The 106,915-nt window shown below is 32.3% G+C and overlaps 1 protein-coding gene across 9 annotated transcripts; it reads right to left on the reverse strand.

The window, feature by feature from the left end:
• Nucleotides 1-2,500: 2,500 nt before the first annotated feature.
• LOC124362720 (protein Malvolio-like) lies at nucleotides 2,501-95,568 on the reverse strand. 9 transcript variants are annotated; one of them, XM_046817444.1, is made up of 15 exons: nucleotides 95,225-95,374; nucleotides 51,840-51,989; nucleotides 50,859-50,981; nucleotides 47,557-47,783; nucleotides 46,659-46,797; nucleotides 38,420-38,575; nucleotides 35,844-36,002; nucleotides 26,722-26,769; nucleotides 25,512-25,670; nucleotides 24,113-24,336; nucleotides 23,779-23,992; nucleotides 15,123-15,203; nucleotides 10,335-10,408; nucleotides 9,081-9,165; nucleotides 2,501-3,904 (listed from the first exon to the last, which is right to left on the reverse strand). In XM_046817444.1, exons 1-14 carry the CDS (start codon nucleotides 95,249-95,251, stop codon nucleotides 9,129-9,131), a joined length of 1,818 nt encoding a protein of 605 aa, XP_046673400.1. In that variant the 5' UTR covers nucleotides 95,252-95,374; the 3' UTR covers nucleotides 2,501-3,904; nucleotides 9,081-9,128. The 9 variants fall into 9 exon arrangements, with proteins under 9 accessions (XP_046673400.1, XP_046673407.1, XP_046673404.1 ...); XM_046817451.1 differs by lacking the exons at nucleotides 9,081-9,165; nucleotides 95,225-95,374 and adding an exon at nucleotides 95,450-95,568; XM_046817448.1 differs by lacking the exon at nucleotides 15,123-15,203.
• Between the last annotated feature and the right edge of the window lie 11,347 nt (nucleotides 95,569-106,915).

Consider the following 106,915-nt stretch of genomic DNA (forward strand, 5'->3'; position numbering starts at 1 on the left):
GCCATACAAATTTAGTTAGGCACATCATAGGAGTGAACTAGTTTTGAAATTCAAGTGTTTTAAAATTCTGCCGTCTGAGACTTCAACCAGGTAGTCACACCCTCCCGCAGTTCCATGTTGTCATCAAAGCACTGTGTCACAAGCTACTCTGGTCTTCATTGCTAGAAACAGCTGGTAGTCGCTGTGTGCAAGGTGTGGACTGCAAGGCGGATGTGGAAACACCTCTTACTTAAAATCATCCAGGACTTTTTGAGTTCGATTTGCCGTGTGTGGGTAATTTTTATGGGTTTCTGTTAAGATTTTCAGTACCCATCTTGCACAAAATGTATGGTAACCTAACTTCTATGTTTTGTTTCATGTAATTATCTCCTTGAAATTAGATGAAAACTGAGAGTTCTGTTACTGCCAATTGGCAGTCTTCTTTAATCTTCTCACTGACTTTAAAGATAATTTGTTTGATCACAATGCTTGACCGTCCACTTTGTTGGCCATCATCAAACAATAGTTCGACCGTTTCTAAACCTAATGCACCACTGGCGCATTTAGTCAGAAAAACCAAAAACACGACTAGGTCAACTCTGAAAAACATGATGTACACAAGTAAGCTACTTAAAACTGCTCATATTTTTAACAAAATTTACTCGCATATATTAAAAATGTACATGATTTCTCAAATGTCCACAACATAAGATGTCAGCAGAGCTTTCATTCCTTTTTTTCAAATGTCTTAAATATTGGATGTAGTAGTACAGAGGATTAAATTATTTTAGCTTTATACTAACTTAAAAATAAAATTCCATTTATTTATCTAATATCTCTTTTGTCTTTTATTTAAATATTAACCCTCTCCAGGTCAAATTACTACAACACGCTTCTGGTGCTACCAGGCAGAGTTGATTGGGCACCTCTGCTGTGGGAGAAAACTTTCAAGTGTTTATTAATAAAAACTCTATTCAAACAAAACTGTTAAATATTACACGTAGTTGTAAACATTATTAAGCCTATGAGGTAAACAAAACCTACATTTTCATACAAGAAATATTTGTATTGTTGTATATTAAAAAAACAACAGTGCATGTCTTGCATAGTGAACTGTCAAAACAACAACATGTCAACAAAACAGTAGTTGCAGAAAGTTATAATAATGTAGAGCAAAGATAGGAAGGGTTGATTCAAAACGAATTTTAAGTTTAACTCCATTTCACCTTCCACTTAGTGCAGCATCTGAAGTCTTAACGCTGTGACAGACTTGACACTTGAAATCTGGAATAACATTCATTTGAAGAGATCAAACAGGACCTTCAGTGGAAGGTGACATGGAGCTGAACTTAACATTCATATTGAATCAACCCTTTCCACCATTGCTCTATGTTATGTGTAGAAAACTCAGTTGCTCCACTGTTATTTGGGATTGTATCAGAAACATTGTAATGCACTCTACTGTACACCTGATGAGACAATGAGAACATCAATTCATCTGGATTACATTCGTTTGTAGTCTAGGTATTTCTGATGTCACAACAATGTAAAGAGTTTGTTTTGAGCTTCTTCGTCGCAGACTGTTTTGCATCTGTTCAGACGGATGTTGACTCTAGATTCCAGGAGACAAGTCTGTCACAGCGTTAGACTTCAGACGCTGCACTAAGTGGAAAGTGAAATGGAGCTAAACTTAATATTCACAGTTATAAATAGTTCCAATAATTTTATAAGACAGCAAAAGAAGTTGAAGGAATCCATTGTGATAAAAAACGACAAAATCACTGTCAATGAAGAGACAGATAAAATGTTTCATATATTACTAATAGATAGGCATAAAAAACTGAATGAATGAGGACCTTAGGATAGGATGTGGATGGTTTACAATAAATTACCTTTGCCAAAGCACAGAATTTTGCAAATCTCAGACTCTGTCATGATCCAAGCCACACAGAGATTGGTCATCCTTTTGGGATCTGTAATTCGTAGAGATTGGTTACTCTGATCGATCACCATCTTGGGATCCGTAACTCGTAGAGATCAGATCTCCTCGGGATCTGTAACTCCGTGACGATCTGACAGTCTTTTGAGGTATGCCGTATGTTACACCATTTCATTCACTCATGTCGAAGTTTGTTTACTTCAGTCAGGTGTTAATGAATGTTTTTAAAATTTTAGTTTAATTACTGTCTGTGTTTATTTTACCCTTTTCTACTGCAATAATGCAAAAATATAATTATATCTTTTTTTTCTATTCTGTAAAACATAGCTAAACTGCTTACAATTGATATAAGGGACAAAATTAGAAACTACTAGGTAGTGAGATGGTCTCAGAGTATTTTATAGATAGTGCTTTAGATTTTTATGTAGTCTTAGCAGCGAAAAATATTCACTGAAGTAGGTTAACAAATAAACAAAACCGTTTATATTTGTGAAAACTTTCCTTAACATTTTTGGCAATTTTTGATAGGTATTGGGTTTTTAAAACTCGGAGTATTACATCCAGGGTAACAAGACCATAATAATAATTTTACTGCTTTATTGTTTTCACAATGCTATAATTATATATTAAAATAACATCTGCTTAAAAAAAACTACAATTTGTAACAGCCACATCTTTACACAATTGTTATCAAATACCTGTACAATAATATTATTTTCTCCTAAAGAAAAAGAGACATTATTTTATTTGTAAAATTAGCTTGTAAGTACATCTAATTTACAATTTGCTACCTTATTTCTTCATATCTTAGTTGAACATTTAATAGTTACCTTCTTATGAATAATGTTTGTAACAAAATACCTGTAAACAAAATTTCTGTTTCGATCAAAGTTATAGGTAGCAAAAAAATACACAGAAACAAATCTCAGTGAGGAAAATGAATTAGAAATGTGATGTCATCATTAGGTGTACAAAAATGAGATCAAATAAAATATCAAACATTTATTTACAGCCCTGTAACTGGTATGAATTCATATTTAAATATATAACATTTTAAAATAAAATTTAATCTTAAAAATTAATATAAATATACACATAGAAAATAGAATAGTATTTTTAAATCGCAGGAAAGAAAAATGTCATTTTTGTAAAATTGCTGTTTGCTAGAATGCCATTTTCTTTTTTATATTCCACGTAAGTAAATTATAATATACTATTTTCACAATTACTGCAAGTATATTGTTCTGAGAGTTTGTATTTATACAATTTAAAACAGAAATTACTAAACATTTTTGTTGAGGACATTAGGCAAAAACTGATTGTGAAAAAGATTTTTTTAATGAACTAAAAATGCTATTTAATTAAAATATTCTTTAACAATTCTGCAGATCAAATAGCCCAACAATTCACTTTGGTTAGTTTTATTTTTATTTATCTCTGGTGAGTCTTTAAAATACACTCATAAAGCCATTTATAGACGTATTAACAAAGATTATCAGTAAATACTGATGTTTCTTTTTTTAATGAGAGTGAATAAACTTTGATTACATTAAGAAGTTCTTTGATACGCCCTCTATATAATTAAACTCCTCTTCTTTACTCAAATTAGAATGTAATCCAATATATGTGTTACTGTTTCAGAGGATGCTTTTTTACTTTCACTCTATCTCCCCTTTCTAATTTATTTAGTAAGTCTTCTTCTTTCCTTAATTTCAATTGCACTACTAAAATTATTTCATAACAACAAAAATGCTTTTAGCTTTAACTTTCAACGATTTCAAATACTATTTGGTTGCTATGCAGTTAAATTATACCATTGACTACCTACACTATATAATAATACACATATACAAAATAATTCGAGGACAAACGGTCAAATATCTACTAGGCACTTGATATTTATCAGTCGCAAACCTTCCTCCGAGAAGGTGAGGTTAAAGCTTGGCATTGTCAAACTCGTTGTTAACTGTATATTTGGGAACATGCCTGAAACATCAAAAATATATATACAAAATGTTTTACATTATTGGTTACAATCTTTGTGATTTATATGGAAAAAAGGTTAGACCCAACAAAAAGATGAAGCAAAGCCTTTCACCATGTAAGTGCTCACACAGTTTCCATAAAAAAATTGGAATTCTGCTATATAAAACTAAAAAGGTATTGTAATAAACAGTCTAACATAGGTTAACTACTTATCTTCCAAAGACTGCAATAGTATATTTTTTAACAGCTACCACAAAAACAGCCTACCATGTCTTCATTAATATAACTCTTATACTCAAACTTGAGTAGTTGTGATATTTCTTTGACTTTGATAAAACAACATAAATTAATTTAAACAATTTTGGTTTATGATTTTATAGTTTGCTATACAAAATCACCACACCCTGGTATAAATTATGTCTATTTTTAGGATTTAACTAGAATAACTGAAACCGTTTTCAAAGTAGTTGTGTACAAATTATTTGCATATTTCAAAATTTCTCTTAATACAATATACTGTGTTATCCCATTGGTCCAACTGATTTTTTTTTTAGTGATGCATGAAATAAAACTACCAATTTGGCTAAAAATATAAGGACCTTTTACTGATATAATTTTTTTGAAAACAGTTTATAGTTTTAGATTTAATTTTTTACATTTATTACAAATATACATCCTAATTATAAAATGCTTTTGCTTGTTTTATAGGATCTTTATTTTTAACTTTAATGTTATTAGAAAAATTATTTTCAAGCAATAACAGTTACTTTTTTTATTAAGGAGCTGCTTGAAATTAAAACAGAACTACTATACATTTTGATTTAAAGTAAGACTCATCAGGAGAAGTTTTTACTTATTCAACATGACACATAGGACAAAGATTTTGTAGTGTTCATGTAGAATATTTACTGAAGGGTCTAGAAGCAAAACCTAACAAATGACAAACGACAACAAATTTTGAAACTTTTGTTTATTTATAGGACTTTTTCCTGCTAAGTTAGCTGCATACAATAGTAAAATTGAAAAGAAGCAGGCAACCACAACTTTTCCAGAGGTTTTCAATGTTAAAAAGTGGCCTCATTAGAGCTCTGATTTGATCATATGATATAAAACAATAAGGTTGATTGGGCCAGAAAATACCCCTGTCAACGCGACCCTGAGGATCTATCTAGACAACCCATGTCATCTGGAGGTTCTTTATAAATCTCAAGATGTTCCTAAGAGCTAAAAATCCCACCTCAGCAGGTTTTACAACCATATTTAGTAAAAGTTCAAGATGCGTGTAAGTACTGTTTGAATACATAAAAAAAGCCTGATTGCCTGATTTAACAACCACTTCAACATGGCCACTTTCATGCTACTTTTGCCATTATGGTGCTGACCTTCAAGCTTCTTCAGTTGCAAAAACACATGGCCAATAGACCAGTGCTGTATGGCATAACGTCAAATCATTCTCAGTAAAATGTGATGAGATCTTGCGTTACCTTTTGCCGTATGTTGTCGAGCATTGTCATGTAGAAAACTTTTTTTTTGTTTCAGGGTTGTTTGGAAAGTAAGCACAGTTCACTCACTGGAGGGGATAGCACGACAATTGTTGCATTACCACGGACATCTGATCAGTTGCTATTTACTCATGGTCCAGTGAAGGTTGTATATGCGCTAGTATGTTTTCTGCAGCTTTTCGAAATGTCTTCTATCATTGAAGTCCTGCCAAATGTGAAGTGCATGTTGTAATATGATTTTTCACATCCGTGCAGTATTCAGTAGCAGCAATTCACAGAGAACTTTACACTCTGTATGGACCGAAAGTAATGAGTGAAGAGTTATTCATGAATGGGTTAGATTTTTCAAAGAGCCAAAGAAACATCAAAGATGGAGAGGAGTGGCATGCCATCTGTGGTCACTGATGAACTCATCAAGAAAATTGATGGAAAAAGGTGTTAAAATCGACTGTTCACTATCTCAGAACTTATTCATGAATTCCCACAAATTTCCAGGACTGTTAAGTACGGGATAGTGACAGAAAGGTTAGGCTACTGACATTTCTGTGCTCAATGAACCTCACAAAATGTTGTCCGAAACTCAGTGAATTGCCTCTGCTCTTCACTTTCTCATGGGCTACGAACAAGAAGAATAATCATTTCTCAACAGAGTCATAGGTGATGATACATGGGTTAAGTACGTGAGTTCAGAGACCAAAGAACAACCAAGTGTGGAGTCATACGCACTTATCACACAAACCATGTTTTTACTTATTTGCGTAACAACTTAAAATATTATTTATGTGTCATAAATAGTTCTTTATTTTTAATCTTTAATGTTTGAAATAAATAGTTTAACTAGGGATAAAATTATAATCTTGTAAGATAATTTATATTTACATTCATTACCAAGAGCAAAGATATTAACCCTTTGAGTGCTGTAGCGTTTTGCTATATGGTATGCATAAAATGTCGAGCGAAAATGCCTGATTCTGCAAGGGTCTGGTTAAAAATTCATAACAAATTTATTTATTGGTATAATGTCTTGGGTTTTTGTTTTTTTTTTTTTTTAGATAAATATATTTTCTTTATACATATAATACATTGATCACTTATTTAACGTTTTTATACAAATAAAAACAAAATCATGAACAAAAACTTTAAGAGCAAAAACGTTTAGTTTTTTATTTTGACACAACTTAGTGTTATTGAAATATTTTATTTTTTAACTTTTAGTTATTCTATCTTATACTCCATTTAATTCTTTACAAAAAGATATATAAACATTTTTTTATACTTATAAATAAAGTTTGAAAATAAATATGAAAATATGAACCACTACAAAACTAGAAATTTTTCTAACCTAACCTAACACTCTGTATATTGTCTACACTGATAATGCTTAAATCTAATGCCTGCAATACTAGGTCTTTATTGTCAGCAATGTTTTTACGACTCATTTTTTATAAATATCACTGAACAAACACAAAAAACATAAAAACTATACAAACGTATTTAGTAAAGTACTAGATGCTTACGATCACCGTAACTCGCGGCCAAGTCATTGTTCTACTTACACAGACTAGTACAACATACACAAACAAAATAATTTGAAGTTACTAACACTACAAACCCATTTAAACTTAAAAACTTTCAATATCATTTGTGAAATAAACAGCAGCGCAAAAAAAACACGTGACGGCCTGATTCTAAACTCGACTGACGCGCTCACTTTACAACCGCTGTAAAAATCAGAATCTAACCAGAATGCAACAAAACCTACATCAAAAGTTACGTTGAAGCCTTTGGAATGCGTATGTATAGTCATTGAGCCAATTTAGATAAATACTATATAAAATATAAGCGTTACTGCAGAAGTCGCTAACAGTGATTCTGGCATTTCTTGCATATAATGCGGGATCGCTGATAGCGATGTTCCGGCACTCAAACGGTTAAATATTAATAAACTGTAAAGAAGACCTTTTTTCATTTCTACTAGAAAATTCATACCAAAAATTCAATAGTGGTTGTCAGATAATAGAAAATATGCGGGAATAAGGTTCAGTAGCACAACAGAGCTGTTCAACATTGCAGTAAGGAACGACAACGTTTAGTTCAGTTCATTTGTCAAGGGCTGAGCGGTGTAAGACAAATTACTGATAAGACCTGTTCCGAACTGAACAGTGATCACAAGTTAACCTGAGATGAAAGAAGAGCTATGAGAAAATCACAGGTAGTGATTTCCGTTCCATCACTATTTTAAATAATCATAAACGAATGTAAACACAATCAATTGTTGCCGTAATGGCATCTGTGTTTTACCAACAGATGTAGGTACACTGTGTACAGGTGTACGACAACGTCCACAGTATTGCAGAGGATGTGGAATTTAAAACGATACCTAAAAATTTATACCTTATATGTTTTTTTGGGTCCCTGTCAATTAAAAACAAAAATCGACAAAAAAGAAAGCTTGTAGCAAAAACAGATAGCTAAATGAGTGAGAAGTAAATTTAAATTGATATTAAGCTTCCTGCTTTTATTATCAAGCAAATTAATTTAAGGCCCTATTTCTCTGTTTTCGACAGGCTCTAATGATTTTGTAAAAATAATCCACAAAAGTATGTTGAGATATTTTAGCAAAAAGTGTTTTGATTCTCCTGAAATATTTTCTGTTTTACATACAATTGGTTTTACTTCTAGACCCCTTATATAAACAAATAACAGAACTAAAAATGTCATCTTATTAACATTTGAAATAATATTATAATATAAAAATAAAAGACCTGAGTCATGAATTTATTATTTTTTGAAACAACGAGTAATACATTTTTTTGTGTTTTACATCCTAGCCTTTAGAACTAGGAGAAAAGAAGACAGTAATAACTGCTACAAATAAACAATAACACAGTACTTGTAAAACTGGCAATAGAAACTTACAGAAATGTTGTAAGCAAGGCTGTAATTTTAGATGTAACAAAGCGCTAACAGCTTCAGAAAAAATGCACTGACAATTAACACCAAAAAACTACTTAAAAATACAACGATTTTGTGTTCAGTGGTTGTATATGTAAATGGCCACAACTCAAAAAGTATGCAGAAACTGTATTGTTACACAATCTACTGGGATAAATTGGAATTACTGCCAAATAATACATCGCAAACCCAAGGTCCGGTACACGCTACAATTGCATGAATAATACTCATGAAACTAACCTAATAAGTTCAGATAAAGAAATAAATAAACCAAATGCGCAAATGTTTTTCATTAAAAATGTTATAATGTAAAAATAAATACTAATTATAAAATTATAGAATATATTCTATTTGCAAGACCACAATCCTATCTAAACTTCCTAAGAATATGCGTTATGGATTTTCAGCTAATAGTCAATCAAATATAGCTTCTAGACTATAATTTTAAAACTCAATTTATACGCAGTTTTACTTTAGTAGCTCAATGTTGAATGAAAATTTTAAAATATGTCCTTAAAACTTATACAAAAAAATAAGTATATCGATCTAGTTTAAAAAAAAAATTACACCAGGCATACATTTTTGCCGTTCATTACAAATAACAGGTTCAAAATAAAATACAAACTGATTATATTAAAGAAAAAGACAAAGCTTGAAAGTAAGAAACACTACACCATACAGGATAGACAGACACAGAGAGTTGTTAGTACAATACGTACCCCAGACCAGCTGAGTGGTGAATACAGATAATGAGTGTGCTCCCCAAATCATGCATTAACACTGCAAGTAGGAATATCTTCATCACTACATCAGAGGGAAACAATGAATATAGTTTAGTATGTAGATAGAAGAACAATGTTACCTAATAGCAAAAGCCAAGGAGAAGCATTACGTGAAATCAACAATGTGTGAACCCTCATAGCAGTTCTAACTCCCATTTAATTCTTTAAAGCATCATTACCTAATCTATGAAAAACGTATTAAATAAATAAAAAAGAAATAATGAAACACAATAATTGAATAACTATTTAATATCTCAATAGATATATTTTACTTTTGTATTCTACGAGTATTACCTTGTATTACTTAAAACTTTAAATTTTGGAAAGCTAATAAATCAATGTTTAATAGATGTGCTCATTACCAAACTTGCAATGGTACTTTTAAAAGACTTGTGGTAAAATGGCAAAACAACAAAAAAATCTACACTTTAATTTAACAAATTCACTGTCTAAATTTACAGTAATGGCCATATTTGAAGCCCACAATATTATCACTGTGCTGTGCAGTAGTTGAAGTGTGAATTATCAACCACAATAAAAACTCTAATTGTGGTGGTCTCCCGACACCAAACATAGACTCTTTATAACTTGACATAAAATTACTATAATTATAATTGTTTTCAGTATAACTTCTTTTTTAACAGCTAGTTTATTCACAACATTATTAGTAAAAGCAATTAATTTGAATAATTTACAATTTCAGTTTAGTTTACAGTACCAGTCAAGGTACATAAAGACTTTTGGTATAAACATTAAAGCTTTAATAAAATTATATTATAAGTGATAAAAATTAAAACAAATGCATGTGGATTTAGAAAAAGCTCTAGAAAAATAAGATGTACTTTTTAAGACAAACTGATTTTTGACATTTATATTGAAAATTTTACATAATATGTTCACAAAAAATATTATAAGCTAATTAATCATATTATATATCATCGTTAATTATTATCATTCACTTTTGCATGTTATAAAATTTAGATTTATAGTGGTGTTAAATAGTTATAGATCTAATTGATGGGAACAATTAGATTTCTCTGCTACGTGTAATATGGGTTCACATAATGACATACTGTACTTGACTATACCACTAACTCAAAAAGCTAATCAATTCTTTCTATAATAAACAATGAAAATAAAATTCAGTGTTTTTATTAAGATGACGTCATACATTCACACAAATGTACCAACCTTGATAAGAATGCTGTATCTGTTTCCAATTGAAAATTTGACGAGAACTTGTTTCCAAAATATTTTACAGATAACTGAAAAAAAATACAATTAGTTTAACATATTTATTTAAAATGTTGGCTTATATTGAAATATAAAAGCAACAGTAATAATTTTTTACTTTTATGTACTTTATAAGGAATATAGATAATGTTATTCTAAACTAGTTAAATTCTAATATTCTGACTTTTACATCCAAATATATTTTAAACAATAAAAAGGACTGTTGCAATTATTGTCATTATAATAGTTTAAAACACTATCAATAAAACCAGAAATAGAAGTAAAACAATTACTAAGCACACAAAGTAGGGGCTAAAATAAAAAATAGAACGAACTTAACCAAAATAAAAATGTTCATCACAAATTAAGTAAAATAAAATAAATTAGATGCCATTTTTTTTTCCATTTTTATGAGTCTTTGTTGAAAAATATATGTTTTAGAAAGTTAGAGATTTTTTTGTCTTAAAAACATTTTATAATCTTGAAGTGCTGAACTTCACGTTAATAAGCTTACAGTAGTATCAGTGCAGTGTAGTTCTTTATTAAACACAATCAGCTGTGTCAAGTATTTCTAATCTAGAGTTTATGCATGGTTCAATGGGTTGTTTCCACTCTGAGCAACTGGGAGCAGATAGATCATGGGTGACACTGTTTGTTTAGCAAGAACGTTAATAAACAGGAAACAAAGACTTATTTGGCTTTGTAGACATACTTCAAACAACAAAGAATTCTTAAAATTGACACAAATTCGAATGTAATGCAACAACCAATACAATTTACAATAAGTATTTATGTGTCCTTGTTTTAATATGATAAAAATGTAACAACATTGTGAAGTAATATTTATTTTGAATATAATTATATTTTAATGTCTTTATAATGCAATAGAAAGATGAGTACACAGTAACATTTAATTACTGTTGTAAAATAATATACATACTCTATCAGATTCATTCATCTGCATTTATTTCTAGGAGCTAAAATGGATCAGAACACTAAGAAAGTACCTCAGATCAGGTGCAGTTGAAAAGCATTTTTGATTAAAGTCAAAGCTGGGTAAATGCACACACAATGCCATCAATTAATTAATTATCTTTGTTATAATCATCAACAAAAGGGACAATCTGAATAATGATTTTTAAGAGCAGATACCTAATCCTATAAAAAGTGTTAGTTTTGTGCAAATCAAACTTCAAAACAACAAAGCTGTGTGCAAATAATGTGAAATGGCATATAAACTAACGATATATTTATTTATCAGTATATTTATACATACTGATAAATACTTATTTGTCTGAGTATCCTCAAGACAAAAGTTTGCTTTTTTCCTTCTAGGAATCCAATGGTTGACATCAGTGTTGGCTGCTCCTGAAAAATAGAACCTGTTCTGGTTTTTGCACCAAAAATTTTAAATGTGTCCAGAGAGGAGGCCAAAAACCAGAGAGAGAGGTTTGAAAGGACTATCTATGGTGAAGGGAGAAAGGGTCTGTCTCTTAAATTGAGAGACATAACTAAGGGTGGGAAATCTTTAAAGCTGAAACCTCTAAAAATAAATATTTTAAAGCCATTATATATAATAAAATAAAAATGAATAAAAAAGGAAAGGAATTTTATTCCATTGAAGAATTAATGGACTGTAGGAATGTTGAGTATATCTCTATCTAATTAGAAATCTTATTGTATGTGATTAGTAATTGTATCTTGTTTGTTTTTTATACATAAGTAATACCACTGAGTACCACATTAGAAGTCTGATCGCACAGTACTTTGTATTCTTGACTCTTGAGTATATACTGTGAAATGCTGTATATGTATTGCTATATCCTGTTGTTTTTTTATTTCATTATGTGTGACTTTGTTAATGCTTGTAATTTTATTTATTGCGTATTTATTAGGTAGTTAACATTTTAATTATTCTTAATTAGTAGAATTTAAATGTTTTTTATTTAAATTACAATGCATATTATATGTAGTGTAGGTTAAATAATCTTTTACAATTTCTATTGTACATTTACTTGTATTTGATGGCAATAAATGACTATTGTATTTTATTGTAATATTTTAATAGAAATTTGTTTTATAACAATAGAAAAAATATTTTACAAAACAATATAATAAAATGTTTAAATTATTTTTGTTTTGTTTTTTAATTGTACATGTAATTCTAGATCAATATTATTATGTAATGTATTTATTTCATTTTGTATTTTAGCAGACGAAGTCAAGATGCTAACCATACGCACACAATGTGTGTTTCGTTTTAGATCTTTGACAGGCATAAGAAGCATGCACAGCCTGTTAAGACTTAGTGAATGCAAACTACTTTTTCAACAACAGTGAAAATTTTCTTACATTTTACTTGACTTTTGTGAACTATAAAATACTTTACAAGATTAACACAGTTTTATTTTAAATACATTTTATTTGTATTTGACATTTTGAGCAAAATCTAATGTGACATATTTATCTAAGAAGGTTAATGTTATGAAAAATGTTGAAAAGCTTTTGTACTTAGGTGATGAACTAAGTATTAGGTATTATATGAACTATAATTTATCTTGGTTACAACACAAGGCATTCAGTTTCTGCCATAAATTTTTAAGACACAACGAGGTGTGTTCAAAAAGTAATGGGAATTTTTGAATTTTTGGGATTGTTGAGTTTATTATGTTAGCACTCATGCTCCTGAGGTATAATAACATTTCCAGCTATTTTCATTGTTTAATTTTTCAGTTGCAATTGCTAAGACTAGACATGTCATATGATATCAACGATTTTCGTCTGATATAAAAAAAATAAATCAAAGAATTTGTAACAAATTTTGTGTGAAAGATGTTAACCAAGGCCTATGGTATATCTGCAATGATAAAAATAATGGTTTAAAAGTGGTATAAATGTTTCAAAGATGGCCGTGAAGACAGTGAAGTTGACGAACCCTCCGGATACCCCAGAATATCAACAACTAATAAAAACGTGAAAAAAGTGGAAGAAATGGCTATGAACAATTGGTGCATTATGATCAGAGAAGTCGCAGATGTTGGAATATCAATTGGCTCGTGCCATGAAATGTTTTCAAATGTTTCGGGCACGAAACATGTAACAGCAAAATTTATTCCAAAATTGTAGAATTAAAAAAAAAAAAAATTAAAACAGCAGCGAATGGAAGTTGCTGAGGATTCACTAAATCAAGTCAACGGCAATGCAGAATTACTGAAACGTGTTATAACAGGTGACAAAACATGGGATTACGGATATGACATCAGAGCTAGGGCTCAACCATCCCAGTGAAGGCATTCTGGATTGCCAAGACTGAAAAAGGCTCAACAAGTGCAGTCAAACTTGAATGTTATGCCCACTGTGTTCTTCAATTTTAATAGCATAGTGCATCATGAATTCTTCCCTCAAGGTCAAACGGTAAATGAGGAGTACTATCTGCAAGTTCAACACCGTTTGAATGAAGCAAAACAATTAAAAAAAAACCCAGATTTGTGGCAAAATATTTCATGGCTTTTGAACCATGACAATGCACTTGCTCACACTTCATTGTTTGTTCTTGAAGTTTTGGTCAAAAACAATAATGTAACAATACCCCAACCTCCATATTCTCCAGGCATGGCTCTGTGTGACTTTTTTATTTCTAAAAAATAAAACGAACCTTAACAGGTTGTTTTACAAACATACGTGACATTTAGGAGACTGTCTGACCTTGGTATTCAGTGAGCTGGTTATTTCATGATATTTCAATTTGTTACAAACAAGTTTGTTTCTAATAAATCCTAAGAGCAGCTTCAACACTTCATTTGGCTAACTTAGACTTTGTCTGGCCTTAACAGGGGTTTGCAACAGGGCTTGAGGCTAGAAATGATAAATAAATATTACTAACAACACTACGCAGGGGATACAATAATCGTTGCTGTGTCTGATGTTCGTAGTACAGGTATCTGTAATGTTACTTGAATTTTAAACTTTGACTGGGTATGCATATAATCATTTTCTAACGTGAACTGTTATTGTGTAATAACAAATACAACTATCCAATCAATTCAGTAACTTTTTGAATATAACATGACGAAGCTAAGATGGGAAGGATTGATTCAATGCGAATAATGTGTTAAGCTGCTGGGTAACCAAACTGAGCCTAGGTGTCTCTGATGTCGAAACGATACAAACATTTCATTTCGAACGTCTTCGTCATAAAATTTTTATGGATATCTTCAAACAGATGTGGACTCCAGATTCCAGGAGTCAATCTGCATCAGTGTCCGATTTCAGACACTAAGCGGAACGTGAAATGGAGCTTAACACATTATTCCCATTAAATAAAACAATCCTTTATTGAAATAAAAGGATAACTTGTTGAAAATTGTATAATTTTATGGCTAAGAAAGTTTGATTGATCAATGTTCTCTAGTTACAGAAAAGATAAAAGAATTTAAGTAACCACAGTTTGATGGTTGTTCCTAAAAATATTATTCTATTATAGTGTAACCAAAAGGTTTTAAGATAATTCCACATATAAAAATTTAATTTACAATTTTACAAATATTACAAACACACATACATTTACAAATCATAAAATTTAAAATAAGTATATGAAAAGCTTAAAATTTGTGTTAGCTGATTTTGGACATATATTTAATTATAGACAAAAATGATTACCACCAACCATTGTTGCGATAACTAATGAAACCCAATTACTAATAAGCCCCGCAGCCACCACACACGACCAGACAGCTGACAGCTCACCTCTGAGTTTGTTGTCGGTTCTTCGACATGAACACAATTCTGCCGGCCTACTTTATCTGATACCTCACTTGACACAACAGGCTGGTAATAAAATGAGAGTAAAAGATATGAAATCTTGAAAATATTGTGAACTTTACAATTTAATTCCATAATTGAATTAGAGATAAGTTTAATAAAGTATTTAATTTAAGTATTATATTTACTCAAGTTAACTGTGTAACTTAGCACTAATATGATCAACTATTTCCTGGGTGAGTATGTGGCCAATAAATAAACACGAGTAAAAAATACCTTTAAAACATCAAGAAATTATTTAAATCTCTGACAGACACTTTCCGTTTTAACGTAAAATAATTTTACTTTTACTTACAGCAGATTTTAATTAATATTTTATTTTATTAATTTTAAATTATATTTAAAAAATTGCCAAACAAGGTATTTTTACTTACTTTTTAAAACAATAAATTTTATATAAAAAGGGAATACCGAATTGATAAAATATTTTTGACAATGTCAATAATTATGAAAAATATTTGTAAAAAGTTGTAAATTCAGCCCAGATATTGAACTTTAAATTACATAGTAATACAAGTTGAAATTCCTGCAACTTTAAATAATCAATTTTTAGCTTGTTCTTGGCTAAAAATTGATCACAAAAATACAAAATCAAATTCAACTCTGCTATTTACATAATTTTTCTCCAGTTACTGAAGAAAAAACACAAAGTAGCCTAATAATTTAAAAATACTCATGAATGTGGTTGAGATGATACTCTAATAAAATATACTACTTATTGAATTGAATTAAAACAATAAATTATTAAAGCAGTATTTGAAAGTTTAGGAATATTTTTGTGCTTGATAAAGTATTTGGAGGACGTTGAGCTGTTAAATCGCTGTTTGTGTTTTATTAAGCACTGATACTCAAGATCTGCCCACTGGTTTTTCTCAGAACAGTACATGATTCTGTATAAGGCATCCCCTCTGTGGTTTCCTATTTTTTGTTTTATTTGTTCTCTTAGGACAAGAAGCTGATAATTCGCACTTAATCCTAAAAGAACCTTTGCGCTGCTTCTGGAATGACAGGATATTCACGATGGGCATGGTTGGGGGTAGGGACCTCCTCCTGTCGAGATCCATGAAGAAGTGTTTTGGGCATTAATCTCAGTCATATCACCTTAAAAAAAGGGTATGCCAACTCTGTATCGGCACAAAACTCCACAATTTTCCACAAAGGTAATTTACTTTTATGCCAATTACATATTATTTACTATCACTTCTAGTTATTCTTTTTATTGTATAATTTATAAACATTTAAATTACGTGAATAATGAATGTTTTAAGAATTACACCTATGATACCAATAATAACTTTATTGGCAATACATTGTTTTGCCCTGTAATCTAAAATATGTCATTTGTTATATTATCATAAGTTTTTTATTAAGCCAGATTAACAATCAAAATAACATTGGCTGGGTTAAAACATACAATCCAGTCACTTTCTAATAACAATGAAATAAACAGGAATTAAACTAAAATAATTTAATTACATAAATAAGTGAGGTAATAAGAAATAAAATAATACTTCTTAGGTTAACCCTTTTAGTGCCAAAAATAAAATAAAATCCATGTTGAAAAGTGCTGAGTTATTTTTTGTGTGCCAGAGGAATCTGGACAAAAATACAAGGTTTTAGAAAAAAATTTACATACAATTTATTTTCCATCATAAAAAGCTCCTTTTTACTTCTTTTTAAAGGTAAATGAATTACTAGAAGCTATTTAACATTTAAATATTTGTATAATTTTTAAAATAAAAAAAAATCGCTTTAAACAGCAACATTTCCATAGAAACAAAATAAAAATCATGTTTGAGAATTACTAGAGATTATTTTTACTAAAACGCAAGGTTTCAGAAAAAAATTCACTTAAAATATTTGATCATTAAAAGCTCCTTTTAAATTCTTTTGAAAGGTAAATGAATTTTCCATCAGAAAATATAACAACAAGATGTTTATGTAATTGATAAAATCACTTTAGACAGTGACTTTTCTACGGAAACAAAATAAAAATCCAGTTTAGGGTAAAATTGAAGACACTTGGAGCAATTGGAAAATTCTTTAAATATTACTAAATGTTAATGAAAACACTACTTTTCCAAATTGTGTATTTTTGGACGAGACCTGAAGATGAAACCTTTGGGTATATTTCATTAGTTATCATCAGTGCTGGCCAGAGACATAATACAAACCCATTTGGTAATTCTACTACTATTACAATATCACTTTCAGTTTTATTCTTTTGAAATATATTACAAAGGGAACATAAGTTAGACTTATAACATTTGACACAATAACAGGTGGTAGAAAGACAAAATAGTAATTCAGATGTGAAGAAAAAAAACAATCCTTTATCTATTCTCTGTATTATGCAAAATTAAGTGCTTTCAATATAGGTACAGTTGGTAGGCTGCAGGCTGCAGTATTATAAATGGCCACCACGACAATCGAATCATCAATATTCATGAGTATCAAATCCTCAATATTCAGGCTATCTAAAAATACTGAAAACAAAATGTCAAACCATATTACGTAAAAAATATTTCAAATAACATTATAGCCTAACTCTGCTGATTTTATGTCTTAAAAATTGATCTAGTAATGATAAATAACAAACTATCTAGGCTATGTATTTTTAAAATGTTACACCAAAAAAAATGTAACATTTACTTTCTTTTTAATATTACACGGATAAACGTGTGTGATTCCTTATGACACAAAGAACACACGTACACCACCATCATACTTGAATTAACTTTGAATTAATTTGGAAGAATAATGTCGAACTGAATTATGTTATAGGCTTTTAAAATCGATTAGAATATATCAACTATAGAATATAAATACATTTGACCTAAAGATATTCATAATTAATAATTGCCAGCTGATTTTGTTTTACAGAATAACAATATTGTTTAGTACAATCCTATAGTTATTTGGTTCAACATTATTATTCTACATTCATTCAAACAAAGTAAAATCATGTGTACAATATTTGAATAGCTGCCGTTAGAGATGGGAAATTCTGTTATTTGTCTTTAACCTATTACCAAAATAACGTAATCAAGTAGTATTACATTTCAGTAACCCTTTACCAGCCAATCCATTTTTGATATTAGCATCATGTAGGTACTGAATTAACATTATTAAATTGCAAGTATACTGAGTGTGTGTGTGTATGCGTGCATGTGATATTTAACACTTGAAAACATTTTTAGAGGAGTAAAGTAGAATTTCTTAGAAACAATGTAAACAATACATATAAACTAATAAATATGTACATAATTTTATTTTGAGTTATGATTTTTTGTTGCAGCACTTTTAGGACAGGATGCCCTTTTTACCTGCGACTCAGTGTACCTATCGATGGTCATCATCTTGTAGTACAAAAGTTTTTGGATCAGCACAACCATGAACACACAAAGGTAAGAAATAAATAGAGAAGTATATGATGTTTTTACTCATAGTAGAACATCTATATTACAAAATAATTGGAACCAAACCCCCTCCTGAATAATTGTATTTGCGACATAAATTTACTTAACATAAATAAACTTACTTAGCCCTTTTCTGTTACTGATTTTACCTCATTTACATCCTCCTGCGTAACAATTTGACAATTTTGGCTGAATTCTGTATTATTTAATAACTTGTGCTACAATATTTTATTATTTTATTTATGTTGTTTATTATACCTCTGACATTTAAGTTTTACTGTTTTTAAAAGTGAAAAATCTACAAAATATTGCTTTGACACTTAGATAACTATAAATAACAGAAAGTTATTTTGTCATAATCTTAAAAAAAATAACGGATTTTGCTGGAGTTGTTCTCTTGCATAGGTTCATTCAATGAAGTTATGCATCTTCTTGGAGCTTCTGATGTCAATAAATTCAAGGAGGTTTGAATTTGTTATCTTTTAGAATCCTCTAAACAGTTAAAAAATAATTTTACTGAATTCTTTGTGATGAAATATGGAGGTATCTCTTGAAACGAATTATGCTGCTCGGTTTGTTTGGCTACTATAGATACTACACAGGTGCTCTGAAACACCCTGTATATAGATTTTATTTCAGTACCATTGTAGTGCTAGAAACAGATTGCTCTTAAATTCTGTACAATGTAGTATGCTACTTGAGTACCAAGTACATCAAAATGCCCACAAAGCAGAAAGCTGTGGATGTGCTGAACAGTGGCGCACCCAGTAATCTTCTCTGGGGGGTGTTCAGAACACCATGCAGATAGATGGAAGTATGGAAAACCCCCCTAATCAATAGGGGGATCCGGGGACCCTCCTTTGGGAAAATGTTAAAATATTAGGTCCTAAAATAGTTATTTTATAGTACTTCTGAGCTAATAAAATGAAGGCAAAGATCAGGTTTGTGTTTTGTCCTTTTTTGTTATAATACTTATACGTTACATAAATAAATGTAATATTGTAAATCTCATTATTTACTAAATAGGTATATTTTCTCTCTGAAGAATTTACAGTTCTTATATTGTATTGATCAAGAATAGCCCTATATCGATACCGATTTACAGTAAGAGTCTCTCCATTGTTACTTTCAAAAAAGTATGATCCCACTATACCCCTCCCATACACAGCGCACCAAATGGGTACACGCTTACTATGCTAGGGCCCCTCTACAACAATATCAGGACGTTTAAATGCAAGGAAATGTGTTCTCTGCTTGTTTGTGAAACCATTAAGGTGTACATGACATTCATCTGTAAACCATACATCACTCAGAAACTCAGGTTCTTCATAGCATATTGCCACATTGAAGCACAGTACTTAACTCTGGCTAGTTTGTTTTTACAGTTCAAAGGTTGTCCAGTTTGCACCCTGTAGGGAAAACCCAATGTTTTTGAACATTCTTCGCATTGACGTATTGCTAATATTCAGTTTAAGAGAAGCTCGCATTAGGCTTCTTTTCGGTGACTGTAACACTTGCTGTAACACTCTTTCGTGGTTTTCATTTGTATAGGCAGTAGTTGGGCGACCTGAAAAGCCCTTTCGGTGTGTCAAAACACTACCTGTTCTTCGAAATTTTTTAACAATAAGAATCTCAGCATTACTAGGCGGGTTTTTGTGGAAATGGTCCTGAAAACGTAATGCAGTGTATGAAAAGCTTGGACCAGCACGTCCAATTCCGTATGAGCGAAAATAATGCTCTACGATAAAAGCTTTCTCTACTGTTGTTAGCACCATGTTAGCAAAAACTAACCTCAAATAAGAAAGAAGGAATGAACACGAAGCCTTTGCAATACTCGACAATTGAATCAGCTGATCGAGAAGGCAACTACAACTGATTCAGTTTCAGTACTGTTTATTATGGCTAATACTATAGTATACAACTGTTATAACTTTATCTAGACTGTTAATGCTCTAACGCAATTCTTTGTGTTTGGCCAATCACATCTTAACCCTCTCCCGCTCGCAAGGCATGAATTGGCACGGCCATCACATAGCCACTGCAGGTTAAACGGCACAGATCGGCACGCACTGCTTTACCCACTAGAGCAGATAAGTGCTGCTCTTGAGTAGCAATATTTTGTACTACTACGTTGTTTGCTATCAGAAGACCATTTACTTTCCTTTTACAGTAGATTTATTCCATTATTTTGCTATTTTATTAGTTGTGCGGAAACAATGGCGGGTTGTAGTCGTACACTTTCGTGACAGTGAAATCGATCTCGTTATTAGTAGTGATTGCGACGATTCAAGTGAGTGTAGTGATGTACCAGAGCCTTGTGAAGTGGTTGGTGGCATTGAGGATGTAGTCCGGAGTGATCACAGTGGCAGTGGCAGTGACAGCGAGCCAGACAATGACCTTCACCAAGTAACTGTGCAAGAAACAACCCCGCGCCACCGGCGCTCAGCTGTCCGTGTGCCCCCTCCCTGGTCTCGTACAATCAACTTCATTGAACCAAATATTTTTGTAAAATAATTAATATATATATATTAATTATATAGTTAGTTACAATGACAGAACATGTGTAAGTTGAGGCGCCGCGTATTTTGACCGAGCGCGATCGGCAGAGCGAATTAATTGAGGTTAGAAGCACCGTGAGCGCCTGGAAACAATGCTAGCGGGAGAGGGTTAATGAACATATTCAGGTTTTTTTTTTATGGCAAGCTTCAAATTCTTTCATGTAAGATGCCAACTTTTCTAGATCATCATCTGCTATCGTAATGACACATCCCTATGTGGTATAACAATGAATAAGAATTGTTACATTGATGTATGACACTACAAGTCCCAGTTTAAGTGTTACTTTACATCAGTCTGACTCATCCAGACATTTGTATAATTGACAGTATTTTGCTGAGAAACAATAGAAAAGTTAGGTAGTGGTGTAGACTGTAGGCTATATACCGTAAACTGTACAATGGTTCTTTTTATAAGAATTTACAGTCCTGCTAAAGTCCGATAATACATAAGTGCTTGATAATAAAGCTATTTTTAATTGGTAAATGGAAGACTTAATTTTAAAATATGCCAAGACGTGTCGAGAGTAAGATATATGTGCAAACGAACTAATTTCCCCTTATCATTTACAATATAAAATGAAATTATAACCATTTGAGTACTATCTGGAAATAAAACAAATGTTCCAGTTATGTTATGCTATTGAATAACATACATATTACAGCATTATTTATAATTAATTATAATTTCTCTTAATGACTATTAATAAAAACATTCCAGTAAAATTGCGAGAAACAAAACTATATGAACTACAAAGAAAAGATTCTGGTACATTGTTAATTTTGAGTTGTTCTATATTTCTCCTTTTTAATTTATTCAAGCGTACAATTTTATTGAAGTAAGCTTAAATATAATACATTAAATGCGTTACCGTTAAATACATTACAAATGCATAATATGCAATTAATAAAATATTCTACAAATTGTGTTTTTTATATTTGTAAGGTAGTGGTGTGGAGGTGACAGTTACGGCCACCCTTTCGTGTATGTCACGGTTGACGTCAGCACTCACCCCATCTAATCGGCTGAAGGTTACCATCCATATAGCTACAGTGAAACTCAAAACATAAACCTAACCTTATTCAGGCAATTTTCAAACAAACTCTACAACACTGTCTTCATGGACACTGTGACTGTCATTACTTTGTTTAGTTAATTTTAATATCTAATATAACTTAGAAACATTTTAAATTAATAAAAACACACAATTATAAAACCTAAAAAACGCTCTGCTATTCGTCACGAAACCGTGATCACAATCCAACTGAAAAAGTGTTGTATTTTAGTTAGTTGTTTATGTCACCTAACAGCATTAAAAAGTAGAAATAATAGTTGAAAAGGTTAGTTTAATGTGTTGGCCTTTGGTATGATACAAACCAGTATGGGATAAATTACGGAGGTACTACAAATGAAATAGAAATCATCTCGTTCCGAAACTCTGGCACGCAAGCGTGTGTTTACATCGTCTTGTAGCGAGATCCCTTGCACTCAAAGGGTTAATGACCATCAGCCAGAAATTCAGGAAACTATAATGACATCTATCAATTAAAGTGCTATTTTAGCAATTAAAAAAAATTGTCTATTGTCTCATTCTAACTTCAAGATATCAGAAAGGCTATTGAATAGCATAATACAATTTTAAAAAGATGGTTATTTAAAAACAAAGTGAAATCAGAACAAATATTAAAACTGTTATTGTTTCTAAGGTTATAAGAATAATTTATGGAAGGCTCTAAGGTTATAATATTTGAAAAAGGCTTGAAGTTTGGATTCCCTGAAGCTGAGGATTATTAAACAGTAAATGCTAGGAAAAGTTATAATTTTATTAAAACAGAACACCTCTTATAATGAATAATTTTTCTTTAGAGAAAAATTAACGTAAACAGCCTTTTTCTGCAAATTGAATGAAAAAAAGGAACCACCAACTCTCCCCACCTTACAATGAACATAAGTTGTGAATACAATAGGCCGTAGTAGGCAGTGAGCAAGACTCCACGCTCCACGGTCTACCATGCCCACCAGGTTGAAAAGGGCACGAGTGTCAAACTGATCTTTCGTCAAAGATTTTCACTATGTGAGTGAAATTTCAGTTATTCATCCAGCTCTATTACAAGACATCTCACAACATCATTTCCCATAAGGTCACTGAAAATATAGACCAGGTTGGCTGTTTTTATATCTATATGGAAGTTTAATAACTGTATTTTATTTATGTTCACCTTTAATATATTGTCCTCAAACACTGCAATATTATTCCATAAACGTCACAGAAATCAGACATTTACTGTCTCATAATATTACATAACGTAGTAGATAAAATCTACAATGAACAGCTGACTACAATATACTTAAAATATCCTTATCCTAAAAATAAAACAATTTGGATAATAGTGAAATATTCTATTCATTTGTACTTTTTATCAAACCACCTATAAACCAACACTTTTTTATCTTTGGCAGGCCATATATATAAATCATTTAAGATTATTTCAAACTTAAAATTCATACAGAATAATGTGGGCATTTCTACAAATTTAGAATGATTTTCATGAATGATAGATGAATTATTCTATTAATGTTTATCACATAGTAAATGAAATACTCACAGAACTATTGGCTATATTCTTGCATCCTCCCATGCTCATGATCATATGCAGCATCAAGTACAGACACATACTGAGATAGATTATTGAGTACAGTCCAAGTCCAATCAGCAAAATGTAGTTGTCTGTCATCGATCTTAAGACCGAATCAACCACGAAGAACACATTTATGCCTATTACAAGCAAGGATAGTAAAATTGAAATTAACTTGTTTAGCCTGAAACAACACATCACATTCATCAATTAATTTATTCCAAACCTAAAATATTAATTTCAGTACTATACAGCATTTGATAAATTCTGATTACTAGTATGATCGAGATTATAAAGTAATTACCATCCATTGACAAACTCTCCCATGATGTGAGGGTTGCTTGTGAAAGCTATCGTAGGTATGGTGGCGAATGGCAGCTGAAGACTCATTATGGCATTCAACATGTCATTCATGCCGCTTAGATCAGCCATGTTGTTGTAGAAAGCCACAAAGAATGTTGGGACTATTGCAACAGCTCTTGTAAATAAAACTCTCTTCCATCTCGTCCAAGTCAGGTTTAAGAATCCCTGTGAAAATTACTGACGATTAGGTTCAAACAAAATTGTTATCACTCATGTCATCATCGGACATCATCCATAGCATCCTTTTTTGGTAGGACTCAGTTATTGGAAGGATCACCAGCAAGCAATTGCAAAACGAGGAGGAAATCCTCTTTCACAAATTCATCCATAACATCAAAGGAGGAACTGGCACCTGGCAGAGAATTACCTTATATAATGTGGAAGATTCTAAATAGAATGAGGGCAAAAATACCAGAGTGCAAGAAAAACTTGCGGAGATGTGATCTCCTGCCGGTGAATGAGACCACTCTGTACGAGTGTGTTAAGTAAGTAAGTAAGCATCATCAGACACAGCTTTTAAGATATTGATTACATGTAAATTTTAAATAATTGATTTAACTGCTGTTACAAAATCTACCTACTTCTTCGACTGAGCTGGAACGACTATATTTTCATACATACATGACTAGTGCTAAAGAACGTATTAGTAAGTCTTTTACTAATACGAGCAATACTTTTGATAAAACAACACATAAAAATCCAAATTTAAAAACATAATTTCTAGAACAAGAAACAAACATTTTGCTCTTATTAATACAAATTAAACCAAAACACAAGTTGTTTTGAATTCAGAAGGTAATAAAATGAATTGCAGTGATTGCGAAAAATGTTATGAGGGGCGACTGATAGGTAAATGTCACCGAGGCCATTGCTCCAGTAAGTTACCAAATTGCTTATCAGACTTAGACTTGTTCAAAAGAAACAAATGTCAGTTAGAAGTGTGCCGCATATCATTCTGATTGATCACTTTAATCCGATATTACTGAACAAGATGAGTGAGACAACAGTTTTCTGTTGCGGCTGAAACAAAGAGTTTTTATTGAGTTCCTTGTCATAAATAATTGCCCACCCATCAAGTTTACAGAAAAATATCATTCAAAGGAATATAGAAGCCCCTCTTGATCAAAGTTTAAAATTGTGCAAACACTATAAAGCTTATGTGACTCTTTTCTGGGTTTCACAAGGGGTGATTAGGGCTGAAAAATTACCACAAACCATAAATTATAATGCATACTGTAATTAGTAATATTGATTTTGTATCCATTTTGGTCGATTATCTTTTGATTAACACTAGAGGCAATCAAAAATTCCAAAATAAAGTTATTACCAGGTATACTGACCTCCATACAGAACTGCCCGGCATAGCAGCCGGTCATGGTACTGCTCTGACCTGCGGCAAGAATACCGATTGCCCAGATGTACATGGCCAGAATACCAAACTGACACCCCAGGAACACTCCGCCTTTGAAGATATCCACATCCACTAGATCGGTGTTGTTCTGAAACGTCATATTTGTTTGTTGAATCGAGCTCATACTTAGTACTTTGTTTTAGATATAGTAGTTTATGCATATAAATTTGTAATAAAATTGAGAACAAACTAGGCTAGTTCAGAAAGTAAATACACAAATGCAAATAAATTAAAATAAATAATCATAACGAAACTTACTTTACACCAACCTATACATCTTAACCCTTTAATTTGAAAAATGTTCAGATTTGAATTTTTTTATTCACATATCACTCACTAAGTCACTATTTATAAATGATCATCTTATATTTAATGACCAATTAAAATTATCTTGTATCTTGTGAAACATCTTATATCCAAAAGGATCTTCAAGATGTGAAAATATTGCTTGAATGCTTCTCCCTATCTTAACCATTGTATTTTAGGATACGTAGTATCTTTTTGCATACTTACTTAAAAATTGTCTTAATATAATATGTTGTACTAATTTTTTCAAAATTACTCATCATAAAATAATGATGTAATGTGAAAACCGCCCCTACTATTATGAAACCACTCTGTGATAAGACGTTAATTTTCTATGCTGTACTTACTCAGATTTCATGCTCTTTTGATACTTCAATGAGTTATTTGTATACTTTTTATTTATAAAAAATATGTGATAACTCATTCAATTTTACTTTGAAAATGTGCTAATATTACTGGGTTGTACTACTTTTATGAAGCTTTACAACTTATATTTTACACATTTTTGTTACATTATGACAATCTGAAATTAAACTACTAAAAGAGAGTACCCATTAAAATTTTGAGGTACAGATAAAAAATGCTAGTATTGCCATTTTACTGAACTGCACCTAGTAAACAACCACTGTCGTCAGTTAATAACATAATGCATAAATATGACATATATTTTGAATATTGTAGAACTATTCCAAATTCAACAAGGAACTCCAACTAATTATAATATGAATTGTAAAACAACTCTCTGAAAATGATGTCACTGCTTAGCTTTATGTATATTTGTAACTACTTTGTGTAAGAGCATACAGAATTTCTATTAAGAAGTTCATACTTACTGGAAAGATATCACTGTGTTGATTATGGTTTATTTCACAGACTTCTTTCTGAAACCAACAGAATTATTTTTATTAATGAAGTTTCATTTATAAAAAAAAAAGTTGAAGCTAATTGGATTTATCTCTAGAAAATCTACCACAACTGCAATTATTGACCTAGCTGAATATATAATTGACAATATGGAAATCAGCAACACCATCACCAGCTTATACCTTGATCTTAGTAAAGCCTTTGATTGCCTTAGACATAAACTCATACTGACTAAAATTTTAAACGTTGGGATCCGGCAAACAGCACTCAGTTGGTTTGAAAGCTATCTCAAAGGACGGAAGCAGATAATGGAGCTAAAGAAAACAACCCAGGGACTCATACAATCAGTACAATCTCACTACCTACCATTGAGAAGAGGAGTTCCACAAGGCTCGGTCCTTGGAACCAGTTTTGTTTATTTTATTTATAGATGACTTTCCAGTACACTTTAGAGAATATTATCAATATTCTGATGATCATGTACGCAGATGACACTGTTCTGCTTGCAGTAAATAGAAATACTGAACAATTGGTAATTAACACATACATAGCTTTCAACATGGCTCAAGAATATACAATGAAAAAAAGGACTCGTTCTCAATGAGAAATAAACAAAACAAATTAGTCTGGACAGTAAAAAGGTGTTTTTAACTGAACTGCCCAATATCAAAGAAACTGATGAAGTTCTAGGCATAATACTTGACAAGAACATGTGCTAGAAAAACCGTAAAGATAACCTCTGCCTGAAGCTTAACTCAGCGTTATTTGCATTACAAAGAGCCAAGACAACCAGTATTCATGAAGCCACATGAATAGCATATCACGCGTTATTCGAAAGCCACCTCCATTATGGAATAGCAGTCTGAGGTGATTCTTCAGGTGGCAATCTCCACAGAGTTCTGGTAATGGCCGGAATAGGACCTAGAGAGAACTGCAGAAACATTTTAAAACAATGGAAAATATTGACAATAACATCCATTTACATCCTAGAAACCAAACTTTATTGTATAACTAAGGATCCTCCAAAACAAAGAGATCTACACTGCCATTACACTAGACAGGCAGGATTACACTCTACCAGTCCACAGAACAGAACTGTTCGAGAAAAAAACCGTCATATGCTGGAATGAAACAATTCAACAAGCTACCAGATCATCTGAAAGACAACCCAGAATCTATAAAGAGAACCCTACTGTGTTGACTACAAGACCACGCATACTACACACTCGATGAGTTCTTCTCATGGAATGATGAATGTTAAATAGACTTCTCACTTAATAATAGAATTTACTAGTAAAAACATGTCTTGATGATATTGTTGTTAAAGCATACTGTCTATTGTGTAATCATAAGATACCAACAATTATTTCAAGTTCAACGAACTTTTTTTTCTTTTAGCATCATTAAATATTATCAACAACAACCAAAATAATTTGATAAGTAAGTTGATATTTATAAAGGTGTAAACAGTCCATTCATCGGCAGACACACTCCAAAACTTATATTGCTGCAGATAATACTGTTGTAAACATATGAAAATCAATGTCCATATGCAGAGCAATTATATATTTGAGGTTGATTAAGTTCACAAAAATAGTACTGATTATTATAACTATTATTGTAGGATAATGATAAAATTTGTAATTACATTAAGAACTGGATAGACTTACTTACTTAAACTTATATCCACAAATAATAGATGTTTTTATCACATATCATTAATTTAAGTTTGCAATCTGATGTCTTTTTTGAAAAATTGAAAAAAGTCGTGGCATCCCAATATATACAGGTGGCCTAAACAATGAAAACACTAATTTTTGCCCAATTTCACTACTCCCTATTTTCTCAAAGGTGTTGAAAAAATTAGTAAGTATTTTTAACCCTTAAAGCGCTAATCTAAATTACTGTCAAACGCTAAGACATAAAAAAATATTTTTTTAAAATTTCCCAATGCTAATTTTTGTTTCATATACCTTGGTAGTACCTTAATAAGAAAAAATAATAAACATGTAATATTACATATTTTTGAGAATTTTATACGCACGAAAATATTTGAAATTTTGTATAAACTCCATGGCGGGATAATGTACATAGGAACACTATTTGACAGATTACATTACATTTATACAGGTTATTTATAATAAGTAAATTGTAACTGAAGTTCCTGTATAATTAATACATAAAACAAATAAGTTCAGTATAAGATTTTAAAATGTAATAATGTGAAATTCAACACAAACTTATTTATATGATAGCCTACAAGGGAAATGAAACAAATATTGTACTTATAAACCTTATTTATTTAGAATAAATAAACTGGACTTGTATGGTGAAACTGGTATAAAATACAAAACAAATAATTGAAAAAAAATATTACACAATATACCAAAAATGCGCTCATTCGTCAAAACTTGGATCATCTGGATTAGCCATTATAACAAAAAATTATACTAAATGTTAGTAAAAACAAACTAAAACACTGTAAGAATAACAACGGACTGATTCAAAACACTTTTTTTTAACAATATAACCAACATACGACCAACACACACGTAGTTAAACAGCTGAATGAAACGAACGCGTCTGTAGGCGTATGCCGCGTCACAGGCCATACAAAAAATGGCGGCGATTGCTTTCAACCCGAGTAGATACCGTTAAAAAGTCCACCAACGGTGACAAAGCGTTTTGTATAGTCCCGACAGTCGAAAGGAACATCGATCTGCTCTCTTACGGAAGTTTTAACAACTAATTCTTCGCCATTTCAAAAGTAAAGCTGTTGCGTTTGTAGACGTTATCCGCGTTTAAAGCATCGGCAGTTCCGCGTCTTTAGGCGTTAGCCGCGTGGGAAGGGTTAATAGTATTAATTTTTTCATATTTGGATACAGAGAGAAATTAAGTACTGAAATGCATTAATATGTATGAAATTTACGACAATTTGAACAATGGAAAAAATACAACTGGATTATTTATTGATATTAAAAATAACTTATGACACTGTAAATCACAGTACTTTGTTTGAAAAACTTCACAAAATCAGAATAAGAGGAGTGACTTATAATTTATATCTTATGATCAAACATGCATAAATTAGATCTTATCTTGTTTTTTATGAGAACAGTCCATGTTTGTGTAGTGTTATTTAATTTAAAATTTAAACGTTTATGTAATACAATGTAATGGTATACTGATGTTAAGTGTTAAGGATATGAATTTTATTGTTTATATACGAGGGCTGTTCAGAAAGTAACCTCCGGTTGGTCACAGTGCGGGTAGTGGAGGGGAGTAGCGCGCCATCTGTGCATTCACGCACTAAGCAGGTCAGTCGGCATCAAGCTGTAGTCGAGTGAACATCGTACCTGCGCTAGTTTAGTTTTTGTGGCAGTTTGAAATGTGTGCTGCAATAGAAAATACCGCCAAATGTGAAGTGCGTGCTGTTATACGGTTTTTTACAGCCAAAGGATACTCTGCAGCAGCTATTCATCGTGAGCTTTGTGCCGTGTACGGACCACAAGTTATGAGTGAAGGAGTTGTCCGTGAATGGGTACGTTTATTTAAAAGTGGACGAGAAAACGTTCATGATGAAGAGAGGAGTGGTAGACCATCCTTGGTGACTGACGAACTCGTTCAGACAGTTGATGCAAAAGTTCGTGAAAATCGACGTTTCACAATGGCGGAGTTGTCTACTGATTTTCCACAGATTTCTAAGACTCTTTTGTACGAGATAGTGACAGCAAGATTGGGTTACCGTAAGTTATGTGCACGATGGGTGCCCAAAATTCTTACCGACCACCACAAAACTCAAAGAATGGCCTCTGCATTAGACTTTCTGTCACGTTATGCGGACGAAGGAGAACCATTGTTAAACAGAATCGTGACCGGTGACGAAACCTGGATTAAGTACGTAAACCCTGAGACAAAAGAACAATCAAAGATGTGGGCACATTCAGATTCGCCTACCAAACCAAAAAAAGCCCAGCAAGATTTTTCTGCCAGAAAACTGATGGCAACGGTGTTTTGGGATGCCAAAGGGGTGTTGTTGGTTGAATTCATGGAACGTGGGACGACCATTAATCAAGACGTGTACTGTGAAACACTAAAAACATTACGACGGGCTATACAGAACAAACGCCGTGGTATGCTGACTTCCGGTATCGTTTTTTTGCACGATAACGCCCGTCCTCACTCTGCTTGCAGAACAACAGCCCTTCTTAAGTCCTTCAAGTGGGACGTTTTCAACCATCCACCTTACAGCCCAGATCTGGCGCCAAGCGACTATCACCTCTTCATGCATATGAAGAAATGGCTCGGGTCCCAGCGGTTTGATGACGACGAAGAGCTCAAAGATGCGGTCACAGGCTGGCTCAAGGCACAGGCGGGTGATTTTTATGCAGAAGGAATTTCAAAGCTTGTGAAGAGATACGATAAGTGCCTCAATCGTGATGGAGACTATGTCGAAAAATAGTGCAAAGATGTAGTTGTAAGATGTATATATTAAAATATTTTTACTTAACTTGGTGTATTTTTTTCAATCGACCGGAGGTTACTTTCTGAACAGCCCTCGTATGTTTAGATGTACTGTATTTTATTTGAAACGGGTAATTAATTTTTGTTAAAATAATAAGCACTGGTATTACTTTATTTTAATTATGTTATGTAATGTTTATTTCTATATCAATAAGTGTATGGATCATTTTTTTATGTTTGAAAAATTTTATTATTCTGTGAAAGAGAAAATGTATTGTAACTTACAAAATATTAAAATACACTGTGGGTTAGTAAGTGGGTTAATTATGACCTAATTTATTTACAGACAATATGGGCTACAGTTGAACTGAATAATCAAACAAGATGTTATACAAATGCATTTAAATGCATAAGTAATATTTGAGGCAAACTAATAATATAACCAATATGCCAAATTGTAATCACTACAGTGAATTGTTTCACTTATATGCGTGTCTTAACAGTGTTTTTCATATGTGACTGATTTTCAATTTCTCTATCCTAACTGACATGTATTATAATAAATAATTGTTGCTAGTGGTGTAAAGATTATTCTCTCCTAGCCAAGCACCTGAAGACATCTCATTGTACTTTCATGACCTCCACTATTCATGGTTGTTTTTTACGTTTCTTATAATTTCATCTGTTGGCAGTATTGGTTCCTTGTGAAGTGATTGTTACCTTATTCTATGCTTCTACTTGAGACATACTTGAAATGCTTTGTATCTTGGTCTTTTTACAGAAATGTATTCATTTTGTATTACATCTTTTCACCTCGTACTGCTATCTTATGTAATTATTTGTACTATTGTAACTTTGCCTTGGTTAGCGTTTCATAACCATTTTTTTTAGTTTTACTGTTTTTCTTTGTTCTGTGAAGCTAAGATTGCAAATCCTATACATATATTACAATACAATTTTATAACTTTAATAGTTCTACTTTAAACAATACATAACAATATAAAAAGAATTGTAATATCACAACTTCTAGACAACTTATAAGACATCAGTATGTTTATTGACAGTGTACTTGTGTTCTAAAGGTTAATTATCTGGATTTGTGGAGTATTAAATTTTTATTAATAATCAAAAATAATTTAGAACTTCTTAAAATGTTTTATAAACAATGAAATCCTTAGATAAATTATATAAATATATGTAATATAATATTCATATATTTATTTATATAAATTTTATAAATCAATACATATAACTGCATCTAGAATTTTCATTATAGTTCACCAAAAATATACGAACATGTGGATTTAAGATAGATCAAGGTATAAAATTATGTGTCACAATAGTGATTACCAAAAAATATATTCTTCTGGATCCTTTGTGATATGTCCGATAAAGATAGCATTGCTTTCAGAATATAAAAGTTTATAATAGAATAATAAATCGTAAACTAAAACCCTTTTAAATTCTTTTATTTCAGACACGTGTTTCGGTATAAACCATCTTCAGTGTGAACATTAACCTCTAATTAAATTATAAACAAAACAAATAAATATACACCTGTCGACTATTTAAACAGGTTATTAAAATATTAAAATTAAACTATTAAAATTAAATTGACGATATTTTATCATTGACAAAGTCTACTGTTAATCAAAATTATTTTCAATACAAAAAGGACTTTTACAAACAAGAAGATGGGTTGGCAATGGGATCTCCTCTTTCAGGCCTTCTTGCAAATATATATATACAACATTTAGAAAACAACAAAATAATGAGTGTTACTAATCCATTTAAAGATAAAATAATTTACTGGTTTAGATATGTTGATGATATCTTATGTCTTTTCAAAGGAGATGAGAAGCAAGCAGACCAGTTTTTAACATTCCTCAATTCTATATCCCCAAAAATTAAGTTTTCAAAAGAAATCCAAAAAGTCAAAATTAACTTTCTTGATATAAGCATTTCTAATCTTAATGGAAACCACTCATTTGAAATTTATAGAAAAACAACCCAAACAGATCTTCTAATACCATCAACCTCTAACCATCCATGGAAACACAAATTAGCAGCATTTCACTCAATGATAAACAGAATGTTAAATATACCAATGAGTGATGAAAATAAAACTAAGAAAATGGAAATCATAAAATATCTAGCTGTCAAAAATGGATATCAACCCCATATTGTAGACAAAATGATTCAGAAAAAAACAAGAAAAATCAATAAAACCAATACAATACGACCTAATCCTAATAATAATGAAATTCAGAAATATATATGTGTACCTTTCAATACTAAAATAAACAAAGCTGTTCGAAAAACCTTTCAAAATTCAAAATTTTCCATCAGTTACCAAACAAGAAATAATACGTTTAAACTAATTGAAAACAAAATAAGCCAAAAAGATGACAAACAAGATTTATACAAACAATGTGGAGTATACAAAATTAACTGTAGTGACTGTGAAAGCTACTATATTGGACAAACTGGCAGAAATTTTAATAAAAGGTTTAAAGAACATATACAAGCTTTGAAAACAAACAACATGTCTACAATAAAATCAAATTTCGCTGAACATTTATTAGAAACTGGACATAACTACAAAAATATTGAAAAGAACATGGAAATTTTGGATATCGAAAGGAAAGGAGAAAAATTAAACACTAAAGAAGAATTACACATTTATCTAAATTATAAAAAAGATCCTCACAACATATTAAATAGCAATTTAAAAAATAAAACAAATCCTATCTTTGAAAAAATATCAAACACAGAATCTTAATCAAAATTACAACTGTGTCATATAAGTTTAACATCTGTTTAAATAGTCGACAGGTGTATATTTATTTGTTTTGTTTATAATTTAATTAGAGGTTAATGTTCACACTGAAGATGGTTTATACTGAAACACGTGTCTGAAATAAAAGAATTTAAAAGGGTTTTAGTTTACGATTTATTATTCTAACATAAAGATAACCCTATAATGTGGAGTTCATAATATAAAAGTTTATAAATATAGGTTGTTGTAATTTTCTACATAGTTATCAAACTAACATATAAAATGAATATTCGGTAACTATCCTAAGCGAAATGTACGTAAGAAAGAATCATTAACAATCCGGTGAGGAGAAAAATACAGTTCTATATTCTAACAAGAGTTCCACACCACTCAGGTATTGTCTGATTGAATTGACTAACTGATAGCATAAATCCTCAATTCCCATATGGTTAATTAAGAGGCCCAACCAACTCTGACACCGAGCTTCTCACTGTGAAGATTTATACATTTATATGAGTACATATTCGAAATAAGAATAATGTGGTTAAAATTCATTGCCTCAAATTTCTTAGATATTCAATCCACAATATCCAAATTATAGCTACTCCACATATAAGGAGGGGTTAGCTCCCTTTCTGAAGAAAAGACATTTAAAAATTTGTTAGCAAAATATACATACAAATGTGTTCCACGTGTGGTGTTTGAGGCAAAGTGTGTGGTAGGATTGTGTCTTACAATCTTGTGTGTAGGAGGGGAGAGTAGTTTCCTAGTGTTGGTATGACTGTTGTTGAGATGATATTAGGACCTGAGTATGTATACAAACGGTGTGCTTGTGTTCTAGTGACTTATGAAATGTGTAATTTGTATTATAAATAACAGTAATTTCAATCTTTTTTAATTTAGTAACACTTCTACTACTTATAGTTAATTTTTAATAATTTATTTATATTGTTTATTGATTAAAATTCTTTTAGTTTAATTTTAATAGAATTCACTTGTACCATTACTTCTTTTCTTATCTTAGACTAGTTTTTAATTTCAGTTTTTTCATTAACTGACTGCTGCCACTTTTGTCAGGCCTTTTAAATTTTATTCTCCTCATATAATTGATTTATAAGTACTATCATACCAGTAATGAAATACACGTTGAATTTTGATTACAATCCAGGGGTTTTAAAAATTCATATCTATATTTTCCACCCAAGACAGTTAGGAAATGAAACACTGGGTGAATGAAACAAATGAAAATGAGACAATGGAAAATTAAAATATCTATTTTCGAGTGATAAAAGTTGAATATTAAAAATTACTAACCTGTACGGTAATGGCTATACATGTTCGAATTCATTTATACTCCACAATAAATATAAGGGGGATGTTATTTTTAACTTCTAACCATGCTGCCAGTCGAACAGTATGATCCAATGCCCGAACTCATTAATACTGACCGCCTGTTCTCTGAATTGAAGATGTAGCTAGGAGAGGGCAGAGTTTCTAAACAGACAAAACCCTCTGAAACTCCGTGGAAACCCATTTCAAGTCACTGGAGGCAATGTTCTATGAAGAGGTTATTAAAAAGCTTATATCTCAGTACAACAAATTGCCTCACTTTAAATGTCGATTGTGTTGATAAGTAGCCATATATGTACGTAACTTTTGATGCTACATTTATTACATAATAATTGTCATTAGTTTTAATTTTATAACATCTTTGAAGTTGAGGAAAAAGAAGAGCCCTCGTAACTTCACTGCTACTAGGACAAAATATAAGCATAAAGAAAATACAATTAAATATGTTTCCTAAAAACTAATATATAAACAAGGGTCTACAGTGGGTGGGATACTTACTACATCCTGGTTGGTCTTGTTATACATCCCATGAGCAAACACAGCTACGATAAATACATTGATAACGAGGGAGACAGCAAGAGCTATGGTGCTTTCCACAAAGTAGTACAGATTTGCTTCTCTCACTTTAGAAGGCTTTGTTCTGTCAATATCTCTGGACTGAAAAATATAACCTTAGTTAAATAAGTGTATTTATTTATAAATAAAAATGCCAAAACGTACTATTAAAGTCTTATTTGTTAGTACAATAACTATGCCATTAAACAATAAACACACACTTCCTATACTATTATAGACAAACAAACCAGATATTAATTTTAAAGCATCATAATATATAAGGTAAAATAATAAGCACGTAATTGGTTTTATTTATTTAATTTTTTAAAGTGACCTCTTAATTTTTAAAAAAACAGTAACTTATGGCTTCACATGTAATTTCCTACTCAATAATAGAGGCATCATGGGTATATTGTTATTAAAATGCATACTAGGCCCTCCTGATATAAGTAATAATCACTGGATTATATTCCAATCTCCTCATTGATTTTAGACTACTAGAATAAGTATATTTATTGGACTAAAGAGCAGTGTTTTGGGGCTCTGAAGTCGGAAATTAAAAGTTTTTATGACGACTAATGAAAACTATGGATTTCAACTTTTATTATTTAATAGTCCCAATGGTTTCAGTACTGTTTAAATTATTTTAAGCCAGTGTGGATGAATCCTAAAGTTAGAGCCCATCATTTTTCTACGTGGAAGTACTTTTAGGAATAATAAAGACGGCATGTGGATAGATAAAATACATTGAGAAATATCATCAATTATGGATGTTATGTTGTCGACCTAACCTCATGATGTTAGATTAGCACTAGTGGGTGGCTCGCGGACACTGCATGGTTTGAATGTGCAGAAATATATATCGCTTAAAGTAAATTTTTTATTCATCGTGTATAAATAAATAACTATAACAATATTTTGGTTATTCCAGACAATTTTAAAAAGTAATATTTAATAATTTTTATATCTACACCAATGTTATGCGTGATTATTGTAAGGTAGTTTATCTAACTTTTTGTTTACAGTGAATGTTATACTACAAATTCTTTTATAGAATGAAACAATAAGTAACATTGATTAATGTTTTGTAAAACAGATTAAATAGAGGCATTATATAACTGCCTGTTCCAGAGTTAATTCTTTAATGTCCTCATACATTTTATTTCAATTGTAGAAGCTGTTCCTGCAAAGTATACAAATCAACAATTGTTAGTTTCGTACATCCAGTATTCAAATTCTTCTAGGAATCATATAGGAAATATGTGAAAAAATTTTTTAAATGGATTAACTACTGTGGGTATTATGGGGTTCACTGTAATCTCAATAAGTTCCAAAAGCACTTAATCATAACTTTTTAACTTATTTAATTAATTAAAAGTAAGTTTTTAATTAATAAGTAGCAGATTTTGCAATATTAAAGACAACAAAATAAGTTCTTTTAATAAAACAGAGGCTGATCCCTTTTTTAGTCTTATTCTATCTGTCCTTTGGCCTGTGCAAGGATTTATAAGCTTTAAAACGTAATAAGAGGGAGAGTTGGTACAGTAGAATATTGACAGTACTAATAGAAAATCCAATGGCCATAGAAAATAGTTACAAAGAAGTGCCATCAGACTCAGTCTGACACCCTAGACTGCTTGACAATCAGCTCTCTCTAAGTGCGTTGAAGTTGGCATGTGGAGAAGTCAGATGTGTCCTCTACTCTCATTGATATACCTTTTGCCATTTAAATCTTGTATGTACTCCATATTGCAATAAGGATAATTTTTCTATTCTATAGAGCATTGAAAGTTAAAGAAATAAAAATCTGGACATTTTTCAATAATACAAGAAATTGTGCTTATTCATTCTGTGTGTTAATAAAAATCATAATATTTTTTGTTGGCTCTATGGTTGTGGTATAAGAACAAGAGTGGATAAATGGTAGTAAATTATTTCACCAAAGTATTTATTCTGAAGGGGAATTTAAAGAATGTTCAACTGTTTCGATACATTTGGTGTTCTACATAAAAAAAACACACTTTTACTGATATTTTTCAATGCCACATGGTGGGGAGGAGGTTTGTGAGTTCAAAACCTTAATTAACTGTTGTGTAAGTTTGGCTACAACCATGCTGAGTGAGACACCCTAAACTTAATCAGATAAAGGTAGGATTTAATTTGTTCCAAATACATTTTTTACCTTTACCTCACATTTCTTTAATTAAAAAAGATGCAGACTTTTAAAATTGCCACCTTTTGGTGGACCAACTGGTGGACTACGAAAATAAGTGTAGTTGTAAAGAAAGGGTTTTAATTTTAATTTACAACATGAATAATCGCACCATGCATTAAAAGATAATGCCACTATCAGTAGAAGATAAGACAACTAAGGTGGTTTTGTATAACAAATAAAAATGAATTATCTAAACAGCTGAAATCTATATGCTTTGTTTCAAAACAAATGCGATTCCTCATAATTGTAGTAAATGTAAATGTAGACTAAACAAAGAGAAATATTTAACATAAAGGAGCTTCACCTTAACCAGCCCAGAGTGCAGGTACAGATTGTGAGGCATGATAACTGCACCAATTATGCCCACCGCTTGCAACAATGCCCGGTAGTCACAGTCCTCGCACCAGGGGATCACCAGGCCCTTCAGGATTTGACTCGCTTCAGGTTTCACTACTAGGAACTGCAACAAAATTCCTTAAAAATGAATACTATAACATTTACCAGTAATAATTCTTTGAAATCATATAAAAAAACATCTAACCCTATTCTACAAGACATTACTGATTATCATGTTCACCGCGGCAGATGCCTTTCAGCCCAGAATCGAATTTAAAGTAGTTGGTATCTCTTAGTATGGAGCCGCAGTAAAGGTAATAATAGATTTTTTCTATAATTTATGTCTCTTTATATTACTTTACGTTTGTTTTTTTATTAGGACGATATTTTACAAAGTAGGCACAGAAACACAAATAAACATCCAATGTAGTATTTTAAATGGTAAATCCAAAACATATGTAATTTACACTATGTTACTCTCCATAATTAACAAAGTTTTAAAAAAAGTATAAAATCATATCATTACATGCACTTTAAAATAATATTTTAACACTTTTATCTCAGGAAATAACTTCAGGTAAGTAACTGCTAAGAAATCCTAGTGTAATTACACAAAATCACAGCTCTATGCAAAACATAACACATTTATTATTTTTTATGGATTTTCATACTTTAGTTTTAGACTAGACTCTAATATGAAATGTACTGGATTTTTTAATTCATATACCAAATATTTTACAATTACAAATTTGACCAATGAAAAAGGGTTCCAAAGTTCAGGATAATTAATGTATTAATTAAGAAAGAAACATTATCCTATAAATAAAATACATGCATTTCTTTGGTATATGTTTATAAATACTAACATACAAATTAAAAGCTACAAAGAACTATAGATAAATAAAAAATAGAATCTTAGAAACATTATTATCATATTATTTATAAACGTATTACTTACAGATATATATATATATGTATGTATATCTGATATAATCCAATCACATATGTATGGCAAAGTTTACCTTCATTGGTATTGGGGTAAATCATTAGAAACACCATGTAAAAAATAACATAATACAGGTACAACTTTATATATAGAATCCCAATATATAACGACACCCACTTGTAACGGTCCCAACTTATACAGTTTTTGTTTAGAAAATTTGGTTTTTATATAATGTATTTCCTTGTACATTATTGTTTTACATAAAGATTGTTGGCTACAAAGGCCGTGATGGTGGCAGCACCGCTCATTTGCCATGCATCCACCAGACAGTACCTTGAAATCCACCCCCCCCCCTTCGCAAATCTGTCAGAGAAGCAGTACAGGTGCAATAGTAAAGGGAAGGGGTGCACACCAAGATTTGTTACAATTTTTACATCAGTCCAAATGCATTAATAATTTGTACACATTTCAGAACTTATTCCTGAATAATCTGAATAGTTTCCAGACATTAGAAATCATACAAACAGTGATTTGGAGGGTGAAAAACTTGAATTGAAAACGTTCCGCTCATTGTGTTGACTGAACATGTGTCAGTGGATAAACATTACAGTGGGGCTTTACTATATGTCAAAGTCAAAGTCAAAAAATCTTTATTCATTTTAGTTACAATGATGTAACATTTGAATAGTGTCAGTTTAAACTAGCTAAAAACTAATATAAAATAAGCCTATAATAAAACTAAAATAAAACTACCTGATTTGCAAATCAAAATATTCATCTAATGAATATAAAGCCTTGTCTATCAAGTATGCCTTAAGCTTTCTTTTAAATATTTTAAGTTCTGTTTCTTGTTTGATAGCAAGTGGAATGGATTTAAGAAATTTGGATCCAATGTATGTTGGTTTTTTTTGTGTAAAAATTTAGCCTATGGTGAGGTATTAAAATATCATTTTTATTACGTGTATTGTACAAATGAATTACGTTGGTCATACCAGTATTTAAGTTTTTAATTTTAGAGCACATAATTGTATCCATTATATATTGACCGTAGACAGTTAAAATTTTGAATTCCTTAAAATATTCTTTCACAGAATCATTTATTTTTAGTCCTAACATAATTCTCAGAGATTTTTTCTGTATCCGGAGAATTTCATCAAGATTTGATTTTTTTGTAGCACCATACAAACAGAGGCCATATGCAATATAAGAGTGTATATAAGAGAAATAGATTGTCCTCAATGTATCAGTGCTACAGATAAAAGACATCTTCGTCAAAGCATAAATTCCCGAGTTTAATTTTGTAATCAACAATTGTACGTGTTGATCCCAATTAAGATTTTCATCAATAGTCAGACCTAAGAATTTGGTACTCTGATTCTTTGTTACTAGTTGGTTATTTACTATGATCATTGGCTCAATTATTTCCTTTTTTTGTTGGGTTTTAAAAGATATATAATTTGTTTTATTTATATTTAATTTTAAATTGTTTTCATTTAAAAAGGAATTAATGTTATTCAATTCCAAATATGAAAGCCTCTCTATCTCATCTACTGAATTAGATGATAATTTGAGGTTTGCATCATCTGCATATAAACACAGGTTTTCTTGGGGAATGTGTTTTAAGCTAAGGTGCATATCTTTCAAGTAACACAAGAATAGCAATGGTCCTAAAATTGAACCTTGCGGAACTCCAAAAACTATTTTTTTAAGTTTGGAGGATACTCTTGAGATTTTATTTGGTAAGGATATCGAAGGAATTTCTACATATTGAAATCTATTATTAAGGTAAGATTGAAACCATTTTAAATTTGTTGAATTTATTCCTAAACAATTTAATTTCTTAATTAAAATTGAGTGGTCTACGCTATCGAAAGCCTTTGAAAGGTCCATAAAAATACCTAGTGCATGTTCCCCTTTATCAACAGAATCTATTATCGACTCTAAATATTGTACTGCAGCACTTATTGTAGATCTACCAGTACGGAATCCATGCTGGTTATCGTCTAATAGATTATGTTCCTCTAAAAACGCCATTAGCTGAGAGTGAACGATTCTTTCATAAATTTTTGATGTTGAGGGAAGTAGAGATACTGGACGGTAATTTGACATTTCTTTTTTGTCATCTTTTTTATGTATCGGAAAAAATTTTGGCTATTTTTAATTTATCAGGGAAGATGCCAGATATAAATGATGAATTTATTAAATGTGCTAGTATTTCACACAGATGTTCTCTAGCAGATTTTAAAAGTATAACTGGTATTTCATCAATTCCACTTGAATAATTATTTTTCATTAAGCTTAATACATTATTGACATCCCTAGCAGTCACAGGTTTAAATCTAAAAGTTGGTTTTCTTAAATTATCATTTGAAAATTCGTTAGATGTCTCATCAAGGCAGACATGCTGGAGACCATGTTGGCCAGATAAATCAACCATATTTACAAAATAATCATTAAAACTGTTTCCAATATCTGTAGGGTCTGTTAATGTTTTATTACCTACTTTAATTTTAAAGTTATCATACAAGAAATATCTATTAAGATTTAATGATTTTTTTTTCGTAGTTTGTATAAAAGCAAGTTAGATGTTTTAACAACTTGTAACAGTTGCTCTTAATCAGTGCAACAAGACTAGAATAGATTTATTAATTTTATTTATTAATTAACAGAGAATAGTGAATATGATTCTAAAAATGAAGATCCAGGAGATGACTCAGGGACGATGGCTTTGTATGAATGGTGATGGAATGTCTGTTAATTTCCTTGTAAGTTTTATCCTATTTATTTATTTTTTGTTTCATAGAGAACCTTTATTTTATTTTATTACTTTATATAAATAGAGATTATAATTTTTGAATGTAAAATAGTAATGCAAACTGTATTGTGGCTCTTGTTTTACACTAATAGTATAGTTTATTAATTTATGGTTAGGTGTAAGAGAGGACTTGATAGTCCTAACCTCGCCAATTGAGTATATTTTACGTTGTATTCAATAAAGACATTTTTCATTTCATTTCAATATGTTTAGATATTTACAAACTGATATTCTCCTCATGTAGAAGACATTTTTTAATATAAACTTACATTACAAACAACATGAAATAGAAAAATAATATCAAAACATACCGTACAACATGGTAGAATCATAAAACACAATATAATAAAGGAATCTGAATCTGAATCTGAATCTATACAACTTCTCTTATTGTGCAGGTTCCAGATGTAATACTGTACATAATAATACTTTCTTTGTGATTCCTCTCTTTTTACTGTTACACTTGTGGTGTCATTTGTCTACCGAGGAAGAGATTGGACAGTATTAGAATGATAGATTTTGACCAAATCGCCAAATACAGTTATATCCGATATTATAGATTATGTTTCTTGGAGAGGTTTTAGTACACAAAAGGCCTTCGGAATGCCTGGTGCACACTCCATACTTAACTCGCTTGCCCTAGGAAGTATTTATAAACGACCTTCACTCAGCGGCAGGGGGAAGGGAGCGCCCTTTGTCTAACGCCGACCACCTGCTCGTCAGTTTTGCGTGTCCTACAGAGCCATAACCAAACATATCTGTGGCGTGTATTACTGCTATCTCTGTTGTCACGAGTGCACGTCTACTATGTATTTATTACTTTACTTTGTTATTCTTCATTGTATGGTAGTGTTGTGGTTAGTTTGAAATATTTATCTTGTTTTATAGTGTGACAAGGTGTATTTAATTTAATTTAAATTTATTTGAAATAAACAGTTATGTAAATAATTATTTTTTATTTTTATTAACAAATACGCTAATTGTAAGTAAAATGCGCCGTTTGATAAACTGTTGCTATTACCTTTTATAATTTTCTTGTAATAAAAATTAGCTTTAAACTTAAAGAAAACTAATTTTCTTTACTTGTCTTGGTGTTATAGGAAAGTTAATGGATTTATTAGTGGCATGCGAAGGGCTAAAGCACATTGTTTTTTATTTTTATCACATTTATTAACCCTTTTAACTGCCGACGTCCGATATGTCGGACGTCGGCATTTTTGCCGAAAACGCCAACGTCCGATATGTCGAACGTCGGTATTTTTTATTGTTACTGGCTACTGTTATGTTCAAATGCCGAAATATTCCGTATTTTGGTTGTTTAGGAGCAAAGGATAATGAAAGAAGCCATTTGAAGAACTTTGGATTTCTATTTTCGTCGTCTTTGACTAGAATTGACGAAACTACCTAGACATGCTGTCAAAACCAGTTGATCTGGGTTATGTTACTGAAATCTTCGTTCGTTGTTGTTGTTGTTTACAATGTTATCGAAAGTTTTTTTGAACTGTTACTTTTGTTGATTAAAGATAAAATGAGTAAAAGAGTTAGATCTAAACTCTCCTGTGAGTGAGGGAACAATAATTAACAGTTTAATCGATGGTGGAATAAAATGTGCAAGACGAACTGAGTGACGATTTCCTTCAGAATTTGTCAGATTCAGATGCCGAGAATGAATCTGATATTAGTGTTAGGGCTAGTGATGACAATGAAAGTGATGTGGATGACACTGATGACGATCCTGACTTATCTTACCATCAGATAATGAGGGAATTATTAGATAGGTGAGGAGGATATGGCACAGATAAGTTTACCTTCAACTTCCACTGGTAGGCCTAGAGGGAGGCCTAGAAGGAATAACCTAATAGGCTGTCCTAGTGATAACATAAATGATGGTTTATCTTCTCGTGATAGTCACAGGCCTAGGCCTAGTAATCTAAATGCAGGACAAGCTCTAAGTGATGTAGTATGGACCCCAGTAAATGAAACAAATGACCCCGGACATAATCACAATTTTTATTTTACTGAGCAACCAGGTCCTAAGCACTGTCCACCCTCTGACTCTAAGCCAATAGCTTATTTCAATCTTTTTTTTCACTACAACCTTGCTGAACCTATTTGTTCTTAGAACAAAATCAATATGCCGACCAGTACATGAGGGCCCCATCAGAACACTTTTTCCCCTGGATCTCGAGCTAAGCTAATCAGTGGAAAAACACCACCTTCGCTGAAATTAAAAGGGTTCATTGCTGTCATCCTGAATATGGGGGATAATCAGAAAACCAACAATAGCTAGCTATTGGACAACTTCAGACTCCCACTTTGTGCCTTGGTTCGGCAAATTGTTTAGCCGTAATCGTTGTTTGAAAGCCTTATTACAATTTTTTCATATAGTCGATAATAGCACCCTACCTCAACGTGGCCAACCAGATTATGACCCCTGCTCCAAATTCAATCCACTAGTAGAACACGTCAACAGACTTTTTAGAACATACTATACACCTCATAAAGAAATTTCTATAGATGAAAGTCTTGTAGGAACTAAATGCCGGTCACAATTATTACAGTATCTCCCGAACAAGCACCACCACAAATGGGGGTTAAAATGTGGATGATTTGTGACTCAGTTAGTAACTATTGTCTGGGTTTTTATTGCTACAAAGGTTCTAAAGCTAACGATGGTAACAAAGAGGTAGGCCTAGCATTCAATGTTGTCAAAAAAAACTTCTTGAACTTGGTCAGTATCTCAACAAAGGCTACCACCTCTTTGTCGACAATTTTTTTATGAGTATTCCTTGGCCCAATTCTTATACAGTAAAGACACCTTTGTAACTGGCACAGTGAGGAGGAACAGAAAAGGTTATACCAAACTCAATTGAAGGAAAAATTTAAAATTGGAGAAAAGAAGTACCTGAGAAATGGCAACATGCTATTTCTTGGATACAGAGAAAAAGCATCTCAAAAAAATCCGGTTATCTTGCTTTCTACAAAATCAGTCGCACTGTCCATTCAAAAACGAAAAGTACGCCAAAATGTAGAAACAGTACAATCCAAGCCAGAAATTATTAACTCTTATAACATGTTCATGGGAGGAATAGACACGTCGGATCAAATGTTGTATGCTTACTTAGATGAACGACGTACCGTTAAGTTTTGGAAGAAAGTAGTGTTCAACATTTTTTCTCGGATTATCCTAAAATGCATATATATTGTAACAAACATAACTGCACTGGTAAAGAAATGACGAGACTGCAATTTACTTCCTCTATAATTGAAGATCTAGCAGCAGAGTGGCTAAAAGCAAAAAATGTAGATGTGCCATTACGTCTAACAGCAAATGTTGGAGGTGGAGATGGGCCCCAGCGATTTGGAATGGAAACTCTGCCCAGATAAAAAGGAAAGGAACTGCTCTGTTTGTAGCAAAATAAGCACAGCTAGTGGTGGGTCAAGAAAAAAATCAAGGACCATTTGTGTGGCATGCAAAAGAGGTGTGCATGCCACCTGCTTTGGACAGCACAAGGTGCTAAAAACTTACATCAGGCACGTTTAAATATTGTAATATGTAGAAATTAGGTTTAGGTTTTGTGTACTTTTTTATTTGTTATTGCTATATATGTGTTATTGCTTTTTATAAACTAATAAATGAACAGAGGTATAAGAAAAAGTGTTTTCGTGTGAAACATTGCAGTGTACATCAAATGTCCAGAAATTGGAGGAGTGTTGAGTTTTGGGAAAATCCTCATAGTGCAGCTATGTTTCAAGGTAACACCTTCAAATTTGGTATATGTTCTAAGCAATTGCTCTAGTTTATAATGATATCATGCTCATAATTTTAGTTTAATTTTTAAAAATAAATTATCACATGCCAAAACACAATTTTTATTTTTTTATTTATTTTTTATTTATATAATTTTTTAAAATAAAATAATGAGTTTGTTTCAAATTAAAATGTAATTTTATTATTTAAAAACAGCATTTAAATACGAGTAAATAAAATCAAAATTCATGCAAAATCTAATGAAAAATAAAAAAGATACAGCATTTTTTGTAAATGAATGCACAACAGTGATTTTCCTCCTTGGCAATCTTGGCTGGTACAATAAAAAAATGGCTGGCAGTAAAAGGGTTAAAGGTTAGCAGGCATAAGAATGTTGCTAACCTCATTTACTAATTTAAATCTTTCATCCTCAAAATAAAAAATACTAAATAAAAGAATGAATATGTGCTTAACAAAATTATACTTAGTAACTAGTATATACAACAGTTTAAGGACTTTATAACATTAATGAAACAATAAAAATATGTTACTCATCCCTCAATACAAATGTTGAGTGTATAATTCTAAATGCATTGTATCCTAAAATAATAGAAGATTTAAGTTTAATCCATAAATTAAGAAATGGATATTTATTGACTATGCAATAGTACAGGATAGTAAAATAATAACAGTACCTCATAGCCAAATGAAACTGCCATCACAGTGATAAGGAAGCCAAAAAACAGTTCTAACTTTCTGAGCCCATATCTGTCCAGAAGAAGAAATGAGAATGTGTCAATGGCAGTGATCAAAACACCAAGCCAAAGCGGAATCCTTGGAAAAACAAAACAAAATTTAGAATTAGTTATGTTACCATAATTTTTATGTCATGTGAGGTCAGCAAGTTAAACATATTTCATATAATACAGATATTACTACATATTTCAATAAAAGTGTGCATTCAAAAATGCTCTAAAAGTAAAAAAAAACCTAAAAAATTGTTTGTTAAATAAGTGTGAATTGCTGAAAATATTGTAGAGTTAGACTGTTGATCTTGGACCGGTAAGGTTTCATTTAGGAGAAAATGTAATTTACTTTTTTATTTTGTTCATATTAATAATGAATGGTTAAAAATCAGTTTCTAACATCAACAGTTCAGCTACTAACTACAAAACGGTTGAGCGTATGTGTAAAGTTTATAAAACTGGTAGCTGTGTCAAAATACCGAAAAACCTCCACGATAGCTAAAGAGCACACAGTGAGACAATTAGCAAGATGTCTGAACTTTACTTAATTTATGGAACAAACTATATAAAGTCTGACAATTTACTTATTTCTTTTGTTTGCAGTTCATAACTATTACGTTGATCATAATCATTTCAATAAAAAAGCAATTCATCATTGAATTAATTATTGCAATCAATAAATAACCCTTTTTCCAATCAATAAAATTTGCCTGTTTGATAATTTTTTATGAAACCCTATCAATTAAAGACTTAGATAATATTTAATATCACTTAAGTGGCCCCTAAAGTATATACTGCCTCAACAACCATAGCTATTGTACACTTTGTCAAACGTAGGAACACTTACAACTTGTTGGACAGTAGATAGAGGGCAATGGCCGTGCCGATGACTTCTTGCATGTCAGAGCCGATGATGGCTACCTCTATCATTAGCCAGAGGAAGATTCTTGGCACTGTACGGTATTGGCGGTAGCACATTTCTGCTAAGTGTAACCCTGTAACTACCCCCAGCCTGGCTGCCAGTCTTTGCATCACCAACCCCAATATCGTAGCACTCATCAGCAGCCATAATAGCTAAACATGAACCAAAAATATTTACAACTTTTTGTACGAGGTGACAAATAAATTCATAATAGATACATTTTAAATTACTACCTAAGATAAAAAAACTGTATTCCCATCCATCAAAGAGATAAACTTTCTTGAACCAAACATTTTCAAATTGTTACTTTGTATTCTAATAAAAAACAAAGCTGTTTATATCATTATAAATTTGAATTATCATCTTCACTGGTAAATCAACATTTTCAATAATTTACACAGCCTCACATACACATTTATTTTCTTAAATTTTCAATTCTCTCATTAAAACTATATATATATATATATATATATATATATATATATATATATATATATATATATTTATTAAAATTTTTTAAACCTTTGCAGTGTTAAATATTCTTGGTTGGTCCATTTACATCTTAAGCATGACCAAACAATAACAATTGATCCATTTACCAGTGCAAATCAATACACCATAAAATTGTTATCTGTACAGATGTTTTAATTAAAATGAAAGTCTGTGAATTATTCTTTATGTTTAGGTCTTTGACTTTTTATTCCTAATATTTTTTGTTTCCAATATGCAGTGCTTTCCCAGCTATTCTAGTGCTTCTTTGTTTTTATCCTGTGAGCAACCAAAACAGTAGTTGTTTATATACACCAAAAATAATGTAGGATCCAATACATTATTTGATTATAAGTAATATTTATGACTATCAACAATAATTTATATTGTACTGAGAATAGATACAGGTAATTAATTATTGATGTCCGTTTAAACTTTGTACAATTATTATTATATATTAATAAAGACTAAAAACTAGAATGTGTAAGCTAAAGGAATAAATAGATACTCTGGTTTTGTTTTCTTTCGAAATAACAAAAGAATATTTTCTTTCAGTTCTAATTTGTTATAGCTAATCAGAAGAATTCTTGTTAAAATATAAAAAAGTTAAGATTACAATGTTGGAGTTCTGGTACAATATTGAAATATAGTAATTGAACAATTAAAATATAAGTTAGGTAATAGAATTCAATAAATGTTGTAATGATGATACACCAAGCTAGTAGTAGAACAGGGAAGATTTTCACTCAGAGGTGGTTGATCGTACCAGCTATTTTTGAATATTGTAATAAATTTATTACTGTTCATAGAATAGAGATATATTCAGAATTTTGATGTATCAGAATATTGATTAATAACAAAAATGTATCTCTTCAAAATTAAAATTTGGGTGAATGATAGTCTTTAAAAAATTTATAATTGGGAAAGTTGAAAGTCCGTGGGTATGAAATTCTGATGAAATAATAAAGGTTGGGTCTCACAAAAATTGTACACTCCACTACAGGTATTTTTATCAAAAAGGCCTTAAAAAAAGGGAACATACAGTCACTATGACTCTTGCAGCCAAATACTAGCTAATTAAAATTAAGGATATGGTGATAAGATGGATGAACACAAAATTAATTTAAAATTAACTAATAATAAAATTATCTTAACATTAACAAGAAAAATATTTGAAAGTAGCTTATATTATTATATTTCTATGCGATTTATATTATATTTATAATAAATGAGAGATGAATGATTTATGAAATGTCACGACTATTGATTTAATATTTGCTTTGATTTCTGAAAGTTTCAGTTTTTAGGAAATGAAGCTTGAGTTCACTATTTATTCATAATTAAGATAAGAGCTGGAGCAATCACATTTACAGAACATTTATGATGTGCAATAGGGTTCTCATCCCCTGCACAAGCTGGTCTATTATTTAATATGAGTATTAATTTTATATAACTTCTTTCATACTAACTGGATCAAAATTTAATATGGAACAATGACTAAGATTTGGTGAAAATGTAATGTTTTTATTAAATGTTGTCTTACTCTAGGAGCTAAGCTATTAAAATGAGAATTAAAAACTTCGACATCTTCCATTGAATTAGTTATTTTTTATATTTAGCATAATCTTGTTATAGCTTTTTTTACACTCGTAAATTATCTTATAGAACATTTCCGCCAGTGGCCTTTGATTTGATACTTCATTTTACTATGTAATCATTATTAGCAATTTGCTTGGCTCTGTTAACAACTTTCTAAATATATTTTCATCTAATTACATAGCCTTTGAAATAATAATCTGAACTAAGTTGAGAAGCAGCATGGACTTTATGAACATCCCTAGGTGAAACCACTTTACCATGGGTGATCCATTTATTACATTAGCAACAAATTTTTCAAATCTATTTACATAGGGACACCCTGTATATCAACTTCTTGCACTAAAAGTCCTTCCCACAGACTCAGTAGACGAAAATAACAAGTTGTATAGAGTTTAAAACATGCCAAGGGGAAGAGCAAACATTGAAACTATAATGCAAAGTTTGGTTCTTTGGCTAATTAGAATCCACAGAGGAATAAATATAGAAGAAAGAGAAGGGCTCACAGTAAGGAATCCTGAAACTCATCATTTTGGACCAAATGGACAATATTTGCAGACTTTGTTCCACATTGTACTTAAAGATCAAAAAGCAATCTAGGGGAATGTATTATGCTCGATGGCACAATGGGAAAGTGAGTATCCAAAATGTTGGTACAAGTGAATTTTTGAAGCAATTGTTTATGCAATATTCCGTTTTCTTTTAATAAAGCAGAAGTAATAAAAATGCTCTGCTTTACCACAAAATTAAATCTATTCTATACTAAAATACAATTAGATAATTACTCCAATTTTCTTAAAATTGTAAGATTTTTATTTTTGTAATTTCTAATGTTAAATTTATTTCTTGATAAAAAGTTATTTATTTGTTTTTAGAAATGTAAATTTTGTATGTAGAAACATTTAATTGTGGTTTAGAAATACTTAATTTTTCACTTTTGAGAACCCGATATTTGTTTTTTTATTGTTTTCTTGGATAAGTCGTGTAGGAAGACATACTCATTTCTCAACATACAATTGTCTATTACTCGTTTTTGAATGTTATAAATAACTCTTGTTTCAATCATCTAATTGTTTTCAGGGAAAATTTGTTTATAAGGTCCTAAACTTGTAAAGCATAAGTTATATAGCAGATAATCTTACTTTGTATTTGGCGATCGTCCCAGATTGAAGGTCAGACTGAACATTTCCTGGGTCCAAGTAAGCGATGCTCATCAAAAAACCAGGGCCTGTAAATGCCCATAATTTTGTCCAACTAAATCTATCCTAAAAAAACAAAAATCAAATATTAACATGTATAAAATTGCATATATATATATATATCTCACACATATGTTAATACAATTCGTATTGGATATTATTCATGCTTAAGTATTTTCATTACAAGAAATTAATTTTAAAAAATCTCTTAACATGCAACAGATTGTACTAAAAAAATTGCATGAGTTCTGGATGTACTTAAATAGTTATATATGTAATATTTTTCATGCAGTTAACTCAAAGACAGTTTAATTTATTTAAATGAAATTTCGGGATGATACTAACAATTAAGCCACATATTTGGGAGAAGCATATTTACCATTTTGAAATTTTGGTAACAATTTCTTGGTATCTAACTAATTAAAATAGTATGAATGTGTTCACTGCGGCATGCAATGTTGCAGAATCAGAGTGAGAGTACTCAAGATCACTCAATACAAAACCGCAGTGAAAAACAATAAGTGGCAAATATCATACTGAATATGTGATAACACTTATATGGGTTAAATATAACAAGAAAACTGACACGTGTTTATCTTCTAAGCCTATGTTGATAAAATAATATGTCAAATATCACTTTAATATCAGAATGAAAACAATGTACAATTTACTATGTTTTACTAAGATATCAAACCACCTATGTTTTTTTTTATTAGTTTGCCTTCAAATTGATGCTAATTTGTAAGTATATTAAATAAATTATCTTACACTGAGAGAGTTAAATAATTGGGTTTCTAGGTAAAAACTATAAATGATATAAAACATGCATTATAAATAAACCCTTTTAGTTTCACATCTTGTCACACGATTACCTATGTTAATTATATCAGACTTGTGAAACTAGTAAACAATTTTAATACTTACTGTATCTATGTCAGGAATTAAAACTCGGTTGTCAGCATAGTATGCTTCATTGGATGGAGATAATGTCGTATGTTCTGACGGCAAATTTTCTTTACTACTTCTTTTAGTATTTTCAATGTTATCTTCCTCTTCATTGTATTCCATTGTGGGCTGAAATAATGCAAAATTATTTTAACATTGATTTATCTGAAATAAATAAAAAACTATGCTCAAATGTTATGTATTTATAATATGTTATACTGCAGCTAGAGGTAAATGCTAAAAACTTATCTAACAAGTTTAAATGTTGTACAAAAACTAAAGTATATGTAAGAAAGGTTGTTAAGGTGAATCTTTAATTTTCAATAAATAAAGAACACAATAGAAGAGTTAGTAAATTGGTTTAACCATAATCTACCTAGTATAAACGAATACAACATTTTCCAATATATTTTTTTATTTTGTGCAAGGCCTTTCTGAATCAAAGATTCCATCATCTTCACAAATTATTTGTGAAGTGCCTGATACTATAATAAACCTGTTTTCCAATGCTCCAAGATTCTACATAATCTACCTGTTCGAAATTAAAAAGATGTCAACATACTACACTGTTTCTGAATTAATTCAGTTGTTTCCAGGATAGGAATATTTCTGAAATTGAATATATATATTCAATGACCACAATTCAGTTGAGACATTTAAATTTAAATTTTAAGAATAAGAATTGATAGAACCTTAAACTATATAAGCATCAAACTTAAGTTTTGCATTAAGAATTCTATTTAATTTAATCTCAACAAAAATATGAAAGATGTATTACAATGTTTTGTGAAATAAGACATTGATGGTTATTTCCTCTAATTTAAATGAAGTGTTTCTATCTAAACACTTGGACCAAACAGACGACCACAAACGGTCCTTCCATTCCTTCTAGTTAGTCATTCCTTTTAACCACTAGTTAGTTGGTTTTAACTAGTGGTTCACATTTTTTTAAGAATGATTAGAATTGGTTAGCGAGAAAACTATTAACCACATTTACACTATTATTGGTTACAATCTTATATTTATGAAATTTTAAGAACTGAGCATAAAGCCTTGTCATACTATCAAAGATTTAATGACATGCAGACAACACAAGTCATACAAATTTAATTAATATCTCCCATTATTCTCTCAACTTATTTGAAAAGAGTCATATTTACATGAATATGTGTATGTACAAAACTTTATAGTAAAACTACTTTTGGTTTCTCCAAACATGTTACAAAATGAAAGTATGAAGAAATGTTTCAACAGCTACTTAATAAAATCTATTCTAATATTCATGAAATATTGAGTGATAATATTATGTACTGCATTTTACGACACTGGCGTAGATATTTGATTTAAGACATTGTATATTATTAATCCATGTTCATGACTTTATTTTTATGAGTTTTGGTACTTTTATAATAAGTAATATTGTGAATAAAAATTTATAGACCTATACTTTACTTATAGACAAGTATAAAATGAATAAAAAAACTGAAAAAATTAACATAAACATTAAATTGTAACACAACTTAAAAATACGAATATAATGCAATTAAATCAAAAGTATTACAGTTTCGGTAATTCACAAAACTTTGAAAATTAGCTTCAATTTTAGACAAAGTGAATTAAAAGAGTAGTTTACATAAAATTAAAAAGGTTAGGAAGATATTAATAATAGGTTTAATCTCAATAAGCCGAACTCAATAAATAAGCAATAACTAGTTAAGTACATTTAAAATATTTTTAACTGTACCTTGGATTATTACATACTAAAATAATGATTATTATTTAAACTACTTGCATAGTAAACAATGAGGATTTAAACATAACTTGAGTAATGTACTTAAACACAGTTTTAGTACAACAACACTGGAAAAAGCCATATGAGCTTTTTGCTTTGTACACATTATGTGTTTGTAACTTCTGTTAGCGTAGATATTGTTTTTAGTTTAATTTGTAACAATATAAGTTGGTCAATAGGTAGTTTGACTATTTCAAATTTACACTTGTATGCGATAATTACTAATAATATTTGTATTTTTTAGATTTACTGTTGGTGAAATTCTCACTGAGCTTAAAAATGCATATTATTTCTCCAGATCAGTCTGGTGAAACTGATTTTTATAACCATAAACCATAAATCCCATAAATTGACTACATTTAAGATGTACATAATCAGATAATAAAGTACTCCAAATGCATAGCATTTGATAAATCGGACATCCTCTAAGTACGTAAGTTTCTGATTTCGAAATTTTAAAACTATTTTCCCATGTTTTTTGTTTGTAATTAGCTATATTTCAACAAACAAATTAATTAATACAAAATTAATACTTATGCACTAATGGGTTTTAAAAATCAAACACATGGAACACACATTTCGTTTAGATGTTATTTTAAAAGGAAGTGGGACTTCAACAATATAAAAATAACAGTTTTTGATTTTTTTCACACAGTACTGGAAAACGGATTTAAAATGTTGTAATAAAATAAAAAATAAATAATTGCTGTCAAAAATTTCAAAATCATAAAAATGATAATGATATGGATGATGAGGACTATTCAGAAAGTAAAGAATGTTTTCAACTGATGCTGCCAGGCGTGCACCAATCGCGTATATATTGGTGTGGTTGTGCTCGGCACCTCAGTCAGAGTCCAGCCGTGACAGCAGGAACCCCTACCTGTTCTTGTTATATTAAAATTTGAAATGTGTTCTGCAATAAAAAATACCGCCAGCTGTGAAGAGCAGTTTGTGATTTGTTTTTGGTTGGCAAAATACTTAAAACCAATAGAAATTTATAGGGCACTGTATGAAGTGTACGGGAACAACATAATGACTGAAAGTTCTGTCAGGAAGTGGTGTGTTCAGTTTTAAAATGGCAGAACAAACATTCATGATCAACAGAATAGTAAACGTTCGAGTATTGTGACTGATGAACTGGTCGCCAAAGTTGATCAAATGATTTGTGATAGCATTGTTTCACAATAACCGAGTTTCTTATTGATTTTCTACAATATGGTGCAACACTTAACTCTGAGCAGTACTGCCAAAAATAGTAAAATCTTAAGAGAGCTGTCCAAAACAAGCGCTAAGGAAAATTGTCATCCAAAATTTTGCTTTTGCATGACAATACCCGACCTCACATGGTAAACTGTATGCAAGAACTCTTAAACTCGTTCAACTGGGAACATTTTCCTCATCCCCCCTATACCTGATCTTGCTCCAAGTGATTTTCACTTGTTCCCAAAAATGAAGACCTGTCTAACAACACAGTGTTTTGACAATGATGAAGAGTTCCAGGCATGTTTTACTAAGTGGTTGAGATAACAGGTGGCAGAATTCTATTACACAGGAATTTCAAAGCTTATCCCCACTATTATAAGAGCCTGAATTTGTTTGGTGTTATGTAGAAAAGTAATATTTTAGTCCCTCTTTCACATGTATATAATAAAATTTTTTTCTTGTACTTGGGTTTTTTTAAATTCCAAAACGTTCCTTACTTTCTGATTAGCCCTCTTATGTTATGTAAAAATTTTAAGCCGTCATGCTAGCAACAATAATTAAAAGAATATTTAAAAAATCCTTACAATGAAGACAAGATTGGGATTGTTATCAACCAGTAGTATTTATAATGTACAATCTCATAATTTCAGTTAGTGGAGTATGGTTGTAGTTATTTACGACATATCTGATAATGATTGGTACATCTGTTTTTGTATTATGAAGAAATCTAGCTTTTGTTTGTTTGACTATGTAGATACTATTAAATTTACAATTTTCCTTCCGTGTACGAAGATGTCATTATATGCTTTTACATCTTTAGACCTAGATTTAATGTTTCTAATTACATGCATTGTATACTTTCTTGGACACTTAAATCTAAGTAGGCTTTTGGTCTCAACAATAATGCCTGTAAATTCCTTTCTATCCTTGCTGCCTGTAGTGTAGTTCTCATTCTAACCATGGTCTTGTCAATTTGGTCACTCCACCTCATTCACGATCTGCTGAGCAGTTGCCCTGCTTCTGGGTTCTGTAGGTAAACACTCTTGATTATCACAGGTTCTTCTTTTATCCACAGATGACTAATATATCTAAATATGTGAATCTTAACCAATGTCAAAATGTCTGGGCACATAAGTTGTCACTTAATTCTCTGTTGGATTCTCCATTCACTTTTATCTCCGACTGGAACACACATTTATCTCAAGACTCTATTTCAAAAGAAATAAGAGTTTTCTCTTGAGCCTCTGGTTGGTACCCATGTTTCCAAGTCACAAAATAATATTGAAATGATTACTAAAAGATAAAGATTTACTTTTGTTTTCTAAAGACAATGTATGTTCTTGGTGCTGTGGCTGTTCTATTGTTGATTTCATTTCCATCTGCAATATCAATAATTGTAATTGCTAAAGTGAAATATTTATATTCTGCCACACATTCAAATGCCAAATCAATCTACCTTCAGACTTTCCTGTTCATTAGGTCTAGTCCTTCTTCTAACCCTTCAAGTAACTTCAAAACCTATCCACTTTGTCTCTCTGATTAGTATACCTACAAATATCACTAAATTGTATACAGTAGTTAAATATCTTTAGATTTTTTAAATCAATTGTTAGGGCAATAACAGTAATTAATATATTTTACTGTTCTTAATTGCCTTGATAAACTTAATTACAATATGCAATTTAAAGAAAGAGAAATTCAATTATATTCATATGGTTAAATAATGAAGATTAAAATTAGAGTGAAAAACAAAGAAACAAGTACATTGTTTGAGTTGCTCACTTTCAGTGGAAACATGCAACAAACAATAACTATTAGTAGCACCACTATCAGTTGGACAGAATTATTGTCTCTTGACAGATAAAAGAATTAGCACTATCGCCATGTCAACAACCAATATATTTGAGAACATCGTAAAATAATAAAATGATTGTAATTTGACAACACTCGTCACTAAGATGAACAAAGTAATTGTGCATGTAAGAGTGTATGATATCTTAAGAATGGTTAAGAGAATGTTTGTACACATTTAAATGAGAAAAATTGCTTAGGATTTGCAACACTCTTCCAAAAGGAAAGAGAGAGGCATAAGGAGTTGAATGAAAAGTTAAAATGTAGTAATAGATCAAGTTTATATAGAATTTTAAATGCCTAGATAAGACAATAGCATTGAGATAGCCTGCAAAAGCACCACTAGCATAACTTGAGTTGGAAACCTAATTACCCTCCAGTACTTGTCTCCTTGAGACTCTACTCAGTTCTGGCTCTATTTTGAAGCCATTAAAGCTTTTAGGTATCACTTTATATCATAAGTTTATATGATATGAACATACAAATAATTTAATTTCAAAGTTGTCAAGAGTTTGTTTTTTACTACGCAAACTTAAGAGCTGTGTTAGTATTAACTTAATTAAAAATGCAGACTTTGACAGTTTTCATTCTCATTTGTTGCATGCAAATATATTATGGGGTGATAGTGTAGGTACAGAAAAAGTTTTCCTATGGCAGAGGAGGGTTATAAGAATTCTGTACTGTTTGGGTTACAGGGATAATTGTAAATAATATTTTATTAATTTTAATAACATTACGACTAGTGCATTTTTCCAAACTTAATATATGTACAAGAGAATTTAGATGTTTTTACAAGTTTTATTGAATGACATACTTAATTATTACACAAGACATGCCAATGACTTAGTTCTGCCCACCACTATATTGACTAATTGACAGTCATCATTAAGAAAACTAAGCTCACTATATTACATTATATCAATAAATAAATATAAAACACACACAGCTTCGTTATTGGACTAAAAATGTGCTAGTTTAGTAGAGCGTTAGCAAATGATTTATAAACAAGCTAATTTAATTTAAAGAAAATGAAAGTTAGTTTGCATTTTTGACAAGTGAAATAAATAGACTTTTATAGTGTTTCAAAGATGTGATAATACTATTAAATCAAATTATTATGGTTCTTCTAACTATTAGTTTATTATGGTCTTAATTAACATTTTAGTATTAATAAAACAAAACAGAAAGATGAAAACCAATATTCATTGATACATTAAAATAAGAAAATAAAAATCTGCATCTTTCATTCAGAGAACTTAAATTTATATAACACCTACAACAAGAGAAGTTAGGTGTTAATAATGTACTGTAGTGACAATTACTTAAATATAAATCGAATTGTTAGTATTTATATAGTTATATTGATGTATAAACAATCCTAAGATGTTAAATATTGATAAAAAATTAATTTAAGCTTTCCAGTTTATCCTGCATCAGAACATTGTTAACAGAATTAAAGCTGTAGAGAGTCATCTCCAGTCAACAAATATTAGAAACAGCCAATAATAAACAATCAGCTGTATGTACACTTGAGTTGAAGTGAGGCATCAATATGAAATTATGAAAGTCGGGTGCCAGAGTGTGTCACAACTAGATTCAAATCAAAACGGAGAATGTCCAAAACCGACCTATCTTCCTCATATCCAAGGGATAAAACTGATAAAATAGGTGAGGCATTAAAAAGGCATTATATCACAACAGTATTCCAAGCCAGCTAACACAGTGAAAACTGTTTGAGTTCAATAAACAATATGACTTCTCTGTGTACACTTGGAGTCTTCGAAATTCCATGTAGTTTTGGATGAGTCTATACATGGAGAACAAAATGGTTCATGTCTACACGATAAAGTGAACATATAAGGCTATAGCAGAACACAATTACAAAACCAAATCTGCCATAGAATTTGGAAAAAGAAAAAATACTCTGCAAAAATTCCATACTTTTATCCAAGAATAAAAAGTATAGAATCTACACTAACAGTAATATTATCATAAAAATGAATAGCTAAAAATGTGTTGCTGACTGCTGATCTCAGGAATGGCTGGACCAATTCGGCTATTTTCTTTTAGTACATCCAAGGAAGGTTTTGATGAAGAGACAAATAGCAAAAATTTCCCAGAATATTTAATAATTCAGGAAAATAATTATAATATTTACAACATTTAATCCAAAAGTTAATTTATACTAAATAGCTGTTGAAACTTTCAACTTAAGTTACAGAGAGGTGAAAACATTTATTTACATATAAATTTTAGAAAATATTAAATAATTATACAGTAGGTACTTGATCAGTAGTATAAAGCAGACTGCAAAGACGATGTCACTATCTAATGTTTACTTTATATTGCACAGTGGTGAATAAATCATATAATGCATTGGAAATATTATTTAAACGATGTTATAAACCCCACCTTAATGCACAAAGCTGTGAATTTTTGCATATAAGGTATTTGAAATTAGTAGGCTCCCTTGAGATTGTGTAAGGCATTTTTACAGTAGTTAAAAGAAAAGCAAAGGGATGGCACACTCAACCCCTTATACAAGAAGCAAACATGAGGGAAGTAGATGTAATTTTTAGCTTGAGCATGCACATGTTTTCTTCATTAGAGTAAAAAAATCAAAATCACTTTTAGGACCAGAAAACACACTGGAAACACGTTTTTAATATAAATTCTCTTTGAAAACCTCTATATATGTGTTTTTTTCTTGATCGACTTTGGACTGCAGTAATTTTTAAATCGTAAGTATATATACTTTCTTCTTTGGAACAAAATAAACAAATTCTAACAATGGCACTTAAAATATCTTATACCGGAAGTAGATTACAAGAAAATCAACATATGTATATATTTCATCAATAAGATAAATAAATTGGACCAGAAGTGAATTTAATTGGCTGGAAATTACTCTTTTTGACCGCAGTAACTTTTCAGTCGTATGTAAGTTATATTTTCTTCATTGGTACAAAAATGCAAACAATGGCAATTGAAAAATCTTTGACAGAAAGTAAATTAAGAGCCAAAAGTAGACTTTTTTATCAAACTTGGTTTTTGTAGTTATATATTTTCTTGAACTGGTACAAGGCAAACTCAACTGTGGCACTGGAAATACCTCAGACAAAAAAGTAATTTTAAACAGACAGAAGATGATACTTTTTGAAAAATTATGTTTTAGGAGACATATTGTTTCATACAAAAAAAACCTAAAATAGAACCAGTCAAAATTGTATATCACATTTGAATCTCTCAACCATACATACTGAAATAATATGTACCTGATATGTCTAATTCTGTTTGAAAAATATCACAGGGCTTGCGTGTTTGCTAGTCTTATAAATAAAAATGAATAGCAAAATGTGTTGCTAAGTGCTATAATTTTGGGAACGGCTGCACCAATTTGGCTAATTATTTTTGTACAATATTCATTGAAATTCTAGAAAGGTTTGTATCAAAAGAAAGATCAGAAAAGTTACCTGGAATATTACGGAAATTGTACTATTTATGTTTCATAATCCAAATTTAACTGACACCAAACAGCTGTTGACACTTTCGGCTTAAGTTCAACTTATTGACTGAAATATATGTTTACATTTAAATGTTATAAGCTATTACAGTGTTTGATCAGTAGTGTAATAAAGATAGCAAACAAAATGTTAATATCTATATTTTACTCCAGATTGTGCCAGTAACGAATCTAATGTATTGTAAATACTAATTAAACACTGTTATAAAACCAACCTTACTAAAAAAGCTTTGAATGTTTTCACATAAGGTACTTCAAACTCATGGGCTTCCTTGACATTGTGATATGGCATTTTATAACAGAGGCTTATGGAAAACAGAGAAATGAACACTAATATACCTTAATGATATATTCTTTCTCTGACTACAGTCCGAAAACCAAGACTTTTATAATGCAAAACTTTATAAACCATTATTTTGAAATGTTGTCTGAACTTAATAAGGATTTCCCCTTTACATGTAACGGAAGCAGATAGGTAGGATTATCCCTAGACTATAATAGGGTACTGAGTTTAACTTACGTATGTATATTTTCTTTATCGGGACAAAAAGGCAAACTTAACTATGGCACTGGAAATATTTTAAACTGAGAGTTGATTACAAGACCCAGAGAAGATGCTTTTTGATCAAAATAGATTTTTGACAGCTACATATATATATTTTATTTGATCGGGGCAATAAGGCAAACCAAACTGTGAATTTAAACGGCTGAAGTAGGCACCTTTTAGTAGGCTTCTCAGTCTTATGTATAATTGAATTTTCTTCGTCAGGACAAGAAGGCAAACTCTGCTTTGATACTGGAAATATCTTAGATCAGGAGTATATGACAAGGGCAAGAAGGAAAAGCTTTTTGACTGAAGTAATTTTCCTGAATTGTTTCAGTAAATTTTCTTGATCAGGGTAACAAGACAGACTCAGCTGTGGCTATGGAAATATAATGAATTTGAACAAAAAAATGCTCATACACATGCAAACCATAATATAAGTCGGGTTAAACTCTGTTACTCATATCCAAGAGCACTTAATTAAATAATATCTAGCTGGTGCATGCCTACTTATATTTTAACAATTTTATAGGACTCCCATCATATTACATCGTAGTGCCTTTAATAAGTAGAAAAGGACTTTGACTTTGAAAATTGTGTGCGAAGTAGAGGTTAACAGCTAGTAAATTAAAATAATTAAATGATAGTATTATTACTTTTTATTATCAAGTTAAGATGAAATTTAAAGTATAAATATTTATGAAGTTCAAGCTTCATTCTACTAATGAATAGGGGAATTATGTTTGCTTAAATTGTCATCTAAGAGTTGAATAATTAAGGTATATTAGGAAAAAAGTGTAAAAATACAAAATTATAATTTACAATCAAATTTGTATGTTATCTATAAGGATTAAATAACATTAAAACAAAATCCTCAGTTTACTTATCAGATTATACACTTCCATTGTAAATTAAACCCATTCAAAACTAATTAAAAGATAAAAGGATTAACTGAAACCATTAGAAATGCAGTTAAAATACAGGATTTAAATTATATTTAGATTCCTATTTGTTAGAAGAAACTCCCCTTGAGTCACAAAAGACAGTTAGTCTGCTATGTTTTATCTTAATGAGAAAATAATTCATACTATCTTAACTATTGTGGCCTATTATCACATTAATGGCTATTATTAAATTATACTTAATCTTAGCTGATCGCTTTTAATACCAATAGAAATCTTACTGATAATGTTTAGTAAAGTACACACACACACGCACTGTCAACACACACACACACACACACACACACACACACACACACACAAAATTGTAATTTAAATTGAAGATTAAAACAAATAATGAGCATTTATTCATACTATAGTTTTGATAATAACTTATTTTGTTTAATGTAAATAGCTTAAAAATAAAGGTTTAACATTCAATCTCTAATAAATAATAAAATTAATTCCCACCTCCAAAAAATTGTTTTTTTATAATTGCAACTAACATTTTACTAACTTGGTCCCCCCAAGTTTCCCAATAGCATGGGACCCACAATAAAATTCTAATTTACTTTTTCAAATTAAAACTTTAATTTTAATCATAACTATTAGATCTACAAAAAATTCTATACAAACACAAATCTATGTTTTTGTGTAGGTAAAAGATATACAACATTAAAAGCACGCTAGACTTCGGGTCAGTGCGAGAGGTTTCGTAATTGCTTACTTGATACTTGATGTCTTCGTCTTTGACTGATAAAACCAGATAGACTGTGTCAATTTTGTTTAAAACTGTTTGCAATAGTTCAGAAAAATTTTGTCAAGTATTTAAAACTATATACACTATTTACAAAGGTTTATGGTGGCAGGACTAGAACAGTGGGTCATCTTCAAGTTCCTTGAGTGCATATATAGGCCTACTTGTAAGTCTGGACCATATGGCTTCCTTGAACTTAATAGTGTTCATATTTCTGATGCTTTCCGGTAGGCTGTTGTATAGTTTGACCGCTGCTATTGGAAAACTGTTCAACGATTTTGAAAGTCAACATTTAAGGGTGTTTAGGTCTTTTGCATGGCGGGTGTTGTAGCCATGGACATTTTGTCTTCTCCCAAACAGTGATTCATTCTCCTTTATGTATATAAGCGAGTTCATTACATATTGGCCTTGAGGCGTTAATACCTTGAGGCGTTTGAAAATAGGCCTACAATGCTCCAGATGGTCTGAAGATGTAATGATGCGTAGCGCCTTCTTTTGGAGAACAAGTATTCTGCTGCATGCTGATGCATGGCCCCAGAGCAGAATACCATAGGCTAGGTGGCTGTGAAAAAGTGCGTGGTACACCGTTACCAGGCACCGCTCTGGTACCATGTTTCTCAGTTTTCTCAGCAAGAAGATAACCCTGGAGAGTTTTGTGCAGACTTTGTCTATGTGGCAATTCCAATTTAACTTCGGGTCCAGCCAGAAACCGAGTAATTTAACGGCCTCATCACAGTCCTCTATGACATCTCCATTTTTTAGAGTACAGAATATCAGTTGTGTTTTTTCTTCGTTTAATTTTAGTTTGTTTGTGGTGAACCACCTCTTGGCATCTGCTAACAAGTCCTCGGCTTCCTGAAGCACGGAGTGTATCAGCTTTCCTCTGGACAGGAGCGTAGTGTCATCTGCAAACAGCACTGCCCTGCCTCCCAGTCTTAAATCATTCACAAGAATTAAGAAGAGCAAAGGTCCCAGGATGGAACCTTGTGGCACTCCATGCATGACTTCTCTACTTCCTGAAGTAGCCCCACCAAGCGATACCCTCTGTTGTCTATTTTCGAGATAGCTGGAAATAGTTTTGTGAACTGTTCCTTCGATCCCATAGGAATTTAGCTTGCTAAGTAGTATCTTATGCGGCACACAATCGAATGCTCGGCTCAGATCACAGAGCGCAAGAGCCATTGATTTGCCAGCCTCGAAAGCTTCCATTATCTTTGATGCTATGGATAATAAGGCAGTGGTTGTAGAACGTCCACTTCTGAAGCCATGTTGGGTGTTGCTGAGCAGATTGTTGGACTCAAAAAAATCAACCAACTGTTTTTTCATTATTGACTCCATGACCTTAGACACCACTGGCAGAACTGAAACTGGCCTGTAATTCACCAGTTCCTCAGGATTTCCTTTCTTGTAGATGGGGACTGTGCGTGCAATCTTCAAAGCATCTGGAAAGATACCTCGACTAAGACACTTGTTTATTACTACTGATAGAGGGTTTGCTACTTTATGGATCACCGCTTTCAAAACAAAGCAAGGAACACCATAGATATCCGGGCTTCTAGAGTTCTTTAGCCTATTTACTATTTTTATAATATCTAGTGGCTGCACCTCTAGACAGTGGTCTAATATAGGCTTAGGCCTATTCGCAATATGCAGAGGGTTAAAGTCCATCTCCGGAAGGTTTGTCACTATCTCTTCAACAGCCTCTATAAAGAAATTGTTTATGTTGTCGGGACTTTCTGAGCAGGAAGCATATGGCTTCTTGGGTCTGTGTGAGTTTATAATATCCCAGGCCGCTTTACACATGTTGGAGGATGACCTGATGGTGTGGACGTTGAAGGCCTTCTTAGCTTCTGTTACTTCCAGTCTGTACTGTTTATTTGTTTTACAATATAATGCATAGTACTCATCACGGTCTTTTGGTGAGACTGCTGATTTATAATGATCATTTAGAAGAACTACTAAGTTTTTAAGCCTGCGCAAGTCTGCCGTATACCAAGATTTATCTTTAAAATGACATTTAGTTCCATTTATTGGATTTTTTTTTAAAAGGTTTTAATGGAAAAAGTATGTCAAAATTGTAATTAAAGGTTTGAAGAAATCTATCAAAGGAGTGCTCAGATAAATAGTGATCACCCAATTCAATTGGCCAGTTTACGTTTTTTAGAGCCCTCCTTAGTAAAGGCAGCTGTTCATCCTTGATGACGCGCTTTGTAAAACTATACTTATCATGCCATGAAACTTCTTTGTGTTTGCCATTTTCCAAGCTTGACTTTATTGTCATAATAACTGCACTATGGTCCGCAATCATAGGTTCAATGACTTCCACCTTATAATCCCAAGAATCAAAATTTGTAGCCATGGAATCTAGGCACGCTGGGCCTCTTGTGGGTACTCTGTTTGAAATGTATAGGCCATGACTAATGAGCATGTTTGTAAAAATGTTCTCTTCCCGTGATTTTTCTTCCAGGTGTACATTAAAGTTACCACAGACCACAAGTTTTTTCTTATTTCGAGAAAGAAAAGTAAAACATTTGTCCAGAAGTTGGATAAACTCTTCAAAATCACCATCAGGAGAGCGGTAGATCGACATGATGATCATTTGAGAGTCCAAGAGCTCAATAGCGGCAATTTCTAAAGTTAGTTCTTTACAAAATTGTTCAAGGTTAAGTTTTTTATATCTAAGATTATTTTTAACATAAACTGCTGTGCCTCCATTTTTATGTTCCTGTCTACAATAGGCATCCGCCAAAATTAAATCTTCAATTTGGGTGTACACATCAATTTCATCTTTAACTAGCCAATGCTCTGAAATGCACAGTATATTTGGTCTAGTTTCCAATATAAAGAAAGATAGAACCTCCATTTTTGTCCTTAAACATTGAACATTTATTGAGGCTATTACCTTGTCTGAGCTATAATTTTTCATAGGCTTTTTTAACTTAGACCTATGTCTAGTTGTTTGGGAGTTTAGGCTAGGAGGAATAATAATATCACTAGACTGAATGTTAGACAAATGAGTAACTAAGTTACACTGAGAGTTTGTGTGTTTCTGAATAAAAAACGCTTCAGTGTTACATTTCTGGGCCAGCGGGTACAATCCATAACCTTATCTTTATGTAAAAAAATCTACTCCTAGCTTGAAGCTCTTGTTTACTCCCTTGTTTTCAAGTTTTTCAACACTAAAAGTAATATTAGGAAAGGCTTTACTTACAAAACATTGAACATCCTCTTCACTCGTTCCCATAGCGACTTTTCCCAAATGAAACCAAGCCTTCTTAGCACCGAGAAGGTTTGATGAGACACTATCACTTGTACCGATTATAATAGAGTGTTTCTTTTTGTATTTGGATGACTCTGGGTATGGGCTTACCCTATTTTTGCTTAGGCCTAGATTAGCCTTGCCAAGTCCATTCCTAACCTCACTGTCCAGCTTTCTTATTTTATTTCTCACATTTTTCCTTCTAGGCCCAACAGCTTGCCAATCTTCATTTAACTTATTTTCTGTCTTAGAAGGAGAAACATCGTCCCTTGCAACCAAAGAGCAGGTTTCAGTCCGAGTAGTGTCCGAGTCACTATTTGAGCCTAGACTTGCTTCAACATTTTTGTTATTTACATCTTGGCATATTCTATTTGTAAGCCGTTTAGAATTTCGGGTTTTAACAATATCTACATAAGATGGGGTTTTAATTTTGTCATCGGTAATTTCATTAACACATTCACTAAGGTTAGGTTCCATTCCTATTTCTGGATTTATTAGACTGTTCGATGTATTGGAACAACTCTCTCTCTCTGAACCGTTCTCAGAATGATTCGGTGGACTATGGTGCTCTATGGTGGACAACATTCTGGCATAGAAAGCGATTCTCAATGGAAAGATATTTACTATATTTAAATTCAGTATAGAGATAGAGTTTCAAATTTCGACCTTTAAGTTTACTTATTCAAAGAGTATTGTTTTGTAAGGATGTATACATAAACACAAAAATTTGTTTTTAATTATTTTATACAAGAGACTGCGCTAAAATAAAATTTCAAATTGGTGACAATTTTCACCTACTAGTAATAAATTTTAAGGCAACCAACAATTTTACTAATACACTATAGATAATTCAAATATTGGCAATCTAATCTCACACTCAATGATACTGAATTCATTGTCTTTCATGGTTTGACTGAGTTGATTCCTTTTTATTAATAAATCTTCTTCCTGTATTGGATAAAAATAGGGCTGAAAAATATTTAAAATACTAGCAGTACTATACTCCAATGGCACTATCTTATTTTATCAGTAATTAGGATTTAAGCTTTAGTTTAAACATAGGTATTGTCAAATAATGACTATTTAAATAGTTGTATTATTTTTTTATTCACATATTGAAAAAACCTAAGATAGATGCTTTTATTTCACAAGAATATGCAAATGTAGTTTTTTTTTATGTAATAGTAATGCTTCTGCAGATGCTCTTGAGTAGGTACATAATAAGGTATCCACTCCGTTATCAACCATTAATAAAAAATATTTAGTAGAAGAAATAAAATTATTAAGATGAAGTGAAATGAGTTCAACTTCTGTGGTAAATAAAGGAGGCCATCCCAGTCACCAGAGAGAAAGAAAATGTGCTAAACTTTCCATTAATGAAAAATGTGAAAGGGAAAAAAAGTGAAATTAAAAAAAAAACTATTTACAATTGCTATTGTTGTACATAACATATTTAAACTAAAGCATAGCCTATCAACCATGATAGGATAATGCCACTGAATTATATTTATGAAGAAATTTGAAAGATATTTAAACCTTTGAAGAGTATGAGTTTAGCAAGAAAGGAATAGCGATGTACCAGTGTGTCACCTATTTGCCTGGCCTAAAAGAATGAAGATGTACCGGTATGTTTTAAAAATAATTTTAATAAGCTGTTTTTTCATTCGTATTGAATGAGAACAGTTTTTACTGAGAGGTGGCAGTCGTTGAAGATTTAAGATGCTTACTTGTGGAAGTGGAAAGATGGGAGAAAGGCAATATAGCTGATTCAGTTATGTGGTGATGTACTCTGATCTGTGATGTCACTCAGTCATAGCTGTTGTTTCAACCACTTACTTCTCATTATAATAATCCTATTATTAACAAATGGTAAAATATTGTAAGTTTTGATTTTGCAGTTTATTAAAATTGTTTCAATCAAATTTGTAATAAAAATTTTGTTTGCGTTTCAGTTTAATTCTATGCATATTGGGCTCACTCCTGACGGTAACGTACCGGTAAGTCACAACACCTGAAAGCGTTAACTTTTGTATTTCAATAAAGTTACAATAATACTATTTAGAAGAAACATAACAATTCATTCCATACTTTTACAGATTTTGATAAATTTGGTATTGTTTTCTTAATGATTAAATTTGACATTCTTCGTTAATTTTAGCTGATTTCTATGAAATTACCTAGAAGTAATGTAAATATATCTAATTTTTATGAAACTCTGATATTGAAGCTGAATGTTACTAATGTATCCCCTGAAATGTAATCCCTTCCTATTTGATAGGATTCAATATTTTATCAAACTATTCTCCATATTAGCTAATATTGACTAACAAGGTGTTTCCTTACGATCTAGGAGAAGGCTGATCTTGTCGACAGATGTTCCAGTTTCAAATACTAATGGACTTCAAACAACTTAGCAAGAACAGTGTATTCTGTTCACAAAATTATATTATTCTTTTATATAACTCAAAAGCCTTGCATAAACAAAGGAACCACACACAATTGGCTACTAAGCAGGTCTGTGAATTAAAATCAATTAAATAATACACCAATAATGTAAACTTCAGTAGTTTAATATACTATCTTGTGTTACTGGTGTTACAAGAATATATAAGCTCTTTTGTACATCTAATCCACAACCAATACCTTACTAGCTATTGTACAAATTGTTAACCCTTATAGTTCAAGTATCCATGCAACATGAAAATTACAAGCCTTTACATATGTACCCATATTGCATGAGGGAATGCAGAGGGTTAAATATCAATATATCACCAGTTATTGTATGTTGTAGTATTGTGAATTGGCAATTCCTCACTAGCTTTTACACACAGATATTGTTAATCCTTAACAATTCTCGGTGTTGCTTCATTGTGGGTTACATGTTTTAACAACTGTAGCTATATTGTGTATGGTATGCAAAGGGATATATAGGCATGACAGCTATGTATTGTGGATAATTATCAATACTACTCTAACTTTTACACATATGATTTGGTGTTGATATAATGTGAGTATTGCAAAGGGTTAAACATCTATTATACCTAAACAGCTTTTTTTGTATTTCCTATTAAAACTCACAATTTTTTGTGCACACTGTTAACACTTGCAGATTTGGTGTTGATCTGATATTAAGCTAAACCTAATTGGCTACAGTATAATAAGCGGCTACCAACACCATCAAATCAACTATCAATTAACTTGATCCATGTTAGAGATGTAGCCACTAAAAGTGTTTTATAATAATAACATAATATTAATAAACTTGTATCACTTTTAATCTTTTATTTTACGTACGATGTACATTTCGGAATCATTGATTTTTAACTTAACCTTATTTGTACCTGAAGATGGAATCAATGATTCCGAAATGTACATCGTACGTAAAATAAAAGATTAAAAGTGATACAAGTTTATTAATATTATGTTATTATCAATTAACTATCTATATATATATATAAAAATGAAACTGTTCGTTTGTAACAGCATCACTCACAAACGGCTGGACGGATTCGCCTAATTTTTTTTTTAATTTGTTCGTCTTGATCTGTAGAAGGTTATAGGATACTTTTTATCCCTTTCCCGATTCAGGATTCCGCCCCACTGGTTACAGAAATACCCGTAAGAAATGCATTGCAGCAAACATATGTTATTAAGTGAAAGAGTCTTTTCAAATTTTTAATCAGCTGTTCTTTGTAAACATATATAATGCGACAAAAAATATATTTATATATAAATTTCTTTACACTTATAGTTTTAAAGCATAGAGTAAGCTTAAGAGAAACGACAAATTTTGTTTAAACTGTTTCTGCAATCATAATATATAAAAATGAATGTTTGTGTGTTTGTCCTTTATAGACTCAGAAACTATTGGACCGATCACTATGAAAATTTGTATTTTTCTATGTAGAAGGTTTATACGCAATGCCCATTGATGTAACTAACCACCAGGCTGTACTGCAAGATATAAAAGTTATCAAAGCGCCTGCACATTATAAACTGCAATTACAACACAGTAGTTACGTATATTAAAATATCCAAACACTATTTGAAGGCAAAGAAATATACGGGCAAAGCTTAAGAGACGCGTGCGAAGCCGCGGGAAACAGCTAGTAAATATCTAAATTATTGAATATAAAAACATTTAACCTATGGATATTCATAATTAATCATTTGCCAGCTGCTTTAATTTATGAGAATAATATTTTTTTTTATATTTTAAACAATAAAGTAAAATTATTTACGCACTGAGAAGACTAGTAACATTGGTAATGAACAATGCGATTTTCGTAGCAACATTTATTTTTAAACATTGAACAATGTTTAAAATGGTTACAAGATAATGACCCTTGATGGTGGTAAGCCATTCGAGAATTCTTTAAATACTGTCAGACATGGTTACCCTGTAAAGTAATCGTAAGTACTACACTGCTCAAACATAGTATAAAGTTTAGTTATTTTACATAATCTTAAATGCATACATAAAAACCAATACTTCTTTTACATATAAACATATAACTTCACTATAATATAATTTGAACCTTCGCAAATCACTGGGGTCCACAGGCGCCCACATAAATTTAGTTTTCAAATTTTTTAGTTTAAGTTTGTCATGGGAAATTCTGGTACCTAGGCTATATAATTTTATTTGGCATCACTAGGCTTCAAACCCCACCACTTACAGTTGGAGGAATTTAGCTGTGCTTGTTGGGCCCAAATACTACCCTTTCAACAAATAATCGCTATCTGTGTGGCGGGTTGCGTTTACGTGCTAGCCGCTGAGATGAAGGCGCAACAACCTCTTCAACGACTTTAAACTCACGATTTCGTTTTGCAGATTAGTATTGACAAATACTTTATTTTTTAAAACACCTTAAACAAATCTAAAACACCTGAAAAACAAGGATAAGTCCTTATTATTGCTATTATTTGGTATTCTCTTATTACTTAATTCCACCACAATCAGCACTGTCACAAAACAGACTGATTGTAGTGAGTGTGATGAGTTATTTGGGTCAGTACGATTCCTGAAAGGAGGGTTTTACCCATGAGTCACAGGAAATGTTTTTGGGACGCAGCGCATAATGCTACCCCGCCACCCCTCCCACCTATCACCACACACTAAAGGTCACGCGCGCAGCTAAAGTCCTCAAACTTTACTTGGTGGCCACATATCGGCTGAGTAATACACAATTATATCTGTCTTGGAGTCCACTGGACCCCTGTGAGCCAAGTTGTGATTTTCCTCATTTTGTCTATATTTGATTATATTGGTTGTAATGTAATTTTTATGGTTAATTCTTAAACAATTTATATAATTTTCCTTATTGACCAAAAACAATTTTTAGTTAATGACCAATAAAAAAATTATACAATGTTATAAAACCAGTGTTTTTAATTATATCGCCTATATTATTATGGTAAAATTTTGCCTATGTTTGTGATATTGTTTAAGATAGGTCATAATTGAGATGGAATGAATACTTGCATTTGCTTCTACATATAATAAAGTGTCAGCTACTATATAGTTTTGCATGTAACAGTTTTAAAAAACTCACACACATGGCTTTATTAAAGAGTTTAAATTTTCCTTCAAAATTACAGCATTTTGCGAGATAAAATTTATAATTGTTATAGGATATTTATTGTTTTTATCCAATATATTATAGTTCACACACACACACACACACACACACACACACACACGCATGCACGCGTGCGCACGCGCACACTAATACACACCAATAGACACTAATAGTCTAAGGAAACAAACAAAACTTATATAAATGCAATTTATTTATATTTATACTTTTATGCATGTTTTTTTAGTGGAGTCCAGTAGACCCTCTGTGCCTGTTGAAGGACAAATATATGTGTGCCTTTTGAAGGTTAAAAGCCTATAACGTAATTCAGTTCAACATTGTTCCAAATTAATTCAAAATAAAATCATATGTTTGGTATTTTAGTAATAGTTGCAAATACAATGGTGATAAGCGTGTGTTCTTTGTGTCACAAGGAGTCAGACGAGTTTAACCTTGAAAAAAAATAAAAAGTAAGTAAATGTTACATTGTTTTGTTTGTTATATTTTATAAATGTACATAGAATAGGCAGTTTTGTATTTAGCATTAATATATTACTTTTTAACATGCTAAACCAGCAGAACAATATTATTATTTGAAATTCCTATTATGTAATTTGGTTTGACATTTTGTTCTCAGTACTTTTAAATAGTCATGAATGTCGATGAATATAACTATTGTGGTGACCACTTGTTATACTGCAGCTGAGTAGGGTAAGTTAAGTGGGCCCAGTTTTTGTTATAAAAATTATCAAACAATATTTAATTATTATACCCATCGATAAAATCAACCAACATTAATTATTTTTTTAATTAACTAAACTATCTGCAACAACTGAACACACATTTTCAAATTCTTAACACAATTTTGTTCTATAAACTTTAGAAAGCTATACACAATAACACTAAAAGATTATTTACTGTGTCTTTTCAGTTTCAAGATTTTTATTTTGTTGTTTATTATTTAAATGAAATTTTTCCTGTCACCTGGCTTAATTTTATTGTTTGATTAATAGTGATTGTTTATCATATTAGTGAACATTTATTATTTATGACATTACGTAGGTAATTGATAAACTATTTCTATTAATTTAAACATGTCACTTTAACTTAATATTTTAGGCTGGCCTACACTGATATTGATTAAAAGTTATGTTATTCAATATATACAGCATCAATGATTGTATACCTAATAAATAATATAAAAAGCGGGTCCGATTATCATACACTGCCCCTGCAGCTACCTAATTTATAGGCCATATTTTATAATATGGTAGCTATTTAGGTACTATAAGTTGCCAATTCAAAATTTATTCCGGAATTTGTTTGACGTAGCATATCTTCAGATAAGTTATAATGTAAAATTGTCCAATCATCCTTATTAAGTAAGTCAATAGGCCTACTACTTTTTATGTATTAAACTAAAAATATGATTTGGTTATTTTGAATAGCCTTGGTCCATTAAAATATGTTTTATACTGTTAATACTACAGTATAAAATATAATACTAGGCTATTACAAACAATCAAGCACATATATTGTATACATAGCCTATTTAAAAATAATTACCCACTCACCAGTAAAATATATTGTCCAGTTGACATCACTTATTATCACACTCAAAAAGTATCTATGGTAAGGCTTATCATAACTGAGGGTTAAACTGCGAAAATGCATTAATTTCAAATTCAGCAATAATACTGATAAAAATTTAGCTAACGTAGGTGTTAGAACAAAAAAAAGTTAAATTGTTTTCAAATGCCCATCTTTATTGTGTCCACTTCCTCTGTTAGGTATTAGGTTAGAAATTTTCAAGAAAATTGTAATATAATGCATAATCCAAATCGCAAGAAAATCATCACACCAGTTTCCCAATAACGTGCAACATTTATTTGCAATATTTACCTACATAGAAGTTCTTCCAGTGTTAATAAAGCTATGCAATTTTAATTACCGATCAACCAGTCTCGACTTTGATCCCTACGGGAACAACAACACATCACATTCACTACCTACAGCAGTCAATGATAAAACTGACAGATTAGACCCTCTGGAAAGATTAGTGCAAAAACAAACAACAATCAGCTGAGGCTGTCAAAGGCAACTAAGAACTATTTTGTGTGTTCAGGCGTTTACCACAGACTGGCAATTATATTTAGAACATTCTGTTCTCAATATCGTATTTTATTATTTAACACTTTGGACAAGCTTTTAGTAAGTAAGAAGCAGGTAGATCTAGAATTCAAGAGTAAATTTTAAGATTTAAAAATAACAATCACCTCAGCATGTTTCCATGCCATAGAAAGATCACACACAGGCGCGCGCGCGCACGCACGCACACACACACACGCTCGCACGCATTAAATATTGTTTTAAGTTATTTATTTATTTATAAATTTATTGATATTCTTTCAAAGTTAAAATTGTCAATACTATATTATTTATAGAGTCATATCAATGGTAGTAGACTATAGATTATATTTTTTCATAAGACTCTAAAACTTGTCACAGAAGTTCTACAGTACCAATTACGCTATTCAGGAAGATATCTACCTAATTTTTAGCAATAACGGTTGGAATGCGTTTAAGTTAAAATGCATTAGCAAAATGTAAGCAAACACTTCATATTTCCTGAACTATTTTAGTACATTTCAGGACCTTGAAGTTGTTCATAGAATCCAACTGGTGCCTTGATATATACGATGAGTTTTCTCCACGTGTATATCAATGAGATATTGATACTTATTTATTAAAACAAAATAAGTTCCAACTTTATTTTCCTAACTTATATATCTTAAGCCGCGTATATACTTCTGAAATCCTGTATCTTACCCACCACCTTCTTAGATTACGTTTTACTTCCACTAAATTAAGAATCCTTTCTAGGTGTTTATAGAAAAGAAAGAGTTGTTATCGTCCTTTTAATTATTTCTTTGCTGTATTTAACAATGCAGGTTTTTAAATTCTCAGAAAACTTAGAGAACCAGTTAAGACAATATTGTACCTATTGTAAATTTCAGAGTGAAACCCCTCTTAGTTGACTTTTTCACTTGAGGTATGTATTATATATTATGAGATATTACAGTATTTCACTTAATCGTAAGTCACAATTACAGATAATTAAGTTTAAGTAATTTCACACAACAGATTGTATTCGTAAGTCACAATTAAAGATAATTAAGTTTAAGTAATTTCACACAACAGATTGTATTATTGCCTCGTTGAAGTCATTAAACAAAATAACAACTAAATGTCTGTTTACCCCGACAGCTTACAAAATGCATATTCAAAGAGTGGTTAGGTGGAGTAATAGGGATAAAATATAAAATGGTGGAGACTTTTCCCTTTAATAAGGTACTAACAATCGGTTAAAACGCATTCTGTCTCTAATTTCACCCAACATTTTTTTCCTTTTCTATGAGTAAGCTAAAAAAACGCGGTCTAACGGAATTATGGCGAGCGCGTCGCCAATTGATTAAGGCGCTCCACCGACTAGTTCCATCACTTAAGTATATCACATTGTATGTGTGAAAAGCTGAAGAAATTATTTAAATGTTTTGTTTAAGAGTTTTGCCAAGTTGTCACAAACAAAAGTGTTAACGTATATAAACCGCAAATTTAACGAATGAAATAGTTTTTAATGTTTAATACAACATGCAGCAAAAAAATGCTTAATCTTATTTGTAGCTCATATATTAAGACAAATTCATATAAAGAGTATAACGGTCGGGTTTAAAGTAACGAAGCTAGAACTGTTGTCCCGACAGCTTGCACGATGCTGTTCAAAGAGGGGAAATGGAAGCAAAAGGTAATTTTCCTCGACAAAAATTCTTCATTAACTGGGCTAACTGGCGTTCAGGCTGCTTGACGCCAAGTACTTTTATAAACTAAAATTATCTCAGCAGAATGATCATAAGGTTATTATCACTTAGTTTATACTCATTATTTCTTTCTTACTGTGTTTGTAGGACTTGCATTATAATTATTTTGCATGTGAATTAATTGCTGTGGTAAGTTTTAACAAAGTTCTATTACATTTTGATATTACTGAGAGAGTATCCATTAAGATGCACACGTTTATGCTCATCTGAAAATATAATATAATTTTTTGTTCTATTTTATTTATGTTCAATGTGTGTTCTGATTTGTTAAAGCGTGAACTAATCATATAAAGTCAGCGCGTTAGTTTATTTTCAAATAAATCTTGGTTTTATACATTCCGTTTATTTATTTTTAAGATTAAGAACTTGTTTGTTTGTTTATTTCCTATTATAAAATATATGTTAATGATTACATTTTTTTCATTTAGATAGCCTCTATTGTAATTAAATCAGTACAAATCATCGGATGGATACATTCCTGATAACGAGTAAGATAATTCGCAAACAGTTAACTCAAGAAACACCAAAGATATATTACTTCTTCATCAGACCATGGAATCAACCACCATTGTTTAATAATTAAAACTACCGGGCAAGAGCATGATGACCCATTTACCTCAATAAGTTTTTATTTGAACAACCTAATAAAAAGTAGGAGGTGATTCAATGCAAACGTTGCCACCGTCATGGACATACTAAAACCTACTGTCAAAATGCATTTCGTTGTGTTAAATGTTCCCAAATCATGAAATAAAGGTTTACAAAAAACCTTGAACGGTACCTATTTCTTGCGTTTTGTGCTCTGGTGAACGCCTGGTTAACTACAAAGATTGTCCCATGTATAGAGAACTACAAAACAAATAATTCCCTCTCCTTAGATAAAAGTCTTTTGAAATCAACGATGCTGGATTATTCTGGACGAAATATTCTAACGAACACATTCCTGAATGTGAAGGTTTGTCCAGCACAATTAAAAAAAATGCTCTGAACGATTTGAGAATATTCTACACACATAGAACAGATAAGCACGTTACTTGATTTGTTGACTACTATTGTGTCTAGTCTAAAATCAATATTCGTCTAAAATTTGTTTTATAACTGCCAACGTCGTAGCCAAGAGATCCAGTTATTCGTCGCCCAACATAACTTAGAGGTTTTTTTTACTTATTTCAGAAACTCATTTCACGGACAGAAGTTATTTCAAAATTCCTAACAACATTATACTATATTAATAATCCTGACAACATAGCCCATGGGAGTAGCTCGTTCGGTATCTTGTGTGTTACTATGTCATATGATAAATATTGTTGTATGGTTGTTCTCTGTTTAAAAATGTATTTATTCTGAGATTTCCTCCCGAACATCAAGGTTACACATAAGAATAATGTAAAAATTGTAGTTTTATTTTTACCTTTAATTTTGACCTTTATGTCCCAAAATCAATATAGTCTTTCCTTGGATCGAAAGAAATCTATTTACCACGTTTCAAGTCTCTAGGATCTCTTGTTAATAACTCTCTAATAAGAGTTATCGCACAGAGGAATGACAGACAACGAAATTATTTAAGAGAGGACCCTGAGTAGAAAATCATTCATAAAATGCATTGTAGTAGTTGTATATAGTTACAAACAAAATATTAATGTGAGTTTCTGAGAAAAGAACGCTCCAAAGTGTATAGTGTGTGAAACTTCATTATTTACTTATTTATAAAATATAGTGTAAATATAAATTTAGACAATATCATTTTAATTTAAGAAATAATGCCAGTCTCATATTTTACTTTGATGTCAGTAAATTGTTTAAATTGTGAATAAGTTTAATTCTTGCAGGCGTTTCGTGCTTTGCTCTGACAGTGAAGAACTTCAAGATATTGCCTGACATTAGGAAATAATAGGTTATTAATCGATACACAATTATTTTCAGGCATATGCTATGTGACACGTATGCCTAATGTGCACAAATGCACGATAATAGGGGATCGTTAACAACACAACAACTAAACGACTAATCAATAGGCAATGTGAGACTAAAAAACAATAGTTCTACTGTATTCGAAACAATTCAAGTCTCACGTGAAATCAGGTGCTAAAATGTGTTCTGTTCTATCGATGACTTCACTATAGCCGCTGTGCAATTAGATCAAGAAACACGTCTCACTCTAGTATATAAGCTTATAGCACGTACTGTGGCAGTTAACTAACATAGACAAATAATGAAGCCTTATCCGATATGCAACCTTCATTAAGTCACGTTCATCCGAGCACCGGGATATGAGATTTAACGAAGGATTGACTCATATTTAATTTAGTTTTGAGGTTACTTTTGCTTGACTTTGATCTGTTTGTGCAGTTTTTCTGTCGACAAACGTTTTGTGGCCTGCATTCGCTACAATTAAGGCATTATAATATAATTCGATTAAATTATATTAGAAATGGACCATAACTACACAAATATTGGAAATAAAATGGTAATTTAAGATATCGAAAGGAAAGGAGAAAAACTAAACACAAAAGAAGAATTACATATCTATCTAAATTATAATAAAAAATCCTCATAACATTGTAAATAGCAATATTAAAAATAAGACAAATACAAGTTTTGAACAAATTAAAATATTAAATACAGAATGCTAATCAAAATTACAACATTACCGCGTTTGTGGGTACATATTATCATATATATATTACATACATATTATATAATTTCAATAAACATTGAATCGCAAAAAGTACTTGCTCCGCCGGGACCTATTTATACAGGATATAAAGACCGGTGGTGTAATTAATTACTAATTAAAAATGGGGCGACATAAATAAATTCTAACTAATTTTACACACTATATTATTTTCGAAAAGCTCAGTCATGTCGCTATTCAAAAATCTCCGGACAACCGCCTCAATGGAAATATAATTTTTCTAGATCAACATATTATTTTGTTTAAATTTTTCAAATGTTCACTGGTGATGAAATTTGACATATGAAATACAGTAAAGAATGTTCTCGTTGTCAGTAATTCAGATCTAGTTTATCGCACAGTTTGAACCTGCCGGTCATCCCCCAGCCACTTTATCGCATCGTCGTTTTGTATCGTGTTATTGACGTTGTATTGTACAGTGTGACGCCTTACGTAACCGTGTCATGTCCCTTGCCGTGTCACGGCCACAGTAGACCTACAATAATCCATGGTCGAGGTAATCACATCGGGAGTAGGTCATCGTTCCCCTCGCTTCAGTGTTGATCCATATCACAACAGGTACAATTATTCGTAAACATACAAACATCATTTGTGTATACCTTTACAATTACGTAATCCGTCGTGGTCTTATAAATCTCTACTGATTTTTATAATAACTACACTTATCAATTGTATTAAAAGTTTACCTTAATTTGGTTTGAAATAAAATATAAATTCTACAAGCAGGCTTAAAATAATTCATGTGGTTTGATGAACAACAAAACATTACAGTATTGCATACAGTAATAAAAGTGCAATGAAATGCAAGTTTAAAAATGTGTGTTAATACAAATTTTATTCAATGTTACATCTTCAATATTTTACAAAATATTTCGAAACGTTCTTTTATCTTGGGAAAATCATTACTAGCTACTAATGTGTGAAATTTAGAAGAACCTCGGAGAGGATTTGAATAAAAAGTTAAAGATAAAAAATACCGACATTCTTTCGTCTATCCAAAACCAGCAATATACATTTTTTGAGATTTTGTTCTTTTTTCATACTTATATACTATACTTTCATACGTATATATATATATATATATATATATATATATATATATATATATATATATATATAAAACTGCACGAACTATTACCACGAATTGTTAATGAATACGAGTAAACCAAATTTTGAATCCAATTCGATTTTAACAAAGCTCTGAAAATTATGACAATTTCATGTCATTTCACGACAATGAACATAACAATTTCATGTGCTATGATAATTTCAAATTAACAAGCCATCTCCAGTTAATTATATAACGTTAAGATGGAGAATAAAAAATAAGCCTTCGTAATTACCACACATTAAAGTATTATTATTGAAATCAGTAATGTAATACTCTAATCTAATATCAATAACATATAACAAGGCATCGATATTAATAACGCGTTTAGTAATTTATATCAGGCATATGTTAATATAAACTAATAAAACAACTAGATTACAATATAAACAGCCGTATAATATTATAATGTTGTAGAGTCACAGTATACGAGAATATGCACAGAAGTAATAATTGACAACGCGGATATTAAGTATCTAGATTTTTTTATATGATATCGGTCTATCCTAATTTTCATTATGTAGTAGTACAGAAAATTTCTACACAACTTTCAGTTCCAAAGGTTAAGTATAACTATGCTATTTCGCAATTAATTGTGGAAGATATAACTGTCCCACAAACACCCCAAACAATTTGAAAGTTGATAAAAAAATGTATTTTATAAACATCTGGGCCAATTCATTGCCCAGTTTGGTACGACCCGTAGAAAAATTGTTCTTGCACTGTAATGTATGTACGATGCTGTGTTTATAAAAAACCAAATAAATATTTCGGATTTCACAAAATCTACCTATATTTCTTTCGTCTGAGCCAGAAGGACCATTTAACGGGCAAATTACCAAGAGATGATTGTAAGCCATGATTTATTTATAAGCCTTCACATTCAAAGTTATGAGCGTTGTCTAAACTGATCATTGGCGGTTCCTTTAATTTCGTACTCTTCAGCACACAAGTCCAATGCTGAAGTTGGTTTTATACAAGAACATTTGTAATCCTCTATATCACTATTGCAATAAACCGACAATGAAAAAAATGAGTGGTAATGAGTAGACAAACACTACTGACAAACGCCTGCTTGTTGGAACTACAGACACTATTACGTGATTCAATAATAGTAATAGTGCTTGTATTATCTATTCCCAATCTAAAAATACCTGTTACCACTCCAGACACAACATTTATGTAGTTCCATTACAGTTTATAAGGTTTAGCTCTTAATCACATAGCTCCTGGAAACCCCTGGTATAGTGTAATATGGAGGACTATTTTATATATACAGGGTTTGTCCGGAAAGTAATAGGACAGTCGATTAAAAAAAATGTATTGAGCAAAACGTTACAATTCTTTAAAAACTTTCAAAATAGGCTCCTTCTGCGTCGATGCGGCGCTGCCAGCGTGATTCCCAAGCATTGAAGGCGTCACAGAAGGCATTCTCCGGAATAGCCTTGAGAGCCGCGGTGCAAGCTGCTTGGATCCCCTCTGTCGTCTCAAAATGCTTGCCGTTTCAGGCGAGGAAACAAAAAAAAGTCTGGGAGGGCCACATCTGGGCTGTAGGGCGGCCGTGGAAGAGTTGGGATGCCGGCCTTGGTCAGGTAGCTGTTCACAAGAAAGGCGGTGTGAGCCGCAATTTCTGGTCGCCTAAGTGAGCACTTTTGGGACCATCTTCGCACACACTTTGCGCATGTTCAAATGCTCCGTCACAATTTCATGAACCACAGATTTCGGTAAATGTAACATCTGGGCAATTAAACGAATACTTAGTCGACGGTCTGAGTTCAAAACTTTGCGCACACGAGTCACATTGTCGGTGTTTGTCGAAGTCGAAGGTCTTCCAGCACGGTCTTCATCAGCGACCTCTTCCCGGCCCTCCAAAAAGGCCTGGTGCCACCGAAACACACCACTTCTTGCTAAAGCAACATCTGGGTAAGCCTGCTTGATTATATCAAATGTCTCTGTCGCAGATTTACCGAGTTTCACACTGTATCTAATCGTGTACCTCTTCTCTAACGAACGCTGCATTTTCGGCTTGCACCACTCACAGAAACACGTCACGTGAAAATGCCTGTCCTGACTCTTCAGGTGCTCGGAGACAACTGACCAGCCGCTTGTTCGTTAGCTAGGAACGCCCTCTACCGAATCCAGTCGGTGCGCGCACGCTCCGAAGTACAGTCTCGGCGAAAGAAAATCAGTCCTATTACTTTCCGGACAAACCCTGTATATGTATATATATATATTCAGATTATCAGATTACATACAATATCTGTCTCTGTTTGTGTCCGGCCGTTAAATCCTCCGAGAATTTTGAAACTATGGGCCTATAAAAGGTTTCTGTCTCTCAGAGATCCTAAACTCTGGATGCTACCAGCATCCTGAGGATTTCAGCTTCTAGAAGTTTTTCACTCTTGGAAGTTTCGACCATTAAAGTATCCCGACTCTTATACGAGCTCTTAAAGCTCGTAACTGTAGGTTTCTTCCTTTGGAAGCTCCCGGCTTCTTCGGATATTTCTGTCTCTAGAATGTGAAGGAGTTGCCGACATCTGGGAGCTTCCAGATAATCAAAACTTCAGTCTCTATAGGACACTTGGTCTCTAAAATATGGTCTATGAGAGATTATTTGTTCTAGAAACTACATAATTCTGGGATGTCCTGCCCTCAGAGATATCTTGGAGGTCGTAAGATTTTAGCGTCTGAGAGTTCCTGGTCAACTAATAGCTCTCAGCCTGTCTAAGCTATCCGCATGTAAAATAAGATCCTATTTGCAAAATCTTTCTTTAAAAGCCTCCGGATTTGGTTCGAAGATTAGGGTCCATAGAGTTTTTGTATCAATTTTGATTAAAATCCGTGCATTCTTAAGACTTGCAGGCCGGTTGAATAAAAAGTTATTCATTCTAAAGCTTCATCCTTTTGCTAAATACCTTTCGCTCAATAACTGTTTCTTAGTTTGAATGTGAGCCAGAAAATCAGCTAATTCCAAATTTCATCGATTCATATAGAGACCATGATAGTTTTTGAAATTGTTTCTGGACCTTAGGCGCCCCTGGTTCCAAATATACTCTCGTTTAAAGTCTAAAACTTACAACGTGAATGCCATCTTATTTCAAAGGAACCGAACAAAAATGCTGTCTTAACGTTTACTGCGTACAATATCTATACGAATGTTTTTGCTTAAAAATGCGAGACTTACTAAATAGTCTATGTTGATTGATTGAAAATTGTTTGGCCCTGCCGTTTTCTCCCCCTTGGCTCCAAAGTTGTTGACGGAATATCCTCTAATAGCATTTATTTCATAAGGGTTCACGCCGGTTTTTGATTAGAATCCAACCCCTTTCAAGGCATCTTCAGTATAGTAGTTGCGTACAAAATGGTTTAAAACAATATTCAGAGAGCATTAAGGGTTGTTACGCCGTTTAAATATATTCAGCAGAAATAGTCTTCAGGAATATGCAAGACTTCGGAAACTAATGTTGAGATAGCTATTATTCTGTTACATTTCAAAAGACTCCAAGTGGTTATCGCTTTTGTTACAGTTTAAAATGTAATAAACTGATAAATAACCACACAATAGGCACGAGCGATAGTAGTCAGTACGTGAGCAGTGTTGGTAAATGGCAGTAGTGCCTGTAGGCATGAGTTGCAGGGTCCATTTCCTAGAATTGTAACGGTAAAAACTATTCTCACGGTATTTATTTCCAGTATAAAACGTAGAATTATTAATACGCATATTTCAAAACCGATTTTAACAAACTGGATATCATTCAAATCTATCCAAGTAGTAAATTGTTTTAATTCAGAATTTCAACTTCAAGCTAAATATCATCCCATCATAACTCGGTATATGTATAAACGGTATTTGAAAAGACATACTAATATCGTTTATAACAAGTCAACATTCAAAAGACACTTCAATTAACAATGATTTGTAATTTCTGTCCTACTAAGTACAAATATAATAAAACGAAAGGATCACTTAAAATACTTGATAACTGAAGTAGCAGAAAAGCAATGTGACTGTTACCAGATATGTTGAACTTTTTACTTTGTAAAAAATGGCATAGAAAAGTGAAAAATAAAGTTGAGCCATACTTACATTCAGTCTTAAGAGCCGGCTGTTGTACTGGCGGCCATCTTGTCTTTAGTCCCATAAGAACAATGTTAAACTTAAAACATTTTTGCGATCTTATTTTTATCTGTATAATTTCCTGCGATGGTTAATTTTAAAAATACAATTAATATGTATCAAAACGCTTCATAATATTTCATATTTGTATTTGTTATTTAAGATAACAATTCAAACTTTTTTATACTATATAGTTTGAATACTTCACAAGTGTACACTTTACTAGAAAAATTTAGAAGCGTTTGGATAAGTATCTGTCATAAATTTAAAATGAGACATCACCCATAATTCTAAGACCAAAAAAGGACGTACAAGTGTTTGAATTTTAACACTTAAGTGTTCTTGTGGTGTAACACTTAAAGTTGTTTCTCTTAAATGGACTTTCATCTATCACAAAACTTTCTCGCGGCTTCCCACACGTTTCGCAAGCTGTTCACGTGCATGAGCACTTCTGGTTCAAGTGAATTGTATTTTCAACGCCGATGTAGAGTTTCCCTTGTTGCCACGATCAAGAAAATCGGTCAATAGTGTACGTTTATAGCCACTGTACAAGTACATGTACTAAATTCTAAAGTGATCTAATACCCAAGCTTTAAGTTCAACCAGAAATTTATTTTAAAGACAAATATAGGTACATAATAAATTAGCGCTTTCAAACAGTATTTGGCTATTTAATATACGTAACTGTCTCGTAATTGCAGTTTATAATGAGTAGGCGCCTTAAAAACTTTTATCTTTTGCAGCGCGCCGCCTGGTGGCTAGTTAAATCAATGGGCATAGCATATAAACCTTCTCCGTGGAAAAATACATATACATACAAAATTTCATAATGATCGTTCAAATAGTATTTCAAATACAGGGTGAGTGGCTCTTGGTGTGACAAAATTTTTTGGGTTATAATGCAATGTAAATATGATATAATGGCGGTTATAAAAAAGTCTAACTCCAAAAATTAGGTCTGAAATGAATTATTTTCAGTTTTTCTAAAAAACCCCGTGTTTTCGAACATGAATCTGACATTTCTCAGCAACGTATAGACATATGTGAGCAAACTACATATAATGTTTAGATTCTCCGTTAAATTTTCATTTTGAAAAAGTTATCGGTTAAAACATTAAGAAAAGAAAATTAAGCTTCATGTCGATTCAAATGGCAAAGTTGCTAAGTTTTAGAAAAACTGAAACGTCATTGAACCCCATCTTTTTACCACACCCTGTACACAAGAATGTGTCAAGTGATATTAAAAACTTTGCCATTTAATAGGCTTTAAAATGATATTCCATATGACCATAGTTAATTATTCGGTTACCTACTTTTATTGGTTTGAATATTAAAAAACATGCAAGCTACAAAAAGATTTAAATAATTTAATAACAACTGCACTTAATTTTTATGTTTTATAAAACTGCCTTATAAAACAAGGTATGCCATACCAACTATTTAGGTGTTTTTCCATTAAAAAAAAACCAGTATAGGTTAAATATTAACACTGAGTAGTCATAGGACGGTATAATAAACATAATTTTTGAGCATTAGTAAAGATATTTAATAATGGAACTTTAATCAATTTTCAATAAGGTAAATGAAAATTAGAATACATCATGAGCACAAAACATTAAAAGTAAAATCATTGCAGTTCATTCTCAAAATGGCGACCTTCTTTTTTCACACAAGCTCTTGCTCGCTTTCTCATTGTTCCTACGGTCATTTTAAAAGACAGATTTTCCCGAAGCCTTTGAGCAGCCAGACCAATTCTGCCTCGTAATTCTTCTTCTGAGTTTACTGGGGTGGAATAAACTTCCTGCTTAAAAAACCCCACACAAAAAGTCCATAGGTGGTCGGGAGATCGGGCAGGCCATGCGACAGTTCCCCCACGTCCAATCCACTCGGGATAGTTTTCAGTCAGCCATTGACGTACTGTTGCATTAAAATGTGGAGGGGCTCCATCCTGCTGGAATATAAGCTCGTCTCTTTCAACATTGTTCAAACCATCTAGAAGGTTAAGTAGGTCGTATTGCAAAAAATCTAAGTAGTTTGTTCCATTTACAGTTCCATCAAATATGTGAGGGCCAATCAATTGGTCGCCTAAGACTCGACGCCAAACAATAATACTAAAACGCGTTTGAAAGGATTGTTCCCTTGTCCGGTGTGGGTGATTTGTACTCTAGGAGCATAATCAGTTGCTTTCAGACCTTGAACAGGCGTACAATGGTATGGATGGAACTTATTCTTATGCAAAATGTCCAAAACCTTCCATTGTGATACACCTACGTCTCTAGCAAGTTGTCTACTACTATCATTCCGAACTGAATTTAGAACTACTTCATCTAATCCTAAATCATGAGCAATGTGTCCTACTTCGTTAGGTCTTTTGTGAACTGTACCTCCCTCCACAAGACGTTGATGGAGTCTTGAGAACACAGAATGACTTGGAAGTCGGCGATCAGGGTAGCGAGCTTGATACTCTCTTTGGGCAGCACGCGCATCTCCATCACAAAACCCGTAAATAAAGTGCATATCAGCGTATTCTCGAGTAGTGAACTCCATGGCAGCCTACACTTGACTACATTGAACAGAAAAATAGTTTATTGGAGGTAGAAGTAATTCATGGTGGTCTTATAAAACAAGATAAGGAATGAATGTACAATAATACTGGTAAAAGTGATAAGATAAGAAATTAAAACATTGATAAAGGATGTGACCATTAATCCGCAACTAGCATCCACAAATTATTTTAAACTGCTTTACTTTTTTGTAATCTTCAATTCCTTGTTTTATGAGGCAGTTTCATAAAACATAAAAATTAAGTACAGTTGTTATTATATTGTTTTAATCTTTTTGTAGCTTGCATGTTTTTTAATATTCAAACCGATAAAAGTATGTAACCGAATACTTAACTATGGTCATATGGCATATCATTTTAAAGCCTATTAAATGGCAAAGTTTTTCATATCACTTGACAAATTCTTGTGTACAGGGTGTGGTAAATAGATGGGGCTCAATGATATTTCAGTTTATCTGAAACTTAGTAACTTTGCCATTTGAATCGACCTGACGCTTAATTTTCTTTTCTTACCGATTTAACCGATAACTTTTTCAAATTGAAAATTTAACGGAGAATCTAAAAATTATGTAGTTTGCTCACATTTGTCTATACGTTGCTGAGAAATATCAGATTCATGTACGAAAACACGGGTTTTTTAAAAAAACTGAAAATAATTCATTTCAGACCTAAGTTTTGGAGTTAGACTTGTTTATAACCGCCATTATATCATATTTATATTGCATTATAACCAAAAAAAATTTGTCACACCAAGAGCCACTCACCCTGTTTAAATTTCTTGTGTTCGTGTGTATGTGACTGAACTCCTCCTAAACGACTGGACCGATTTTGACGAAATTTTGAGTGTGTGTTGAAGGGGATTCGAGAATGGTTCAGATTCACAATTTGGTCCAATTTAAATAGTTTATTTAATTAAATATAAATATTGTTGTTGATGCTAGAGTGTTCTATATTGGATCCAACAGACTGCGCTACGACACGTAATACAAAGCGAACTGATTCTTAACAACTGTTAAAACTTTCAGCTGAAGTTCATCAAAGAGGCAGAAACATTTGTTTACATTTAAAATTTAGAAAATTGTTATTGTAAAGTGCTTGATCAGTAGTGTAATGCAGATCGCATAGAAGACGTTATACGTTAAAATAATATTAAACGCTGTTATAAAAACCACCTCATTGTACAAAGCCGTGAATGTTTGCATATACGGTAATCGAATTTGGTTAGATTTAAGGTAAATGAAAAGAGCCGAAAGAAGACGCTTTATGATCGAAATTGGTTTTCGTTGATACATTTTCTTCATCTGAGCACAAGGCAATCTCCACATAAATACTGGAAATATCTTAGACAGAAAATTAATTTTAACAGACAGAATTTGGTTCTTCTTAACCTAATTAGTTTATCGAGATTCATCCATATAAATTAATTGTACTGAATAACTTATCAACACCTAGCAAAAACCACGAAAGATAGAGGCAGGATATTATGGTACTCACCTTCATATTGCGCCCAAGAGGCCCACGAAGGAACGACTATCAATTATCACAGGAGTGTTTAGAATGTGATAGAAAAAGAATCGTGAATATAGTGTACTGTTTTCCAACAAGAAATTGCGTGCGAAGGCGTGGGTAACTGCTAGTATATATATATATATATATATATATTAATAACAAGAATCTGATACATTGATAAGGTGTTTTTTGCATACGTTTTATTTATTTAATAATATGAAACTAGGTCGAAGAGTTATAAAATGTGAACAATTCAAACGGATAAAAAATATAGAGGAATCGTGGTTCGTTTATAGATACTCCAATCTGTGATAAACAATGCTACCGATATCGTATCGGTGGTACGTTTACTGGACATATGGTTTATACTACAACTAATAAACTTTTTTCTATAATTTAAAATCATGTATTAATTACTTTTAGTGCACTGAATGGAGGTATAATTACGGTTACAACGAAATAGTAATGAGTAATTATTTATGAAGCAAGTACAGATTTTGTCAATGTCAAGTGATGGCTGAGTTTAGCTATGCAGAGTGTTATACGAGTATTTCATAATAGATTATGCCTACTAAATTGAATGCATATATTTATTGGTTGGACGGTTTTTATAAAAATTTTGATTTATATTGCACGATTTATAAAATAACTGAAGATTAAAATTGGCCTATGTCATGAAAGTTTTATGAACATTAATGTATTTAAATACATATTCACGTGGCTTCGCCGCAAATTCTATGCAACATTGCGTGAATTTTTGTGAAAAGCCTCCGCGATTTCAGTAACACTTGAACTATTTTAGATCAACGTAGAGGAACTTCTAAGTTGAAGCTCATAGCTTTCTTAGTGAAAGCACTTTTGATAAATACAATAGGGCCCTGAGATATTTCAAAAGTGAAATTAGTTATATATTATGCATCAGGTACCCATTTTATGTATTTTATTTTATATATTATTATGTATTTTATGTAACAATTAAGAGGTTAAGCAAAATTTCGAGTTCAAATTAATTATATTTCCAACGCAAAATCAGAGTTGGCCATTTTGTCCCGAGAAACAAGATAAATAGACAGGTATCTGGTTTTGTAATGAGGATGGGTTCAGAATAGAACAGTTTTCTAAATTGTATAAATATAGATATTGTTATTGAAAATTTTAAACTAAAATCGTGTTATATGGAATGTATGCTATCCACTGGTTATGAGGAAGTATCAAGGGTGGTGCAGAGGATCGACAGCTGTTATGTGTCTCGTGTTATATTGAATGTATGCTATCCACTGGTTATGAGGAAGTATCAAGGGTGGTGCAGAGGATCGACAGCTGTTATGTGCCTCGTGTTATATTGAATGTATGCTATCCGCTGATTATGTGGAAGTATCAAGGGTGGTGCAGAGGATCGACAGCTGTTAGGTGCCTCGTGTTATATTGAATGTATGCTATCCGCTGATTATGTGGAAGTATCAAGGGTGGTGCAGAGGATCGACAGCTGTTATGTGCCTCGTGTTATATTGAATGTATGCTATCCGCTGATTATGTGGAAGTATCAAGGGTGGTGCAGAGGATCGACAGCTGTTAGGTGCCTCGTGTTATATTGAATGTATGCTATCCGCTGATTATGTGGAAGTATCAAGGGTGGTGCAGAGGATCGACAGCTGTTATGTGCCTCGTGTTATATTGAATGTATGCTATCCGCTGATTATGTGGAAGTATCAAGGGTGGTGCAGAGGATCGACAGCTGTTAGGTGCCTCGTGTTATATTGAATGTATGCTATCCGCTGATTATGTGGAAGTATCAAGGGTGGTGCAGAGGATCGACAGCTGTTATGTGCCTCGTGTTATATTGAATGTATGCTATCCACTGATTATGAGGAAGTATCAAGGGTGGTGCAGAGGATCGACAGCTGTTATGTGCCTCGTGTTATATTGAATGTATGCTATCCACTGATTATGTGGAAGTATCAAGGGTGGTGCAGAGGATCGACAGCTGTTATGTGCCTCGTGTTATATTGAATGTATGCTATCCACTGGTTATGAGGAAGTATCAAGGGTGGTGCAGAGGATCGACAGCTGTTATGTGCCTCGTGTTATATTGAATGTATGCTATCCGCTGATTATGTGGAAGTATCAAGGGTGGTGCAGAGGATCGACAGCTGTTATGTGCCTCGTGTTATATTGAATGTATGCTATCCGCTGATTATGTGGAAGTATCAAGGGTGGTGCAGAGGATCGACAGCTGTTATGTGCCTCGTGTTATATTGAATGTATGCTATCCACTGGTTATGAGGAAGTATCAAGGGTGGTGCAGAGGATCGACAGCTGTTATGTGCCTCGTGTTATATTGAATGTATGCTATCCACTGGTTATGAGGAAGTATCAAGGGTGGTGCAGAGGATCGACAGCTGTTATGTGCCTCGTGTTATATTGAATGTATGCTATCCGCTGATTATGTGGAAGTATCAAGGGTGGTGCAGAGGATCGACAGCTGTTATGTGCCTCGTGTTATATTGAATGTATGCTATCCGCTGATTATGTGGAAGTATCAAGGGTGGTGCAGAGGATCGACAGCTGTTAGGTGCCTCGTGTTATATTGAATGTATGCTATCCGCTGATTATGTGGAAGTATCAAGGGTGGTGCAGAGGATCGACAGCTGTTATGTGCCTCGTGTTATATTGAATGTATGCTATCCGCTGATTATGTGGAAGTATCAAGGGTGGTGCAGAGGATCGACAGCTGTTATGTGCCTCGTGTTATATTGAATGTATGCTATCCGCTGATTATGTGGAAGTATCAAGGGTGGTGCAGAGGATCGACAGCTGTTATGTGCCTCGTGTTATATTGAATGTATGCTATCCGCTGATTATGTGGAAGTATCAAGGGTGGTGCAGAGGATCGACAGCTGTTATGTGCCTGGTGTTCAGTATACCAATAACAAAGAAGTCAGCCTGAGTCTAGAAGAAACGTCTTTTGAAGAAACAGATCCTTTAACCGCCATAAATTGTTGTGTGATAAACGAGTTCTGTTTACGACGGTCAACACCTTCGAGAGCAGTATTAGCTAAGCTCAAGGAAAGTCAAGGTGTTAGGTAGCGATTATTAATTCTACAGACATCTCCGTTCAATGCCACAGTTTTACAAGTTACGTAACATCTGTAGCGTTGAGCAAAGGCTCTCGTGTATTTAGCAAGGTAAAGTAGACTAACGGTTGCATTGTTATAGGCAAAAATTTATATTAATAATATGTTCATGAAATGCCCCAGTTTCATGTTGTACTGCATCTATACGTACACTCACACATAACGTATTCGCTAGGAAACCGTGCCGAATAGAAGTACAGTAATAGACAGTAGGGTGTGTTGATAAGTTTAATGGTAAAAGCCACAGTTAATATGTCATCAAGCTAAGTTATATAGCAGGCATGTTGTGTTGTGTACTTAGAAACGACTTGTTATCAGGAAATACGTGCATAATACTTTTATTGTTTATCGCTGGATTTTGCCTTCATATTTTACTAACATTAATAGTAATCTAGAAAAAATGTTGAAGCGGTATAAATATTGACAAAAATAAAAGGTGTACGTAGCCTTACAGCGGAAAACCTTATGAATAAAGAACTGTTAACAAAAACAAAAATTATAGTACGCGTAGTATATTGAATTGTAATTTAGTGATGGTGGTATTTTAATGTGTACCTAATCATACAAGGAATGTGTTATGGTTATTATAACGAGAAATGTAATTATAAGCTGAAATATTTGAAATAAATTTACAACAAAGTTCAAATAGCAAAGTGTTTAGTATTATTACTGATTATTCGGAAAATTAAATCTCAAACCTTTTTGTACACTCAATCTTTTTATCATTTATACACTCAACAAGTATAACGATAAGAAACTTAAAGCGATAAACAAGTCATTTGGATGAGTCATATCTTTAAAATGAGGCGTCTCCCATAAATTTCAGACAAAAATTAAAGATGTAAACGTATTTTAAGTGTAACACTGTTCTTAAGGAATAAGACTAATGGTCGTTTCACTACTTCATGCTATTTAAAAATTCCCGACCAGTCATGATCATTTAAGAAATATTATGGGGAAAAATATATATCTGTGAACTTTCAGTTTCTTTCGTACCTTAACAGTCGTTTGTGTTATATTTACCACATTTATAAGAATTGCTCAATAAATCTTTAAGAGAATTTTTATTTAAACTACCAGCAATAAGTATGATGACTAAAAGAGACAAAATAAAACTGTAGGCTATGCTTAAAAAAGATAAAACTGGTTATTCTAAAATCACTGGTTTTAAAATGTAGCCCATAGGAAAGGGAATTTTGCCTACCAAGGGAATTTCTAGGGAGGGGGAATAAGTAAGTATGCATAAAATTAATAAAACAAATGTTGCTACATTTTGTAAAAAAGGAAAACATTTATTCTGAGCTCAACAGGAGAAATTTTGTGAATATGTGGAAATGTAAGGTTACAATCAAGTGAGTAGTGTCGACGTTAAGAGATATGATCGTGAGGTCGCCCAGATAAGGTTGCTGACGAAAGCCAATGGACAGTGCCTTGAGGCTGACGAGGTAGGATTGCCGAGAAGCCAGTATATTTCCAACACTAATCCATCATCCTGAAGTCAATGATCAGAATCCATAGTATTCTCAACACCACTGTGAAGCTAATATGATATGATAGGTTAAGTGGTACCAACCACTTAACTCGTTATTGTTGATTAGAAATCTAGATATTTTTATTAAAATATTATTAGAATATTAAAATTTAAATTGTTTTCATAAAACGATATTTTTACGATTTATTTATAGTAATCGTACTTTTTTATTTCGATACTTGATTACCATTTTATATCAATGTGGTACGTCAGAACGACAAATTTCTGAAAAGTAAAAATATTAATGGAAAATAGCATGAATAACGATAGAAAAATTATTTGTAATATTAAACAAAGTTTATATCACATTAATGCGGCGTTATATGTTTAATATGTTGGCTCCTCAGATCCAGAAAGGTATTTCTAAATAATATAACAGTGGTAGTCTTTTCGACTATACATTGACATTGACTTTAAGTTAATATTTGTAAATACGTTACTTGTTCTGTAATGGCTAACGGAATGGAACGATTACTAAACAACAGAACGCGACAACAATTTTGAAAAGATCTCTTGTTGGCCGTTGAAACAATACAGGATTTTACACAGAAGGTCATAGAACATATAAGAAAAATCAAGTAACACATCCTGACTTACACAGTTCTACATTTTTACAAATTTGTTACTTTCAGTGAGTGATTTACTTAGACATGAACACTTATTTAGCCAAATATAACATAACCAGTGCAACAGATGTTTGTATCTTTTTAAAACAAATGTTGTTACACCTTTTTTATAACAAAGATACAAAGCAGAACAAATCAATCACTCCCCGACGAATTATACAATTTAAAATACGAACTTTAGGCAATATTTCATCCAGGCACAATTAAAAATCTTTGAATGGGATTTTACGGAATGTATACGAATTATAACTTAAGGAAATGAAATATTTTTTTTTGGTTCTGGCTTAAAGCACTGACATTTTGAAGTTAAATATGATTTTAGAAATGTTCGGTTTTTAGTAAACGTATTGAGGGAATTTGCATGGTTTATACTGCTAATGGGCATTCCTTTTAGTCGTATTGAATGATGTGAAATTTCATGTTCTTCAGCTTTTTCTCGTGAACCTGATTTGAAGATGGCCAAAATTATCACTATAAATAGTTACAATTCCTTGTGGAATGATACATGTATTTCCTTTTTTCATGTTATCAGGGAAGTTACCTTAAAATAGTTTTACTTTAAAAATGTAAAAAGTAACCGTAAAAGATTATACAGATTTAAAGGGATTATAGTATTGTATCAGTAATCAGATGGCAGCTTACTATTAGTTTAGCCTAAGTGATTGTATAATGATGCTCATGAAATAAAGAACATAAACACGGGTTCCATTTATCAGTCGTAATCTAATATGATGTGTAATGATAGTTTTAAGTTCCCGTTCGTTGCAACAGTGTCCCATGTAGAATGTGCCGAGAAACGTATTGTTTAATCAATGACAGGCCTACACTTGCCACATCTAATCAACAAAATCAACAGATATTAATTTAGTCAATTTCCTTAAGTGGATTTTACATTTGATTTCAGTAATTTACAAAGTTATATAAGCCTCATAAAGAAGTAATATAAACCTAAAAATTGATTAATAGAGAAATAGAATGTATATAACATAATATAGAAATATGCAATAAAAATTCAAAGAAATACAAATCCCTAATGTACAGTAAACCAAACTAATAATAATATTGCTTAAGGGTACGAGTGTTATATTAGTAACCCATAACAGGCGATTATTTCAAAATTTGGTTAAGTGCATGGAAATAAGAAAGAATTCAAATAGAGCACAATGTCCACCAATACTGCTTTGTTTACCGTCTGTCTATATGTGTTTTATGTAACAATATTTATATTTTTTAATGTTTAAAGCTGAAGCACTGGAATTCGGTGCATATATTTAGTAAAGTAATAATATTTTGCTATTTATATTTTCAAAATTATGAAATGTTAAATATATCCCATACCAAAATTTATTGAACTGGAGTTTTTAATATTAAATAATTAACTAATAACATTTTACAATTTAATCACAAAATTAAAGTTATCAGGACTGATAATAAGTATTGTATTGCAATACAAGCAGGCTTAAATATATTTCAAATGGTGGTACCAATGTGATCTAATGGTACCAGCCAATCAAATGATCAGTTATTATAATACATTTCGGATAAACCAATGTCTTTTCCAACAATTATTATACTTAAATAATTGTATTATTGAATTGTAAAAGCTGACAACGTGGATGTGTTTACTTCTAAATAGAATATGGTATTTTTAGTAAACGATTATTATTATTTAAATAATTCAGTATTACTGACATATACTGCTGAATGATCATTCTCAACAAAGAAACGGGTCAAGAACATTTTAAGGAACAAAATGGAGCCTTACTCTGACAACTTTGGGGAAATATCAGTTCTCTGGACCCCCACATTTTTTCCTAGCTACGTTCTTGTTATAGTTTAAACAGTTTTTATTTCAAAACGTTGTTCTTTAGAAATTATACAAACAAACAGATGCACAACAAAGAATTTTCGGACAAATATGCCGTTTAATATTTCCATAGTTATGGTAAACCCTGCGTATATCTTCATGTTGAACCAATAAAGTTTTGTTACTTCCTTGAAGTACCTGTAACAGGTTTTCCTCATTACTTAATTAACTTGCTTAATGATAAAGTGTTCGTGTCAAACACAAGTCTTTGTAATCTAACGATATCGCAGTAGTGGTTGGAATGGCTGAATGAATGGAAGTTTTTCATAGGCGACACTCGTATCTCCAAATATTGAGAAATAACCAGACACCACTGTGTCAACAGTGACAAATTATGCAAACAATGAGGTCTACCAATTCAGGACGACTACATAGAGACGACAAAAACACCCACACCGTGAAGATAACAGTGTTGCGTCACCGTACATGATGGAATATTCGTTTCGGAAGTAAAACAGATTACTCACGAACAAATTTATTGTACCTGGAATGGATATTACAGTAGTATGTTAATAACATGTTACATAACTCACACAGTTGTGTGTAAAATTCATGTTTACCAAACTTAATTTACAGGGCTTTGTAAACAATTAAAAATTGTTGCATTATATCACAATGATTTTTTAGAAAACTTAAATTTACCATTTCGTATTTGTAGGCAAGTTAGTAATAAATTACAATACAAATCTGATTGTACTTCTTTGTAACAAATTAAACACGAATTTACAAGTGCTTCTACAAGAGATTAAGATTGCACTCAAGAGGAGCTACGTATATCCAATTGTTATCTACATGAAACTATAAGATCTGTGTACATCAGTAACTGATAATGTAATATCTCAATACCTGGTAATTGAGAACTGATAAGGTTACAGTAGATGGATTACCTTGCTGCCGGTGGCAGTTGTTGGCATGTTGAGGCAGACTCTGTGTACGGGCACTACATACAGACTGTGTCAGCTGACTGACTGAAGGAAGACTGACTGACTCACTACTCACTCAATCACTCACTCGCTCTAACCCTCACACTCCCGCACGCACCGCGCCATCCGCTTCTCTGTAATTCCCAATGACACATGTACAGGACTACGAATGTTAAACTTTATACTTACATCTTGCAGCGTAGGTACAACTTTATCGACTCCTGCCACTGCCAAACATCTTTTTACGAGAGGTCCTACATGGTTGTATGCTCTTGCGTTACGTAAACCACGCTCCGGAATAATTTGTATTCAAGAGATTGAGGCTCCTCGAGATCTTACGTAAGTTGTGTTGCCTTTGAAAACGAATTGACATTGAACAATAGTGCGCATTTAGCATTGGTTAAAATTCACATTACGTATAAAGTTTAATACTTTGCTATTTTCTTTATCTTAGTGATGCAATTTTCTAAAATATCAATAGTATATTTTACTGTCTTGCCAGCAGAAACCTTTCAACCTAGCAGAAACCTCTTATGTATTATTACCTATGTACGAAGTTTAGTAGCCGTCGCTTTACAAGTTGCTTTCATAGTTCTAGAAATATGATTTTTTTTATAAAAATACAAAATGGCGGCTAGCTGCTAAACGATACATTTCTCACCTATGTTTATATGACATTTGTATAAATGACAATTAATACTTTTTGTGATTCAATCTTTATTGAAAGTAAATTAAGCTGTTGTTGTTAATACAAATTTAATGAACGTTAAAACGTTAAAAGTCTTTTGACAGGTATTTGATCCAATCATGTGTAAGTTTGGTTTAAACATATATGAGACAGAAATGGCCAAATATGTAATAATTGAATCGTAAAAATTAATAGCTCTGTGGTGCAGTCATAGAGTAGGCCTACACAAAGTAGTCTATAGGTGTAGTGCTAGCATACTCGACCGGCAAGTGAGAGATCTGGGTTCTAGATCTGAATTATTCTAATTTTAAATTAAATTAAAATTTATGTTGTAATTATTATACTTCTTGGTACATTATAAAAAAATTTTGGGAACTGGTCTTAAATATTATAATACATGTCTGTCTATAAATCTTATCTTAATTAATGTTAAGAGAAATTGTTAAAATACAAGTTTTGTTTAGTTATTTTAACATACAGTACCTTTGTTGTGTTTATTTAGTGTAGTGTGTGTGTTGTGTTTTGTGTAGTGTGTTTTGCCAATGGCGCAGTGTAGCGGGTACGGCGGTTATCGCAAGATAACCAGATCAAGCAACGTCGAGCGTGGCCGCTGCTTGGAAAGGTGAGCGATCCTGTCCTTGCAAGCGGCCCGCCTGTCCGGCCATTGGTGGTGGTTCGGAAGTCACATTTAAGCCGTTGATCCCCAGGTTAAGTGTTAGAGAGGGCTTCTTAGACCTAACTTCGCCTGGTAAAATAAGACATTCTTTACTTTACTTTTTACTTTTAAAAGCTAAGAAATAAAAAAATTATTTCCATGAAGTTGTTTCAATCATATGAAGCATTTTGAACTGAACTTTGCATAAGTTCGGCTTTACTTTATACGGTCTACAGTATCTACGTCTGAGTAAGATATTAATGACGTTAAAATAGATTATATCAAACCTCTCATTGATCATTTACCTCTCATGCACACAATTTTTGATTAAACCTACGCCTACACAGGTGCAGACAGGCTGTATCTAAGCCATATTACAGGAGGGGTGTACTTAAACTTCTATACTACTCAGCCTTGAATGACTTGTAAGAAAATCTGATTCATTCCAAACTTATCAACAAGCTTTTATAATCGAATGCTGATATATTCGTGATTTATATTGTTATAATATCTAATAGACTTATTGTTAGTAGCCTATAAGTGTTCATAATTTCAAGGTTTTTTTCTGGGCCGATGTAGTTTGAGAAATTTTGGTGATTTTTTTAGGTATGCATCTACATAATTTTATTAAAAAGTGTCAATAATTAAATTAATTACGAATATTAATATTTGTTTGCACTCTTATTCAAAAGTAGAACATATGCTTCGTGCGGAGTTGGAGGAGGGAAAGAACAGTTAAAAAAACCCGCATTCCCTTCACATTTGCCATTTCTGTAATTATATGGTATCTATTTATAAATTACGTAATTTTACATTAGAGGTTTTCTTTTTTTGCTGATTAGTAACTGAATACAATTCAAATATTCTAGATGACCGGCATTTGGTATGGTTAAGGCCCGTTCACACGATGCTAGTATTAGCTGCTATTCGACTAGTACCTTGTAAACTAGCGTCGCCGTCGTGTGAACGAACAAGTAGCACCTAGTATGAATAAGGCGCTAGTATTCACTCGAGCGTTAAGCCGCGGTCACAGTCGGCTGTTTAGCAGCCGTTACTAATCAGCCGCTGGTAAATATCGCCATCAGCAAGCGGATATGTAGGCTTCACATAATAATTAAATAGCTGCTAGTACAGTTGCTGCAGTTGTGCAACATGTCATCTATTGGTGTGAGTCGTGATATTTTGAGACGCGAGTAAAATGTTGGAGTTAAGGAGTTCTGTGAACAGATGTTGAAACGGAAGATAAGGCCATGGTGGGTTAGATCCTGGATATTAAGAAGAAACAATCTGGGAGCCTCGGCATGACTTTTTAAGGAACTAGAATTAGAAGATCTATCAACTTATACCAGATTTTAAGAATGTCAATTCCTAAATTTAAAGAGTTATTGAAGTTAATAACATCCCTTATTCATAAAAAAAACTAAACACGGCATAAAACCAACTAGATAGCCGCTCTTAAGCTACTAGGGGGTCCACATTGGTTAGTCACGTGACTGCCAAAGGAGGGTAGACAGCGCTAAAAAGTTAACATGTTCAACTTCTGATTGTGACTATAAACACTAGCCCGCTGGAACTGGGTCAGACTAGGCCGCTTGCTGGCAATATTACCAGCGGCTAGTTAGAAGCGGGTGCTAAACAGCTTAATGTGACCGCGGCTTTAGTGATTTATACAATCTTTTTGATGTTACTAGTGACTAGTGAGGGAGAATGGGTAACGTGATTGACTAGCGCTAGTGTAGTAAACGCAACACTCGCTCCGTGCAAACCTACTGAACGTGCTAATTACATATTGTGTGTTGTAAAATACAGTTTCAGTATGTTCTGCAATTCGGAAAGTAATTTTTTAGAAATCGTACCAATGCTTGTGGGATGTTAGATGTGATGACTATAACAAAATGGGTGCAAGAGAACACCCATCTTGCACCCACTATCTTTTAGTCGTGTAATGGAACATCTCCAGGAAGATGGGTTTGGCATTGCTTCTCATGATCAGGTTGAAAATAACATAAAATCCTTGAAAGACGCTTTTCGGCTGGACCTCAACAAGATGAAGAAGTTATAACACAACGTTTTGAGGATTGGAATCTATCCTTTCGTCAGGTGGGAGAGTATTAATACATACAAAAATAACGAACATAAATATGTATGTACCTCCCCTACCTAACGATAGGAATAGATTCCAATCCTCGAAATGTTGTGTTATACTTTTTATAACCTACAACGATGACACATTTCCGAAATCCTGTTATCCTTTCAAACCTTCCATGGTCAATAACTAACTTTAAACAAAGAAGATAAAGAAATCGGCAAAAATTGGTGCTGGAGCTGAGAACGTTTACAAGCCAAAATTAGCCTGGTTCCATGTAGCAGGCAGTTTTTGGGGTAAAGTCGACGTTGGCAGAGAAGGGGACTGGTAAAGTAATAGAAGCAACAAAACATTATAATGGGTGGACACAGTAAGGTAGTTCTGACATCCAAAATTTAGGTATGTCTGATCTATTTCACAGCTTTAAACGGTTAAAAACCAAATAAGAGGCGGTAAACATTGTTTCCGTCGTTGAAACATGTGCTGACTGGATAACGAGCTTGACCAATCACTACTTACTGTTTTTTTTTTCAACACGACAGGCCCATAGAGAAAGATATACCAAGGTTTGGAAAACATGTATTATAAAATATTTGATAAATTGGTTCTGTGTCTAATATGCTATAAGGAGTTTCACAGATAAAAATGACAGGACACTGTCTCTTTCTATAGCAATATTGGCGCAGTTCACCAATAAAACTGTAGAAGTTTTGAAAATCACTTTTCAGAGTTTTATCTATCTAGCATTGCATAAACTAGGTGGCGCAATGGAGTATGCGTTTGGAAAATATTTGTTTACACTAAATTTACAGGCTTTTAAGATATCTCCCTGAATACAAAAAAAGAGAAAACATGTTTTGATTACGTGCAACTGCAGACATTTAAAGTAGGCCAACTGTCTGACAACATGAACGTACTTTACTGAATCATATAACTCTTAACACACCAAGAATAGGTAATAGTGCATCCACATTTGTAAGTGTGTCAAAACAATATGAAAGGATGACAGTGAATACATAGATAGGAAAAATTTTCCTGTTCGACAACTACTACTTGATTGGAGGTATTTTCCGGGAAGCAACATTATTTTATGAGCCACAAAGAGCCCGTTCCTGGGAAGACCTTAAATTAAAATATGAACATGCAAAATCCACTACCTAATACCTAATCCTTTCTAATGGGTTCAACGAGCATTTGAATTGAATCAGATTTGAATCAGTCTGAGAAATGTAGATAAAATATCTGACAACGGTGGAAAAGATTCATCCTCTGGGTCTTCTAGTTAGCAAGGATAATTTTTAAATGTATTACAAATTAAGTACTAAAGGAACAAACCTTCTTTCCTTCCAGAGCACTATGACTGTTAGTACATTATATGTATATTACAAGTAAAGGACTATCTTTTGAGAGTGGTTAAACTAGGGATTTTTTTGTTCTGTCTTAATTTTGGTAAGAAGTTATTCTTCTCTACATCCAACTATTTAATTTTACTTCCCTATTATTGTTTTTGTTTATTGTAAGGGTTGTAAGAGTTTACAAATGTATCCAAAAACACGAAAAAGGCGGTAAAATATTGGTATTTATATTTCTCTTTAAAATATATGTTACATAAATTATAAATGGCTCAAATTTAGAATTGGGTGGGCTGTTTTTTCATCGACCACAATCTAGATAATGGGACTGCTTTCCTGCAATTCTATCTTTTTTATACATCTTGAGAAGCAGAAAATAACCCAGAGTTAGATGTATCAGACAATATTTTCTTATTATCAGGCTGTAACTTTGCAGATGCCATACTCTCATAGCGAGGTCTTAGGTAAATTCCTGGTGCGTTCCTTGAGTAATATCACTTATGCATATTTTGTCATTATTTCTGAATTTTCAGACGAAACTGAAAACATATGGGTCATGAATCCAATAGATAATATAGAGCCATTGGGTTAACATGTTGCAGTTGAATATACTTATAGCGAGTCTGCAATAAAACAACATCAATGTTCTGAGTAAACTACTGAAATATCTTAATTAATTCTTAATAATAATATCCAATATTTCGGGCTAATTTAAAAATTGTGGATAACAATTTCATAGCAGACATTGTCAGATTAGGTGAAAATGGTGCAGGTGAAATACCTCCATCATAGGTAGACTTCATCAAAACTATTTATGTTATATACGTTACTTAGAAATCTATTAGTTAGAAATTATTTCTTGTTTTGAAATTAACACAATGTGCCCATGGTATTGACACAAGATATTGTTCGAGTGAATAGAAATTTCACAGATGAATACTACCTATTATACTCATACTACTACTCATACCTACTCATACTACCTACTCATACCGGAATCTATTTTTGTAGGAATTTTCAATTTATGAAAGAGGTATTGGAAAAGACGTGTTGTTTGGATAGTTGCACTGTTCATGTTCATGTTCACTGTATGCAGATGACTCCCATTGTATTTCTCAAATGAATCTCGCTAGATGGAAACAGATATTGATCAGCTAAATTCAGACCTAGAAGGAGATGTCAAATGATCGGTTATCAATGGACTGACTCTCAATGTTGATAAGTGCATGGCTATACACACAGCACCACGCCCTTTAGTAGAGGCTCTTAACGGGAGTGGCGTGAGGGGTATGCTGAGTAGAAGGAGTTTGGCAGTCTGTGAAAATGTCAAAACTCTTGGACTTATGCTGGACAGAAAACTCACTTTCACTGACCATGTCACGCACGCTATTCAGCGTCCCTTAGGCAGACTCAAGGGCCTTTACAGGTTTAAGAATCTACTACCAGATACAGCAAAACTGCAGTTAATGGTCCTTTTTTATTATTATTACTGCTACCTTGCATATGGAATAGCATACCAAGAGGTGACACAGCTAATACAAATACACATACCTGCTACCTGTGGCAACCATATGCAGGATACTCACTAGCTATATGATCCACAAGGTTCTTTCCCTCAAGGAGCCTCAGGACCTGAGTGAGAGAGACTAACGTACCAGGAGGAGGTCTCACAGCGAAGCACCCGCCAAGATCGGGAACTTCATTTTCCCAGAGTGACAAGGGAGATCGGAAGACGTTTCTCGTTCTTTGGCCTGAGCGTGTACAATTTCCTCCCTGAATTTCTCAAAGAAAACATATCCTCTCAAGTTAAAAAAATTAACACTAAGAAGTTTTATCTATGTAAATGATTAATTAGACATTTAGATTTTATGTATATATAAATATAATTATTGTTATTTATTTATATTCTCGTATAGTTTAATTAAATACATTTTAGATTAAGGATTGTTGTTATAGTTTATTTAAATGTAGACTTTGTAATATGTAAACATTGCTTTGAAATCGGTGCATCTTTTTATGTTTGATTTATTTATCAAATGTGCAACCTCGAGTCGTCGCGACCGGAAGAGGGCACCTTCCAGAGGAATAATAATCGTGGATCCGCCACTAGATTCCTCCTATCCAAAACCTAACCAGCTTTGATGACTAAAGATTAACTAGTAATTTGGATATAGTTCCGAAAGGTTCCCTAACAATTATACCAAGTCCCAGGCCACGTACACTCACTTCTACCGTCCACTCTACCCGATCGCTGCACGACTCCCGCACAACCTCCGGTCCCAGCTTGCTAACCTAGCAGGAATCATCCTACCAGAACCTGCCCAGAAGAATTCCGGATGGTAGGAGGCTCCTATTGTTCAAGCTAAGAGCTAGAGGTCGGCGCAGCTGGCAATCGCGTTTGCGGCTACTGAAGGATTACGCGCGCCAAATTCAAATCTATAGCGGCACTCGCCGCAAATGTAACAGTTGAAAATAAATTGACCCTAGTGATCGTTCAACTAATGAAGCCAGGAAACCGGAAATAAACAAGATAAACATCCGAAACTGTATTTAAATATATACATATTAACCCTTAATAAGGTTGGTGGGTAGAGGAAGCACTCTGTACTGCATTTTCCATATTACAGTGTAATTGTCATTCCGCGTACCGTCGCGTCTGACTTTTGTACGGTACCGACATACAGAGATTGTCCGTGGCATGTAAAGTTGTGTATTTGCTCAAAGTGTAAAGCCATAATTATTTCGCTCGTGTCTTCGTTCCTTCTTTGTACAGCGATCGCTTTTCCGCATTGTTTTCCTGGACGCCTTGCTGTGTGTTCACTGCCGCCTAGCCCGCACCTCTTCCTTTTTAACGCATGGAAAACCCGGCAAATTCGTCTCGATTTCCGATGAAAAATATCCAATAAATACAAGCACATGGGTATTTAAAAGGCATATTTATAAGTTCATACAAATCTGTTATTTTAATTCTATTTCGTCCTAACTTAAGTATTTTTCTTTATAAAAAAGTATATTTTTTAAAGATACGCAATAATAAATACAACATTATACGATATACATGTATGTGTACAGAACGCAAATAATAAATACACTGTACAGTTTGTAAATACGTTGGATTTACCTGTTTGTTTTACTTTTAAGTGGTATTCTTTGTTATGTTTTACTATGTATTTCCTACAACATTTTGTCTTAACCTGTAACAGCCTAATGTAGCGATTTGAACATGGTACAGGGGTAAGTCGAGTGATCGCACATAATGGTCGTTTTTCACTTTTTTATCTGGATTTATACGGGTTAAGTAAGTCTATCTTAATATAAACTACTCTTATTGAACAGTTTTTGTCACTCAAATAACGTAATAATATTGTTTTGATATCTGATAAACGCTATAGATTTTTAATTTGCGCTAAGTTATTCAGTAAGTAATTAAAGTAATTAATTAAGTAATTTAAGTTATTATGCTAAGTTAATTTGCGCTCGCGCGTGTGTATATGTCATATTTCTAAGGAGCTTGTTTCATTCCAGCAAATATAATTTTCTTTATAATGCATTATAAAATTTGATCAAGGAACTCGGTACATCTATCTGTTTACTATTGTTTATATTTTTACGTTATTATTAGATTTTTATGGTTTGTAATTTTAAAAACATTGTTTAATATTTGTATTTATCCATATGTATTGTTAAGTCGCATAAATGTATTTTTATATTGTTAGTGAGTGTTAATGATTCGATCAATTCAGCTCCCGTCTGGGTATCAATGTGTTGTATTCCCGCGTCACGACATCTGGCTATCGATTTAGTATAGCCTTTGATTATATTAGTTATAATCTAAGGGATATCGGACATCACTTTACCGCTCACAACAGTGCCCAGTGACTCTGTCTCCTTCCTTTCTCCTAAATGGCATTACCCAGATTCTTTTTAACAACTTAGGCAGCAAAAAGTACCCGAAGGCTAAGCTGCAATTGATCAGTGCACTTACCCAGGAAATCCATGCAGGATCTCCATCTATGCGGGATTTCCACCCATGCAGGATTTCCATCCATAGGCTACAGGATTTCCATCCATGCTGGTAATCTTCCGAGGGCTGGGAATCCTCAAAAACGATTTCCACCCTATCTAATAACTATCTTACCATTTCACTACTGCCAGCTCCGTCCAAGGTAATGGAGAAACTCCTCATTGCTCGCATTCCTGAAGAATTTCACGAATCTCTCCTATGGTTTCCATAGGAGACACTTCTCCGTTGTGCAGAGGTCATAAGTGTTTCCAGAATTTACTGATTACCACAGTATGGGACTACTGATGACTAACGTTTCCATAATTTCCAGTAAAGCCTTCTACCGTTTGTGGTATCAAGAGTTACTCTACAGACTATCCGCAAGCCCCCCCTCCCCGACAGCTGTTCCGGGTCGTGACATCGTACCCATAGGATCGAAGCTTCACCGTTTCTACCAGACCATCACTGTCCAGTATGAGGGTACGAACACACGAGCTGGGATGGACGCTAGTAATCTGGATGATAGCATACTAGCTTATCGCCATGTCGAAATTATTGTCTTGCAGCTACTTGCGTGCAAGTGCGTGCAAGCAAATATTGGTGCCTTGCAAGTTGCCTACAAAAACATGATTGCCAGCATCCGAGCTGCAAGGCTATTACTGTTTCGGTTAATTACGTAGTGTTTGTAAGCGATACGATGGGGGAAACGTTGGTGCATGCGCAGTCCTCATTCATTTCAACCATTATCTTTTGGTACTGGTTACGCCGAACAAAACTAACCTTGAAATGTTCTGCAGATCAACGGATAAACACACCAAGCTCTATAAATTCCACATATGGAAACTCTTCTTAATTGAAGTAACTCATCTACTTAGTGATGCAAAATGAAACCTTACAATTACACATTTAAGCTAAGATATTACCTTAATGGATTGAAATGAAATATTAGGCCTACTCTAATATATTTTAAAGGGTGTATAGAGATGAATTTAATTTTTTTTAAATATCTAAAATAGTTTGTTTCGTGGCATTTAGTCCAATGTATATTATTTGATTTAACTACAACGATTTTCTTGTAAACTGACGATTGGCGTTTTTTTACACCTAAATGGAGGTGTTGGGGTGTTTCTATTTATTATATTACATCATTTGTATGTAGTGATAATTAATGCTAAAATTATTCAAGAAAGCTTGGAGCATTATACAAGGTAACAAGTTTGTTAAGTGTTACTTGTGTATATAAACATAATACTATCTGAACATGCTTATATATAATAAGCCTAATTTGAAAAGGAAAAACGTGTTTTACAAACATATAGCCTAGAAACTCAATTAACAGGTCAAGTAGTTTATGATGTTTAACTTAAAAGATGTAAAAAGAGCTTAAAAACATCTATATTATCGTGTAAAATAATAAACATTAAATCTATTATTTCAGTGTATACAATCAGTGGCGTAGCAAAGGGGGATCGGCGGAGGCGAGCCTCACCGGGTGTCACCTTTTTTTGGGATGACACCCACCCGGTCTCTCAACTTTAAGAACAATGTACAAACAAAAACTAAATCACTAGCACAAAAAGTTTTCGGGGATTCCTCCACTAGTACTAGCTCAGCTCTATGTATAATTCGGGGATTCCCACAAAAGAGCCTGACGATGTCGTGGGGATTCCCCGTCCCATACTCGTGATCTTTGACGTTTCAGTTGCAACATTTCTCATTTGTTTCATGAAGTGTGTTGTGTTTGGTTGGCGTGAATTGTTAAACGTGTATTATTATATAGTGATAGATAATAAAAAGAAAAAAATATATTATATCCTGACCTTTATCATATAAAAATTATTGCTTTTTACTTTCGATGGGGTGACACCACCATCTTCGGCACCGGGTGCCACCCAAGGTAACTACGCCACTGTATACAATAAATCAATGTTATGACCGAGAGAGCATTCGAGTATAAACGACCATCCAAGCTCCAATGAGTACGTATCTTCGAAGTGAAACTACATGGATGTTCTTGGACCTATTGTCTATCTGTGGTACACCAACAATATTCCTGTGGAACTCTTGAGTAGATGGCGCCCGTACGTTAGTCACTTTGAGTTCGCAAATCATGTGACATTGTATCTCCTGGAGGCCTGGCTAAAGAAATTTAAGATACTGTACATGTTAACACGTTTATCCTTGTGTGAGGCCGTTTGCTTGACGCGAAATCAGAGGGAACCTATAATCTGATAATTCCTTTTCAAAAGAGAACGACCTTGATAGACTTCAATATCAAGTACCACGGGAAAATCCTCGACAGGACACTGATGACTACTCATACCACCAGCACCCTTGATACCACCATCCTTCTGAGGGTAGGATTTATAATCAAGGCCACCACTGTATGCCTGAACCAAGAGTTGACACCTTTGCTATAGCCATATTTACCTTTTCTCTCAACACCACCCTGTGGCTTGCAACCATTCGCGCTATACACCAGTGCTGCCCCCACCTAGTACTTGGCGAACACCGCAACGGCCAGGAAGAAGTTGGGCATTCCGTCTGAACGTTTCATCGGACTCCAACTAGCCCTTCTAATAAATTACAAACTTTAAACAAATTACTCAAAGCACCAAAAAGCCTCCAAGTTTAAACGCAATTAATTGATGTACTGGTACCCGTTGTGTTGTACAATCCCTCTCTTTATTATAATTATTTAAAAACTTATTATTTTAATGTTTTAATCATTTAGCTGTCATATTAATAAACTTGGAGAGCTGTTTTCATTTGTGTCTAAGAGTCGAGGTTGAAGCCGATTATTCCTCCAATTTGAGAATTTACCTATTTGATAAACAAGGAGTTGGAACATGTGGAAGAGCTGTAAAGATT

This window comes from Homalodisca vitripennis, chromosome 5 (genome assembly GCF_021130785.1).
Source record: "Homalodisca vitripennis isolate AUS2020 chromosome 5, UT_GWSS_2.1, whole genome shotgun sequence".
Taxonomy (NCBI): Eukaryota; Metazoa; Arthropoda; class Insecta; order Hemiptera; family Cicadellidae; genus Homalodisca; species Homalodisca vitripennis.

Bases quoted from the DNA above. Each gene is read 5' to 3' on its own strand.
- LOC124362720 (XM_046817442.1), bottom strand. From the start codon at position 95,251: ATGCCAACAACTGCCACCGGCAGCAAG. The intron at 24,337-25,511 runs GTCAGTATACCT...TAATTTTCACAG, and splicing joins CCGGGCAGTTCTGTATGGAG to GGATTCTTAAACCTGACTTG. The intron at 10,409-15,122 runs GTGAGCTGTCAG...ATTTTTTTTCAG, and splicing joins AACCGACAACAAACTCAGAG to TTATCTGTAAAATATTTTGG.